The sequence below is a fragment of the Pagrus major genome, chromosome 24 (assembly GCF_040436345.1).
Source record: "Pagrus major chromosome 24, Pma_NU_1.0".
NCBI classification, from domain to species: domain Eukaryota; kingdom Metazoa; phylum Chordata; class Actinopteri; order Spariformes; family Sparidae; genus Pagrus; species Pagrus major.
The window spans coordinates 2,361,181-2,505,359 of NC_133238.1; the positions used below are offsets into that span (position 1 = coordinate 2,361,181).

At 40.4% G+C, this 144,179-nt stretch overlaps 1 protein-coding gene and 1 non-coding gene across 6 annotated transcripts; both read right to left on the reverse strand.

Annotated features, from left to right (window-relative positions):
• Positions 1–12,361: 12,361 nt before the first annotated feature.
• nlgn4xa (neuroligin 4 X-linked a) lies at positions 12,362–110,547 on the reverse strand. 5 transcript variants are annotated; one of them, XM_073462371.1, is made up of 8 exons: positions 110,097–110,469; positions 108,989–108,994; positions 100,392–100,427; positions 96,430–96,464; positions 74,870–74,996; positions 29,614–29,799; positions 23,595–24,384; positions 12,362–13,256 (listed from the first exon to the last, which is right to left on the reverse strand). In XM_073462371.1, exons 5-8 carry the CDS (start codon positions 74,988–74,990, stop codon positions 12,362–12,364), a joined length of 1,992 nt encoding a protein of 663 aa, XP_073318472.1. In that variant the 5' UTR covers positions 74,991–74,996; positions 96,430–96,464; positions 100,392–100,427; positions 108,989–108,994; positions 110,097–110,469. The 5 variants fall into 5 exon arrangements, with proteins under 5 accessions (XP_073318472.1, XP_073318471.1, XP_073318468.1 ...); XM_073462370.1 differs by lacking the exons at positions 96,430–96,464; positions 100,392–100,427; positions 108,989–108,994 and adding exons at positions 87,651–87,696; positions 92,522–92,529 and having other exon boundaries at positions 74,870–75,022; XM_073462367.1 differs by lacking the exons at positions 96,430–96,464; positions 100,392–100,427; positions 108,989–108,994 and adding an exon at positions 87,660–87,713 and having other exon boundaries at positions 74,870–75,022; positions 110,097–110,547.
• Positions 110,548–112,200: 1,653 nt separating this feature from the next.
• On the reverse strand, positions 112,201–112,272 carry trnaq-cug (transfer RNA glutamine (anticodon CUG)). Its single transcript has one exon. It is a non-coding gene; the product is annotated as a tRNA-Gln (tRNA).
• Between the last annotated feature and the right edge of the window lie 31,907 nt (positions 112,273–144,179).

A 144,179-nucleotide genomic window follows, 5' to 3' on the forward strand; every position in this document is an offset into this window, starting at 1 on the left:
ATATATGTTATATTTTCACATCAACCTAAACAAGAACATAGTGTTCACAACATGATGTTATAGTGCTGTCATTTCCAATCAAAGCATAGAGATGCAAAACTATCCTCTTCATATGTACCACTATATTTACTGTTAAACATTTGATGGATTTTTTGCTCAGTAATATGAGTTCTAAATCTAACAAACACATGTAATTTGGTTATGTCAATGATGTGCACTAAATTTACCAGGAATTTGTAGGTTTATTATAGACTCCACATGTCATACATGAATGGCAGCAAAGTTTTCTCCCCCCATGAGGAGGAGATGGCCCTAGTACAGTATTCAGCATTCATTTAATCAGGTAAATCCCATTGGACAGACCCGAGTAAGTGTATCAAGAAAATTGTGCTGTATTGTAGGCAACTGGACTTGTTTCAGTTCCTTGAAGACGTTTCAGCTCTCATCCAAGAGGCTTCTTCAGTTCTAACTAACTGGAGGGGAGTTGCAGGCTTTTAAACTCTGTGTGGGAGTGTCCTTACAGAGTCGTTAAGGACACGTGTGAGCTCTGAGTTTCAGAGTCGTTAGGGCCACCTGTGGGTCGTTGACCCAACCGGCCTTCAGGTGGGTTGCTAGGGCTAAGTGAGCCCAGGTGTGAATGGTTGTTAGGCTGTCTGGGGAGGGAACTCAGTACTGTATTGTAGGTGGGTGATAAGTAATATCGTAGGCCACCTCCTCTGATCAAAGACGGTCGTTCCAGATTGACATAGATGGATTATTTTACTGAGATCAAGGCTGAGATCAACAAAAGTATTTAAGGTCACTGAAAAAAAAATCTTCGTGTGCATGCTTTGGTAATATTATATACATCCATCCATTAATCCATCTATCCCCTAAACCGCTTATCCTGTTCAGGGTCATGTGGGGCAAAACTCGATGTGCTTTTTCTCCCACACAGACTGGATAGTGGTCATGGTTCAACAAAAATGGTAATTCCTAGTTTAAAATAGAGATTATTATGATAACCCCCATACATCACAGCAGGTGCACCCAAACCTTTGCTTTGTAGTCTATGTGCCGTGTATATACTAGATAAGTGTGTATGTACACACAGTGTTGGTTATGGTGTCTAAACCTGGCACTCCTACATTGTGATAAGATGTTATTTAGTATATGTAAGCAGCTGGCAGTCTGCTTTCTCAGCATTAAATTTAGTGCTGTACCATTTTTATGTTTCGGTGCAGTCTGCTTTATTAAAGTTGAATAAAAGTTTCCCCCAAATCAAAAAATACATATTTCTCCCCTTACCTGTAGTGCTCTTTATATATCCACAATGTTTTGGTTTGATAAGAGAGATGTCTGCCTTCTCTCCAATATAATAGAACTAAACAGCACTCAAAAAAGTACATTTAAAATACTCAACAGTGTGTCTTTTCAGAAATCATGACCTGGTTACTCAGGATAATCCACAGACCTTGTTGTGAGCAGTTTCATGTAGTATCTCTTATCTTTCCTACACCGTATCTCCGCGCAATTGGAAGCATACATCTACTCGTGGACGAGATGCTCGTGCTCGTGACAGCATTGGATGTAAACATCAATGCCATCCTCCCCGACTGTGCTATAACGTTAGCGAGTCTAATTAGCGAGCCTCTCATCCATGAATAGATGCTTGCTTCCTTCTGTGCGGTTATATGGTTAGTGGGTGAAGTCAGGCAGGGCTTTTTAGATCAGTGGAATTCCTCATTACTTCATTGAGAAACTAAAGAATTTCTGTATTCAAACCTGTACTTTAAACAGTGTCAGACTACATGTACATAAGAATCATTTTGAATGTAATCCCTTTACTACTTTGTTCTCTGTCTCCCATAATTAGGCTGTCAGTGCCTCATTCCAGACATTTTGGATTTGGATCTTCATCCTCTAGGTGACTCAGCCACACCACCTGTCTCTTCTCTCTCTGAGAAGTCACATGCTCAAGTACTTCTACCCATTTTACGCCTGTTGAGGTTTTCCTTTTCACCTGAATTGAGGCTCTGAGGATGTGCTGTAAAGCCGTCTGAGTCAATGCATTTGGTAATTTTGGCCTTTATAAATAAAATTAACTTGAATTTGTGTTTACCTTAACAATATTGATTTTACCATAATCGTTTCCCCAGCCATACCCCCATCTGGGTTTGTAGTCAGGTAACTATAACCATAAATATGCTAGTCATGCTTTATTAGCAGTGATGTTATAGAGAAATCAAATGAGGAATTTTGAACATTTTGCAGATATGTCCAATTAACATTTCCTCATTATGTTTAAAGAAACTCAATCTGTTTAACATAACATTTCATCCAAGCATATTAGCCAATGCACATTAGCTGCATTTGCATGTAATTCATAATAATAATATGGCTTCCCTTCAGGACTGTTGAATTATTGATGTGTTAATGTGTTCAGTAGTATTGTTGAACAATTCATCTAAATGCATGACCATACCTCATGTTCTGATTGTGTAACATTAATCTGGACAGTAACTAGTTACTGTAAATGTCACATAATTGTCGTGGAGTAGTAATAGTAATGGAGACTTGAGAGAGACTGGAGATCTAATTTCTTTTACAGCATTGTTAAATTATAAAACTCCATTAACTATTCAACTTTAAGTTTCCATGACGTCAGAATCAATGTTCAAGTGTTTGTATCACTAATGTTTTGCTCTATATCTCACTTGTACACCATTATCAGGCTCAATCATCGCAAAAGTCAATTTGTTGGTATGGTATTTTAGACCTTGTAATTTCCTGGAAAATGATTAAAAATATATCGATGACTCATCTTGCAATGCCGGGTAGTATACTAATTTTTTGTCCAATAATTCTCTGAACTTTTCTGTGGAAAACAGCTTTATCACATTATTCACTGATTTCGGTGAAACTGGATCATATTTTATGGAGAAAATATTTTCTGCCCAGAGTTGAGGCTGCTCTGCCTCAACTCTGGTAACTGCTGACTGCTGTTAACCAGCTGCTTCTTGATAAACACCTCTGGACTGGGACCGTAGGCAGCCTCGGAGAATGATGGAGGCCAGTTGCAGTACCAAAGTGATTGTGGAGTTTCCAGATTACAGATGCAGGTAGCTTTGTTGCTCAGTTAGCCGCTAACTGCTGCTAACCAACAGCCTCTCAATAAATAACTCCGGGTTGAGCTTGCACGCAGCCTCCGAGAAAGATGGCGACCAGTTACAGTACCTACATGACACCGTTTATAGAGTTTCCTGACAGACAGACGCATGTAGCTGTTTAACGTAGATTATGTTACCTAGTTAATGTTAGCATGGTTACCAGTCCTATTAGCTGACACCTTGGTACTGTATTGTCTGTCATCAAGTGGCCTCTGTCTTGTTGGAATCAGTCCTGGTTCGGTAAAGTTCAATCAATATCTGATTCCTGTTTTATCAGGAAAGAGGTCATAATGCTGAAGCAAATAGTACTGTTCTAGTCATTTCATGAAAAGTTTAAGAAAATAGACCCTCTGAGGGCTTTAATAAATCTCACTCAGATGGTTGAGAAGCAGGTAGAGACTTTTCTAATAATGAGCCCAAGGATTGGCTCAAAATCCAAATATTGTTCTGATATTCTGCTCCTGATTCTTCCTGGCTTTATACTAGAGCTTTTTTTTGTATGCACACCTTTGATTCTTATCCTAGCTCTTCTGCTTCTATCAACTTTAATGCATTTCACCTGGTTCCCACAAAATATGTGAATCCTTCTGCGACCACATTTGAACCAACAAATTCATACAGACATGGACACTGCTTAACAATGGCAACAGCAATTCTAGATTTCTGTCATCAGAAAAAGGGGTGGTGAAGTTGTGCAACAGCTTAGCACACAATATGGCAGTACATCTGCTCAGCAGTCACACAGCTACATTCAGCAACGTAATTACACTGCATCTGTCCTCCAAGCAAAAGCAAATTTCTCATTCATTCCTTCCTTCTTTGCTGTCTATCCAGTTCACATTGTCGACTGTAAACATTTTAATTGAATGGCATCAGTTTGATGTTGTGATGAGACAATGGGAAAGTGAAGAGAAACGAGGACATTACAGCAGGCCAGCTGCTACCCCCAGATGCACCCAGGTTACAGCATTAGTCTGTCCGGGATCACTGGCGTCCTGCTGGCCAGTCCATTACACACAAATAAAGCCATACAGTGGACTGGATCAAAGTCCAATTTTGGTGCAGCGAATTGCCTACAACATATTTTTCCAATTGAAGTCAGCACAAATGGATGGATGGATGGAACAGGCCATTAGCCAGCATGTATGTTAAGCAAATTCATCCCATGAATTTAATTGTTACAGCTGTCTCTAAAGCAAATGTATTTATCACAAATCTCCTAAACTAACTACAATAATGCTTCCTACATAAAATTTGTGTGCATACTAATTTGTTTATGAAAATAACCCAGTGAGCAAAAAGTGGTCTAGATCACGTCTTTTAGACGTCATTTATGGACATCCAAGACGTCTAAAAGACGTCCTCTGGGGAGCCAGTATGCCAGTATGAATGTCTATTCTCAACTAATTCTGGATGTCAGTGGATGTCTAGATTATGGCCTGACTGGACGTCTTTTCTCAACGTCATTTATCGACTAATTCTGGCTGTTTTGGACGTCCACAGACGTTGCCTGCTCAGTGGTAAGGTTCAGGGGTAATCATATTCTGTATGGATTATACTCACTAGCAACTTTTTTCTTTTTTCCACTCCAGAAATTGTGTCATCCTTCATGAATGGTCATACCTAATAGTGGCACAAACAGCTTGCTGTTAGAGAGGTGTGAGATACTATGAATTATACAAATGGGAACAATGGTGCATACTTTAACTCTCCTTGAAGGCATTCATAGTGTTACACTCACACAATGCACAATAATGGCATGTTTAAATTCAAGTGACAGAGCTTCCCTGTGGCTTTAGGAATTATGACCCTTGTCCATCATGAGCAAAGGAGGAATCATTGTGATGATATTATAGAGCAACAAAATCTGCAGAGGAGGAGGTCACAGAGGAGGATGAGTCAACAAACACCTGACTTTGATTCAGGAGGCTTTTGTTTCCTGTTTCCTCCCACTCAAACACTTTGGGTTTGTGTTTGATCATGAACACATACAGTTCCTAAACATAACCAAGCAGTTCTTTTAACCACAATGGTGAAGGTTGCTTAACCTCAACAAAGTAGTTATTTCAACCCAAAAAAACAATGTTTCCCTTGCCAAGTAATCATTTTAACCCAAGCCATCATGTTGACCCTGACCAAGTCGTTTAATCCATAGAGGTGAAAGATCAGAAAACACTTTTTTCTTGTAACAGTCAGCAGTTTCTCAGAGCACTCACAATTTAAGGTGTGATGACAAGCAAGAGAAATGACTGTTGAGCCTGTCCTCATCAGAAAAAACAACCATAGGTCGAAAATGAAAGGCTGTTGACCCATATTTACGTTTGTTGGTAGGCAGCAGCCTCTAGTGGCTGTAGTAGTTATTACAGTTGAAAAGTAGGAAGTGAGGAGAAGTGGTATAAAGAGCGAAAAGTCGGCATAAGGGAGGAGGAGGTTGGGTCAAACAAGCACAGGACTTTCATCCAAGACACTGCTGAACCAAAAATCAACAGTGAGTTATTTTTAACTTACTGACGTAGTAAAGTTACTTCACGAACATAAAGTAGCGTTTGTAAGAGAATATACAGAAATTAGTGATTTTTACCATGTAGTTTTAATGCTTAAACCTAACCAAACTGCAACCATACGACAAAGGCCCAGAACACGTTGCCCTGGTACACAACAACAGTTGTGTTGTTTTGGGAATGGTGATATATATTGTTTTGGGACGCTGACCATTGACCTGTTCAGTCATTTAGGTATGAGAATGTGTTGGACTGTTCATCTGAAACAAGAGAGGCGGTAAGCAAAGCTGCTATAGCATCAGTTAGAACTGAAGAGTATATATCATTAAAGGAAGAGCAAAGAACAGCTCGGAAGAATTTTGTCGATGGAAAACATGTTTTTACTCGTCTCTTGATTGGCTACAAGTGTGATTGTGGCTGTCTGATGCATCAGGTTAACTGATAGGTTACATTCAAAATCACTGGTGTGGCCCTCTAAATTGGCTCCTGGATTATTAGTTTGGATAGTTTGGGCACTTAAAACCTATAGGATATATACACCATGCATGAAAAGGGGAGAATTGCCCAGATGGTATATGTCTTGCAGACATTGGCTCAACAAATAGAAGTTACATTGGAAAGACTTAGAATGGGGAGTGGAGTGTTTGCTAACTGGGAAGACATTGGTGATATTGGCGTCTCACCAACGACCTCCCTATTAGCAAATGCTCCCCATACAATGTTTCTTCACCGAAACCCAGGCTCAAGTGTACTACATGGTAATCCAGCCCTGGATAAAAGAAAGGGTATTTCGAAATCTCTGGATATGACAAACAACCTGCTGCCATGAAAATAATGGCAGGATAAATTGTAATGGCTCAATCCAGAGACCTACAAGAAGATAAACACACACGCTAACACACTTATGATTCATTAATGGAAGGCAGACATTTTTTTAGAAATTATGTGGAGGTGCATGTTGAGGCAATGGATTTAGAAATTCAGCTGGCATGGGTCCCATGGTCCTTTGCTGCCATCTCCTCTGAGTCACTCATTTACATGGGCAACAAGTGATGTAGAAAATTCCTCAGGTCAGGTACTTCATGCTGCAACTGATGAGAGAACTATTGAGGAGACTGAATGTGAGCTGAGGACATTTTTCCAAAGTAAAACATGTTGAGGGGGATTTCTGGAGGCCAGTGCTGCCACCTCAGTTCCTCACCACTTAACTGAATATATATTGACTCTGAAGATTTCATATTCATCTATTAAGGCTCCAGCTACCCAGGGAGGGAAATGCAATCAACTGGCTTTGCTGCTGAGGTATTTACCTGCATTTTAATTCATGTTTGGGGAACACAGCAGAGGTTCTCACTGCAGCTGCTCACAGCAGGGTTTGCGCAGCGCCTAAACACCTCACCCCTCTTTCACATACCCCAACCCATTCGCACATGTACACATGAAACCTTCATCTCTGCCCACTCCCATTTGGTGCACTACCTTGTCACCGTGACGATCGATATGCCTCAGTAATGGCTGCCTGGAGAGGGGAGCTCTTGAATGACAGTTCTGGGGCCGTGGTTGAGTGATGGAGCACTGTTGCCAGCTTAATTAACTTCCAGTCGAGTCTCCAGTATTCACATTCAGCACCCCCCATCACCACCCCCTACCGTCATTCTCCCTGCTTACATCCCCCCCTCCCCACACCAACCCAGCACCCTCCTCCACTCCATTACCCTAAGCATAAACAACATGCCAATTAAAAGGGTGCCTGCACATTCACACTGCTTTGTTTGCACACAAGTCTCAAAATAAATATTCATCTCAGTATGTATAAGGCTTGTTTGCCGGATCATATATTATGGATCAAACAATTTTGCTAATGAAAGAAACTTTTCCCCATCTCATAAAAAGAATTTTACACATCAGCCTGTACTTACGGGGAGCTTTGCAAATGTCACAGGAGATTGCATGGAGACATCCATTGTGCCTCAGTAACTGCAGATTACTATTAAAGATTTCAATTTTCCCCCTGTCACTTCAGTTTTAAGTCAAAAGCTAATTTGCTTGGCTTGTTGCAAAGGGGATCAATAAATTGAATAGTGAGAAGGGAGGTGAGGTGGTGCTGATGGGAAGGCTGATTTCAAGGCAGTTTTACTGAATGCAAGATGCTCAGAGTCTGGATGCGAGTGTCAGGGGAGGCCTTGTAACCACGGCAGCAGCTCTCTTTGCTATTCAGCTCAGAGGCGCGTCTTGTTTTCCCTTACGGAGCACAACAGCAATTCACAAAGGCCGAAACAGTCAGAGAATTTAGCTTAGCTGGCAGAGCCCAAACTGTTTGCAAATGCAATTCAATGTTTCAAAAGTTTCAAGTGCTAGATTGCCGGTATTGATTGAGTCGAACTCAATAAGAACGATACAGCTGCATCACTACAACAGTCAATTTACTTTCTCCAAAATGGGGGACTTCATTGTATCAGAGGAATGGTGTAATGAAGGTAAACAAACAGTGAGGTGGGCCGACATTACCAGTACTATAATGGTGTACATGCTAATTCAAATTCCATACAGATTTTCGCAGTATAGTTCTCTCTCTTAATGCGTCAAACACAGCAGCCTGGTCAGTGGTCCTACGTCCTACATTCTAAGTTTGATGCTGTTGTTGGAGTGGTTGGGAGGGTTCGATGGTTCATACACAGGACTGTTCCTCCAGAGACCGGGTTTAATGTCCCATTTATAACTGAGAGTCAAGAGTGATTTATTTAAGTTATGTGATGTAAGTTAGTTAACGTACCTGACGTCACTTACTCACAGCTGACAGTATGTATAATGGTGCCCTAACAGGTCAGGCTAAAGGCAAAGGCCATGTAGGTGGTAGCCTAAGACTCCACGTTCAGCTGTATACATAAGTAAATAAATCAATCAATCAAAATTTGCCCGTGGGTGCCCTTCCTCATTTTTCGCCTTGAGGTGAAAAAAATAAGAAATAAATGAAGAGAGAAAGAAAGTAAAAGACACTTTGCACTCATGTTCTTCTCAATTTTTCATCTGCCTGCACTTGTTGTGCACAACACAGACATCCTGTCATGAGGCAGCTATGTACTTTCACATTTTATTTCATTATTAAAAGGTCCAAGCCTTCAAGGCAAACATGAAAGAAAACTGAGAAAAAATGAGGAAAAGAAGGCCCAACATAGAGTTTTGTCGTCCTTGGTTAACCTACAAATTTCATTTTGTGTGTTGAGGTTTTTTTTTATAGCCGCAGCTAGCTCAGTAACAATACAGCTCTCTTGCAATGATTGTATCATAAGCAGCTATCAGACTCAGGTAAAGATTGAAGGGTATATATCTGAATAAAAAGCTAGCTAGGTATCTGCGCCCTTCTAGAATTTAAAGCATTGCGCTGAAACCAACATGGACATGCCTAACTGTTTCTTATACATTAAAAAATTAATAGATAAATGCTAAATAAAACTGTAAATAAATAAAACAAAAAAGGGTCTATTCTCTGCAGCTACATATGTTTCCTTCCAAGAGGCTAATATCTACTTTATTGCTGTCCTGATGCACTAGGGAAATATTTCCTGAAGCCCAGATGGGACAGCTGAACTCCCACCTACAACACACTCATAAACATATAAGTTCAGCCAATTATTTGTGGTCTCTGTGTAATAGATAAAACACGGCTCTGTTGTCATTATTATCAAAGAAAACTGCACTTTCTCTGCAACAGTGAGTTGACCAACACACAACTACAACAACCACATACATGTAGGACCCGCCATCTCCCACTCTTTTGACTGTGGTTAGAAGTGAATTAACTGAGATGCTGTTGTGCTTAACATAAAGTACACAAGCCTTGTTATGTTAACAGTTGAATTAAAATCTCAAATTGTATGCCTTCTGATGTTCAATGTTAGAAATTCCACTATTCCACTACCATTTTCTACTTTAATGAAAAAATATGTCGTATCTTGTTACAACATGAAAAGGATCTTGTAAAAACAAGAAAATGAGCACAATTTAAAATTTACATCATTCTGTATTTGTACCTGGTTGGACCTGCTGCTTCACTGACAACTTATCATGAAATAATTATTCAGTAGGCTCCCTCCATATATATATTTGGTTTAAATAATTGTATCCTGTGGTGTCAGATGATTTTGTGTTTTGAACCTCATTACATAAGAGATCAGGTGTTAAATACTCCAGTCCATTAACGGAGGCATCCCAATATGTTTTGTATTTACAGCTTTGTGGTTACAAAAGTAATTATAACATCGCTTCCACACATACACTTGATGCTGCCGAGGAGCAGCAAGAGGCTCGTATTGCAAAGACTGTGGTTGTGTGTCATCCTTTTAAATCTGTGAAAAAAATAGAAACACTAATGTGTAGTAAAGATTTGTGGTTTTGAAGAAATTACTTTTAATTGTAAAAGCGGGGCCAAAATTTGTGCTGCTAACTTAAATATGAGTGAATGTTGCACAAACCGCGCTCCTACCCTGCCCTAACACTTCATCCTATTCCAGTCGGGACACCCTACATCTTGAATGCGACACCCTACATCTTGAATGCGAAAAATGGAGCGGTAGGGCTAAGTGATAGGGGCAAGGGGTGTATTGACTGGGCATACAGACTAATGTTAGATTACATGGATAATATTGTTACACTATAATTTAGATTTTTTTTTTAATCAGCCTTTGTGTAATGTCACTGTTAATACATTTTATGCGCCGATTTACAAAATGTGATCCAAAGGCACAGGCTCTTTGACCATTAAACCTTAATTTAGCTGAAATGTTATCTATTCATTGTTGTGTTATAAGTGCCTGTAAGCCTAACTGTACACTGTAATCATATTAAGTCTCACATTTCTGCATTCAATGGTTCCCTTTCAGTTTGGGAAGCATTTTCTTCGCTGTTTTTTGTTTATTTTTTAAAATTGTATCAGGAAAGGGATATTATGGGGATTATTGGACACTGGCTTTTAATGTGAAACTGTGCAGGAAGTGTGGAGTTTCACTGGCGGTACCTGAATAGCAATCCAAATAGTGTCAAAGTAGAAGGAACTGAAAGTAACTCAGAATATGTTAACAGTATTTCTGTAGTTCAGCTAAATACATTTGAGAATGTTCAGTATAATTAAACTAACATGCACAGACATTTGCACACACAGCACACACAGCCATCAAATTAAACCTCCCAAGCTTCTTTTTTTCTCTTTTTTTAGAAAATACTGTGATATTTTATTAAAAATGTTGCAGAAAAAGTTTATACAGGTGTCCAGCCAGAAATATCTCTATTATCACTTAAGGCAAAACCGCAAACAAATATAAGACAAACTAAGGATTTTAAAACTCTACATTAAAACCCTTGTTATCATGACTGGTTTAGGGACCAAATGGCAAGAATATATCTTTTATAGAATTTACAAATGTAGCTTAAAATCTTCTGGATGTATTCCATTTTTTTTTTTATAATAGGATGCAAAACGGAACGAGAGTTAATGGTTACTTCTGTTGTAATTTTATAATAATTAATATCATCAATATTTACACTCATTCACTTGCTTTTGTAACCCAAAATATCACAAGCCTGGCACAATACTTTACATATTGCTAGCATATGACAATTTGAAATATCTAACATATATTTCTTTACAAACATATCCAACTAATATTGATACAAAAAAATCACTGCCTTTTTTATTTCTAAATAATACATTGCTGGTCACATTGTAAGCTCAGGCAGTGCTGAGATTGCAAGACAGAAAAAGCCCACAAAGAAAACTATTGGAAGCATAACAGGATGACAGCAGGTGATGGGATCAAGTCAGTCCTCATTCTCAGAGATGAGATGTGTCTGAAAATGGAGAGTAAAGCTCTTCCGGGACATGCAATGTCTAAAGAGTGGAAACAAAGCAAATGTACGAGACAGTATGTGATGACCTGCAGACACACAGTGTGCAACTCTCCAAGGATGGGATTGTGTTCGCATTTTGGTCGTTCTGTGAGAAAATGAATGCAACACGGGCTGTAATCAGAAAAAGAATGAAGGGTGTTCGGATATATTTACACGCATCTAAACAGAAAGCACAAGCTGGATAACCCAAAAGATCTCAGCCAAAATAAAAACAATAATAGGAGGAGCTCCTTTAATATAATTTTTTCTTTTTTAAAGTTTTAAATTTCCACGCACAACTATATACCTTTTTTTCTTTTTCTTTCTTTTCTGTTTTTTACAAAGTTTTCATAAATACATTTCAGGCTGGGGTGTAGAATTCTGTGCCCAAGTCAGGTGTCCGATGCATGAAGGATCATGAAAAGATGATGTTCCAGATGTTTAATTGTTGCTTTTCAACAACTGATGCCACTGACCTCCTACTGTTGCCTATATTTATGGCACAAAAGTGTCTGCAAAGGCTTCTTTGTCACACAGAAACAGTTCATTTTGTGTTGTAAGAATATTAACAGTCATCCCCTGGTTGCCTTGTCTTTTGGTAAAACTCCTCGAAACCTTCCATGAAGCTTAGCTCCAAATAGAGTTATTACTATAGTAACATTCACTTTGAATATTTTCAATTTAAATTGTATATACTTTTCAAGAAGGCATGGTAGCAAAATAACATCTGCTGAGTCTGTGCTTCACACAGTTTTATCTTGTCATATTTGCCTTGCGAGGTTAGTGGCTGATCCAGAGGGAATCAAGCGGCATCCTTTCCCAGCGGAGCTATACCCGTGTGGTGGAGTGGCCGTGGGGTAAGTTGGTACTGTTCTGGCTGCCACCGAATGTATTGAAGTTGTGCAGAGGCTGCATGCCAGCCAGCGAGTTGGGGATCATGGTGATGGTGCTGGGCGTCATCAAGGGTATGTCGTCAGGCGACCGGCGCAGAGTGAGGGTGTAGTCGGGTGGGCACGTGAGACGCAGTGTGTCATGGGTCTGCATCGACTCACACTCGTGGTGGTGCTCGTGCTCCAGCTGCTGCTGCTTCATTTGCAGGGACATCAGCTCCTCGCTCTGCAGGTGGGCCACATCGTTGGCTGTGGAGGGCGTGTTGGTTGGAGCAGAGTTGCGTTGCGGGGTGGGGACACGCCGATTTGAGTCGTGCCTTCTCTTGTCTTTCTTGTAGTAGAGTGCAGCGAAGGCGAGGATGTTCAGAAAGAGCAGGGACGCTCCAACTGCGATGGTGACGCTGAGCTCAGTAGAGTAGTCCCTCTTGGTCTCAATTACCACGGTTGACTCATCAGTCAGGTCGCCACTCTTGTGCTGGTCGGTCGTCTGTTTGGTGTTGGCAGGTGGGACCCCTGGGTGACGGGTGGTGGATGGCCAGTTGTTTTTGCCAGGGAACCGTTTGGTGTAAGGGTAGGGGGTGGTGTCCTGTGGCGGTATCTTGGTGGTGGTGGATACATATTGAAAAAATTCATTGATGTTGTGGAGATGCGGAACTAGTTCTAACCAGAAAGCAACCTTGGTCGCACGGTAGTGGTCTCGGACTCGAGGTTTGAGGCCAATGTGAAGGTAGAGTTGGTCTTTGGGGTTGTACTTAGTCCAGGCTACCTCCTCAAACCGGTTGGGTTTTGTGTGGATGAACTTTGTATCCTGTGGAACTGGCTGGTTTGGATCCCTGAAAGAGGAAAGCAGAAGAGACCAAAATCAAAGACATGTAATCAAATGACTAAACTGTTGTTATTTACCTGTGGCCTATAGGGCTGGACAATTTATATATGTAGAGATTAACATCAAGTTCTCACTCCCAACTCGTCAAATACAACAGCTTGGTCAGTGGCCTCATGCTTTAAACTATGATGGTCTACCCTTCTAGTGTCAGTTTTGCACGTTAAAGGCATTGCAGTCAAGGTAGCAATCGTACATATGCAACGTTGATTTAGACTTGCTTTGGTGGGGTTTAGACAACAAAATAACTTGGTTAGGTTTAGGAAAAGATGATCCTTTGGGTTAAAATAACTAAGTTATGTTGTTTATGCTAGTTAGCTTACTTACATAACATAAAAAACAAATCACTCATCCCAGTTGGTCACACAAAGGACTCAGACCCACAGTGTATGACCCTGACCACCCCCTAACTCTTACTTGTCCCACTCTTTATACTACTGCACTACAGGGGCACTTCAAGATATGATGCTAGAGTGGTAACTACAGCGTCAAACTAAGAAGGATAGGGCCACTGACCACGATTCTATATTTGACATGCTAGGAGTAAAAACAGGCTATTAAATCTCTCCAAATCCATTATGACACAGTTAACATGCATTAATGAGACAATAAATAAATAAATAGATAACATAACATAACCTAATGATCATATTTAAAACACTGTAAATTGGCTTTTTTAATCATTTCCACGCAGCATGATCACACAGATGAGGGAGTCTAGAGTCAAAGCCTTTCTTATATTTTTCCACTCCCTCTGTTCAGGCTCAAGCAACACGTTTCTAGGTGACTCACAATTTGAATGCACAAGCTGACAGAATGTTCTGTGTCCTTTATAAACGAATGAAACGTTTCCAGGTCTGTTGTCACATTTTCTTAATATTTAGTCTCACCTGGGGTGTTGTTTTTTTGTAGTTTGGAAAAGAGCTGCCTCTCTAGTGACTTTGTGGGAGCAATTTCATTAATTTTGGAGAGGTGAGGGGGAGTGAAGGCTAGACAACAACCTTGGATAAGACACACTGGAGTGTTTGTGTATCTGTGTGTGTGTGTGTGTGTGTGTGGTTGTGTGTGTGTGTTGTTGGCATTGTGTGTGTGTGTGTGTGTGTGGGCAGGGTGTAAATCTGGATACTTAATAGGAAGGAGCCATTTAGAGTCATGCATTGCATGCATTGTGATTATAAATAGATGTATATACATGAAGATGTGTATGTATACATGTGTATGGATGTACAGTATGTGTACAGGAGTGTAGGTACTGTCAGCCTGTTCTCACTCCAATGTGTAAAATACAGCAGCCTGGACAGCGGCCCTACACGTCCAAATTTGACGTAATAAAGAGCAAGAAAAGACCATGTTAGGGGTGGTTGGTGTGGTTAGACAGGTTATACACAGGACTTTACCTAAGGAGACCAAGATTCAAGTGTAAAGATTGATTTGTTTTAAAGTTAATAGTAACTTCTGTAAATTACATAATGTAATGTATTGTGAATAAACCTATGAAATAATGTTCTTATTTTACCCAAAGCATGATCTTTTCCTAAACCTAACCAAGTAGTTTTGGTGCCTCAACCTAACCAACTGCAACGTTTTACGTATATAATGTTTCAAATGTCAGTATATGTCATAATGTGAAAAATTGTCAGCAATCGTTGTTTTGAAAGTCTAACCTGACTTTGCATAGATTATTTCTAACTTGACGGCAGAGCCCTGCATGTGCAAAAGTGATGCTACAGTGGTAGGTAGAGCATCATAGTTTGAAGCTTAAGGTCACCGACCAAGTTGCCATATTTGACGAGTTGGAAGTGGGAATGCGTTGGCACAGTTTAGTCTATGCATGGCAATATTGATATGTAATAGATGTTCACAGCCTTGAATCTGAATTATTGTAAGTCACCTTGACAAGAGTGTCTTCGAAATAAATATGTTTTAGTATAGTTTAGTAAGTCTTATTTTGTCTTTATGCCAAAATGCCTTTGTATTTACGAGAGCTCTCATAATTATGACATAGTCCTAATTAGGCAATATCTCAGTTTTTCTTTCCTTCAATGAATACAGTGCACTTCCACACTTTCTAGCAATTTGGTATAACTGACATTATCATCCCAACTGAGAACATCACAAACTAGCATGGTTTGTGCACGGCCCAGGACAGGAATGCTCTGCAGTGTGATTAAAACCACACAGAACATCACTGGTGCCCCTCTCCAGAGCATCGGTGATATCGCTGAAGAGAGGTGTCTGCACAGAGCCCAAAGGATACTAATAGACAACACCCGTACCAGCCACAGTCTGTTCAACTTGCTGCCATCTTGCAAAAGAATCCACTGCCGTACCACCAGACTACAGAGCAGCTTTTTTCCTCAGACTGTGAGACTCCACAACCCTCCATTATGAATATATTTTTTTAAATGATTGTTATATATTTAAAAGTGTATAGTTAAAAAAAATACATAATTGTTTATTAATTATTCTGTATAGTGTTTGTTTTTTGTTTATGTAGCTTAGGGAATTACAAAACAAACATTTCATTATACAATCTTGTATTGCATAATGACATTTAAAGTGACAAGGTTACCAGTACAGCAAGTAATATGAAATGCATATTGTTACTTTCAATCTTTTATACTATTTACATTAGTGATGCACAAAATGGACTTTTCAGGTGACACCAATAAGTGATAATTACCTGCTACTTATGGCTAACGCCAAAAAGGTAACTGATAATTTCCCAATATCGGGCCACTGACTTATTGGTCGGACTGTTAGTGGCATCCCAAATGAACTGTAATTGTAAAAAAAAAAATAAAAAATAAAAAAAATGATCAGTGTCATAAGAAATTAACAGATCCATATATCAGGGAACATCGTGAGCCAAACCTTTGGGTGGTGTTGTTGGTTTAAAATGATCATAACTGCGCACAAACTGAAAGTTCGGTCAGCTATGTTTCCCAAAAGACGTCTATCACTTGGACAAAGAGTTGTAAAACAACACAATCAGTTTTTTTTTACAGGTTGTTCCACTGATTGTGCAGAACAAAGGAGGGCAGAGAGGGAAGTAAATCAGCAAATGCGTCAACAGACCTCCACACACACACCATCTGCTTGTGCCTCTTTGTAACTGCCTATTTTTGAATTACAGCATTTCAATTTTTGTTCATTTTTTTTCAATTGAGCCACAGGCCCGCTGCTTATTTGCTAAAATAAATAAATGGCTGCATTTTATAGTGCTTTTATCCAACACTTCAACAATTTGCCTCTCATTCGCCCATTCACACACACACACACACACACACACACACACACACACACACACACACACACACACACACATACTCATGCACACACAGACACACACCAATGGCCCATTGCTCAAGGATGACATGTGCACACATGGAGCCACAGCCTTCATCTGAAAAAATAAAACAATTACAGACTCCAGTGCTCTAGAAAATGTTCTCTGCTTTTATATTCTATTATAGAATCTGTTTGTTTCATTGCATTTAAAAAGTAATGCCAGTAATACCAGAAACCTGTTATTAAATACTTCAATGGTAACCTGGGGTGAATCATGCTCAGGCTTGCTATATACTCCAGCACTTATACAAATGTTTCAGTGTGTCAGCTGGCTGTAATGACCATCTTATACAGATCCATCACTGATGGCATCTGATGGACCATCAGATGCCCACGACACATATTAGCTAATATTCCTTTACTGTGGGAGGATTTACATGGGACCACTCAGAAGATCAACTTTGACTACATGCATTTTGCCCATTTTTAGTCATTTTCAAATAGCCCCAGGAAATATTCCAAGAACTAAAGTCAGGAAGTAAAAAAGGAACTAAAAGTCCCATTTGAGCATTCCTGTTCTTTCAAACCACATCTGGAAGTTTTTGATGATTATGCAAATTAGTCAGAAAATGAATAAAAAATATTTAATGCCTTTATTTTGCCACATTATTATATTTATTTTGTGAATGTATTCTTCCATAATTATTTACATAAACTGGCCCTAAAGTAAATCAGTTAAATAATTAACATAAATAGAGGCAGCATGAGATTAAAGGTGGGATATTTAGGAATAGCCACCGGTTGAATTCACACTCGAAACAAGTAGTGGGCAGCATATGAACAGAGTTATTGTTAACTGCTGTTAACCGTAGTCGCCATTAGCTAGTTAGCTCAGTTAGTAGTGCAGCTAGCGGTCTGAACTGGGGCAGTGTTGGTGTTGATGCTTCTAGCAAGGGAGCTTTGGACCTGGACGTGCTGGGGTGAGCTGGTTAGTATGCTAGCTTAGATATCACTGCAACACAATACATTAACGTCATAATATCCAAATTGTTATTTCTTTACATTTTTGGTTTTCAAATAAAATCCTTACATTAAGAATGCACTTATGCTGTTATATGGGAAGTTGTAAACTGTCTCTGTAAAGGTGCAATGTGTAAGATAACACAACCTGTTGAATTCGTACTTCAAACAAATAGGGGGCAGCATATCACTGAAGAAACCGCTAGCTGCTGCTAACTGTAGCTGCCGTTAGCTAGTAAACTCAGTTACCTGTGCAGCTGGTGGGCATTTTAGCAGTCTTCCCAGACCTGGAGCTCAGGGGTAGTGTTGGTGTTGTTTACTATCAGACTCACCTCTGAAGGTACAAAGTGGCTAGGGGCAAGCTGGTTAGCATGCTAACTTCAACAGATATCTCTGCAACATCTGTGTTTTATTAAAGTATGGTATAATTGAAAAGTGTCATGAGATAACTTTTGTTGTTTTGTTGGTACTGTATAAGTAACATTGACTTGACTTGAGTCTTTCAGATCACAACCTTCACACACTTACTAAAATAGTTGTTGAGCCAAGTAATCATGCTGGCTTGGCCTATATTTCATTTTGACTATAATGCATCCAATATCATGCTGTTTTTAAATAAACAGCTCATCTCATTCCCACATTTATCCAAAACACTCATGATGCTGACTTAGGCTCTTCTCAACCTTTTGCTGCCATGCTGAGTTCACCGTCTCTAGGAGAGGGGTTCATCATCTTCACTTACTACTTCCCTGAGTTTGGTGTTTCCTTTTAGAAAGCGACAAAGTCAGTGCCACTGAACTGACACTGTGATGTCAATTACACAACATTTATCTAAAGTTTGCCAATGTTAGCTGCCTTAAACTGCCAGTCATACTAGACCAAATAAGGCTTTAACCCCTGAGTGTATTGAACAAAAGGATTGTATTATTTGCTATTTCAAAACTTACCTTGTCCCATTTCAAAGGGTTACTCCTCCAATTTTACACAAGTGTGTTTACAGGTCTTGGGGAGTACTACTGCATATACGAAAAAAAAAGTAGTATAAAGCCCTGTGGCTCCAGAAAAAGCAGCATATAATCTGTAAAGCAGAGGGTGCTAGGTTTTGATGTGCTTCTACCATGTGTGAGTAGGCTAAGAAGTTAAAGACCCCCTCCAGTGTATTTTGGTATTTCTATGATAGTTCATTTTTCCTTTTCCTTTTTCTTTTCCTGGTTCACCTAGTATTTGTTGTCAAATAACTTATTTTTGTGCTGCTGATGTTCATGCTGCTTTTTCATGCTATTGCTAATCCATGCTAGTGATGTTGATCTTGAGAAAGAACGCTGACCATTAGACCAAAACTGACTGGACTCAGCTTTAAATGGTCTCTTTTTTGTCAGTTTAAATTGTGTTTATTTGTTAATATTTCTGACTTTGTTCTGCTATAGAGACTAAATCTGCATATGGAGTTTTACTTTGAAAATGTTTGGATGGCAGCAATTTATCAGATTACACGCAGCTTTCTTTGGAGCCAAACTGCTTTTTTCCCATAGTTCCCAGTAGTACTCCTAAAAAAATGAGTGAGCTCATTTACGTCCTGTTGCGATCAGTTGAATCTGTAATAAACTATTTGAGCATTAAAGCAGAAACAAAACAGAAAGGTCAAAAATGTGTCACCATCAACGCTGATATTATTCATAATTAAGTGTATTTTGTTAATATGGACCCCAGGAAGATTAGTCGTCCCCATGGGAACAGCTACAGGGGATCATTTAAAGGTCGGGCTAACACATTGGTCCACAATGTACACAGTTCCACCTGTGCCTTTCCCTTAATGTGGTTCCCTCATTAAAAAGGCTGTACTCAGCTATAATGCAAGGTCTGCCCTCCAACTGGTGGCTACATATGGAACCATACATAAGGCACTGCCAGCATGTGGTGGGCCTGTCATCTTAATACTAACATATGCTGAAACAATATGTCACTTCTCTCCCACTGAATTTGCTCAAAAAATAAATAAATAAAAAAAGACAACACTCTAAGCCCTCCAAGCTCACTGAACTGCAAAATACATGTTTTGTTTGTATATGCTTCAATGAAGCATCCAATCTGGTGCTAAGTACAGTGACTCTTGCCATAAGTTTACATGTTAAAGCTGTACTTCTCTCAGTCTGACAGGTGTATGAAAACGGAAAATTCAGTCGCCAGAGTGGTGGAACAGATGCTCCCCTGTACTTGGATGAGCTGTAATGTATTTAGTGTTACCTTGTACTAACTGACACCAGAGCAGCCTTAAAGGTCCCAAATTACATGCAGCCCAAATGTAAGATTTAGATTTTAGATTTAGATTTCCAGAAATGGAATATAATCACTTATCATAACCTGGAACTCAGAATGGTGTTTTCGTTACCTTTTAATGAGACCTTTACATCTACAAAGGGAGCAGGTCCTCTTCTACAGGGTCTGCCATGTTTCAACACTAGCCCAGAACGGACAAACCAAACACTGGCTCTAGAGAGGGCCTTTCACATTTTCCATGGCCACCACAGATTCTCATACAATCTTAGAGGGGCCAGTTTGTTCTCACTCCCATTGGGTCAAACACAGCCTGGTCAGTGGCCTGACAGCAGTTCTTAACCCCTCCCTCTAGTGCAAAGTCAGAGTTGGGGTGATTGGGGTGGTTGGATGGGTCATAAACTGGACTGTAAATATATAATACGGTTAATACGGATGGTTCTCATCTTGTTTGTGACCAAAAGTCAAGAGTCATTTGCTTTAAAGATATGTTACATAACTTGTGTTATGTAATGTGAGTAACATCAGTTCTGAGAGTGAACATGAAACCCAAAACATGATCTTTTCCTAAAACCTAACAAAGTAGTTTTTGTGCTTAAACCTAACCAAAACACCCCAAAAGTCATAATATGTCATGCTATGTGAACTGTTTGTCAGCAAGCTTTATTTTGAAAGTCTAACTAGCTGTTGCATATTGTGTATTACTGTAAACTTGGCCGTGGAACCCGCACATATAGAACTGATGCTAGAGGGTAAGGTAGAGCGTCAATGACCAAGGTGCCGTATACAGTATCAAAAGTTAGGTCTGAGAAGATGTTGGTTTACAACAGTAGCCCAGGATGGACAAACCAAACACTGTGGGGCTTTCATGCTTTTAAAGGCTACCATGTTTCTCATGCATGCTTTGAAACAGAGCATTTGGAAAACTCCAAACTTGATCAGGCAGAAAAGTGGCATAAAACATGCAGGAGAGGGGGCCCCGGGAGTCTTTCTGAGACCTTTTAATTTTCATTTGACCTAATGGCTCAAATTCTTTAGATGAAGTCATGCTGCAGTGTTTGTGAAGCCCAGAGGAATGTTACCCTGCCATTGAAGGAAGATTGGACTGACAAAAATACAGTCACTACTCCCTTTTTCCTCAGTGAATAAAAACTAAACAATAATGTGAAAGACATCTGAGCTAATTGATGTTGATCATTGAGCCCTCCCTGACAGAGTCGGAGGTAGAGCGGGTTAATAAGGGCCCAGCAGCTCATTTTTGCAGCCAGAATAAAATGTGACAGTTTACATTTCTGCAAACCACAGATACATTTAATTTGTACGTGTCATAAGTACCATATTCACATTTTTACAATATGTATCACATTTACATATTGACTGAGCTGACTTTCAAGACAGGAAGTGGAGGGGATGGTGGTGGCGTGACAGCTCGGCAAGAAAGAATATTGGCAGCAACACACGTACCCAGCCTGTACATAAAAACAGTCGCATTCGGTCGTATTGTGTGTACATCTAAACTGCCATATTCTTGTGCTCTGACATCAAGAAGTTTCAAAACATCAATCTGCTCTACTTCACAACGGGAGACTTTGCAAAGAGTGGGGCAAAGCTGTTGAAAAATGGCCACACTCCCAGTGACAAATTTTGCTTTCAGTCACTGCTTTATTAGAAGCACAGTGAAAAGAGAAGCGAGAGAAAAGAGCCTTCCCAAAATACCTATAAGGCAGCCAATCTCCCGCTGAGCATCAGCTGGATGGAGGCCAAACAGAGGGGAGTGAACTATGAAGCTGATCAAGACTTTATTTATTCACCTTAAAGTGAATTTTCAGTATGACTAGGCTGCAAACACCCTGATACCTAATCTCAAGGTGCGTGAAACAAAAACGTGATCCAAATATAAACAGCAGGCAAATCCTCTCATCAAATCGAGCACTGCCACAGCACCGGAGGGGATTTGACTTGTTGTATTAACCTCCACTTGATCTCTCTGACTCCTTAGTTAATCATTAATACTCAATCAGAACAAAAGTTTTTTTGTTTATACCATATCCCAAATCTATCTTTGCAGTATCAAACATGTATTTTCTGAAGGCTGAAGGTCATTTTATTTGTAAGCATAGTTGAACAGGCAAAAGGAACCCAAGGACGTTTTCATTCACTTTATTCACCGGCATATGACATTGTCACTACATGCTGGGCATGCTACTTTCAGAATAAGTGACACTTTTCAGATGCTCTCAATTGGCAGGTCAATGGTACTATATCTAATAAGATGCTTATAATGAAAAAAAACTGTTACGCAATTTGAAAGTACTTGTATTTGTTCATAGGTCATCAACAGTGTCTGCAGACTATCAAAAGTACTGTTAATCAACCAGACATGTGGTTCAAGTCATGTGGTCCAAGTCTCAAGCAACTCCCAAGTCATTTTTTCTTGAACAAGTCACGTCAGGTTAGAGGTAAAGTCAAGTCGTGTCCTTGGTTAGGGCAAATTTAATTCTAAATCAAGTTAAACTGAAAACATAAAATTAACACTGACAAGTCATTCAAGTCATCTTGTCTCAAGTCAAGTCATGAGTCGTAAACCTCCAAGTCCAATTCGTGTCTCAAGTAATGTATTGTCAAGTCATGTTGCAAGTCATCAAAACAGTGACTTGAGTACAAAAGTTCAAAATATGTATTAATTTGGTCACTCCTGTTGTTTTTCCATCTTTCATTATTATGAATATGTTTTATTTTTTGGATTTACAGTTACAGTTCCCATCATGCTTTGTGGTGTAAACTCAAAGTAAATTGCTGCCATGGAGTCTGTCCAAATCCACACTTACCAAGACTTTCCTGACTTCGTTCATAAGATTATCGGTCAAGATCTCAGTATCGGTCATATCCATGTAACCTATTGAGACCTAAAGTCCATTTTGGGAGTTTCTTCCTCCAGGTCCTGCACCCTTTCAAGACTTGACACATTGATGGTGCACACTAAAGGACACGTCACAGTGCATATGGTCAAAGTCAGTGAGGGCTCAGTCCAGACAACCTGTGGGTGGATGTCTAGAGTCAGCAAATCAGCCGTTGTCTTTACCCATCCCTGTTTTTTCAGACTGTGGAAAATCTACAGCGTGTAAAGTTATAGTGCATTAGCTACCCGCGGTTTGTGTTTGGCCTGTGCAACATGGACCGCCTGTCTGTTACACATGACCACACAATAACCAGTGTTCCTCCTCCTTAATCAGGGGAAACGACAGAACAGCCAGAAATATGCAAACAGGGCGTAAAGCCTATTTGAATTATATTACCCCATTTTTTCATGATCTGTAGTCAGCTTGGTAGACGAGGATGAGAGCACTGTGTTTTCCATGACTTTATGGATTAATAAATTCAACCTTGAATCTTGCATGTTTAGACAACAATCACTGGATTACTTTTGATTCTACAGAAACATCAAAACATGATTATCATGAAGCAAGCTCTGAGATTATGAAGAGCAATTTTTTAATAGAATTTCTAAGCAGATAACGGCCGTTTACTCTCAATGGACAGTGCAAAGAGCAGTATGTGTTTGACTGAGTGAGTACTGTAGGTAGACGGGGTGCAATTTTAGATACCTGTATGTATCTCATATACTGTAAGAACGATGGTATAACATGAATCAAAATTCAGGAAAACCCAAAGAAAGGGAAGGACAACAAAAGGGAGTACTCACCCTGTTTTAGCAAAGTTAGTCCAGTAGGTCATGACCACAGCACTCAGCATTACGTCATTCTTGGAGAAGTTGCAGTTGAAGAGATCTGTGGGGCCGATCATGGGGATTCCGAACACGTATGGTACTTCATCACCGTGGGCCGAGTCGGCCCAGCTAGGCTTCATGTCGCTCTGACAGTGGTGGTAGAAAGCGTAGAAATAGGTAGGTGAGCCATACTGGGCGTGGAGGTCAGCTGTGGCCACTGCTGGCGCCACCCACTGGTGGTCAGTGAACAGAGCCACTAGGGTCTTGCGCCGTGTCTCCGGATTTTCCTTGTCCGCCCAGTCCGTGTACATGAATTTGATGGTCTCGCGCAGAGTGTCCTTGCCCTCCGGGTAGCCATAGAGATGGTCCACAAAATCCGACACGGCAAAGTCAAAATCATTGGCAGACACACCGTCCTCACTGTCCACAATGCCATCCACAAACTTAAACCCCTCACCCTGGTTGACCCCCAGCATGATGTCATAGTTGAGGAACTCCCCCTGCTCCATGAGGATTTGAGGGTCATCCGGGATGACATCGCCATCAATAACAGGCCCAAAGGCGATGTGGTACTTCGCGGGTGTGATGTACTGTTCAATCAGCTCTTTGTAATTCTTGTTCTGCAGGCACTCCACCAGGTCAATGGTATCCAGCATGTTGCAGCCCACCTTCTCAGCCAGGGCACGCGTGTACTTGGCAGGCTGGTAGTTGACTGCCCAGCTGGACAGAGCTGTGCCACTCTGAATGATGGCTTTCTGGAACAGATCTGAGATTAGAGCTGGTATTAGTGAAACAAAATTACACACACACACACGCACACAAATGCTGGCAGCAAAGAGTTCATACTTGATAATTAGGTGAAATGCAGCAAACGTTTGCTCTAGTTAAAAACATGGAAGAGGGAACCATTTTTCTCTCCCCGATACAGATGTCAAACTCAAACTAATGTCATCTGCCTAACTGAGCACCACTACTGATGTGATACCAGTGAAGTTATTTCCCTCAAATTTGAAGTTCATCCAAAAAACTATTAAAAATCATTTCCAAGGGATTTTTAAATTTAGAGTTTTAGAATTTTTTTAATCATTAAAATGATGAAACAAAAGGTCTTTGGGGAAATATCAGAAATGTTCCTTTGTTCTCTCAGCCTCTGAAGAGGCATTTCTGTGTCTCGGTTTGATTGAAAGTTAAGCCCTGACAGGCTCAGTTCTAACAGTAAATCAGAGAAACAATGTAAACAGAGTTGTGCTGTAGCTACCGCCACAGCACATACTGTACCGGGAGTGGCATTATACTGTTATGATAGAATTGTCTTTTATTTTCTTTAGTGTACATTTGTGGTTTGTTTTGGCCTGTCACATGTGACTTATGTGACAGGAAGTTGATCACGGGGAAACAGGAAGTTCATAGGGTGACTCTTGGAGAGGAGTTCCTGCGCTTCAGCACCTGCCTGCAATCTGCATCACTCGTATCGTAACATTGTTTTTCATATTTGCCTGCAATTGTTTAACGTTATTTATGGGTATTGATTTATTTTGTACAATTCAGGAATCTTTAAGTACTGTGTGGCTCTGTTTACAAAGCAAATGTTAAGATGTTAAGAATTGATTAGCTGAATTTATGTCAGCTCATCTCATTTCACCTTTGTCAGATATTAATATTCAGTATTCACCTCATATTTCTCTTAGTTAATCAAATGTAAAATTTACTTAGTACATAATTTATTTATTATTTAGCTCTTTTCAGTTTAACCCTGCAACAGTAGCTTTATACAATATTAGCTCATTGCAGAAAATGAATGGCATATAGAGATCCACTTAATGGAGTCTAACAAATCACTCATTTACTGTTCATTTAACAAATTACATTGAGAGAAACCCAGTCAAACTCAGAATTCTGAAGCTCTGTCTTTTGTCTGTTTTCATGCTCGCACAAATAAACATTACAAAGCATTAAAAGGACGATTCAGAATATTGACGTTACATCTTTGTGTCCCTGATGAGCAAAGCGAAACATAAAAGATATTTGTTGTTCATATAGAAACAACACCTTAGGCAATTCCCACATCTTGGAACACGGCTTCACGGACTGCCAATCAGCAAGTAGGCCACAATACACTAGAACACTAGAGTTATGTGCTTTTTTTTGTTTCAGAGTGTGCTATTTATACTTATGCAAACACGTCGGTGGTGACTCAACCAGGCCGACTTGAAAAGTATGTTTTGAGCACACAGCAGACATCCTCCACTAGGCCTGGTTAGCAATACAAGCTTTTACTGCTGCCGCTGTGAGTCAGATGTGGAGCTTCAGTTAAACCTCAAGCCAGATGTAACTTCAAAACTATACTGACAGAGTGACTGAAGGTTTTTATGACCTTGGTATGTTTGCTGATGCACAAACTGATGGTACTCCTGTCTTCATGGCAGATTTACAACAACCGACCTCCGATAGCAAATGCAAAAAGGAACATTACCTTTCTTGGTGATGTATTATACATCACCAAGAATGCTTGGCAGGGCAGAGAGTGTTTGTTGACTCTCTCTCAGCCATGATTTCTATCCATCGGAACATGAGGACTTTTATCTAAATGTAAAGTAAGCTATTCCTATTCCCTCAAGTACAAGATGGACAAAATGAAACAGACCTAATAACAGCAACAGAAGACCAAAAGAAAACAGCCTCAAGTCTTCCTCACTTTGATTGTCTGTAAGGTCAACCCAATGGACTTCTACCAGTAAGATAAAAAGGTTGATTTTGTAAGAAGGTGCATCTTTCAAAAAATCTGTATTTGTCTCACACAGAGAGGAAAATGGCCTGAGAACTGCAGCAGCACTTTCTGAGAGCCAATCCTCCAAATCCTCCTTTTTTTTTCTGACAGATGGCTGGTTGTATACATTTGAGTTACACGAAGCTATTCATTTGTGCAAACCAGGGGATGGAAAAAAAAGTCATTCTGGCTTGCTTAGTTATAATCTCCATTAATAATACATATAAATAAAAATGTAAATACAGTATGATAATCCAGAATCCTCTCCCATTCAGCTCTTCTCCTCTAATGCTTTTAGACTAAAGCCGAATACACACTTGAATGAACACATATTTTGGTTGGTGTTTCTGCATGTGGTGATAAAATATGATGAGTAATCTGATGGCAGAAAAGGCAATTTGAATAACTGATGCTACTGAACTGATTCAGTGAATTCTTCTCGCACAGGTGGTGTTTTGTTTTAGTGCTTCTGGTCTGTCTGCTTGTGATTTTCTTTTACATTTTTGCCACAAATTAAATTTTTTGTATGCCCTGTATCCAAACACTGCATGACAAATCAGGAAACTCACTGAGGCTACACTTGACAAAAAATTGTGATAGTAATACCCTAAAAACCTAAAACAAGAGCAAATCTGCAGCGTAGTTATTGGCCCCTAGACGCTGTAATATTAGCTGTCATAGCTGTTTTTTGTAGAATCAAAACAGGTTCAAACATCGGTCAAGACTAAGAAAAAAAAAGGTGCTAACTAAGAAGGAAACATCTTTCTGCTCACAGCTTACAGGCATATGCAACGTGTGATAGCAGGTTGCATAATGGTGATTCAGCTAGTGTCACAGCTGTACCAGCTATTAGGCTCAAAACATGAAGTTTCTGAGGACGGAAAAGGAAAATTATCGGCTCATTTATTTTGAAAGGAAATATTCCCGTGGGTGCGTGATTGTGCTAGGAATATTGAATGGCAGTCCATCCATTAGATTGTATCTTGTGTTGCAGTGTTGTGTTTTTCGTTTCGTTTTTTTTGTTGTGGTTCCTTCGTGGTTGGCATGATTTTACAAATTATATATCATTGCAGTTTTCCGAATACATACTTCTTGTGCACAAGTAGAAATATCGTCCTGATAGTGGAACCAAAAGGAAGCTCATCAGGGGTCACCATAAACATGGAGCTTTATCCACTGGTAGACTCACGGGGGGTGATCGCTACTGGGGTTTGGCTGATGTAAACATTTTCAAACCTGTTTGATAAGCTGAATTTTACAGCTAGATGGCGAAAGTGACTCAGCCGCTCCTGAGTATAACATAAGGAGAGCAATGAATGAGAATATAGTGGCACCATCATACATCAGGACAACTGTAACACATTGTATTTTTGTTTCTCTCAACAACCATTCAGCTTCAAATACAGCAGCTTGTCAATTATGCGAATTAGGAGTAGTTGAGACATTTTCTTCTGTATTGTCCTTATTATGATGAGTTAAGAATTCCATTGAATTGATATGTCTGTTCAACATCCAGAAATGTTTTGGGGCACGGGTGATTACAGAATAATTGAATGGTTGTTTAATTTCAATGGTTCTAAGTTGGCTACTTTTGTTTCTTACACTTGGAAAAACTTCAGGATGGTTTATTTGTTTAGTGCTATTTGTTGTCGATATGTTGCTACTCTGGTTTCTGGTCTGTTGGTTTTGTTTTCTGGTAATGATAATGGTGTCTTGTTCGGGCTGGGCACATTATTTTTGCATGACAGCCTTAAAGGTGCGATTTGTAAGTAAAGTTGATCCCATAGCGTCATTATTTGACAAGTTGGGACTGAGACTCATAAATCAACTTTTCCTACTAATAGCACCTTTAAGCTTCAAACTATGATGTTCAACCTATCCCTCTAGAGTCAGATTTGCATGTGAAGTGCTCCGCTGTCAAGAAATTAAGCTGCAACCCCAGCTGAAGGTAAGTAAGAAAGAAACTAGTTGGAAATTAAAATAGTATGATCAGCCGAAGTCAAGCAGAAACCAGCTGGAAGTTTTCTAGAAATGTATGAAAGATGTGGCCAGCTTGTAAAGAGCTGAATATTATTTTTAAATCATGTTGGGATACTTTTCAATAAATTTGGAGGTACTTATTGTTATAATCGAAGGGTAATTTCAAAGAAATTTCAAATATGTTCCTTCGTAATTACCACTTGCCATGAAAATTTGCAGACCTGTAAAGTTTCTCACCGGGCGGCCATGTTGAAAACAGATGGCGAGAGGACAGAAAGGGACTTACATGCAGTAACATGCAGGCTCACACGCACTAATTGACGGATCTGGATCGTCATACCCCTGGGTACCCTAACCGTACTGTGGATCACTGCTCCCTCTGTTGTACCTCCTTATATCTCTACTTTTGTAAAATCTAAATCCTTATACCCTGATATTTTTTGCTTATTATCTTGTGTGGCCTGCCCTCTTCCAGGTCATGTGGCTCGTGTGACGGCCTGCTCAGCCGTCCTCCTGGATCCACATTCTTCACTTGTATTTTAATATAATTTAATTTATTTCAGATATTCTGTCATTGAAATCTGTAACCTCTGTGATTTTGTTGTTTTGTTCTGTCCACATGGCATCTATTGCATGTCTGGTCGTCATCTGTGGCTCTTCCTGAGGTTTATTCCATCCTTTTTCCCCTGTTACAAGGTTTTTTTTTTTATTATGGTGCATTTTCCTCCTTCAAATGAAGGTTCTGAGGATGGATGACGTTGTTTCTTGTACAGATTGTAAAGCCCACTGAGGCAACATGATTGTGGGTTATGCAACATAAATACAATTGATTTGATTTGATTTAACGTGCACACATGGTCAAGAAGCTCAGATTACAACACACACAGAGGGAGTGTGACGTCATTTTCTGCTCAGGACACCATTACTCACCTTTATCTCTACAAGGCGAACAGTTGTTTGCAGCAAAACTAATATTCTAGATATCATATATTTAACCTGTAAACACACCATCAAATGCCTGAATATGTGAATCAGTCCACAGAGAACACTCTAAATGTTGTTTTAATGTTGCCCTTGACACCTGTGTGTGAAACAAAAACAAGGCTCTTCACTGTGAACATTCTTAATGTATGAAAGCGTAAGGAGTATGCACATATATAGCAATAATGACAATGTGATGAAAGGCCCTTTGTCTGTGCGTATATATCTCTGTTGTGGTCATGCATGCCTGCGAGCGAGTAGACATACCTTCTGAGTAATGCGAGAGGGTGAGTAGGCTGACGCACGATGCTCCAGCGCCAGAGCCAAAAATGGTCACTCTCTTCGGGTCTCCTTTGAAGGCTTGGATGTTTTCTTTGATCCACCTGAGAGCCTGAATTTGATCCAGCAGGCCGTAGTTGCCCTTGGCTGCCTGGTCTCCTGTGCTTAGAAACCCTGGATTGATGAAAACAAACAGGAGAAAAACAGATCTCAACTTTCAGGAAGGTTTCTGGCATTGATGTAATCCAGACTGAGAGTTCAAAACATGTGCACTCTTTGTATCTTAGAAGTGAAGTGCAGCATCCATTATTACTATTAATCTCATCTCAAAGCTTTAATATCCCTAACTTGTTTGAGTGAGTTAAATTGGTAATATTAAGAAAGGAATCAGAATTTATCCGGCTGGTCTTCAGTAGATAATGAAAATAGCAGGCTGTACTTTGTGAATAATAGCTTTATTATCGCATCAGAGTTGTGCTTAGTTAGTTTTTACTGAGCTTTTTGGGTGAGGCCTGACCAGTGAAGAGCTCCGATAGAAGTGTATCCGACTCTTTTTAATAATAAATAGCTGAAGCCTGTTTGAAAATCCAAATGCCATGTGCTGTGTTAACAAGTATTGTGTGTGTATCCAAAGCCTGACATCCTCTGTACCATAGAGCTCCACTGTTGCCTGTTTGAACTAAAAAGAACACAACAATGAGCCACATTGTTTCACTGGATGACATGTTCCTTCATTACCATGAACACGCACACTCTAGTTTATTTTGATTCAATCCTGTATACACCGTCCTGTTGTCAGAAATACTCACTCGAGGACCAAAATGTGGATTAGTCAGCCTCCGAAAATAGTCCTCAACAGATGCATTTCCTCCTGTTTAAAACTACGCTGTCCAGTGTTTTAGGTAAGATAAGATAAGATAGAATTTCATTAATCCTGAAGGAAATTATTGTGCCAACGCTCAAAATTACAGTGACATAATAGTAAAATACTAAAACACAACCGACTAATATAGAATACGTGTAAAAGGAGAAAATGCTGGGTGAAATTATATCCTGCTTGTACAAGAAAAGGAGGAGCTCTGCTTGGGCAGCCAAAGTCTGCTTGAAAGGAACACTTTAAAAAATAAGATGTAAAAAAGAAAACTGTAATATCCAGGCAGCAAGGGTGCCAAGAAATCCTGTAAAATACCACTTATAAAAACAATGAAATAACCTTCAACTATGATCGATCACTGTTAAAAATCTCATTTTCTTAATACTTAATCAAAACCTCTTCATCAAAATACCATAAAACCAGAACATACCAGCCATTAAACATTTGGTTTACATTTTAAACTAGGAGCCCTCTGCACTCACTCATAGTTACCAGTCACATAAATATTCATAACCCTAACCCTCATATTTCATCAAGGTCTATGCATTATTCCCTGAAAATTCCCCAGAAACGACAAAAAAATGCTCAAGCTCTCAATGTTAAAGAAAGTGAGAAAAAAATTCCAGGATCTACACCAAAAGGTAATGGGGTCTGATCTGGGCATCTGACAAATTGCTAACAAACCAACCGACCAACTAATCAAACTACCAACAGATGTGGGTGTTTCTATTACCTCCTTGAAGGAAGTAAATACATCAAAATATTGTTCTACAACTCGTAATGAGACTTAGAAATTGCAACAATGCACTATTGCTTGACTTTGACCTTGACATTATCAGCCAGTGTCGGCCTATCACAGACACATCAGTATTAGTGACTGTGTTATCAAGCAACACACCAATATTAGCCGGGAACATAAAACTGCAAACTGCTCAGCACATTGTATGACTCCATTACTCAAGCACTGTCTGCTGCGTATCATAGCTAATTGTAATGGTGGAGCAATGTCACATTTGTTTAATGCATTGCTGAAAAGTTGATAAAAACACATTTATTTGACATAATTACATCTGTCAATGAACAAATAAATCAATGTAAAACAACAGAACCAGTCCTTCTTTTACTGAAAAGTGTATTAAACTTAAACAAATTAATTAATAAGTAAATAAATAAATAAATAAACAAACAGACATTTGAGGAATTGTTATAAATTTGCAATTTTTAATGTGGAAAAAGTGAATGTTCTGCTATTTCTTATTTACAGTAACATATGTATCACATTAATTCATATTGGACATGTAAGTTACCAGTCTTTTTTGTAATTTTATGGATACGTTTGTGTATTTCAAAAATACAAATAAAAGTCTATAAAAATATCAAGAATTTTGTAAAATTACATTTTTACAGTGTATTTGAATGGACAATAATACCACCCTTGTATGAGAATGTTAAGTGTAATGAATGCAGAGTCTGTTAATTGTTTAAGGGATACAGAACATCCTGATATATTCGGTCCACCCCCCATATTGACAAAATGAAAATTTGATCATACAGAATATTTAGCCATGTGCCAGCATGAAGGCAGCGTGAGAAAATAACTGCCTGCACAGAGGTGATTATGTAAACTGTGCTCAACACAAACCAACCTGCAAGCATTACACTGTGTCTATATAAGATTCATTTTAGCCGCATTTTTAAGTCATCCGTCTCGCACACATCTGACAGAACAGATGTGCCTCTATTTTAATCAGTCCAGCTGCCTACATAGACTGTGTAATAGCTGAGGTTTTGCGTTCCGAGGCGTATTTTTACGCTTTGTGTCTGTTTTCTACACGCGTTACAGCAGTGATTGTGTGTTGGGCTCAAAGCGCTGCCAAATCGTGGGAGACCTACACTTCAATACTGTGCCTCAATGCATCCTGTGTAGCCACAGACAGAGCACTGGAGCTGATGCTACACCTCCTGTGTGGACACAGTGTTGGCTCTCTTTAGAGGCAGGAAATGTGTGAATGAGGTGTGTGTGCTGCTCATCTGCACAGCGAAATAAGCCAAAAAAGCGACTATTTACTGTATCTCCCATAAGTGTCTTCTTTTCTGCATTGAAAATCCTCTGAATCCGCCTCCAATGATCCCAGCATAATTAATCATTACTTAGACTGTCAGTAAGCCATTCAGCATTGAATTCTACTGCCTCAAGAGCCAAAACACAAATAGTCAAGTATGAAAAAGCCTTTGAATTTGATCTCACTCCACCAGAAATGGTCTGCAAGTCAAGTGCCAGACCAACCAGCCTGGCAGGGAGCTCCACATCCGAAACTTGTTTACAAATTAGCAAATGCGCCTAAACCCATTAAGTGGCTTTCTAAATGCTGCCACTGGGGGAACTGGTGGCTCCTCCTTGCCAGGCCTATGAGCTCGGCGGCCAAGCCTGGCAGTGACAGCCTGTCCCTGCGAGCTGACCAAGACCGAGGCAGTGTAAATGACAAATGGGATGAGGACCGCTGGGTAAGAAAGGAGGAAAAATAGGAGAGGTAGCCTGTGGCTCTTTGATAGAGAGCAGATCCGGTTTGTCATGGTGAGGTGGTGGGGATGATAGAGAGGGAAGGAGGGCAGGGGTGGGGGAGGATTACAAGGCCTTTGGCAGCCTCATACACCCTGTAGGATGACCGCAGGTCTGTCGCTGCTCTCCCCTCTCAACTTCTCCCCCCCAGACACACACGCACACGCACACAAACACACACACACACACACACACACACACACACACACACACACGTCCTCCAGTCTTTCTCATTTCTCTTCTGTTACCCCTTTTCTCTGTCTCCTGTCATCCCTCACTGCGAAGGAGCCGAGGAGCGAGGCATGCCTACAGGAGCTCCCGAGGATGTGTGAAGATTAGTCAAAGCTTCATTTCAAAGGACTATGTCCTGAAAATAGACTGCATACATAACGAAGCCTACCACCTATGGACAACATCTAAAAGACATAAGATCTTTTTTTAGGTGTCTTTGATTTCTGAATCAAAGGAGTTTAATTGTACAAAAATGAGACCACACACAGATTTGTGTTGGTAGGACTGAAGATAATAACTTTTCTATAAAAATGTAACGTTAAGTCTGTGACCATTTGTTTCACGCATGAAGCTAATTACCATTAATTCTGTAAATTGGCCAAACATCAACTCAGTGGGCTGTTTGCCCTTTTTTCTTTTCATTTAAGAACCACAGAGTGGGACGTCTTGGCAGTTGTCAGTTTAATTGACAGCAGCTGAATACTGTTAATATTTTTATGTATATCATATTGTTGTTATCATCTCCACACAGGCTACTTTAGAATCTGGTTTTCTAGGAGTTAGGGCTGTAAAGTAGCTTGTCCTGCTGGTCTGTGTTGGTCCTCACCCTTCTTCTGCATGAGCGTGGAGAGTAGAGAAAAAGGTTACTGAACAAACAGTCTTTAACAGTGATTACTGTTGGAATACAGAGCTATTCAACACTTAATATGAAATTAAAACATAGAGCAGCTTTAATAAGGAAAAAGTAAAATATATGCCTTAGTCCACAGGTGTGGTGTGGCATAAAAAATCTAATTGAGGCACCCAAGTGCAAAGGTTAAAATAAATATTGTGCACACTTGCTTTCCTCAGGGTATCTGGAAGTAGTCTAATTCTACACACTTGAGTTGAGTTGAACCCAATACAAGCGTATATTAGACCAGATGCTTTCTGGGCAAAAAACAACAGCATGATGACATACATACGCATAATATTCAACATCAACTCAAGATACTTGCAAGCAGCAAAAAAAAAACTCAAAATGATATAACTAGATGACATAACAGAATCTGCTAAAACATGTTTAATGAGTATCATCTGATTGTGACTGATTTACCACACCTTCAAAATCTGTTATAGGAAAGTGGAGAGTCAAGTTCCTCATTTATAAGATGAGCAGAAATAGAGCCAATGTGTCTGTTGTGTTAAAGGGGCACTATGTAGATTTATAGAAGAAATTCAAACTCAGAATCTTTTTTCTTTTTTTCCATAAGTGAATAAACAAGCTGTTCTCAGGGGAAAATAGAGTCAATCAACACTGATTGAAGCTAGAAAGGTGGCAGGATAGGATGCCCTATATCTGGTACAATTATATCTTTGTATCCCCCACATATAGCCAAATAGGCCATAATAAAGTATATAGCCCTAGAGCCATACAAACTGCTGGAATTCCTTCCTGATTAAAACCAAGAGAGTGAGAGAAATGGTTGGTGAATGCAGAATGGCTCATGCTGGCACTGACGAGTTAATAGAATATCCTTAGCTGACCACTGGTGACTAGATGTGACAACATGATGGACATCTTAGCGTCGCCCGACTGTCTCTACTACAAGGTTTTCAGATTTTCTCCAGGCTTGTTTACTTGATAAAACAAATCAGTCAGGACTGTATGCAAATCTGTGCTGTGCTATCAAAGATTCACCCAGCAGTAACCAGTAATCCAACCAGTGTCTGATTCATATATGCTTCTGTGTGATATGCTCATGCTACAAGAATCAAACAAATCCAGGTACACGTCCTGTAGCATCCTAAACTGGACCGCCTATTGTGTTATATACACTGGTGACAAAACTGCGTTTACAGCCTGAGGTCAATGTGCAGCAGCTTATTTTACATTTCTTGTTGGAAGGAGGAAGTTAGGTGACCGCATGCAAAGCACTTTGTGTTACTTTTACCGTGTAAAGTCTGTTCGATTGATATGGAGAAGTGTTTTTAATAGGAAGGTCACAAATGATTATTTTAGCTAATAAAATGTTTGGATCAAAAAGATTTGAGAAGCTGAGGACAGAAGACATAAAAGCTGTTATATTTTTGGCCAATAACTGATGGAGAGTTTGTTTGCTTGCTTGTTTGATTTTCTTTTTTCTACGTAAGGTTTTTTGCTATGCTGCCAGTGACACTGTGATCTCTCACTGAGCACAGAGGAAACCCTTCATCATCAGCAGCGCTCCCACCGCTCAGAGGGGAAAGCATTAATCCCTCACATTTGTATTAAGGCTACTTTGACAGGGCCTCGGAGCTTAATTTAGGTCAGTTATGACAAAGCACAGAGTGGTCACAGCCACAGGATTTGAACAGCACTGAGGCGGGAGGTATAATGAGTGACAGCACTGATCGATTTCTAGCTATTTCAAGTGAAGCACTGTCCAAAAAAATAATACGTTTTTGTTTCTTTCAAGAAGTTTTCTAAGTTTGGGCATGTCAAAACATGCTGTTAGGTGCATTATGGCAGTGGTTCGCAAACTTTTCAAGGTCATGCCCCCCTTTGGAAGTCACGAAAGTAAAAGTAAACACAACATTTTTCTTTTATTTACAAGAAAAAAACAAGACCACAACCTCTTCTTAGCCTTAAGTGCTTCAGTAGCCTAAACTTAACCACACAGGACTCCGCAGGAGGACTGTTGTCAGAGGCTTGCACTTTTTACCGCCACCCTCCATTCTGACCACCTTCCTACAAGTTAAGTGGGGTGCAATTAGAACTTCCTTCATTTGGAAAAAAAACACAAAAAACCAATTGTCTGTGAACATAATTCTGGCAACAGTTATGCTTTGTAGCAGGAAAGAAATAGTTCTATATAGAAGTAATTTCTAAAAGACAGGAATGGAACAGAAACAGATATGCAAAATGGATCAATTAATTCTTTTAAACTAAAACTAATCAACAGTGACAACATCAGTATCGTCACAGGGACAGAGCTCCAAACCTCCAAACCCTCAGGACAAAATCCATGTGGTTGAACTGAACAAGCTGATGAAATGTTGGCATTTTGGAGCCATGATAGATCGTCACCTGACAACGGAAATGTGTTTCCAGAGCCAAATACGAGCACAGTCACTCAGGTGCATTTGGAGCAGCCAACGTGACTTAATCTGCACAAAACATCTGAGTTGAAATTTAAAAATGAATTTTTGCCAAGTCCTGGAAATACCATCAGGGTGTTATCTAAATGCCACAGCATGCTATTCTACAGAGTTTAATGCTAAAAAGTAGCAGCATCAGATGACAACAGAGCAGCGTGAGTGACAAAAATGACACAGAGTGAAATGGCACTGCAGCTCTGTGGACAGACGGTGACCTGGCTGAATGCCAAGTGTTCGAGCTTTGGGCACAAAATGTTCACAGACCAGAGAGCAATATGAGTTAATGCATGTGTTCAATTTCATTACATCACTCAGCCTGGAAATGAAGAAATGTCTGGTTCTATTTCCTCGTCTGAACTCTGAAGAAGCTTGTTGGGCTTTGTTGTTGGATTGATATATCATAGTTACATTTGGTATGGTAAGTGTAATACTTCAGCAGTGAACACTACAATATTACAGTGTATGCACTTAAAGTGACAGTTCACCCCAAAATCAAAAATGCATATGAGAGTTGCTGAGTTTTCTAGAGCAGCCCAGTCACCAGGGTAAAATGTTGGCAGTTAACGTTTCTGCAAACCACAGATAAATACAAATCTGTCATATCACGTTTACAGTGCAAGTTTATTACCTGACTTTCCTGTCGGTACATGGAGGGGGCGCTGCGTTTGTGGCGACCAAAACGGTGTTTTTAACGGGACCCCCGATACATCTCCAGCTGTGTTTGTGGCAGCTAAAACAGATATTTTAAGCCAAAACATGTTTTCCTAACCCTAACCAAGCGTTTTTTGTGCCTAAGCCTAACAAGAGCATCAGCACAGCATTATAACATGAGGAAAATGTAACCTTAATAAATGTAAAGTTGCAACATAATGAAATGTAAAGTATGAACTTATCTGTGTTTTTTATACTGTATCATATTGTTGTTATCATCTCAATATAGGCTGCTTTAGAATCTGGTTTTCTATGATTTAGGGCTGTAAAGTAGCTTGTCCTGTTGGACCTGAGGTTAATAACCTTACCTGAGGTAAATAAAATAGAATACTGAGGTATCAAGGAGTAAAGGTAAGTGGAACATAAGGTGCAAGAGCATTAGGTGCAGTTTTATTGACAGTAATAATAATTTAAAGCGCAAAAAATATTTGTGTGTTTTGGAGTGGGCGTTATAAAGTCTGATGGCACCAGGTAGGAATGATTCCCTGTGCTGTTCCTTTAGGCAGCAGGTTGAGTGAGTCTGTAGCTGAAGCTGCTCTTAAGCTTGTCCGGAGTTTTGTGGAGGGGGTGAGAGACATTGTCCATGATAGCCAGCAGTTTTGCCAGCATCCTGTCCTCCGCCTCCTCCTCCAGGGTGACAAGCTTAGAGCCAACAACAGACTCTGCCTTCTTTATGAGTTTGTTCAGTCTGTCGGCGTCCTTCGCTTTGATGCCCGCACCCCAGGACATCACAGCGAAGAAGATGGTGCTCGCAACAACAGACTGATAGAACATCTGGAGCATCTGGTTGCAGACATTAAAGGACCTGAGCCTCCTCAGGAAGGGAAACCGGCTCAGGCCCTTCTTGTAGACTGCCTCCGTGTTTGTAGACCACTCCAGTTTATTGTCCAGCACCACACCCAGGTATTTGTATGATTGCACTATGTCAACATCTGTCCCTCCAATGCAGACTGGACTAGAGATGTCTGCCTTCAATTAAATGAAAGAGAACTAATTAAATTATCTTCATCAGTATTGAGAGAGAAAAACTTGAATCGATGCACCTCCCAATATGTAAGCCTCTTCCAAATCATATAATTTCCTCTGAAAGGATCAGCAATCAAGAAATGAAAATTCAATAAAAATGATCTACTCATACCCAACTCAGCCAAAGATGGCTTCATACAGCTCGTCCGGCGTAATCCAAGTCTCCAGAAGCCCTGAGATCCCAAATTGACGTTATTCACATTTGCAAAGTGCTGCTAAGCTTGTGCAACCACTTCAGACAAGGTGCACGCCCACCCTTTTAGCTGTTCCTTTAACCATGCTGTGTGTTGTGATCAGATCACATCGCTATCAGATGTATTTAAAAAAAACAACTATGAAAGCAGCAAATTATATGCAAATACGGTGCTGGTGACAGTAAGAACAATGAATAATATCTGTATTATTTCAGCTACCATTATCACAGCAGGCACATTTACAGAGAGTACTTCAACTAGACTGCTTACTGATGTAGTTTCACTTGAGAGAAGACTCCATATGAATCTTTGAGATGAGCATCCCTTCACATCTTTGAAACATCTGGCAATCATCTCAAACGACCTTTCAAGCTGGATTTCAATCCACCTCTGCCACTTTGTTGCATTTATACTTCAATAGGATCTGTGACAGACACATTACTGTGAGTGGTTAAGTGTAAGCGGGCTGTCTAAGATTTCTTTTCAGTGACATTCTGAAATTAGCTGCAAGATTCGGATCATTGAGATACTGTATGTGTAAAGGACAAAAAAAACATCTAACATTCTGTGAATCCACACTAACAGTGAGTGGCAAATTAATTGCACAAAAAAGAAAAGTCGAATTTGAATGTAATCTATTATTTTACGAGAGCAGAATAGAAAACAGTAGAGGTCCTTTATCATTCTATCCTATGGAGAGGCATTGGCAAACTGACATCGTGACAGTAATGGTTCTTAATTGTGCTCTCTGTCCAGAAGATAATCTCTGCGGCGGCTCCCAGATTAAATGTTAATTATCAAAGGGAATGATGGGATGGGAATAGTTTGGGATAAGCTCAGCAAGGTCAGCTCCGCTCAGCCTTAGCCACGTTCAAGCCTCCTGTCTGTCAGATATGAAGTCGTCCACCAGACCGGGTCAGACGGGGACGGGGGAAGGTGAAAAGAAGACAATTAAAGTCAGGCTTTTTCTTGCGGCTGATGTCTGTAATTAGGCTAAAGCATTAAGCCCACAAGGGGCATGCCTGGTGTTAAACATAACCTCCTCTGACTGACAGTACAGCAGCGAAACAAACTCACCACAGCTGTCAGAGCACGTCAGCCCACGCCGATGCATCTGAGGGTCACATCATGTGGCAGAGTTTGGATGACAGCAGAGCAATGAGTCACACCAAGAATGACATTATGATAATGACTGGAAAAGACAAATGTGGACATTCGTCTACAACCTCTTTTTTTCACTTAAGCTGCAGATTAGCTGTGGTTGGCTAGGCTACGTCCTGTCTCCACAGACTACATGTATTTGAGGGTATTTTAGAGGATGACACCAGTGTCATTTTTTTTCTATCATCATTAACGCCTGTGAAAAAAACCTGGGATGTATTTGCCTCTGAGACACTGCTACAACAGGCTCTCTCTTACCTCCCAAAAAAATCCATTATAAAGTGCTGAGAGACACAGTGCTGCCTTGACTAATGCCATCAATCATGTTCAACAACACATGCTCTGCAGTTTTGTCTCGCTGTGACTTTATTATGCAGCTAATTACCAGTTTAATGGGACTATTTTAACTTTTTCCATATTGTGTACTGTTACTTACTTCTGGTGTTAGTGATGGAGCACACACAGCTAAATGCTGGGAGGTGAAAACACACAGAAATCACTGCACATTCACTGGAGGCAAGTTCTTTGTATTCTACTGTATAACAATGCAGTGGCTCCAGCCTCAGAAAGGCATGTTAAGAAAATGATAGACTACATGTCTATGATGTACTACAGAAAGATACTGATATCCCTTCTTGTCTAGCTGTTCATTCTCTCATTGAGCATTTCTGTTATCGGTCTATCTGAAAAAGTGAAAGGTATTCTTGGGATGTGCTAACCATGTTCTAAGTTAAATGAGCTTCCACTCCAGCACTTGGTATTAGAGGTTGAATCCATTGTGATCTGATCAGAGATTCTGTCTCCTCCATAGAGGACGATTTTGTGGGTTTCATAAGCCTTCAAAGTACTCTTTCCACTGTTTGACATTGCTGTCTTAGGATGGACATTTTTGGGTTGATTTTTATTATCTGTGTTAATAAAAATGCAAATGTGATTTTGACTTCTGGAAAAGAACTGAGAAATTCCTGTTTCAATGTGGCTTTTCTGCAATGATCAGTGCTGTTTCAAAGCAGAAACAGCCTTTAGAACACACAGCCAGTTCTCACCCCCAATGCATCAAATACAGCAGCTTGGTTAGTGGCCCTACTCTTCTAAGTTTGACATTGTTGTTACCCCTCACGCGTCACTTCTTGAAGCACCCCTATAGTGCAGTAGTATGAAGAGCAAAAAGAAGTCAGTCATGGGGGGGATGGTGGAGGTGGTTGCATTGGTCAAACACTGGAACTGAACTGCAGGGAGCGGACTTCGCCTACTGTTTGTGACCATTTGTCTGATAACTTAATTGAAGTTATGTGACTGAATGTAGTTATGTTCACTCAAAGTATGCTCTTTTTCTAAAACTAACAAGTAGTTTTGGTGCCTAAAGCTAACCAAACCATTTGACAACATCAATAACAGGTCAAAAGTCATAATATGTCATAACATGTGGACTGTTTGTGAAATGACTGTTTTGTTTTGAAATACTAACCAGACGTTGCATGTTACATACGATTGCTAACTTGACTGTGGACCATGTGCAAAACTGACACTCCAGGGGTATGTAGAACTATAGTTTGAAGCTTAAGGTCACTGACCAAGCTGCTGTATTTGATGTGTTGAGAGTGATAACATGCTCGAATACACCATTCATAATTGTAACTTTAGAGTTAAGGTGATAAAGCCAACTAGCTAAACTTACATGGTCTCATAGACATGTTCTCTGTGTTTAAATAAAGTAGCAATAGCCATGCGTTGGCTCTCTAAATCAGTGGAAAAGGATGTCTCTGTGAACTTCATTAATGGCGTTTTGACAACAATGAAAGTTGGTGACATTTGCAAAATCTGCAGTATTAAAATCATGCCTTGTGATTGTCACAAATACACTGATGGGTTCAAAATTTCCGTAGGTTTTGATGTGAGGAACCTCAAGTCATGTTTTAAGATCTTAATAAATAGGCTGTTAACTATAGAACACAAGCAAAGGTGAAAAAGGAGTGAGGAAAAAAGCTTTAATAGCAGCATGAATTGACTCATCAGCCCAGATTCTCCATCCTGTAAATCTTCTTGCTCAATAGTTCATGCAATGCCAGCCGCACACAGATGTTGCCCAGCTTAATAATTTTGAGATGTTTTTTGAAGAAGGTAAACAATGTAAGTCTGTTGTCTGGGTTTTTCTAATTTTTAGTGAGAAACTCTTTGATGCGATGTGACTTCTCTCCCAATAACGAGGCACAAGTCTTCTCCTCTTTGTTTACTTTGACAATGAGAGATGACTGTTTCACAGCATCAAAGGAAACAACAGTGAGTTCATTAGCTGATCTAGGGCGAGCCAGCTTTGGGCACAGATACACAAATCTATGCATGTATTCTGTGTCTGTACATTGGGTGTGTGACTGAATCACAGTCTTGTGGTGTGAGGGCTGCCTGTGTATCAGGAACAGTAATCTCAGATCCAGAATTGGTGTCGCTGGTAGGGGTGTCACGATTTTGATTCTGAATCTTTTTTGTTGAACACAGGAATCTTTATTTGAAAATGCTTAACCCACAAAGAGCCACCAAAAAAAGAAAATATGCCTATCTTTTTAAACAAAAAATAAAAATGCAGAGAGACGTGACCAATAAAATCAAATCAAATTTAAGATTTGGATAATCACCCCTAGTAGCTGGTCACTGCTCACATCCAATAGTAGATGCAGCAATAACATCTCGAGGCCTTATCATAGAGAGGATCTGTTAAAGTAATATTTCCTTAATGTGTGATTTTAATCTTCACAGTTAAATTTCAGTAAGATAAATGTACAAGAAATATGTTATTTAAATCTGGAAAAAGTCATTCTTACACCGTATTTAGTTGAAAAATATTAGTTTTACCTTTGTAGTTTTCAGATTATAAAAGAAATTCAGAATCCCTTTTTATACCATTGATTCATGTTGTCTACTGCATTGGAAAAAACATCTCCTCATAATCACACTATCATGAAGTGATGTCAAACCATGAAGTAGTTACTCCTTCTAACAAAGCTGATCTTTATATGTTTAATATATTAATCAAGATGAAAACACTTCAGTGCAAATACCTCAAAATTGTACTTAGATTCAGTACTTTTTCATATCAGGTGCACTGTAAATATGATGTACACTACGACTCAAACGTTTAGGGTCACTAAGAAATGTCCTTATTTTTAAAGCAACAGCACTTTCCAATTAAAATAACATTAAATTTATCAGAAAAATGGCTGATTTTTAATGGAATATCTCCACAGGTGTACAGAGGTCCATTTTCAGCAGCCATCACTCCTGTGGTCCAATGGCACTTTGTGTTAGCCAATCCTAGTTTGTCGTGTTAAAAGGTTAATTGAACTTGTGCAATTATGTCAACACAGCTGAAAACTGTTGCTGATTAAAGAAGCAATATAATCAGCCTTCCTCAGGCTAATTAAGTATATGGAGTTTCGGCATTTTTTAGGGGGTTTTATTGCAGTCTCAAAACGGACACAAAAAATAACCTTTTTTTCTGTAACTTATCAGTCTATTTCCGTTTGGAGAAATGAACGCTATTCCATGTGAGAAATTGCCAAGAAATTGAAGATCTCATACAAACAACTCCCTTCAAAGACCAGCACAAACTTCTTCTAACCAGAATAGAAAAAGAAGTAGGAGGCCCTGGTGCACAACTGAACATGAGCACAAGATCAGATCAGAGTCTCTCATTTGAGAAACAGACACCTCACAGATCAACTGGCAGCTTCATTAACTGGTACCCTCAAAATACAGTCTCAATGTCAAAGGTGGAGAGACGACTCCAGGATCCTGGCCTTCTAGGCAGAATAACAAAGAAAAAGCCATATCTGAGACTGTCCAATAAAAAGAAAATATTAAAATTGGCAGAACACAGACATTGGACAGAGGAAGACTGGAAAGAAGTGTTATGGACTGATAATTCTAAGTGTGAGGTGTTTGCATCACATACCGTGGAAGAGAGTTTATGAGACACAGAACAAATGAAAAGATGCTGGAAGAGTACTTGACTCTATCTGTATATAGCTCCAAACTATTTAGGGAATAAGTAGTCAGCTGGTATTCTGCTTATAATTGAGGGACCGGCACAGCCTCCACATCTCAATCCTATTGAGCTGTTGTGGGAGCAGCTTGACTGTATGGTACTTAAGAAGTGCCTATCAAGCCAATCCAACTTGTGGGAGGTGCTTCAGAAAGCATGGAGAGAAATTACTTTAGACTACCTCAACAAATTCACAGCTAGAATGCCAAGGCTGTAATTGCTGCAAATTGACAATTCTTTGAAGAAAGCAAAAGCTTGAAGGACAAAAAAATCATTATTTCTAACCTTGACAATGTCTTTAGTTTTCATAGAAACCATGACATTTTTCGGGTGACGTCAACCTTTAAAGTAGTGCAGTGTCATGGAACAGAACATTGAGACCTTTTTGTTTTTGATGTGATAAATATCTAGGAACCTCCAGAAGTGTTTTGGATGAGATTTTAACTTTCATCTGTGAGCAGGTAGATAAGAATTCAAAGCATTTCTATGTGATGACAGTGTGTTCACCAAGGACACCAGGTGGTGGAATGTTATCCACTGCACTGTGATGTTTGATTAACTTCTAAAGCTAAAAAGGGTTTGATTGAGGTAAATCCAACTAAAAAATCAAGGACAACAAAGATAAATAAAACAGAAACCAAATATGTAAAATATGTAACTAAAATATGTAAAACAAGCTTTCTCCTTACTCCTCTTCGCCCTCAGCAAAATGCTTCCCCGGATACACATGCAGAGTGAAAGCCATCGACATAGGAGGGGAAAAAAGGGAGTGGGGATGTGCCAGAGTCATTCTGCTGCAGCAAACCCCTCTCGACTGTGGAAAAGTGCGATTGGTTACACATCCATTCAGCCGGGGCTCTACCCCAGTGATCCACCGGCGTATGTTCATTAAATTCTGCAGAGCTAATTAGAATCTATTTGACATCCGTGGGGAGACATTTGCACAGCTTGCAGAACTGCACAAACAATTCACGGGCACAAGCAGCCGTGCACACTGCAGGCATTTTAAATGGGAAAAGATGCCGTTACAGCAAGCAAGGAATTGTAAAGTAAGTAAATAAAGCAAGGGACTTTACTCGACTTGAAATGCCTTATTAGTCTTAACTGTGCAGGTAATGATGCCGCTTTTTGCTATTAATCCCCCTTAACCAATACAAGCAGCCAATGACAGCCAATATTTGTCATTATACATTTGTGTTATCTGACTGCTGTCTCAGCACGGCACTGACTGACCATCACAGTATAAAATCCATGAGTTTATATTTCTCAAGGCTTCTTCACTTTGATTTTCACTCCTGCCATCCATGATTTAGAAAGAAGAAAAGGCCTATCAGGTCTTATAAGTGGAGAAACAAAAGAAAATGGTCTAATGGCCAATTAGTGAAAACAAATTTTGATTTTATTCCAAATGTAAATATTCCATTATATTAACCGACTAATGGTGCTCAGGGGAAATATTGACTGTGAGCCCCCTTAGATGCTGTGTTAGTTTTAATTTTGACACAGGTAGACAAGACAGCATTTAATGCAGGCCTCGCTTTGAGGCCCTTAACTTGACTGGCGCATATTCAAAAACAAATTTGCCATTAATCCAATTAACGCAAGCCGGTTGACAGGCAGAATTAGGGGCCCCAGGGGAAGCCGAATTTTACTTGCTACTTGGCGATTTAGCAATGTTAATAGCAACCCCAAAGCCTAAAATTAAATCCCAACTTACTCATATTTTAAAAACAGACTCAGTCTAGATTCAAAACATCACCAGTGCAAGAGCACAGAAGCCATTTTATTATGGGAGACTACTGACAGCAAGAACAAAACCGATACTGTTAATGATCTGTAAAATGACAATTAATGTGATTCGTATGGAAATGCATTGCTTTTGAGACAGGGCTAGGACTTGCAATTATGTCTTGGCATCTCATAATTATCAGTCAGTGGACACTACCCTAACTCAGCTCTTTACTTGGGCAGGGACGATACACCCAACTTGATAGTATCACGATACTTGGGTGCCGATTTAATATGTAGCGCAATTCTATATGTTTTGCAATTTAAAATTACGATTTATTGTGATTTTGTATTTACATTTTAACCATGGCAAAAAAGTTTTTAAGAGACTGCAGTATCATGAGCTTTATTTCCCAAAACAATGTACATCACATGTCAGTCAGTCTTTCTGAGTTTTGTTTCAGCAGCACCATTGCTATACTGCAGATAAAAGTGGTAAATTAAATACATTTTGAGGGAAACTGCTACATTTAGCTGTTCCTAAGAAAATAATATGTGAAATATAAAATAAAATGTTAGGCCTAACTGAATAGAGTCCCTGAAAACTGCATAAAGCACAAATGTGAGCTTATGAATAAACATCCTTCATATGAAAAATGAAATAGAAAGTGGAAAATAAAATGTACAATAGAATGATTAAAATGAAAACTTAATGAAGTGCTACGTTTAGCTGTTCCTGCTCTCAAGTTAGTGCTATGAGGATACAAAAAATAGAAAAGATAAAGGTATTTACTGAATATGTGCTGCCCTCTCCTGGCACGCAATGTCTCCATTGGGAATTTTGAGTTTGAGGTTTGACCCTTTGAAGTTACCGTCACTGGTCAGTGTGGTGGACTGTTTGGTCACGAAGTTAACATCGGTTAGCATGTTACTGGGAATTCCTATTATGTGACAGCATCGAGCTAACGGACAAAGTGCTAGTTATATAAAATCGATTCAGCAATCATTAAAAAAAAGACTCATGACACTCTTTTCCACCCCTACTCTGTTATAAATTCAAAATTGTCACAATTGTCGTTATGCAACACAACATTGTGTAACGAAATGTCTGTTTTAATTCCCTAAGCTACACACCCAAAAAGCAAAACCTGAGACCTACAGATTAATGAATACATAATAATCATGTCAGAAAAATAACTTTTCATGGTGAAGTGTTGAAGATGAGTTCAGGAGTCTCACAGCCTGAGGAATGAAGCTGCTCTGTACTCTGGTGGTATGGCAGCAGATACTTCTGTATCTTTTGCCAGATAGCAGCAGGGTGAACAGACTGTGGCTGGGGTGGGTGTTGTCTTTTAGTATCCTTTGGGCTCTGTGCAGACATCTCACTTCACCAGTATCACCAATGCTCGGTAGATTGAGTACCATCATGGTACTGATCTTGTTGTAACACTGATTGAACTCCAACAAACACTATTCCGGTCTCTCATTCTAGTACATGATGTAATGTAGAACATTTTGGATTGTCAGTGTCTCATTTTACAATAACAAGGCTTTAAATGAATGTGATTATACAGGTAGTCATGTTGTCAGCTGAGTGAGAACATGGCAGCAGAGAGCAGGAGTGTCACAGTGGGAATAGTTGGTGGCACCTTGGTAAAGGCTGAGCGTTGTTACTGCAGATGGAACATGAGCCAATCAAATCTAAACCCAGGTTGTTGGGCTTTTTTACACTGTGTCACATTGTGTTCGGTAAACTCACCTCGATGAGCAAACACAGAAGGGATGAGGTATTAAAATCCACAGGTCAGTGTCGGTGTAAACAAGCACAAACCCGGACAAATCACCTTGAAAAACAAACTGCAAACTCGGTCTGTCACATTCCAGTGTGGAGTGTGATGGTGAGACCCCGAGGCCTGCGACCGCCCGAGTGTTTGTCACTTCATAAATGTCAGCGGACTCGTCAAACTCCGACCATATGTCAGTCCGAGTCAGGGCTACCTCCTTTTCCTCCTCCTCTCCTTAACTTCTGTCCGTGACGGCGGGCCCGAGGCAGGTCTGCTGCAGCTTCGACACCCACATCATTAAAGCCTCATCATTGCGGGCCATCCACGTGACGGTACACACTCACACACAGGCTGTTAGAAGACTGACAAGCCTGATGTCGAATCTCTGACAAAGCTCCTGCTAAACAGCCAGCGAGGATGAATCAAATGGGCAACCACATGTCTATCTGGTCCAGGAAAAAGAAAGGCCTGCACGATGTCTTCCCCTCCAAATTATTTCGTCTTTTCTCTGACTTTGCCCCCCATAACACTCACCCACTCTCACCACCCTCCCGTCATGCGGCTGAGTTGAGTGGGGATGTCAGCCCCCTCTTAGTTTTCCAAATTGCTCCCGAAACCTAGCCAGCCATGGCAGATCTGCATTCGGCAGAGGACGGAATGAGGGCACACGGAGAGGAATAAGTTTCCGAAATGAAACATGTAGATGTTGCTGAGCATGATGGCCCCCGGGAAACAGGCTTTTTAAACAGGGTGAAGGAGTCACTTAGTCATACCGGCGGATAAAAGCCAACCTTGAGGATACTCGTGCAAGGACGAGGAGGCGATTTTAATGATTTGATTATTACTGCACCGATGTGTGTGGGCATTTGGATGTGTAAAGCAGTCTCTTTGATGAGGATGCAAATGAATTGATAGCAAAAATGAGAATTCAAATCAGAGTCAGAACTGCACACACATCAAAGATACATAGTTACCAAGTACATTGGTACAGTTTGGACTGAGCATCCTCTCAACATGAGATATGTTTTTTTCTCCCTTGATTTTTTCTTTCTGTAAATCTCTCTTCTGATTTCTTCCTACTTCTCTTCCTTTCCTACCCCTCTGAATTTCATCCTTGCTCACCGCTCTCTCCTCATTTCCTCATATTTTTTCTTTCCTCTTTCTGTTGTTCCCTTACACTTTCAATCTATTTCCCTGATTTCCTGCTTCTATTCTTGTCCTTCCCTGTGTTTTTTTCCTTTGCTTTCTATTTTCTCTTTCCATTTCTTTATCCTTGGTTTCTTGCTTCCATCTATTCATCATCATTTTCTTCCTTGGTATCCTTCATTCACCCCGTCTCTCCTTTCTTGCTTTCATTCTTTCCTTTCGTAATTCGTTCGTGCTTTTGATCTCTTCTCTCTTCTTTCCATCTGTCCTTCCTGAAGATAATATGTATAAAATATCATCATTTCCTTCTGTCTGTCCTTATTGATTTCTTGCCTATTCTGCCGCTCCTTCTTCTCTTTCCCTCTTGCTTGTCCTACTTTTCTTTCTCTCTTACTCTCAAATTTGTCTTCTGTCCTTCAGTTAATGTCCTTCTCACCTGCTTTTCTTGCCTCTCTGCTCCCCTTTCTTCATTTCTATCCACCTTTCCTCGTGCTCATTTCTTCATTTTTTCTTCTTTGCTACTGTTCCTGGTTTTATTTCCTTCGTTTCAATTGTTCTCCCTTTCCCCCTTGTTCATTCCTTCGTATTTTATGCTTTTATTTCACTGATTTTATCCCTTTTTCTGTCCTGATTCTCCTCTTCCATTCTTTAATATAGAAAACTGGAAGAAAAAAAGTCGCTCTGTCCTTCATCTTATTTATTGCTCCCCTTCCTTCTTTCCTTCTCTTTCTTTGATTCCATCCTTCCTTGTTTATTATTCATATTAATTCCCTTTTCTCTTTCTTTCACAAGCTTATCTGAATGCATAAAAAATTGCTTTCATTCCCTGAAAGTGATTTCAGCCCGAGCCGAAACCCACACTCCTCTTCATATTGACCACTTTAACTTTTAGTCCTCAAGAGAAGGTTTAACTGAAGGCTTTTTACATATAATACAGTATTTTACAATAGTTGTCTTGAAACTTCTGCAGATCAGAATGTTTTTTGCACAGCAGAGCTCTTCATATGTGGACAGAATGAGGTGCGGATTCACTGTCATCTCAGCACACGACAGACAGCGAAAAAGGAAATAAGTGGAAATTGGAGGCAGCGACAGCGGACCTGGCAGCGAGGCTTAACAAGCTTTCTGCTCTGACCCCAGCTGTGCTCGGCCCCTCCTCCGACTTCTCTGCCAGCGATGGCGTACATATTGCAAGGGTGTATGATGTGTGACAGAGCTGTCACAGGTATCAAGCCTGTGTGCGGCAAATTCACCGACTGTGGCAAGGAGCGCAGGGAGGACAGGCGGGATGGAGGGAAGTAATGGGGGGGCTGGAGGGGGAAGAGGAAGGGAGAGTAGGGATCTCCGTTGGAGTGACAGCTCGTCCAGGTGTGGGACAGCTGGGTGACAGTGATGGAGGGGGAGAAGCTCCAACACACATTGTCGTTATGTCCCTGTAGTCACTGCTATTATTTGCTGTCTTGCAGACTTAGTGCTGTGTTTTAGCAGATTTGTGCAGTAAAAGCAAATAATACAGCGTGCAAACATACTGTACTGCAGCATGTGGAGCTGTACACATGCACACTCACAGTGAAACCCTACTACAGCACTGAACACTGGACACACATCACTGCCCAGGCTAGATCTGGGTCACAAGGCATTAAATCCCCTTGTTCATCAGCTGCCCTTACACAAACACACACAGCCGCACACACCCACACACACACCCGGGTGCAAACACACACTGCAACCCACTACTGTCACCTCACCACATACCATCTGTCCTCCAAAAGCTGGGCTATGAAATCCATCAGGGTCTAACAGGTCAACCTCCACAGAGCTGCCAGACGCACGTGAACCAGCCAGCTGACAATGGCCACGTCTCTGCTAACAACACAACACACAGCCAGGGAAGAGCTGTGAAGACACTACACTGATGCTGTACTGTACATGACTGTGTATAAATAATTCATATGAAATAAAATGTTGCCTAAATGGTTCCATAATTAGCTTTAATTTAAAAATAGTCTTATTTTTATCTTTTTATTGTATCTGTATGTAATATTTGTTCAGGTAATATAACACAACAGGACATCTTCACAGTTAATCTACTGTGAGAAATGAAGTAGCTTTTGTTCTGTATCCACAAAAAACCCCTCAAACACAGATACTAATCCCTCTGATATGAAGCCGCTGCTTTGTTAACCTCATTAAAAAAAACAAAACTACATTACAGCAGAAACAGAAAACACACACAAAAAAGATTGGTAATATTAATTTTACAGGTCTGGAAATTCCATGATAAGTAGGTAACAACAACATACTTGACATTTCTTGAAATAAGCCCTACTACAATAAATACACCAATATCATTTAATAATAATATTCTGCTATTCACCAATAAGCATTTAATAAATAGCTGGTATTTTTTAATACATCTCCAGGAAACTTCCAGCAGGTCTCTGCTTTAACTTCGGCTGATCATGCCATTTTAATTTCTAGCTAGTTTCTGCCTAACTTCCCCTCAGCAGGCCAACAAATTGAATCGTTGCAACTTAATGGAGCAACTCTGTAGTTTTGGGGAAGAAATGTTAATGAGAAGAGAAAGATCTTCATTGGCTGATTTTTTTTTTCTGCCAAAACAAACTAAATAAACAAACTCTCTTTGTTTTCATGACTGAATAAACAAAGACAACACAATTTATACTGTTTTACTTTGTTTATATGTGGCGGACCCTGCCACCTTTCTAGCTTCAAACAGTGTCCCAGAACCTTATTTTCAACAAGAACGGCTTGTTTATACAGTTAGTTTGTATTATTACCTAAGTAATATCGTAAATATAAAAATTCTGAGTTTGAATTTATTTTCCAAACCTAGAGCCTTTTTAATTCCCAATAGTGTCTGCCCAGCTCCTGCAGTTCAGTATATCGAAATATATTATAAAGGCCTTATTTATATTGCAGTATTTATGAGTTGACGGGGGACCAGCTGACTGACAGATTGAGGGCTAACCCCTGGATCTCCTCTACCCCCTATCTTAGTGTCCTAAAATGATGCTGAAAAGTTTTGGTAAAAAAGGGTTATATAAAGAACACACGGTTTGTCACATGCTTCAACTCAGTACTGACTTCTAATATCTATCCACAACCGCCATGCTTCCCATCCTTTCTCAACCGCACGACATGACATTTCTGCCAATGGGGGGCTCTCTATCAAAACAAGACAAAAGACGTGAGCAGCATGGGATCATGGGAGTTGTTGTCTTTATTGTTCAGCGACCACCATTTCCAATGAAAGTCTATCTGACTCAGGCAGAGATGTTCACGGAGGAGGTAATGTTTGAACATTTAAATCACGCCACATTTAGTATCAGTCACCAACTTCCTTCCCCACTCTCTGACTCTCTCCCAGAAGTTCAAAAAAGGAGAAGAAAATTCAAGATGTCTCTTGGTTTGACCAAGATTGTTGGAAACATTTAGGATAATGTAAGTACACAACTCAACAAAATATATAACAAAGGTTTAATCATTAGAAATGTTAATGCATAAATCTAGCATATTGTATCTCTGACCAAGTGCTTTCAGACAGGCATTACTCATGCTCTAGCTGCCTCCAGTGGAAATCAGAGGAACAATGAATGAAAATAATTAAAAATGAATATCTTGCAAATTAATTGAACATTTTGAACACTGTATAATATGATCATTGAAAACATTTGCTCAGTATGTTGATCAAAACAAAAATAATTCTCCACTTTGGAAGCAGTGAACAGGTACAGTAACATTAGGTGTCTCCTAAAACATATTTTATCTCTAACATATGGAACAAAAGGTTCCATAAGAGATAATACTGAGCACTTTTCACCGTTCCTGTCTTGCACTTTTTCAGACCAAACTGCTTATATACTATCAGTATGCATTTTTTCTGGCAGCAGTGATCTTCCATAGGTGAATGCCTCCACACTGTGACCTTACCATGCTTGGTCAGACGGCTGTAGAACACAGTCAGGCAGACAAATTGACCAGCTGATGCAAGTGACCATAAAAAGGCGAACAGACAAGTCTCAGAGACACATAGACGGGGTGAGACATGAGATGAATGAAGGCTTTCTGTAGAATAAGGAAAGAAAGAGTCTGGTGGGCAGAGGAGGATCAACAGAGATCAGGCTGAGACAGAAAATAGCCACGTCAGCTGAGTTTTCTGATAAAAGCTCAGCAGAGCTGGTGTTTTTCCAGCTGGTATCTACTGACAAACTCTACCATAGAATGCTCCAGTTGTTCTGATGTTCATTCTAAGTTAAGAAAATCAATCAAGGGAGATGAGAAAACTGACCTCCACCACAAAACAAGGGGCAACAGAGCACCAGCACACACATTCTGTTCAACCAAGCATCAGGCTTCATTTATTGGTTATGTCGGGCCACAGAGCTGTTTTAACACCGCCTGAACAGTTCTGGAGCACCCGCATCAAATTGGAGCCATGTAGTTTTCAAGCTGCGGCAGGGTTATGTGGAGGGTGAGGGGAGTTATTCTATATAATAAACAATCAATATCTGTGATTACTTATCAGAGTGACTCCTGAGGCCACTGATGACAGAGTGTCGGTGTCTGTGCCCTGACTTGCCGTCGTTTAAGGCTGCAGTCATTACCCTGAGCATCATGCCAAGTCAACAGAAGTGGGTCGCAAAGCAGAGAAAAATTACATAAGGAATCGATACCAAGCAAACATACAAGCATGTCAAAGCAGCTGCTAATCCTCTTTGTCGAGAGTGCCGCGGCTCTTCCAGGCAGCAGCTACTGCAGGGAAGCTGACAGAGATGTAAACAGCTTGATGCAACCTCAACCCCCCCCCCCCCCCCCCCCCGAAAAACAATGTGTGAAATCAATGTACTATTATTGGAATATACAAACATAATTGAAATAATTGCTACAGAAGCTTTTCCAGTACATCTTGCCCTTTATAGCTGAGATGGCTCCTCAACATTTTCAGCGAGTCCTGGCTGCTTTGGTAATTATCACACATGAATGCAATGAAGAGCAGAAGTGTGACAGGTGATCTCCTCTGGGTGCTAAGAGAGAACAGGACATCACTCATCTCAGTCATACGGGATGGATTCAGGCTAGGGGCTATTTTTAACAAAATTCCCTCCTAACTCACTTTGAATGTTCTGAAACTCAAATGAAGGAACACGCTGCACACTCCTCTTGTTTAGAGGGTGCAATACGTAAGAAGTCACACTGCAAACAAACAGGGCAGTCAGCCCAGTCACCAGGATAATATGCTGGCACTTAATGTTTCTGCAAACCACTGAAACATTGAAGTTTGTATGTGTCATATAGGCTATGTCTACAAAAATGTCATATCAGACCACCTTCACAGTACAGACTTTCTTGTCAGGAGGTGGAGGAGATAGTGATGATGAACTAGAATTCTTACATATTGCGGCTTTAAATATTGCGCCCTCTGATTGAACTCACTTACACTGTGCTACTTTTAAATCACTTCTTCAAACATATAAAGATGTAAATTAATTTATTTTATGAATTTCCAGATTATTATTCATTCTTAAATGAAAAAAAAAATTAGTTTCTTTCAAAATCATTTAATTAATTAATTATTTGTTTTATTTATCTATGTTGTGGTGAAATAATAGTTAGGTACAAAAAGACATACCATGAAGGAATAACTTTAAATCAATCTGTCACAGTTTACCCAGTAAGCTTGACAACTTTAAACTATTAATTCTAAATTCCAGTTACGGCTCTTGGCCTTTGAATGGCACAGTAGTTAAACTGAATGATCTGTGTCTTCCTGCCAGATGATTGTCTATATTAAGAACAAATTACAATGTGCGCTGATGCATAAAGGTCATGGTGCATAGAGAAAAAATGTTGCAAGTACAGACTTAAGAACCTGGGTTGTATGAGTGCAGTAGCTCATATTCATACACATTCATTAGGATTCAGATGGGTTAATTAGGGAGAGGAGCAGCCGCCGCCGCCGCCGCCTCCATGCTTGTGTCTTCAGAACATCAAAGCAGCGTTGGCCCGCTTGGTGGTCGGCCATCTCACTCTTCTCCGTCTCTGCCCTCAAGTTGTTGAGCGACATCACTCTTTAATCAGCTTTGCATCTGGGGAACGCTCTGCCCCACAGATATCATGCAAATGAGCCCACCCCTCTTTGGTGGAGCAGTGCCTGATGAGGCCTGATGTGTTCTGGTGGTCCGCTGCTCTGTGGTCTGTACTCCATCATTATGTAAGATTGGATTTGTGCAGGCCTGAGCCAAGGCAGTGCTGCTTTTCCAGTGGTCTCACAGGAACAAAAAGTTTACCTCTTCACCCTCAATTCAGTTCTGGCATGAATCTAGTTGTTTGTGTGGGATTCCAGATGGATGGAGCTGGAAAGTGATCTTTTCTTTTGGCTCATGAGGTGTCTGTGGGTGGGTGCCTGGGTCACTGAATGCGTTACTTCTGGATACATTCACCACAGCTTTTTCAATGAAGTCATGGTGGCTGGTGTGTCTGGCCTCTGAGAGTGACTGTGCTGGTTCTCTAATGTAAAGTAGAACATTATGGATAAGAAAAATAAATAATTCAATAATAAAATAATGTCAAATAATTCACAAATAGAGGTGGAGATATGAAGAACCAATGACACACTGAAACCTTTTCCTGCTTACAATCATATAGAAATCTTTGAAATTTGAGATCTAACTGGCAGTATTATTTTTTTGGTCACTTTTTGGCACCAGCAACAAACTGTCTTCACTCTACCCCTGAGCCACAGCCGCCCTTTTAAGTTGGGAACTTTTTAGCACACAGTTGCTTAGTTACACATCCAGCAGTAACAGTACACACTTACTCTTGAGACCTTAACAATATGGAGGATTTGAAAACCAAAGTAAGGTCTAGGAGTCCTTTCCCCAAAAAATGTGAGTTTCAGAGACTTTTCTGTATTCTGGTAACTTTAAAGTTAAAATGAAAATAGCAAAATAATAACACCGCAACAGCATTTTTTTTTTTTGGTTAAATACTTTACTTTTAAATCCCAGGAAAAGACACTGTTTGATCAACAGAAAAACTGACATGGCAGACTTTACAAAATGTCACTCCCTTTCCTTTAAAACTTTTCATAAGAAACACAACATCTGAAATTTGCTTGTCTTTCTCTGTCCTTCTCTCACTCATTGAGGAGGACAAGGCACAACAGTACAGCAGACTACATGCTGTACAATACCAGAAATAGTGGGAAGAGGTGCAAAAATTTCTAATAAATTGTGCGAAATACGGGAAATTGTGAAGTCAGAAAAAAAAGAAAAGAAGGAAATGAAAAAGAGGAGTCTCAAGGGAAATCCAGAGGGTTTGCAAGTATAAGATGGTGCTTTATGGAGCAACATCATCATTTGTTTGGAGCCGTATTTTAATTTTCAATCCCTTTTAGCTCATTTTAGCGCTTTTGGTCCCTACCAACTCCTGAGTACCTGGCTCTTCAGCTGTGAAATACTCCATGATGATCACCAGCTCGTCTTTAACTGTGTTTGTTTTGTGCTACTGTGTACTGTGGGTTTTTAGAGCTTTTTCTCTGACATCAGCTGCCTGTTGCTTTCATGTTGTCCTTACATCATTGCTACATTGCTATTTTAAAATTCCCTGAACCTTACAAAGGTCAAAAGAAACACAATACTGCATGCTGATTTTACTTGCAGATCATTTTGTGGGTGCTGTGTTTAAAATTTCTAAATTGAAAAATAAAAGGTTTCTTACATTAATCATTAAATAAATAGAAATCATGAAGTGAAAACCATTTAATATAGACGTCATCACTATGATATTGGGACTGACTGGACATCAAAACTTACTTCTGTGGCTTCTGTGACCTTTTTATCACCAGACAGTTCTTGCTTCAAGATGTAACCAATCATTTGGAGCAGTAAGAGTTTCAGGTGGGATCCTCGGACAGATTAACTGTACATGTCCACATGAGGGCTCGCAGCACAGCCCAGCATTGGACGCTCCTAGAATAGCGCAAACACTCCTGCTGCATCTGATTGGATGAACGCCACTCGTGTCCGGGATTTCAGAGTGGACCAACAAGTATCCTGGACCTCAGCTTTCTGCAAATGAGGGGCGACAATGCGACACACCGTCTCTTGAAACACAACACTACAAAAAGGGACTGCTTGGCTGCTTACATTGGCAATGAATGACAATGCAGACAATCTGTGGACAAGTTCCATAACTGTGTATCTGCCTCCTGTAATCTTCTACAAAAATGATTTCAGTGTTTTGACTTGTGCATCATATAAGAGATAATGGTAGTCTGAGGAAACCCAAACCATAGTATATGTTCCACATATGCTTTTCTTTCATGTCAATTAATATGATTTCAATGAGAAAAAGATGGATTTGCTTATTGTCCTGAACAGATTATGTCTCATTTTCTGTAATACAAGGTACAGCCTCATTGATATTTCAACTTAAAGTTACCACGGCTCTCAATGGCCAATGGTCACTTGGAAAATATTGTTTCTATCCTATGACTTATTTATCCTATAACTAAAAAATAAAAAGCTCCTTCAGCTGATGCTTATTAACCTTGCAACATTTCCTATTCCTGACCCACACATACAGGTCACTCCACTCCTGTTAATTTTGACATGATTTATTGATCACTACTTACTCACATTACTCGAGCATGTGAGCACCCTGCAGGACAGCACAATCTGCAATTTATAGCAACAAACATTTGTGAAAAGCATCGCTGCCTTCATTTGTGAGCTGCATGTAAATTGTTCTTGTAATTGGCTTCAGGCTGTGTACATTTTGTTTCTCAGTTCATTCAATCCTCCACACCTGGGGCAAGAGTGAGACACTGACCCTTTGCCCTAGTTGAGGAACTGTGGATCACATCTTGAGCAGCTGTCCAAAGGTCTTGGAAGAAGGCTAACGCTACCATGATGAGCTGCTGCAGGCAGTGGCATAGCACACAGCACTGGGCAGCAGCAGCAAGCGTTCTCACATATCTAGGAAGACTTGAAAGCATGTGAGCAGCACCATCCTCAGCCTGAAGTGGCAACATGGCCGCTCACTACTTAGAATGCGTCTCAACATGGATCTCAAGTGACCGCTGTGATTGGATGTTACTTCACTGCTCTATATGCAAATACGCATGTAGACTAGGACAAAAGGACACAATGTTTTTTAGACAAAGTCAGAAATATCTTCACGTAGAACATGTGCAGAATTTACAAGAAGGCCAAACTAATTAAGAATTTGTCAGAGACAGTATTTCATAGAGTTTATTAAGTTCCTCCTGACTCAACAACTCATGAAATTGAGTGATTTTTTAAAGGAGTCTGGGGATTTTCCCCATGGGTGACAAAGAAGTCGCCTATATTGGTGACTCTGTACTGTATTTGTAAACTTTGACATGTTTACTATCAATAAAATATTGTTTTCTTTCATATTTTTCATATAATTTAGTGTAAATGGTGAAATCAATTGCTAAATGTTGGCAGGTAAGATGCACTTCAGATGAACAGGAAGTTATGTTTTTTTTTTATATGGTATATTATGGTGTATTATGTGACTGTTTTATTAAGGGTTGTGGCTGGTGGAGAATTCCTGCCTGTGTGATGGCTGAATGTCAGTGCAGAACAACGCCTTGAGAAAAAGCCATGCCTGTTTGATTCTGACATGGAAACCTGACATTTACTGTTTATGATTTAGATCTCTGGACCATTTTCAGCTATCAAACTCTATAGCAGTGTAGAGCAGAGCTGTCTCGCTTTGACACCACATCATGAACAATTGACCAGTTATCCACAGGAAGAAAACCACCAATAAAAGATACAATTGATGTCACTGCGACTGTTTTTTGGGTCTCTTGTGTCTACTATCCCATCGTGTGAGAACATGACCAGTTCACTGGCTGATCATATAATCCCTAAGCTATAAGAAGGGATGTCCATCCTCATCTCTTTCCATTTCTCTTATTCCACCTCAATGTAGGAAATGACAGCCTGCAGATAAGAGAACTTCAGTAAAATCCTCTGATGGCAGCTTTTTCCTTTCTGCAAGTGTAAGGAAGTGCTGTCTTTGATGTGCTAACTGTCTTCAAGAGCTGAATGAAGGTTTACTGAGCCTCTGCTCTTCAGCCATAACAGAGAGCAAGTGTGATTTGAAACCTCACAATGACAGCTGTATATTCACAGACACCTTTGAGTCATGTGGAACAAAGCTGTTGAGCTAGTCAGCTCTCTTCAACGCAGTTTAGTGTTTCCTATTACGGCTTTTACCTCAGCTGTCATTCAGATTCTGGGGCCTGGGCTCAGTAACATCTTTAACTGTGCAGATGAATGTCCTTTGAAAATAAAATGCTAATGTGACATATCAGCTGAAGATAAAGGTTGAGCATAGGACAAACGGAGAAGAACACTCCCTGCTATTTTGATGGAATCAAAGCACGGCTAAGCATCACAGAATCAAATCTACATGACTGATATACAACTTATTGATGTGGGTGTTGGCCACATTGAATGAATTTCAAACCAGACCAACATAAGGGCTCATTTGGAAACTTTCTAAAGAAATAAGACATGCAGTTGCTGAATCTGTCTTCATTTTATCTTAACAACAATTAGTTTTTGAGTTTCCAGAGGCAGCAGGTCACACAAGATGCCTCGGATTTGCATAAAGTAGCCTAGTCCTCAAGTTTTTGCTAATGAGGAGCGGGCAACATGACAGATCCTATGGACATGTACCACTATGGGCTACCAAGCAAGAGCCCACATTAGAGGTCAAACAGTAGAGTCACGATACAGCCAGAAAATATGAAAAGGCTGTACATGTTATTAGCCTGTATTTGCTGACACTGTACCCTTCTATACTGATGGATTGAGATTTTGCTATTTGATGGGTTTAATATTTAATGTAGTCACTTAAACTTCATACAAAAAGCAGTCGCTGTAGAGCACTGGGGGGCAGCTGGTTTAACGGGAGAACCCAGAGACTTGTTGTTTACTTTCAGACTATCATCTCTTGAGGTACAAGAACCACCGGCCACCTGGCCAATTTATACTCCAAACAAATTGGGGCATGGTGTATCACCAGAGAAACTGCTATAATTGTAGCTGCTTGCTCAGTTAGCTGTGCAGCTAGCGATCTGTACTGGGAGCTCGGAGCACCTGGGGAGTGTTGGTCTTGTTTACACTGCTAGCACAGGAGCTTTGGAAGGGGCTTGCTGGTTAGCATGCTAACTTCAGTAGATATCTGTGAAACACACCAAACTAAACTAAGATTCTTACATATTGCATCTTTAAATGCATTAGTGGTTTCGTTTTGGCTGACCTATCATGGGTCAGCATTGATGTTAATACTTTTAGATATCTGAGATAATGTGCTCATCAGTAGTCAACAGCAGCAGATGCAGTAATGCCACAGTAGCAATCATGCTATAAATTGATATACTTACAGCAATGGTTGGCACTTACCCACTGTGTGCTTGCTACAGCACAATCACAATAGGTGGCCCGTTATATTAACAAACACATTGCATGCTATTTTGAGGAAATTACTGTATATATGGGCATCTGTATGGAACATGACAAGTTCCATCAGAAGGCACTGATTGAACGGAAATATGGTGAGGGTCGCAGGAAGTGACTCATATACTCCCAGGAGGCAGTGGGGGAAATGGACCGTGCTGATGTTCTTTGAGTGACTGTAACTGCTAGGCCAATGAAGACACCAGCTCTGTGAGCTCCAGAATAACAAATCAACTGTCTGACACGCTGCTATCAGAGATTAAAAGCTAATGCGACTATCTTTGCTGTCATTCTGCTCCACTTTGCCATCTCTGATTTAGATGTTTTGAGGACATTTTTTGTGTTTTGTTTTGTCAAAATGTCCATTTGGATGAGCTATTTGCTGTTCCCTTTCATTATCCTCCAGACCTGCTGCGCTGCTTTTCAATTCAGGCAAAATGAGCCTGCCATCTCGCCAACTGTAATTGCTTAAAATTCATTTGCGGCACGCAATTATCTTGACTATCCTTTGCTTATAACAGCATTTAGTCAAAGGAAAGTGTATCACACTCATCTAACACATTCTCTGAGAAAACAGGATGGGACACGGGGGGTGGGAAGGTTGTTGTTGCTGCTACAGTCGTCATCTGTCATTGGAGGGCCGGCCAGGGAGATTGAAAACAACACAGCCTCGGATCATGGAGATTTACACAGCCGCTGACCAAAAAACCCCATTCTAAACAACATCCTACTTTCGGCCATTTTATCAGACACTTTATCAGCCGGCCGTGGCACAGCCGTGTGCATGTGCAGGTTGAGGCCAGCAGGAACATCCATCTCCTCCCAGGGAAAAACCATCTGGGCACTTTTCAAGCCTCTCAAATCCCTCCAGTGCATCTGTTGCATTCTGTACATGACAGTCTGTGTGGAGAGCAGCTCCCAAAGCTAATAAATGCTTGATATTGTAACATTTTCAGAGCCAAGAATGACTCCTCCAAGTAGCATTTTGTTGTGATCCAACAGTTTTTCTATCCCTCCCAGTTATTTCTCACAGCCGAGTTGCGAGAGAATACACGACTTCAACATGAATATCAATATACTTTGGTTTTTGTTTGGATTCAAAGTGAAGGCTGAGCAAAGGGCAATGACAACACTGACCTTTAAAAGGCAGGATTGGTTAGAAAACACAGAGGCCAGGGTTATATAAGGAACAACTTTCCAATAAGCTCTAAAAGCAAATGGAGTGAAGTAAGAGATCCACTGAGAGAAAGAGCCACAGTCTCTTGCAACGGTTGAGGGTCACTGGCTTCACAGAGGTGCCTTTTTGAATGAATGAATGACTTTTTTTTTTTAAGCAAAAACTAAAGCAACATAATAAAAATCAAACAAAACAGAAGTAACAGTGTCTGAAAAGGAGTAGGTAGAAGTCACACTTATATATCCTCACTTTTCTTCTTTTACCTCATATATTATTTCAACAAAAAGGAATAGGGTGGATGTCAGTCTCGTGCATGGAGCTTTAGTCTGGACCTGGTTTCCAATGGTACATGTTCCTGGTGGGCGCTCCTCTCCTGCGCTGCACGCTGCATTTTTTTGTTGAAATGTGTTCAACTTTACAGCGCCAGCCAGAGTCACACCGCATTTCCCATTAGTAACATATGAAGGCTGTGTGTGCATGTAGCTCACCTTCGCAGGCGCTACAGGATGTTTTTCTCCATAACATGCTGTTCCTGGGTGTTTTTAAAGCGACCACACCTCTAGCAATGAGTCTCTGTGTGATCAGCCCCTTACAGAATAGAAACTGTGAGCCTGGCTCAGTCCAAAGTCCAAAAATACACCGTCTAACACCTTACAAGCTCGCTGATTAATACACTGTATTGTGTTTTTGGTTAATCTGTACAAAACCAGATCCAGCATTTAGTGGGTCAGAAAAGAAGGTTTATAGTTGTACCTTTAGGGGTATCGTCTTGTCACTGGGGCAGTATTCTCAAAGGTACAGCTGTTGTACCCTAAACATTGGTTACCTATTTGTACCCTTGTGGTTTGTACCTTAAATTTTACCCATAATTTAAGGGAACAAAAAGTGACCTTTTAAAAAGGGAACATTTAGAAAAACTGCCACATATATGTACCTTTTTGGACCTTAAAAGGTACACATAGTGACCTTGAGGTTTAATATTTAGTCCTAGGGAGTACATTAGTGTAGATTGTACCTTTGGGGACAGAAATGGACTGCTACTGTAATCCTATTTTTGACAGTGTAGGAAGTAACATACTAAAAACAACTACTACTGGTCGATTTTTTTTGTACATTACGGCACTTTTGGCACTATTTGTTGTACATTGAAGGCAAAATGATCCTATAAACGTGATAATTATCATATATCTGGCAATACTGACTCTTTGTGAGAAATGCACACGGTTACTTTTGGTGATAATATACTTATGTTGTAAGATCCATTCTAATTTTGCCCACCTTTTTTTGCAGCTACAGCCCTGCTAAGAAGTAAGGGACATCTGTGTGTTTGTTGCACTGTGGTGATGCAGTTTTCAGCACTGTTGCCTCACAGCAGGAAGGTTCACAGGGCAAACCCGCCAGCTGGCTGGTGCCTTTCTGTGGGGAGTTTGCATCTTTTTCCCATGTCTGCGTGGGTTTTCTCTGGGTGCTCCGGCTTCCTACCACCATGCAAAGACATGAAGGTTAATTGGTGACTCTAAAATTGCCTCTGCGTGTGAATGTAAGCGTAAATGGCAGCCTGTGTCTATACAGTATGTCAGTGCTGTGTTGAACTGGCGACCTGTGACCAAAATGTGGAACTATTTCTCTAACAGGATAATCTGAATCAAATCAAAAAATGCTGTCACATGAAGGCAGAGGAGAAGGCCTGATGTAGTGGACACCGCTGATTAGTCAGGACCATGGCAGTGGCACACAAAAACACAAACAGAGCACCATTTGTCATGTTAATGACGGTTTTGCCAAAGCGACAGATGACTCTGCTCACCCTCCTCCCCTCACCCTCGTCATGTATGCCGGCCAACACGAAAAGCGTGTTTTGCAGGGTGTTTTTTCCCCCTGTTTTTCTTTCAGCAGGATCTGAGCTGCAGCTGCAGCTCTCTGCCTTTCTGTGTAATGTCAGAAGACATCACCTCATCCTCTGACTCATGACTGGAGTGTATATCCGCCACTGACGACGGTCGTGAGACAGCGACGACACATTTCCCTCTCACTCCTCACGTGCTATCGTCAGTCAACTGCCGGCGGGGGAATTTGGAGTGGTAATGACCTCCTCCCAGCTACAGCTGTCCTTGCAGAGACTGAGGATTCATAAAGAAAGAGGAGGCTGAGTACCTGCCCTCTGGCTACTAGAGGCCACTAACAGACTAGAATAGAACAGAATGATGCAGAATGAATTAAAGAAAACTGGAAAGGGAAAGAATAAGATAGATAAAGAAGGGCAGGTGAGGTTAAATACTCTGACTAGTGTCAGTTTGAGGACTGTAAAACCAAGACAATACAATTGTTAAAGATATAATATTCAAAATATTTTCAAGCTCAGTGGGTAGAGCAGGTGACCAGCAACCAGAAGGTCGCTGGTTCGAACCCCGGCTCCCCTGGGCGGAACTGAGCTACATGCTGAAGTATCCTTGAGCAAGATACTGAACCCCGGAATTGCTCCTGACGCGCAGTTGGCACCTTGTGTGGCAGCCTCTGCTGTCAGAAAGGGCCCTGCGACGAGCTGGCGACTCGTCTAGGGATATACCCTGGCCTCCGCCCATATGAAAACTGGGATTGGCTCCAGTAACCCCCGCAACCGCCTGAAAGGGGGGATAAAGCGGTAACATCCCCGCGACCCTCACGGATAAAGCGGTCAAGAAAATGAGATGAGATGAGAGATGAGATTTTCAATAAGATGTCTAAAAACAAGGAGACCGTTGGTACATATTTATATTGTACACTTTTATCATCCCTAATGTTTCCAACAATGTTCAGATCCAGACGTTTATTCGCCCAAAACAGCCAGATGATTTTATTGTGCATTATCTGTAAGCTAGCAAACAACGGAACGCACCAAGTATGTGTGTCTCTTTGAATTCAGGACAACCGATCCCTGAACTCAGCACTCGCCAGAGACACTGGTTCTCCTTCTTCATTTCCCCTCTCCTCTCTGTAACGACAGTGGAGATCACCTCCACGGATCACTGCTGCAGTCAGGTTGATAAACAGGACTGAAGATAAATTGGCTTTTTAATCCCAAATGTTAAAAAGCAATCTCTGAGCTCTCCTCCCGCCAGTAAACAGCTCTGGATCGGAGATAAATCTGGCAGAAATTACAAATGGTGTGTTTAATGTAAACATACCAATTATAGTTGATTTGTATGTATGAAACACAAATGAAAAGCTGAATGTATAAGGAATACAACACACCCTCTGTCACTTCAACAGAGTACTACAGTCTTAATGTTGGTGCAGGCCTGACCATTAGCTTATGGAGGGTAATGTTAGCATTGATTAGTGAGTCTTTTAACTCTTGACTCTGTAAAACTATTATACTAGGTTTCACCATTTACTTTTTACGATAATTGCCATTTGCTGGCCACTAGCTGTTGTCAAGCAACTGTTACACAAACTAGCTAATATCCATCAAGGAGAGGTTCAGTTTTTCAAGGTTTGCTGATTTTAGTTTTCTAGACAGTTATGGTTTAACTGTCAGTTGCTTTCTCTCCTATCATTTTCCTCCTAAAGCCCTTTTCTGGGTGCCTTTTATAAAGAAAAACTGTCAGCCATTAACCGCTTTGAAGCACCAAGTTGTCGAACAGACAGACTTGTTTTCTTGAAGATGTCTTCTTTCTTTAATAATCGAGGTTAGGCAGAGTGCAGGTTATTCCAGCTGATTGGTGAGCTGCAGTTTGACAGCCTCTATCTCTGAGATTCATCACATCTGTCTTGCTTGTGAGAGATTTCCCTCTCATGGTCACTGACTCATACTAAGCAAGCAGTTTACTGTGCCATAAAGTTATACCACAGGAAAGTAACTTGTTGTTCAACTCGTCAGTGTCAGGATATCAGCAGGATATCTTATTTTCCATCACACTCTGACAGGCTGTTGAAGGCTGATTGTGATGAAAGAAATTGCAGTGCTTAGAATCATTAGAACAAATCATTTTCATCAATGTGATGCAATTTCTTTTTCTTTTCTTTTTTTTTCTTAAATAACACATACTGTATATGTCGCATGCTCATCAAAAGTGTTATCTCATTCCATACTGGCTTTGAAGCAATCCCTTTCTAATGCAAATCCACTCTGAGAAATGAAGTACAAACCCTAGAGACTAGCAGGTGAACAGAGCAGAGCACTCAACAGCTAAAGAGACAAATGTTTAAGTTGGTGGAGACAAAAAACAGAGAGTGAAACTTTCATTTCTAACATTGTTTGCATTAGTTTCAGAAATCTATAGAGGGTTCAAGTTTTTTCAGGCCAAATATCTTATTCATTAATGGGATTCAGTGCTGAATCCAAAAACACTTTCTCTATTGTGAAGGACCTCTCATATAATTGTAACGAATCAATACAGTCAGTCAAATAGTGGGTAAGCTGAATTTAGTTGTTACAGGCTTTTTTCTCTCCTCCACTGGTTTGAATAGAAAGCAGAGCAGCAACACATCTCCATCAGGCAGCCATCACTAGTCGTCTCACGTCTGGTCACAATGGACAGTGGGGTTGGGGGGGCTTGGAGGAGAGAAAATGGAGAGTGCCATGTGCCTCTGACAGATCCCATTGCAGCGTAATGAAGCTCACCGTCACTCTGGCTCATGTGACACCTTCCTGAGGCCAGATGGCACTCAGTGTTATCCAAGAGACCTCATCCTGGTACCTCCAGCTCCCCACTGCTGGAACCGAAATCTTTACTCACTGATGACCCGGTGCAGTGATGGTGCAGGCTACATCCTGTGAGCCATTTTGCTTTAAAGAGAGGAACCTAGACCATGGCCGTGTTGATATATGATGCTGATACATCACTGTCTGTCCCTAATGACATGCGTTGGCCTTGAAAACGTCATGCTACTGCCTAACTAAGATGCCTAGGATTAGTGCACTGCCCTCCACTCTGTCGGGTATAGCCATCTTTGATGTTGCACCGTGGATGGATGCACTTTCGCTGCCAATATTGCTTTCTCAGCTTTCCACTTGTAGAGAGAAAACCATAACCACTTAGAGAAAGCACCTTGGCCTGTAATGGACTCCTCTTTGTCACTCTCTCATTTAAGAGGTGCAAGTGGTCACAGCAGAGCCAGCCTAAAAGAGACAAAGTTACAATGTGACCTGGCCCCCAGCCTGAATTGTTGAGGCAGAGTGTCTCCTCAGCAGCTCCAGATATTCCAGGAGCTGTGTTTCCACAGCATCAATGGATCAGGCTGAGTCAACTCGACTCGACACCCTTTAGGTTCCTGGTACTCATCTTGGTTTTGTTTTCTAATAAGTGCTTTCACTCCACAGTTTAGTATCAGCTCAGCTCGCTTGGAACCTTGATGGAGGTGATGCCAAAAAAGGACCAGGTGCTATCCACAACATTTTCCAATGGAAAACCAAAAACGACCTTGTAGGGTCGAGCCGAGCTGAACTGCACATTGCAGTGGAAACACAGCAATAGATGGTCCTCTCGAAAAAAACAGCTGTCTAAGAACACCAGAGCTGCAGACGACAGACTAGACCGAATACGTGGGTCAAACTTGAGACCTGAGTTGGTTTGAATCGAGAGTTGGAATCCAAAAACCATCTAGCAAATCCTGAGAACAGTTAAAAAATAATAATCATGACAGCAACATGCTGATAGCAGCCCTTACACACTTTGTATATTAAGTTATTCATTCTCGTTAGATATTTGGTTAAAACAATGTAAAAATCACCATTAGTGTAGTTTTGAGAAATGCAAAATGTTTTTGTGACTTTAATGTTCTGTTCAAAGACCTGAAAAATTTGCAATTTGTGACATTTTACCAACCACTGCGTTATTTGCTACCAATTATAAAGAATCAATTGGTTCACTCCCAGTTAATTCCAATAATTGCTAGCATAGCACAGGAAGCCTTGACAGATGCATTACAGAGACTGAACATGAAAATGGTTTAATTTGTCTACAGGCAAGCATTCAATGGAACATTCAGTTTACTTTGAAAGAAGTTTCTATTTTTTATATAATTTCAATGTTCTTTGCAGCAATCCTGAAAAATTATATGGTAGTAACATTCCTGTAAAATTAAGCATTATCCACTTTGCTTATGAAGACTTGACTTGGATTGCCCTGAAGCAATTCACTAATACATCACTGCCTTATAGAGATTTACAGCTGCTCTGACCAGGAGTCTGATCTGGATCATATCTGTGTTTCTGGTGTTCCATTTGATGTCATCCTGCTGCTCTGCTTCAATCTGATGATTTAGGGAGTGTTAATGTTTAAATAGGTTAACTTGTTGCTAAAGTAACCTCTAACAGCTGCTAATTGTAGCTGACTAGCTACTAGTTAGCTCAGTTAGCCATGGAGCTACCAGTCCTGTTAACTCACTCTCCCCAATACCCTACCAGCATTTCCCACTTGGTCCCCCATGGCCGGAACAGAAAACCTCCTCCTCCCTGTGGTCCACAGCTCCTATGCCAGTGGTGTAAACACCAACACTCTCCAGGTGCTCCAGGTGTTAACACCTTTTCCTTCGTTTCCTCCAACTCCTGAGGGGAAATAGTCGCCATTTAGCTGCTAAATGTCCCACTTTGTTCACCTGCTCGTCTCCAACTGTATCTTGTCTGCTGCCTGGTGCTGAGCAGGTAGTTTGCAGTGGGTCTATCAGAGCTTTATTAACTGAAAACTGTGCCAGTCATAAGGCTATGGTGAACCAAAACAGGAAGTTGTGGGACAGGAAGCTAAACAATAAGCTGGAACTCTCTGTGACACCTGTGTGATGCCGAGGGGAGCCACATATGATAATTCCCATAAGAGACCACTTTTACAGTGTAATGTTTTTAAACTGTCATTTGATAATTACTGCCTATGTATAGTGCTGATTATAGCTGCTTTGAATGTTAATAAACACATCATTTCTCATGTCTCAAGTCACTGCAGACTCTTTCTGTATTAAATTGAACCTTGATCATTCTCTGATCTTAACCAAGAGGTGCCAGTAACTTCACAGAGCCATTAAAAAGGTTGTTGTATTGCAAACTGGATACAAGAAGAAGAAGAATGATAATTTATTAACACTGGTCAATAATCATTACCATCCAGAGTATGGTGGACTGAAACTGCAAATATCAAAAAAAAATGAAGAAATAAATAATTGGAGAAATAAATATAAATGCCATTAAATACATATTGATATTTCTGTTTTAATTTGCTAAAGTATTTATTTGTATTTCTATTTATTACCCCATTCATTTACTTTCCCATTTGATTTGCCTTTTTTATTTATTAATTCATTGATTTAAAATATATATATATGTCTATATATATATATATATATATATATATATATATATATATATATATATATATATATATATATTAATTCATGTATTATCTTACAAAAAGGAAATGTAGAAGAATGCTGAACTAAATACTGATTAATTAAATAAATAAATCAATATATTTTCAAATGATTAAACTAATGAGTACAATGGAAAATTAAATAAGAAAGTAAATAACTAACATAAATGTTAATAAATACAGAATCAAAAAACAGAAATAATATATATGCAAACTTTTATAAATGTTGGTGCATTTAATGGCATATTTACTGAGCTATTAATCATTTCTTTCTTTATTTTTGATTTGGGCTGTTTCCTCCATACCAGAGAACAGCATTATAATTTCCATTTTACTGTAACCAGCCCATCCTGACGCCACACTGACTCTTTCAGTCTGCTGAGTCACGCAGCACTTGTCGAGCTAATTGTCTTTTGTGAGCATGTTTATTTTGTTGCCTATTCTTCTGAGTTTCAGCTTTGAACTAAACAGTTTGTCAAGCACCATAATTAAATATGACCTGACCTTCAATGGTTCAAACCATCATTTTTCATTAGTCATCATCATTGTAGTGATGTCACTATGAATAACAAGTGATTAAACCCCTGGCTATCAAGAGGAACCTTCATGTTAGGTATTTCTCCCTTTAATGGTGCTGTGATGATATTCGGTTCTATCTATTCCATGTTGTTGCAGATAAAGAAAGATGTTACAGACTATCATGCAAATAAACAGGAAGAGAAAGTAACTCCAGCTGGCATCCCCCCTCACTGTATCTTTTTATGCAGGCGCTGGATACAGTAGCACACTTGTACCTTTGAATCAACCCTTGGAAAGCGAGCTGAGGGTAAGGGTGTAAGCGATCCAGCCACTGACTGTCCAAAGGGATGTGTGAGGTTAAAGTGGCGAAGGGTGATGAGTGTCTGATGACTTCTTCCCTCCACTCACACTCTTCTTCATCAGCCTGCAGGCGCAGACACTATTGAAAGCCCGCAGAGCCTCGTCATCTCCTTACACAAGATGTCTGCTTCAGCCCAGCCTCACACTGTTCACACGCTCGCTGCACCGGGCAGCGTCGCACATTAGCACCTTCCACAACAGCAGCTGGAGGTATCTGTTTGAATCATTTGAACCACAACACCTAGAAATCTTGTGAGGGTGCTGCTATATTCAGCAGGCCTTTCTTATACTTTTAAATGTGAATCTAAGTGTGCGCTTTCTGACCTCGATGTCACTTCATAAGGAACGTTCTGTACAAAAAAAAATCTTGTTCAATGACAGAGGTTTAAAAGAATGCACACTTCTAATTTGACGATAGGAGAGCTTATTTTTTCACTTGGAAACTTTCATTCTGTTCCAGCTTTTGCAAATATTCCCTTTGCATTTAAAGGTCCCTTATTATGCTCAGGTAAATTCAAATATACATTATTTTTTTCATTCTTTCCATTACTGCAGCACCTCTATTCACCCTCTGTCTGAACATTCAGTGTCTCTTTAAGGCTCCGCTCCAACCCAGTTTGCTCTGATTGGTCGCCTCTTACAAGCCTGAACAGGCACCACCCACATGTTTCCGCGTGAGCACTGCCTGTGTTTTTGCAACCACTTAGCTGTGGGTGGTGACATCACAACTTTAAAGAAGTCCTGGCAGCTTGTTTGAAGGCAGGGTTTCTAAACATGGGGTGCGTACATTTCTTCTTTAAAATTTAAATAAATATACAAGAAAAAAAAAATTCTGTCTGGGATCTTCTGTTTGTTATTACTTCTAAGTCCGTCACAAGACGTCAAGACATAACGTTAACAGAGCAGAGCAGCGATCAGCAGCAACAACCAGACTAGCTGACAACCGCTAACAAGCTAACAAACACACACTGCAGCATTCAACACGTTAAAGGGATAGTTCGGATTTTTTGACATGAAGTTGTATGACATCCTCACCATCAGTGTCGTGCATCAGCAGTGACTTTTCCCCCACTGCGTCCTGTGAGCCGAGGTCTGTCCCGCTGTTGTTGCTGAAGAAAGTAGTTACGGCTAGTTTGCGGGGTCACTAAGATAAAGCATTTTGCTTCAAAAAACAATATCCGTTCAAAGGAGTAAAACATTTGCATCACAAAATCGTTTTACGACAAAAAAGTCAGACCTCACGATCACCTGGCACTATTTCCCCTCCCTTCGTATCACTGCGCGCTTCCGCCTGTTGACACACGGCACTGCTCCGTCAGCTGTTTCACGGTGTTTACATGCTCGGATGGTAAACGTAAATATGTCTGACTACAAAACGAGTGATGAAGACATTCCTTTTACCACAGAGCCAAAGGGATATCTTTATGAACCCGAATACACAGACACCGAGCTTCGTCAAATGGAGTTAGAACGGGCAGAGAGAGAAGAGAGAGACAGAGAAGCGGTCCAAGTTGCTGACAATAATAATAACAGCCATCATATAAAAAGGCACCGTCTTTAGCTTGTAGATAGTTGTAGCGCTCTTCAAAACATGTTTCTTCCTCTTTCCTGGGCGTGTAGGAACATAATCGTCCTTGCTGAAGTGTGCACTACACACACGGAGCTTTTTCACCCTTGGCAGTCTCGCTTCAATGTTCAAGCCTATGGCAAGAAGCCAAAGTTGCCTAATAGCAATGTCCGTGACAGGAAAGTGGTGAAATATATACGGCGACTTGGTGTGATCTTTGTTGTTGCAACCCGGATAATCGCAAATCCGCACCATTTTTATATATCCTCTTGTCTAATAATCTCGCTAGTACTCACGTTAGCTCTCACGTTAGCTCTCTCGCACATCCGAGCATGTAAACACCGTGAAACAGCTGACGGAGCGGTGCGGTGTGTCAACAGGCGGAAGCGCGCAGTGATACAAAGGGAGGGGAAATAGTGCCAGGTGATCGTGAGGTCTGACTTTTTTGTCGTAAACGATTTTGTGATGCAAATGTTTTACTCTTTTGAACAGATATTGTTTTTTGAAGCAAAACGCTTTATCTTCGTAACCCCGCAAACTAGCCGTAACTACTTTCTTCAGCAACAACAGCGGGACAGACCTCGGCTCACAGGACGCAGTGGGGGAAAAGTCACTGCTGATGCACGACACTGATGGTGAGGATGTCATACAACTTCATGTCAAAAAATCCGAACTATCCCTTTAAACAAACTCTGTGGTGAACAAAAATAAAGAAGGAGAAGAAAAAACTCAGCATCTTGTACAATGATGGACCCCTGGAGCTAACAGTGCAGCAGAGAGACTGCTCTCACAGCAGAGCACAGCCCTTATTATGTTATCAACATACAGACATGCATGTTTTCAAATTAATTAATTCATTAATTGATGCACTTTACTTTAAAATGAAAAGGCTGCAGATCGTTTATCTTAATTTCCAGCTGTGTCTCATATTGTATTTCAGTAGATTAAGGACCCCAGTTAATGGTCTAGCACACAGTTAACTGCAGAAAAAGATGGAGTGCCCTCTTTTCTATTCATTCAATCCATAATAAATTTTGAATTGAGACACCCAAAAATTTGATTCACACCCCTAGTGGCAGCGGTGAAATATTAGTAAGTTTTTATTCGCCCAAATTAACACCATCATGGGCCAGATACTTCATGGCAAAACCACTTTTGGCACAACACTGGTCTGCTATGCTTAATGATACCAAAGGGACCAACATGACAGCAAACACCAACCAGTCCACCTCTGTTTGGACAGACACAGTTAGAATCTTAAGTTTTGTCACTTTTCTGTGCACAGATGATTTCCCTCCAGTGACTGCAACGAATTTAATATGAGCACCCAATGTGAACTAGTGTGTGTCAATTAGTGGAGAGGGAACACTCATCCCCGTCAGAGCCACATACGCTTTGTAAAATGGAGACAGGCGTGTTTTTACATCAAAATCTGCAGCCTAACAAGATCACCATTTCTACATTGTCACTTTCTCGCTGTTCTACTCGTCTTTCTCTGTTGTCTCCATCTGTATTCTCATCTGCATTCTCTCTCACCCTGTCGCTCTGCCTTCATCTCTTTTTTCCTCTCTGCAGTGCACACTTTTCCAGAACACCTTTTCCCCCCGGCTCTCAGGCAACTAAATTTAGTGACTGGTGCAGACAGCTCGGCCTTATAACAAATGGTAAGCAGAGCAGAGCAGCAGCGGTGGTAGCAGGAGCAGAAGGATGTACTCTGGCTTCACAGACAATAAGCAAACCACACAGCAGATGCATTAAATTTAAATCTGCAAACAATGAAGGTAAACAGAAATTTACACCTGATGCCAGGAGAGTGTTATATAGGGATGTTGCTATTTACCAAGGCTATACCTACACAAGCACATTCACCTTTAAATAGGATCATATATATACTTCAAGTGATAACAAGACAAATATCATTTGCCTATAACTGGACAGCATAAGATTGATTTTCCATACAACGAACTTGAAAACAGCAGCAGATATGTGAACTTTGAAACTGTTTATTGCATATAATATTCTGTATTGCCGCTAGTTATTCTATAATCATATAGACAGCCCATCATCATCAGAAAAGGCGCCGAACTCTAGTGGCCATAGTAGTTATTACGACAGCAAAGGTGGAAGTAGTATAAAGAGCGACAAAGTCAGCATGGATGGTCGGTTTAAAACAAACACAGGACTATCACTCAGGAGACCACTGTTTGTGTCCAGTTCCAAAACAAAAGTCAATTGAGAGTTCCATAAATAAGTAACCTTGGTACGTTTATAACTAAAGTTACACAAGTAACTAAAAAATAGCTGTAAAATCTGTGATGCTATACTGTGTAGACGGGGTCTGCTTTCATTCGTAGGAGGAACTGTTGGCTTGTTAGAGGATATTTGAGAAAAGAGAGGCCTGCCTGTCTCTTAATCACACAGCACTATTCATGTTTCCAGAGGAGAATGTGAGAACATTCTACAAGCTCCCAACTCATGCCAAACTGCAGTGATGAGAATATTTTAATTCAATGGCTGAGGTTTCTGTCGAGTTGAGAGCATTTTCAAACCGCTGTTTCCTCTCATACAGCCTCCATCTTGCAAAAGGCAGAGTGAGTGCAGTTCTGAAGCATGTTTGATGGTTGCTTTAACTGACATTTCGAGCTTGGTGGCTGAGGACTCTCAATCATTACTTTTCAAACATGTACAAGCTTAAACAGCGCAGCATCAGACCTCAGTACAGCACTGTATTCAAATGAACTCAACTTCTTGTTTCCATCATTGACGTTCATAAATATCCCGCTACAGTGAAACAACCTTCACCGAGGCTCAATCCCATTTCTAATCATCAAATAAAAAGAACACTGCTTCATTACCTGGCCACAGCCAAAACAGCAACCTGTGCAGTACAGCAACTTCACTGCGGGACTTGGGTTACATTTTGGGTGTCATATGCCTTTAGAGGGGGGGTTGGGGGGGGCAACATTGAAATGTTTCAGAATGTGAGGCTTGATTGCACAAATCAGCAATAACAATGTAATGTTAGCTAGCTAGCTAGTTAGCCTCAGAGACATCAGCAAACTGGTATCGTTTGATGCTTTTCATATAGAAAAGGACGATATGACAAGATAAGTTCTCATAACCCTCGGTTTGAAAACCCCAACTACTCGGTGTCAATGCAAAAAACGGAGGTGTAGGGCTGACCAATATAGAGGTCACACTTAATTGGGTAAAATATACTTTCTGAGAAACCATTTCTACAGCCAACTTGACCAGGAGTGATTTTCTGTCACAAAATGGCCACAGCTTTCCCCACTCCTGAAGGACTCCAATATAGAGCGACTTGAAACTCTTTGCCTAAAAATGTTTGATATTATCAGACTAAAACATTTTCTTGGGCAACAGACATTCAGAAGCCAAACCTTTATGTCAAAGGCAAGATAAAGAATCCCTGTGCGAGCCAGAAACTTCTTTCATCTTGCAGACAGAAACAAAATCAGATGCACAGCACTGTGGTGTAGATACACACTCAGATCACAACGGATCAATTTTCCCAGCATGGAATTTTTGGGAGGCTGCTGGATGTTTGATGCTGCGGAATGATTAAAGTAATTGAAAATGCTACGAATGTAAGAGTCTTCGTTTAATTTGCATGCGCTTATCTTGTGCTGCGGGGGTCATTCAAGGCTGCATCTGAATACAACCATTTGAAGTATAGAGAAGAATGCTGAAAAATGAAAACTACCACCTACGCTACCATTAGCAGCTGATTGGCACTGTGAAAACAAAACTCTTGATAGCTGGAGGCAGCGCAGCCCACAAACCATGCACACAATCATGAAATAGTGTATCAGATATCTCTGCAGTGTGTATGTGAGTCTGAGTGGATTAACCTGCTTCAGTATATATTTGCTCTATTATAACACACACATCATGAGTGATTCGAGTTGAATTAGAAGCATTAAAGATTGAACAGTGTAATCAAAAAGAGCTTAAGAAGGTTTCCACTGTCCACCTTCCTGTCTGTACACCCGAATAGCAACATAAATGTCATCCACCGTAGCTTTACTTCACAGCAAGACCAGCCAGTTGGTAAAACAACGGGACCCAATTAGTCATTCAATCAATCACGAAATCAATAAACCACTTCAGACTCAATAAGCCTTCTCAAAACTGATTAAAGGCGCAGATTGGTAGACTCACCCAGAACTCCGAGCCGGTAGTTGATTGTGATGACGATGACATTCCCGTAGCTGGCAAGGATGCTGCCGTCAATCATGTTGCCGGTTCCCTCCATGTAGGAGCCACCGTGGATGTAAACCATGACTGGCTTTAACCCGTTCTCATCGTGGATATCTGCAAAGAATGAAAAGAAAAGGGTATTAAATCTAATTCTATCCAGCATCTAGTAAGCATTTTATGGCCCAAGAGTGTCAACAGCGCCGCCTAACTACAAATGTAACTATGGGTCATTTTGATCTGCTTTCTTTTTCGATATGTTTCTCAGAGGAATGTGCCTTGACACCTATGCATTTAGGGATAAAATTCAATATAGAGATCACACTCCCCTGGCAGAGATGTAGTGGTCTTCATTTACAGAACCAATACTTCTGCCACTACAGTCTGAGTCTTCAATATAAAGATCTGTAACAGCTTGGAGCGAAATCCTGATAATGTTGGAAACACTGACAGCATTCATTCTCGATGTAGTAAACAACAAGCAAACTCTAAACAGTATCAGTGTCTACGCCACAGGCCAATAAGTTTGACCATGAACACTGATCATTTTAACAGTACAGTGAAATAGAAGGATAGATGGTGTTAGAGATATGGTTTGACATTTTCTGGAACACTTCATGGCTCCATTTCCATGGCTTTAACCCTGCAATCTCTACATCTGTCTCCTCCCCTGCCTGCTTCATTTGTTCTTTGTGTAATATGCAGGGAACGCTGCAATTAGGCCAGATGAATACGTTGTTTATGAGGCTCTCCAGTTGTGATTAAGCTGGGTGATTAGTACATGTGTAGGTGGTGATTATAAATTAAGAGTGGGCCCTTTGCATGAAAGAAGATGTAAGGAGAAGATATAAATCCTCATAACAAAAAGGGCTCACAATAAATCAGCCGGCAGAATATACATCATCAGAGGCCCGCAGCTGAGTTTAACATGGAGTCCTCTGGATGCACTCTGACTTCACTGACACTTAAAAAAAAGACAGTCTGTCGCAGAAATAGTGTTTGTGGAAATGTTTGTTTCATTTCACTCCTTTTAACCCAAGAGATGAATCCGTATCATTGTTGTCCTCGCATGGCCCAGCATCTCAGATCTCCTGCACTACAGTAAGCTGCGGTTGCCTGGAACCAACAGCTGAACGAACCCATTATCCCCGGCCATGCCGACCAGGCTGCTTGGAAGTCTCTCAAATGTCAGTCGGATGACAGCATCTGCTGAGGAAAATATTGAGGGGAAAGGGGAGCTGGCCTGCTTTCGTGCTGCTATGTGAGAAATTTAAAGCCATGATATTATGCTTATGGTAAATTCAGCCCGTTCTCAGTCCAAGGGCATCAAATACAGCAGCATTTTAAGTAGTCCTACGCTTCTAAGTATGATGGTGTAGTTACCCACCTAGCATTGTTTGCCCATCTAATGCAGTAGTATAAAGAGCAGGAGATGGTTGGGGTGGTTGGATGGGTCATACAAAGGACTTCCTCCTTCAGGAGACTGAACTTCAGGTGTCAACATTGATTTGTTTAAAGTTATGTTACACAAGTACTGTATCTGACATCAATTACAAAAATAACATGAGTGACATGAATCATCTTACATAAGTACAGTAACGTAGTTATTTTAACTCTATTCCTAAACCTAACCAAGAAGTTTTGCTGCCTAAACCTAACGGCGACCATTTAACAATATTAACTATAATCATTAGAGCGCACACCTCAGTCCCCCTTTAATTCAATCAGCCCTTTTCCAATATGAAATAAAACATATTTAAATCCACTGGATCTGGATTTTTATATGGATCTGCATCAAATTGTGTTCACTCATTCTGTAGATTCCAGTCACCTAAATACGCGAGATTTTATTTTCCTCAAGATCCATGCATTATTCCCTGTGTCTATTCTGTGCTGAGACCCATCTCCATCGAAGTTTCATCAAACTCTACTTTGTAGTTTTTGTGTAATCTTGCTGACAAACCAAAACATGAAGTCCTAGGCCAAGGAAGTAACAGTCGAAAGATTGTAATATGTCAAAGTATGTGAAAGCAAGCTTTATTTTGAAAGTATAACGACATTGCATATTTATGTTTACTAACTTAACGGGGAGCTCTTTACATGCAAACCTGACACTAGAGGGGTAGGTGGAGTGTCCCAGGCTGAAGCTAAGGCCACTGACCAAGCTGCTGTATTCGACGAGGTGGGAGTGAGATCCAGTTGGGTAAATTCTAAGATAGTAGCTTCCATTTAAAGCCCCCCTCCAGTCAGTTTTTCTTCCAGTCTCACGGTCAATGTTCCTCGTCAAACAGAGAATGGGGCCGTGGTTAATTGTCATACGTAGTTATTAACATCAAAACCAGACTGCCATTCCAACTTCTTCTTTTGCTCGACCACTAACACACTCCGCACTGCTCTGTTTCTTAAAGGAGCCACGATGCTGTTGAATAATGCCTCCCTATTAGAGGATGATGGTAGACAGGCAGCGGTGATGTTCTGGGTGGTTTTAATCATCTGCTGCAGAGCCCTCCATGAGTTTATTGCTAATTTCCTGTTTCATAATAATTTAGTGAAAAGCCTGTTTTCTGATACTGTTTCATTTAGCTGTTCATGCAAACAAAACAATAACTGCATCAGTACAACAACAGAGTCAGGTCAAACTCATCATTCTGCTGCTGTTTGTTTCTGACATAATTAGTGTTTCCATTCACCATTTGTTTTCAATTTTTGCTATCTCTATGAAGCTGCCATCATTGAAATTCAACACTTTCCATTTAGTATACGCTCAGGAATATGAACGTTATTTGAAAGCATCTCTCCAGTTTTAAAGAGTCTGCCTGGATTTCTGGTGCCATAAAAAAATCTAAAGAGCTCCAGTTTAATCTAATCTAATCTAAAGAGCTCCAGTCTGTGCTGTGTAATTGGTTTTAAAAGGATGCCTGCTGCCCACACCAATTATTGGTTTCTCTTCCTGTTGCCACAGGCTGTGACGAGATTCTGTGACAGTATGTGACTGGAACGCTGGCTATACTTCATATGTTTCACCTCAGTGGGCTTAGCAGAAAACACCACAGCCAGCCAGCCAGACAGGGCGGCAGGCAGGCACAGGGCGGGAGGAGTGTATCATTCTCCTCCTTCGCAAAAGAAAACAGCGAGGCAGAGGAGTGGAAAGCAACCCACAAAGACAGGTTATTAATCTCCGCTGTGCTCTGAGTGGGTGCCTCAGCTTTACTAATGTGCCTGCATCTCTTTCACAACTCCTCACCTGCAACCACGCAGGGGGTGGAAGGACGGGTTCTAAACAGAGAACCTGAAGAGGAGCTGGGGTCAACATCCTGGATGGAACCAGACGGAGTCTCTCGGTTAAATACAGGCCCGCTAATTACAGAGGCAGGACAGCAGGATGGTGTCAATAAGTTCCTGTTTGTGATTCAGTTCTACATTATGAAAGGCCCGGTGGAACAGTGTGGGCGGCGGAAACAACCTTGAAGAGGCAGATGCACATAAAACAAGAGCGGTGCCATTAAGTTGTCACAGTGTCTAACTGATACGCATCTGATGGTCACTGCAGGCCTCTGTGGGCTCAGACAAAACTATTCCGCTGGCTCTCCATCAAACAAACAGGCAAATTGACTGTTACTACCCAACTCTTTTTGTGTAGTGCTGCCGTGGAGTCAGAAGTCAGCAGGGAGAGAGAGAGAGGGGAGGGGGGACACTCAGGGCACTTTGATCCAACAGAAAGACGCCCTGCAGATTTAGAGTCGTGTTTTATGGCTGGGGAAGGAGAGGGTGGTCTCGGGGCACCGTGTCCCAATCCTGTCAGCGTGGAGTGCACTTAAAACTAAAGAAATCAAACTGCTTCAAGTGCTCTTCTCTCTCTCTCTGTCTTAATATCTGTGTGTCTCTCGCTCTCTGCGCTCTCTCGGGCCTGTGGAGCTTCCTGGGTGACTGTGCAGCGAGTTTGTCCCGGACATTCATCACTGCCACCCGGGCCGGGGGGATAATATATTCCTCCACTGGCTGCGCGGCGTGGCACACATTACTCATCTTTATACGGGTGAGGGGGGTGGGGGGAGGCAGGGGGTGGTGTTCAGGGGAGGGGGGAGCTTGTTCTAGGGGGTCTGTCTGAATTTTCCATTGCTTTCAGCATTTTCTACTGTTAGTGGGACGAATACAAATGGCAGTTAATGGATGCAATGTAAAGTGCGTCCCCCACTGCTGCCTCCGCCTCCACCACTATCACTGCCATCAACAGTGCCTGTCCCTGTATGCTCTCTACTGACAGCAACCTACTTCCTGTTCAATACAGTTCTAGTGACATGCCAAAAACAGCCTGCTTCCTCTTTCCAGAGTCGCACACAAGTTGTTTGGCCAAAGCCACACAAATCTGTCAGGAAGAGCAATACAACTAGTGAGAAATGGTTGCTGAGTTTAGTGTCAAGGACCAAAAATGTAGAATGTGGTCACAAACGTAGAGACTATATACAATAGTGTATGTTAACATACAGTAAATTAACATATATTTTGATCCAATATCAGCTTTTTAAAAACTGTGTGTATTAATATTAAGGTGGAATGTTTTATGTTTGTATAATGTATGATATAATGGGTCATATAAGCCTGTGTATGGCACAAATTTTGTGAACATACAGTATGATTATGTAAAGGATAAGTCAAATTCATGCTATTTTCAAGTGAAAAAAAGTTACCATTTATTCTTCCAATGATCTCAACTGCTCACGGGGATGAAATGGTCATAATGTATAATGTTGATTATAGCACCATGTGCTATGGCAACAGCAGCGCATAAGGATGCAGGAGCCAATAGCTCCTCCAAATTATGCTACATTTTTGTTTTTTTGACCGTCATTTAACCAGCTTCATAGCAGAAATACATGCTGCCTATGGCAGAAAATACTGTCATCATCATTGGAGAAGAAATCATGTTTTGGATGAATACAGTGGGCTTTATGGTTGCTCCTGGCTAATGTCTGATTGCAGGAAAGGGAAAAAAATGGGACAAAACAACCTGAAATCAGACACCATTGTGCCCACATAGACTTCTCCATCACAACATCTCCAATCAAGCTGTTGCATGATGGGCGCACCGTGTTCTGTGCCGACAGTGCAGAACTACAGCTGAATGAGGCGAGGTGGACTCTGTGTTTATAACAACGATGCTTGGTGCTCACACACAGTCAAAGTTGATGGACAATATCACCACCATCTTGTTTCATACACCCTGACGCAGATTCAAAAGATGCACCACATGTTTATGTATATTTGTATATAATAAAAGTATTTATGTTCTATAATTTGTGCCGCATGAAGGAACTTACAAACTTTCATTCTGTTATGCAACCCTGTGTTGTGTAATGACGAATAAATTAGCTTTTACCATGTACCTTTATATAATTATTTGGGTATTAGTATTAATCAGAACTTGTTATTCCAATCACACATTGAGAACCTTGTTTCCAAGCTGAACTAGGTTCCTTTATTGGAAAAAAAAATCATTTTTCTTCCTCCAGGCAAGGAAACGCTTGATTTCAACAACGCTTTTACCATTATTGGTTTATTTGCTCTTTATGAATGCACCAGTGCTTAGAGAAGTTGGACACTGTCTATCAATGTGCCCTTTTCTTTTATTACTAGCTGTGGAAATCTCGCACGCCACTGCAGCCTGTATGCTGCTGCCCCATCCCTGTGTACACATTGGTTGATTTTCATATAAATCCCTCCTTGGGCTGTAAAAACCAAAATCAATATAGCCTGTGCTCTCACAGTATTCTACAGATGTTGGTGCCCAGAGTTAGAACAGAATTAGGCAAACAGGAGTTTATATACCCTACCCCTAATCCCTGGAATAATCTAACATAAGGACCTGAAATTGTCAGAGTTGATTATCATGGCAGAATTTAAGTTGATTTTAAAAGATCGTGTAAAAGGTTCTCTTGGTTAATGTGATTGTTCTCAAATCTCCACTAAAATTGTTTTGCTTTTTCCTTCTGATCTTGTATTGCACTTTAGCTGAATATTGTGTTTACTCATTTGTAGTGTACAACAGTTGAATGGTATGTATTGTGTTTACTGTTATAAAGGTGTTTATGCTGCCCTCTGGGCTAGAACACTCTTTAAAAGGAGAATTTAATCTCAATGAGGCTTTGACCTGTTTAAATAAAGGATATACAGTATAAGTCGGCAAAATAATCCAATCATGGTGGAGTGTTGAGGATGAGTTCAGAAGCCTGAGTAAAAAAGCTTCTCTGTAGCAGCGGATACTTCTGTATCACTTGCCAAAAGGCAGCAGGGAGAACAACTAATAATTATTATAGATATTTGATCTTGCATTTTGTATTCCTGCTGCTTGCATCACGAGGCAAAATCTCCCTAAAAAGGAAGAAGTATGTTTCAAGAGGCTAGCTTAAGTTTTAATCCTGACAAAATGTTGTTTACTTGACTATACACATAGCACACTCAACCTCCACACATCACAGTGCTGCTTCTGCGACATGATATCACACAGAAACATAATGCTCTTGCTCACACACATACAGGCTGCTTATCTCTCTCCCTTGCTCACACATAGACATGTTAAACACAGCTCTATCGCTGTCCATCTGTCCCTCTCTAACTCTTACATGCCACATCTCTATATATCAGACATGCATGTTTCAAGCTTCATTGACATTTAGAGCAGCAAACCATTAGAGTGTCAGAGATGTCCAGTAATACTGTCTGGTTACTAGATACTAATCCACAACTGCCAGCCAGTCAGAATAGCCATGTGCCTAATATAGCCTTATTTTATACCAATATGCAATGAAATACATTTTCCCTTTATGTAGACCTAATATATTTTTTTGCCTATTGTGTCAATTAAACAGTGTGTCAATTAGTGTGAATCTCATATGCATTGACATATAGATTTAATGATGTACTTGCAATACATATATCAAATATGTTCTCAATATTGCTAACAGATCATTGACATTTTGCATATATTGTAAAAATATTACCATATATTTTCCAGTCCATATATTTTTCTATATTAATATATAGCAGTATATGAAAAAATAAATTTAAAGTAATTGATTTTTAGATACATATCTGTATATCTTACCTATGTTTATGAAAATGTACATTCATTATATTTAATATAATATATATTATAGAAGCCAAATGACAGTATTGTCATACATGTAGACCCCTTTTCACTACATACTGTATCAATGTATGCTGTTTCATTTACTTTCATTTACTTACTAACGTAAGTAAATGATGTAACTAATGTGAAGTAAGTGATGCATTTATGTGACATGATTTGTACCACTTACCCAACTTACATTACGTAACTTACGTGACTGAACCTAGTTATTTTAACCTGAAGTATGAAATTTTCTAAAACCTAACCACATAGTTTAGGTGCCTAATTCTAACCAAACTGTGACCATTTGACAACGTTGAGAACAGTCCAAAAGTTATAATATGTCTAAATATGTGAACTGCTTGTCAGCAAGCTTTATTTTGAAAGTCTAATGTGAAGATGCACATTACATATTGCTAACTTGACCAAAGAGCCATTCACATGCAAAACTGATGCTAGAGGGAAGCTTAAGGTCACTGACCAAGTGACTGTATTTGTTCTCAGAGTGAGAACAAATACACTATTTGTGGTGGTACTTTACCCGATTTTTGTATGGGAATATACATGTATACTGAATACTGTACATGCAGCCTTTGTGCTTTGAATGCACCGTAATCTTCTTTCCACAGTGTCTCTTTTCAAAGGAGCAAAGTAATTACAGTAAAATCTCAAAAAGCAATTCTAGTAATGCCCTTAACACTTCTTGTTCTGGGGACATAATTGAATAATTAGAATTGAGGGTACATTTGATTCAAATAGAACTCTCAAGGCGAGCACTTCTGACAAAAGCTCATTTAACGGTAAAGAGCAAACTTCCAGAAGGAACAACTGAACACAAGGTCTGAAAGGGTTGTCTGCAGTGCTGCGAGGTTTCTCTGCAGCAGCCGCTGAGGTATAGGTGGAACCACAGGGGATCCACAGGAGTAATTCATTGCCACTGCAGATGTTCAAACAGTCAGAGTGCATCGATTCTGCGTTCTCTCCTCAAAACACAGGCAAGCCAAGGTAGCGCTTGAACACACTCTTTATCCAGACCTTTCACCATATAGGAGGCTTTGTTTAAAGTGTCAATGTGTTTGTCTTTTTCCTGTAAATTCACTGTAGCACATAATATCATCAAAAGCTGAAATGCATTTGTTTGCTTTTCTCATCTCTATTCACTAAAACTGTGCTAATGATGTCTGAGTAGGAATATGTTTGCTTACATAATCAAATGCATTGGGTTTACTCCTCAAATTCTAAGGTGGATGTTGTCTATTTCCACAACAGCTGTGGACAGATGGTGCGTTTTAATCAGTTTTAACAACACAGCACCATCTCCCAAAGATCTGGCCCCTCTAATCTGAGGTAAACTATACTACATCTGTTAGGTGCAAATCCAATATATGATGGTATTTCCTAACCGGCGTTATGAAACCCCAGAGGAAATTCAAGCTTTTAGAGGATAAGGGCCAAGCAAGACTAAATAAATTACAGTTTCCAAAAGGAAATAAGAGGTATCACTTCAGAAAACCAATTTGGAGATCATTCTCCTGTGAAGAGGAAAAAAATCAGCTTACATAAAAGAAGTCTGCAAGGTGAAGTTTTAAACATTAGTGTACCCCTTCATTGCATTTATTCGCAGACAATTTAAAGGTCCAGTGTGTATGATTAAAGGGGATTTATTGGCCGAAATGGAACGTAACATTCATAATTATGTTTTCATTAGTGTATAATGACCAGAAACTAAGAAACATTATAATGTTGTTACCTTAGAGTGAGCCTTTTCTCACTGGAGTCCGCCATGTTGCACCGTCATGTATCTACAGTAACTCAGAACGGACAAACCAAACAATGGCTCATCACAGGTAGGTAAGGGTTAGATGAGGGGTGTTCAGTTGGTTGTAATCGGCAAATCCCCTAAAGTGCATTTTCATTTTGGAGTTATATTTCTTGCTTTTAGGACACTTTGTTATGTAAACGTGAGGAGCCAGGCAACAAACCACCAAGCCTGGGGATTAAAGGGGCTTTACATGTAAACATCAGTTTACTTGTCATGAGAGGTACTATAACAGCCCAGGTGCCAGGATAAATGTTAGCAGTTAACATTTCAGTGTTTTTGGCAGCCAAAACAGGTATTTCAAGCCAAAACAAGTGGTTTCTGGCCAAAACCTGGCCAGACCATTTGTACTGCATTGTCCCAACATATACTAGAAAATCAAACCTAAAGAAACGTAAAGATGCAACATAAAGAAAGAAAAGAAAAGTCGCCGCCTAAAACCAAACGTCGATATGGGTCATAATAGGCTGCATTCACAGTCGACCTATGTGGTCATTTTTTGTGATGATTCTATAAAACGACTTTAACCACATTTTGCTATACTGTACTGTCATTTCAGATCCTGCCATTCCCTTAACCATTCACATAACCCCTTTGTTTCCCATCACCTGTCCTCCCCCGTCATCAGCACATTTGCTCCCTGTTCCCTGTTGGCCTTGCAGCCTACAATGAACACCAGCCCATTGTTATTCATTCTTGGTCAGATTTTCTAATGAGTCTGCCAATTACGTTATGGCTTTCATCTCTGCTTGCCTGATCCTTGCTTATCTGTAACCTTGCTTCTTGGACCCTCTGCCCTACACATTTTCTCATCTTCCAAGTCTGCCTGCTATTGATCAGCCTGTTTCTGACAGCATGTAAAGCTGAACCTTTACCTGCCAATCTGTTGTGCATAGGTTTGCACTGACGGCCCATAAAGCTTCATTGTTGTCTGAAAACTATTAAAAATACATCAGCGAGACACACTGTTCCACTACGTGCCTCTTCCTTCATTACCATGAACCCACACACACACACACACTGCACTTTATTTTGATTCAATCCCACACACACACCGTCCTGCTGCCAGAAAAACTCAGTAGAGCACCAAATGTGGATTAATTTGCTGCTGAAAATAGTCCCCAACAAATGTAATATGTAAAGTAAATGTAAATGTAATAGCACAGGGCAAAGCCTTTTCACTCAATTTGGGCCCAGACTTTGCATGTAATTAGCATCTGATCTACCAGCACAGCAGCTCATTACCCCGGCATCGTTGTGCAGGTGGAGCAGTCGGAGCAGGTCGGTGGAGGATTTATCTGAGATCACCTCACTCAGAACAGGAGGTATAATGTGATGCTGCATAACAATAAAGCAGAGACATTTACTTCACTTGAGAATAAAAATGTCTTTTACTCACTAAATTATAACATAGATAGACAACTCTGTAAACCTACGCTGAATACATCTGATGCAAGTCAGTAAACTGAGCTAAATTCAGCCAAATGCACATTTACATCATTAGCTTATCCCCTTTAAATGTTTAAGGTTAATTAATAACAAGACTCCCTGAACGCCCTCTCTTCTCTTCCATAGATGTTATATCGTCTTCCCTTTAATTCATATTTAAACTTTTTGCAAATGATATGAACCTTGATTAATTTACCAAATCAACATTTAACAACACCTGTTGTATTGTCTGTACTTATGTCTCACTTTATCATGTCTTACATCATTACTTAGCTTGTAATTGATGAGGTTGATGAGTGCTGCGCACAGATCACCGATCTACACCAGCTGATCACTCGCAGGCCTACTACCAGGTAAAACACAGCATCACTGATGTTGTTACTTTTCTTCTTGATTAACACATCTGTACTTTGAAAACTGGGCCTGTAGTTGATTTGTCACTAAACTGTGTTGCTGTGAACTGACCAGGTTATCAGTGTGTTGATAATCACCAAACTTAACTAACTTTTAGTCATTTATGTATTTATTTATATATCACATTTGTTTGTTTGTGTGCTTGTTTGTTAGTTGCCACACTCAGTCACAACCTGCCTGCAGTGTTGTTGGAAAAAATAACTAATCAAGTGTGTGAATTTCTAATTTTCAATAATTTCTCTAGCATTTGTTATTATAAAACTCAATACAATATGGAAGATTGAAAATGTCTATATTAAAATAAACCGATCTGAAACTTGATAGCCTGTATAACTGTCAATGTTAAAGCTCCCATAACTACTTAACATGACTTAAGCTCATCAGATTGAGGATCCTCATCAACTTGTACTCACTCATCCATGTATCCATGTATTATTCCCTGAGAAATGAACAACAATGTCAAAAAAAAAATCCTATCTTGCGATATTAAATAAAGTAAGAAAAGAAAATCCTGGATCTGTCTCTTTATCCAAAACCATCCTCCATCTAAGTTTTGTGGAAATCCATCCAGTAGTCCAATAATAATAATAATAGACATAGTAATAATAATAATAATAATAATAATAATAATAATAATAGTAATTTGTAGTTAATATAATGAATTCACTCAGGATCTCCATACCCCCATGTATAATGGGAAGCGGTCACTGAGAGTGCAGAGCATATTTATTCCCATAGATGACTTATTTATATGTAATCTTTTTACATTTCCTTAGTTGGATGATTTGAAAGAACCCGAAAGAAAAAAGAAAATGATGGAGTCGAGGTAGATAGTTGCAGCGCTCCTTGTATAAAGAGCATTAATGGCAGCAGAGCTCATACACAGAATATGTCTATCTTTAGGAGAAATTAGTTTGGAGACCCGGTGAATTTGTATGTTTAGGTCTGATTTGTTCAAAGCTTGTCATTATTTACGATTAAATTTAACCTTAAGTAAAATCCATTCTGTCGGGAGAGTGATGTTATCACCTTCATATATTTATGTTCTGTGAACAATCCAATAAAAACATCTGTTTTAAAGACTGGTTTCAGTCTATCCACAGCACGCAGAGCTGCCCGGCTGATGCTTACTCGTGTAGAAGAATGCACGTTGAGGATTATGTCAAATATCACTCTCTCGAGCAACATCCGTAAAAACTGAACAACTGGCCATAATAATGGGATTCAGAAATGTCACTGCTTTTCCTGGCACTTGCATGTCTCTCCGCCAGAAGACAAATGGTGCCCTTTAACTGAAATGTCTCCTATGGCTTTTTCACCTCCAGTCATCTGCCGGTCCCCACAGATTACCCAACACAGTCAAGAAAAAGTGCGGCACCATTTGGTTATTTTCATGCAGAGAAACGAGGTGTTAATAGAAGAAAGAAAAAAAAGAAAAACGTGGCAGAGGTTTTCTCTTTCTCCAAGCCACTGATGAGCAAATTTCTACTGTCAAAACAACATGGGTTAGTGCTCATGCTTCACCGAGCAATGGGAGAAGGAAAAAAAAGGAAATGTAGAGAGGGAGGAGAGGGGCATGATCGCTTTTTAAAATTTAATTCATCAGAGGAGGCAAAATGACATGCAGAGCTGAATTCAGATCACGTCTGAGTCGGCAGCGACAGGTGAGATAAGGATTACTGGGACCTCCTTCCTGTTTAGAGGTGCCCTCTCACCTCAGGTAAGATCCTCTGATTTACATGACTCCAAAGAGGAAAGAGGTTGGTACAAAAATGAGGAGCTGAGACGAGTGCACTCAGATGCACCTCGAGGGGGATAAAAAAGAGAGGGAGGTCAAAAGAAACTGATTCAAAAAGAAGTCTGCGGGTTTGCTGTCATGCACAAGTGTCAGGCTTTTATTTTGTTGGTCAAAAAGGGGAAAAAAGAGAGAAAAATACCTTCATCACCGCCACCATCATTACTGTTGAAATCTGCGCCTTGCGGCTTGTTTGAGTTGGCCCCTAGTGTTGAGGAGAAAAGTAGAGTAAGGGGAGACATTTAAAAAGAAAAAATAGAGAAAAAAGAAAAAAAAATCTTTTTTTCAGCAAAAACAAAAAAAGAAAAAGAAAAAATCTGATTTAAAAATGCATGAAAAAGGTTAGGGGGGTGCTGTGTGAGGAAAAACAGATTCATTGTGAGCTGAAAAAGCTGTGGTGTGATGAAGTCTTTCACTAACAAGGAGCAAAACAGCAGCCCAGCAGGGCCAAAACAGCAATTTGTGACCAAACAGTTCCATCAGCTGAAACAAATCTGTCACACTGGTGTGATACACACTCTCATTAACTGTACAATCAGTGTGCAGCATCAAAGCAAGCCCATCACTCAGACATGAAGAGCTCGTGTTTCTCAGGGATGTGATGATCGGTCAAAGGATGGTCTGTGAGTTGAAAGACATTAAAAACAAAGCAACAAAGACTGCATGTTCTCAGGTCAGAACCATCTCTGTCAGATGTGACAGTCATAGTCCTGACAGCTGCGCAATTAACACACAAACATGAGACTGACATAAATCTTCTCATCGTCAACACTGCCTCTTGGTCTCTTGGCTAACATGCTGCCAAAATCTAATCCATAACTCGTTTTTCTAAATGTGAAGTTCATATTGTATTTCACAGAAAAAAAATGTTATTATTATGTTTTTGTTCAAATACAATTTCCCCTTCTTATATACTTACTGTGGACTAGTATGTATGACTAGTAGTTACTAACTGTTGAGGTATTTTAGCTATCTAAAGGGTTGCTTCATCCAAATTCCCCAATTTTTTCTTAGTATAATTATTCACTTTCTTACCATGAGGTATATCGATAACACCAGTGTCACGTCTGTACAGTAAATATGAAGAGATAACCTGGAGATGGTTAGCTTAGCTTAGCCTCATTAGGGCCCAATCAGACAGAGAGAGGCGCACCACATTGCTGTAAGTCACAAGATTAACAGTTTAAAAAAGAGCAGTGCTGTGCATGTTAAAAGTGTTTTGAGGCCGTTCCTCAAAAAGGCAACAGTGATCTGTGTGGGCATGATGATAGGCACTCTTCTGCTCTGAGTTAAGGTTTTTTTTTTATTTTCAAACTCTGTTCAGAGCGTGTCTAAAAATGCAAGCTGAGCAGGGTGCATAAGTAGCATGCAAAATGCTCACTGCTTATAGAAAACGTGGAACAGACGCCTCTCACTGCATAAGCTGTGCTCCATCTGATTGGTTACAATATATATCTGGTTGGTTTCACCAACACAACACTTAAAACACTGAAGTCATAGTTTTATATAATTCACATTTTAAAGCAGTACAAAAAATACTTCCAAAAAGACAACAAACAAATAAAGCAATGAGGAAAAAATAAATTAAACAAATCAAATAAAATCAACACATCACAACACTTTAAGCCATTGGTTCCCAAATGGGTGCTGCAGCACCCTTGGGTGCCTTAAGAACCATTCTATTTGTGCATTTTTAATAATGTGTCATCAGCTTAAGACTAATATTTGCTGGTTCTCATGGCAACACAGTATAATTTTATATTTTCTGGCTCAGGAGTTTTTCAGGAGCTCAGTTGTAAGAAAAAAAAATGTGACCAGAGTAAAAAGTACAAACTGAGCTCAAAGACATCTGCCAACAAACACCTCAAAGCTCAAAACAATCTAACAGGACTGAATCTGAGCCCACCAACCAATCTAAAATCAAAGTCAACACTACTGGCACTGCTGTACTGTCTATTCCCAACATCATATGTGATGTGGCTCTCTTATCTCTGGCATACATGAAAAAGGAGAGTGGACTCGCACTATTGTCTTTCCCAACATTAACACCAGGCTCCATTAAAGTCCCTGAAACCTTTTGTTTGGTTTTGTTGTGATTGCTTATGTCTGTATGCCCTGAATATAACTTTATCAACGGAAAGAAATCTAAAGAAATTGAAAGAAATACTTTTGATATATTGTCTTATTTGAATGGTATGTATTATTCATTTTAAGTTAAACATTTATCTGCAGCGCTCATATTGACTTTTAGTCTGAGTGATAGAGTGCTGCTGAACTTGTCCTAATATGATATAATATAATATAATATAATGTAATGTAATAATGTTAATAAAGATTCAGGTATCTTTTGTGTTGTACTGCACACAAATTGTTGTCTGTACAAATACACTTCTGATCAGCCTGGAAACATGAACTGTTGTGTCTGATTTTGGTGGACAAGGGCAGATCAATAATGTCAGATCAGAGAAAAAAACACCCCCAACAGTCACTGTCACTGTGGAATCATACAATTCTTTAAGTATACCTGTGTTTGGTTCCAATTACAGATGTTGATCAAAACAATGAGTGGCAGGGTTAGTGTAAGTATTTTCTAAGAACTCTTTCAAGCTCTCCAACCCAGAGCGGTATTTGGATGTTAAACATGAGGTGATGGACATTAGTTGTAGAGACAGGGCCTGTAATTGGAGCGCTCTTAGCCAGCTGGTGGCTTGCCAAATAAACATGAACAGCAGCAAACAAGCCGAACTAACAGCAACATCTGAGACACGACAGCTCTCAAAAATAACATCTGTGAGGTGCTTCTCATTCTGAGTGGCAGGTCACCTCTCCTTCAGTCTTGATCTTGTCAGATAGCACTGACCTGTTGGACAGGAATGGGCAGCAGGCAGCAGTGTTAGCTTATAAGATGGAAGCATATTTACTTAAAAAAGCAGTGTGGTATTAGCTCAGGCTCCACTTCCCTCCACTGTCTTTTTCAGAGAAATAGCTTTATCTGTTCTAAATGCTGAAAAATTCTTTTCATGTTGAACTCTCAGCTCTTTTACTGCTCACCAGCAGCTGCTGGGAGATCTCCAACCCAATTGCCAGAATAAATGTTAGCTCAGAACCACAGACAAGTTAAAACTGGATGTTTCTCTTTCTCTCTTGTCAAAACACTGTGCTCATGCTCTGCTTAGGTTTAGGCATAAAAACCACTTGGTTAGGGAAACATCATGATTTGGCTTAATATACCTGTTTTGGTCGCCACGATCATGGATGGAGATGGTCCGACTTCCTGTGAAAAATAGCCGGTTTTGGTCACCACAAAAACACCTGGAAATGTCCCCAGGTGTCCTTAGAAATATCCACTGATGTGATTTGAACTGCAGTCAGCTGTTTGGCAGCCCCACTGGCTGTAATAACACTTCCTCTGTCTCCTCCACCTCCAGATGTGAAAGTCCGCTAACGAGCATTTAATGCGAACGTGACATGCCACGTTTGGTACAGATGTCAACCCTGGACGTATCTGTGGTTTGCAGAAATTTAACTGCTAACATTATATCCTGGTGAATTGGGCTGGAGATCTGCAATTTACAGGACTCAAAGCCTTCTGCAGAATATCTATTTAATTAGTGTCCTTATAGGATCCTTAATTACAACTGATTCTAATTAATTTTTGATTTATTTGTCGGTTTGTTTTCAGCACTATGCTATTGTTAGACTACTGCATCAGGATTTGTAAAGATCAACAGATCATTGGTTTTATGCCCTGACAACTGTCATTTACATTTTAGAAATCCCCTTTCAAAAGATGGAAACAGGTTTTTCAGACACAGCCAGACTAGCTGTTTCCCCTTGCTTCCAGTGGTTGTGCTAAGCTAGGCTAACCGCATCCTGACTTGACTCTGTATTTCACATGCAGACATGACATTGATATCAATCTTCTAAAACAAAAGGGTACTTTCCAAAATTCTGTTTCCTCAACTTGTTCTTGCAACTCGCTGTGATCTGTAAGCCGTGGTGAGTTTTCAAACCTCACCAGTGAGCTCAGAGGAAGTGTAATCATTTTGATGATACTATTGGCCGCTAAAGCAAAACTATGGAGTGTATCTTTAAAATGGGAGGTACAATATTGGCTTATTGCTGCAAGAGCTGATGCACTGTCATAAAACAAAGCAGGCATGATATAAATGAGTGATTTTGCTAAAAAAAAAAAAAAAAGCCTTAGTATCCATGCTGCCCAATAGTCCTTGAACTCTAACACTGTTCAGAATGTATCATCTGCTCATCTCATTGTGCTCCCACCTCCATGATGTGTGCTGTAGCATTCACTGATCAGCAAATGGTGGAGAATAGGTCTCAACAGGCACATAATGTGGCAGCATAGCTGGGATGGTGGAGTGTTTGCACAATATATAGCTGCTCACTGAGAGAGAAAGCTGCACAAATACGGGCTAGTGCCATGTCAGTGTAACCTGGCCAAGCGTGAACAACCACATCTGTTCAGGCTGTTCATGCTCACACACCTACACACACGCGCACACACACACACAAAACACGCCAGCCCCAGTAAATAAGAATACATACATAAAGATGTATATGTACAACCTTCGTTTCGTGAAATGAATATTTCAGAGCTGCTTTATGCACTCAGAAAAGTCAAATGTACTGTGGCTGTGTGGCTGTCTTGAGCGTGGACGCTGATTTTTCAATCACCTTTGCTGTATTTATTGTGGAAGCTTATTGATTGTAATGTATTGGCTGAGATGCTTTAGATGCCATGGGAGTGAATTAAACATGTGGCTGACTTTATAGCCAGCATGAAAACAGTTGATCAGTGTGCAAAGCTCAGCATTCGGAAATTCAAATAAAGTTTGTTGTGTGTACTGGTGCAAAGTTATAAATACAATGGCCCTGAAGGGACCAATAGAGTTATTATGATTTATTTATGTATTAATATGATATTTTTATATACAGTCTAACTTGTAAAAAACTTAGATGTAACTTATCCACTTTATTCCTAGCTCCCATGACTGAACCAACTTAATAACCAACGTTTTCCAAATAACGTTGGTTATTAAGTTAACGTATGTAAATGACAGAACTTGTGACACACTTACAGTGAGTCACTTATGTTACATGACGTTGAGTTACGTCATTTAAGTAAACATAACCCTAACCCTATCTAACAAGACTGATTGTAGTTATTTTAACCCAAAGTATGATCTTTTCCTAAACCTAACCAAGAAGTGTTGGTGCCTGGGTAAAGGTGATTATACACAAATGAAAACATATATTTGAAATAAAGCCTCTGCGGTCAAGCTACTAATAGAACATCCTGAGAAATTTCCAGTTAGACTTTCAGAATAAAGCTTGCTGACAAACCAAAACTACTTGGTTATGTTTAGGAAAATATCATACTTTGGGTTAAAATAACTACCTTCAGTCTTGTTAAATAGGGTTAGGGTTACATAAGTGATATAACTCAATGTCACATAACATACAGTGACTTAAGTGTGTTGCATTAGTTTTGTCATTTATGTATGTTAACAAATGGCTCTTGACTCTTGGTCAAAAACAGGACAGAGTCTAGTCTTCAGAAGGAAGGTCCAGTCTATGACCCATCCAGCCACACCAACCACCTCCTGACTCGGACTTCTCTGCTCTTTATACTACTCCACTAGTTGGACCCTTCAAGAACTACTGCAATGCTAGAGGAGTGAGAATGTGCTGGAATGATATACATGGATTTTTAGGTTGCAGTGTGCAAAATAAAGCCAAAGAAGAAAAATATATAGTTAGTAAGAAGAATGCTTGTGTGGTGAGTATGACTGCTGCTGACAGCAATCAACTGACAGTTAGAAACACAGTCTTTGAGAAACACGGGCAAGAAAATAAATTACATTACGCACATGTTGATAGACTAATGGTATGTTTTTGAGTCAAAGTAAAGAAAAAATGCCACAGAGGAACAATAATTGTATTGTGTGTGCTGACAGCAGTCACACTGACAACAAGCTCCTGAAGAGAAACAGAAGTGAAGAAGTGTCCAAACTGTTTTCCATCTTGATTTGTATCATCACGTGACATCCTGTATTGTTTCCAGGGCTACCTTGAAGACAGCCTGATGGCAACCAAGCGCTGCATGTCACAAGATTACAGATTCAGATGTCACATCCTGGCTGTTGTTATATCTGTTGCTTTTGATGCAACATTGAGCGGACTGAGAGAAGGGGAATTCATGGAAAAGACGCTCTGCTGCGTCGTGACTCAGTCTGAAGTCCTACAGCCTCTCCCTGCATTATACTCCTGTCATAAGCCCCCATGCAATAAAAGAGAAAATGGCAGCTGCATTCCGAGGCACTTCGAACACTTGACGGCCACTTAGTGCTGAAAAAAGAGGGCCACAAGATCACAGCTCTGGTAATAGCAAAAATCTTAGATCTAACAATAAACACTGGGATAAGGGGAGTCATGAAGGAGTCTGTTTTTCCAAGTTTGACAGTATTCATAAGGCCCTCAGAATGGCTCTTATTAATTGTTAATATATACCAGTAAAACTAGAATCTGAACAGACTGAAAGTGCTTAAAGGACATTTGAGCTTTTGACCTCATGTTGTGCAGCCAGAAAAGGAAAAAGAGCCGAGGCAAAACTTTCACATTTAAAATTCATGAATGTAAAAATATAGCTACTGTACGACCAAATCAAATCAAGTATAGTATGTATCCTTACCTGTAGAAAATCAGACAATATTCTTTATATAATGATTATAATACACATAGTATATATACTTCATATTGACAGTGTCACTAACCTGTGCAATCCAAGACTCTTGAAATCCAAAAATGAAATTGTATCCACTGCAATGACCTGATCACACTAAAGCCCAACGTTTACATACAGTCAATCCTGCATATTGAGTGTATGGACACAGTGAAGTCAGAGGTGATTTGAATAAACAAAAATAAATAAATAAATAAATAAATAAATAAATAAACAAGCTATGTAATATACATATGATAAAGGTTATTGTTCTTTTAATGACAGCGGTATTTTGTAAATTGGTAAATTTCTGTATTAATGCACTAACCTTCACCTAAATCCCATTTAGTCCCAACAAGTTCCATTTAGTAGACATGACACAGACAGATGATGTGTTTGCTTTACATGTACTGTGACACATTACAGTAATATAAAATATAACACTTTACTAAAAATATTTCAGTAATATATTACTACAGTTATGTAACGCATTACAATTAGCATCACATAACTGTAGTCTAGGCCACTTATAGGCTCCGACCGAGCCTAGAAGTTCTTTGTTCAGTCTCTGTGTGTCTATATAGGTTATTTGGGCATTTCGTTGAAAGTAACTAAAAAGTAATATAATAAGTAATAAATTACTCTACACAGACAGTTACTTTGTAACGTCATACATTACTTTAAAATGAAGGTAACTAAAAGTGTGTAATATATTGCATTTGGAAAGTAACTTGCCCAACAGTGTTTACCACAAAGAGCACTGGGCCTACTTTATTTTTCACCACTGTCAAGCTGTCAATGGCTTTTAGGGAGACATGACAATTACACATATTTCTGTAAAGCTGTGCTCTTTAAAGGCAAAACTCATGATAAAAAACCCTACTTATGAAATTGTTAGAAGAACATATCTGAAATACATTATATAACAAAACCAATTAAAGCCTCTTGAAAGGCAGCTGGACTGAGATGACACTATTATGAGATAAACTGTAAAAGTGGTTCCTCTCAGAAACATGAAACATGAAACACGCCATCGGCAGCACAAAACTAGTGTCCAGGTAATCGGCTTATTCCAGACAATCGCCGACACATCTGGGATTATCAAAAACATCAGCGAGGCCTCACACATCTAAGTGAACATAAAAGTGACTACTGGAGGATCGCCCATGAGCAGGTTAGCATAGTATTTTAGCTCGACCCAGCATGCACCTGTTGGTTATGCAACACTGTGGGTGAGTTTGATTTGGGCCATTTAGTATGCTCCCTGGGTGGTGTATCAGTGCATCAGTGATAATTAACCGTTTTTAAGTCATGCTGAGGCACAATTATGCTAATCTTAACCATAGCCGATAATGACACGGACGTTACAGACGCTACTTGAAATGCTGCGAACACAGAGATAAAAAGTTCAAGTAAAATTACTGATTGTTAAAATGATTCAAAGACAAAAATATACACAACAAATGAGAATAAATGTAATAAATTAATTCCACTCCTATTTATTTGACAAATGTTTGTCATGGTGGGCTGAGCTGAAGCTTAGCTCATGTGCCCTAAGCTGGGCTTTCTATAATGGTCCATAGGTGCTGGCTCCATCAAACCTCCAATTCTGTACTGATTAAATAAAAAAACGCAGCTCCTGTCTTCAACCAACTGGCTTTCTGCATCATTTTGCATACTATAGATTTATTATTTGTAAAAAATGACTGTCCCCAACCACTCCCACTGACTGCTCCCCTGCCCTCTGTGCCCTGTCGCCTCCAATTTTGCATTATTAAGCCAACCGGTACTCTAGTGCTAAAATACAACCTGGCCCCAGGACAGTCACTGTGAGGCACCTGATTAAACAACTCTATTTAAAACCAGATTTTCACCCAGGGTCCTTCTTTTCACCTTACTGTTGTACAGCGTATCTATTTATGTGAAACTAATTGACACATTAGTGCACAAAAAGCAGAAAAATGTCGGTGTGGGAGCTTGGAATAAATCTCTGCTGCTGCTGAAACATTTTTTGCTGCAGTTAAATCTCCAGTCTGGAAGATTTAAAATGCCTGAATCAAACCAAATCAAAAAAAGAAAAGACATGAACTGTATTTCATTTCTCCCTCCATCCCTCCCCCCCCTTCTTCTTTTCTTCCTTCTTCATTCCTTCCTTCCTTTCTTCCTTCTTTCCTTATGCCTTCTTTCCTTTATCCCTTACTTCCTTTCTCCTTCCTTCCTTCTTTCCTTCCTTCTGTCCGTCCTTCCTTCTTCATTCCTTTCTTCCTTCTTTACTTTGTCCCTTCCTGTGTTCTTCCTTCCTTCCTTCCTTCCTTCTTTCCTTCCTTCTGTCCGTCCTTCCTTCTTTCATTCCCTCCTTCCTTCCTTCCTTCCTTCCTTCCTTCCTTCTCTCCATCTTTCATTCTTTCATTACTTCTTTATTCCTTCCTTCCTTTCTTCCTTCTTTCCTTATGCCTTCCTTCTTTCCTTCCTTCGTTCCTTTATCCCTTACTTCCTTTCTCCTTCCTTCCTTCTTTCCTTATGCCTTCCTTTTTTCTTCCTTCCTTCCTTCCTTCCTTCTTTCCTTTATCCCTTCCTTCCTTTGTTCTTCTTTCCTTCCTTCCTTCCTTCTTTCCCTCCTTCTGTCCATCCTTCCTTCTTTCATTCCCTCCTTCCTTCCTTCCTTCCTTCTTTCATTCCCTCCTTCTGTCTGTCCTTCCTTCTTTCATTCACTCCTTCCTTCCTTCCTTCTCTCCATCTTTCCTTCTCTCCATCTTTCCTTCCTTCTGTCCGTCCTTCCTTCTTTCATTCCCTCCTTCTGTCTGTCCTTCCTTCTTTCATTCCCTCCTTCCTTCCCTCCTTCCTTCCTTCCTTCTTTGATTCCTGCCTTCATTCCTTTGTATGTATGCAATGAGTGTCATAATTACATGTAAAGACAATCACTGAGCGTTTTGTCTCAGTCTAACTGAAGGAACACTGTTCTGACATGACATTTCATGCCACAGTGAAGTCACATCCAGCTTCATTTTAAAGACAGAGAGATGCTGTCCGTGCAAAATGAGAAAACAATCAACTGTCCAATCACAGCTTGGGGGTGGGGCTTAGTGTTACTTGGTGTCACAAACAGCCACTCAAATGAAAACACTTTCCTGTGGGGTAGCCAGCTGGATGGACAGGAGGGAAGCTTTACAAACAGACGCTTAGCAGGATCATCTTGGCACAATAAGTGGAAAATGTTGACAGCTAGAAAGTGTTAGCGAGCATTAGCTAATAGACAGACTGTATGTTGTTACTGCCATCGGCTCATGTCAGCAAGAGAAGTGTTTTGTGGACAGGGAAACTTTACCTGCCTTTATAGTCACACGGGGAGAGATAATAACTACATTTCTATTTTTAGGTGAACTTATCCTTTAAAGAGAAAAAAGCTAAATATGTCATTTAATCATATACCTTAATATGATTTGGTTATAAAACAGTAAATGTGTACAAACAAAGAAATACAAAGAACAATGTGAATTGTATTTGTTTTTATATGAGCATTATAAATATTCAGTACTCCAGTGTTATGCAAGTGTTTATAGCAGCTGATGTCACTGTGTGGAAGTAGCAGCAAGAAGGTGAAAATATTGTTTTTTTTCCTACAGTATTGGCACTTTTATAGCAACGAAATCTAGAAAAATAATAGAAACTAGAAACTCACAAAGCTGATCTTTGTCCATTTTATTTCCACAACAGTGCAGGCAGTTTGTGTGGCACAGATTTGGACTGTAGGCTACAGCAAATAAAGCGGAAGTGCTGACTTTACGCCCTACAAAATTACATAATCACTTGATGTGTTTGGCATCAAGACGCAAGTAAATAAAACTGAGCTGCAGTGGCTCGGAAAATGCAGTCTTACAGCCATTCTCTCTCTGTGTTTACCTCAGTTTACCTTACTAGAGTATTTTAATTTAAGGAGAACAGCTTGCTCCACCGCTGCACAGAAAGCTGAAAAATGTCTTTTGGTTTGGGAGCTTGGAATAAATCAGGGCTGCTGCTGAAACATTAAGCCGTTGGTCGTGCCTGTGGAAGGGCATATGAAGGGAACAGGCGGCTTTAACACTGCGCTGGGTTTTACATCTGAGTTGAGTGTTGAGCAGTAAAACAGACGTAATGCGGTAGATGTCGACAATTAAAAAATGGAGACGAGGCAGTCGAGGCATTGTCTCCCCCTCTGAGAAAGCCCCCCCCACCCACCCGAGGAAACATCTTCACTCTGATTAATTCACTATATAGCTGCGTGCCTCGTCCCCAGCCAGTCTACTGCAGAGGCTGATAAAGCCAGCTTTACTGCCTTAACACTCACACAGACTATCCCAACTAGCCTCTCTTTCTCTTTCTTCCACACTTCATCCATATCCTCATAGCCTCTTTATGCACACAAGCTTTCGGGCATTTCAGCTGCAGACATCCAGCACCTTGTCTCCTCGGCCAATGGATTCAGAAGGAAATCTAAAGGGCTCTGACAATACAGTCATTTGGGCATGCTCAGTGCCGGCCATAGTGGATTTCCTCTTTCAACTCCAAATCAGATGACAAAAGAATAGGCGTCGCTTAATCTGTCAACCCACTTGAGGTGCAGTAAAACTATAAATCCCTCCCTGATCCTCGGCTGGCAGGGTATTTTGACATTACACCGGATTTATGAAAAGGCCAACTCAGGGGATATAAAGATGATGGGCAGCGAGGGGAGCTCTAACTGGGATAGACATGTCACTCCCTGCTGAGCTCGTACTGTACAGACACATTAGTGTAATTCTTTTCTCTCTCGCTCCTCACACTTTCGTTCCTCTAATTGCAATAATGAGCAATAATGCGATACAAAAATTTGGCTATTTGAATACATTATCTACATCTAGAAAATGTATTCAAATGGTGCATTTACCAAACTACAGATGTTAAACAAGCCTCACATTTTCTTTTGTGTTCGGATGAAAACTTCATAACTCCTTTCGGTGGTTTACACAAACAGTCTGAAGTCACAGTGGTGTGTTTTTCTACAGGTTCACCTCATCTCGAAGCACACACTGGCTCCCATTGCTTTCAAAAATCCATTAAAAATAGCTTAGAGACATAGTGCTGCCTGGACTAATGTAGTGCATCATGTTTCACAATGCCTGGTCTGATGAAAACCTTTCAAAGCCCTGTTGGATAAATGGATAAAGTCTGAGTTGCTGTGCTGAACAGCAGCGTATTTTTTAACATTTTTCAAACCTTGAAACTGGCATTCAGGACACACTGCCAGGTGTTTTGCAGGTAATAAAAATTCTATACTGCAAATAGCCAATGATTATCAACTAGTTGACTGACAGAGAGTTCAATTTATTTACATTTTGATGATTATCTAATTGTGTAAAGGTGTAATTTGTGGAATATGGCCAGAATTCGAAGGTAGCTCCAAAAACATAGCAGGCAGCGTATCACCTGATTCACCAACAACTGCTGCTCTTTGCTAGTTATCCTTGGCTGTAGCTAGTAACCTTTAGCTAACAAGCTCATAGTTCAGCTAGCTGTGGAGCCAGTGGCCCTAGAGTTTGCCTGGACCGGGTATTGGATCACAGCTGTAGTTACCACGGCCGATGGGGATTGGACACAGCCTTCAAGTCAGTTTGCTATGGAGGTAATTCAGTGGATCTGACCAGGACTGTGACTTTTGGATGACAAGATACAGCAGGAGAGAAGCAACAGCGGGTGAAAACGACGTATAGAGCTGGGATATTTTCAGATCTTACTGAATTGAGAATTTATTTCAACCAAACCGGAGGTGAGTGAGTTTTCTATAGTTTATGTAGAGTTTTGAGTTATAGTGAAGTGTGTTTTATGATGAGTCAATGAGGCAGTTGAGCTCGTCTTAGTTCTGTAATCGAATACAGACAGAGTGCGGTTGTATTGTATTGAAAATTGAAAAGAGAGTATTTAAATTTCTTGACATTTTTGGAGTTTTTTTGTTCATTTACTACGCTTACAGGTGGCATAAATCAGCTAGCTGAAACTATAGGAGCTGTCGGACTATGCCTTCTTGCCGGTGTAAAGTGGTATTCTGAGACAGGACAGGCTCGTGTTAGCTGGTTAGCATGCTAGCTTCAGTAGACATCTCTGAAAAACAGTGCATAGACGTGTTACCTCAACTTTTTGTTGTTAGTTCATTTTTTTTAACTACTTCAAGTTCAACTCAAATTCTGGCCTTATTTTACAAATTGCCCCCCAGCAAACTGAATATGTTTGGGCTTTTTGTTGACCCTTGTGGCTTTGGGAAGAAGCTCTAACCATAATGTGTTCACAGCTCAATATAAAATATAAGGTGGACATGGTCTAAGACACATAGCACTTAACTGCAATGAACTAAAAAAAATATAAAATACATTTCAAACTGCTTTGAACTTAAGCTGCTATTAGTTAGTTAGCTCAGTTAACCATGCAGCTAGCTGACTCTTCCCAAACGAGACACAGTGTTGCTGTTTACAGCCATAGCACAGAAGCGTTGGACCACCAGGAGGAGGTTTTCAAGCCCAGAGTGAGTTGTTGGAATGGGCAAAAGAACCAGAGCTGGGTGAGCAGGAAACAGAACTGAGCTCAAGAGCCTCTATGGACATCATGACAGAAGGTAAGTGACTGACTAAGAGGCTAAGAGGACGTCTTTGAAAAAAGTCTCTCACTCCCCCTGAACCCGCTCTATTGACAGATTTTATAAATGCAATAACTTTGTTGAATCAAATTTTTCCCTACTTAAAATAGATAAATTACACAAAAGGCAAAGAAAATCAGACAACTGTTAATGATTCCGGTCATATGCAGTCATATTGACGACAGTGAATTTCTGTTATTTATCTTTGAGACATCAGTAGCCTCGTTGTGCTGTGTGTTGATGGTGCTGTCCGTGGTGCTAAAGTAACCAGAGTTTCTCTTAGGCCCGACCTCCTGTCAATTTAGTCTTGGATCTATAATATTCTCCAAGCTATATACTATATACTCAATTCTCTACCATATTTATAGCCTATATACTATAAAGAGTAGTGTCACCCTCATGATTGAAGTGATGAGAAACAACGGGTAGTCATGGAGGAGAGAGAGGATCAATCATCACAAGACTAGAAACGGTGCTGCCTGTAGTATTCCTATAATATCAGTCAGGATGAAGTGTATGAGGGGGCTGGTAAAAATTGTGAGGGGGAGAATCATAGAAAAATCATGTATTTACCGTGTACTAACAACAGTAATCAGGTTTCAAAATCTCTGCACGCAACAAACAGAGCTGTCCATGGTTCTGAAAGCACCAGCTAAGTATTGAATCCCCAATGAGTTTGTTGTTTTTGGTATTTTTCTATAGATCCATAAAGCCAAGACAGAGGGAGAAAGAAATGCAACAGTCGGGGCTGTAAGTACAGGACACAGCAGAAGCAGACATAGAAAGTTTGAGTTTTTTGTGTTATTTGGGGAAGCTCAGACATTACTATTATTAAATGATATAATTAAATGGCAATTGTTTCAACAGGTCAGACGATGGTCTCATGTCAGTTCTAGTGCTTTTGCTTTGTAAGATAACCCTAGGGGACTGAACCTTGCTATCTATTTGTATGTTGGGCACATTGGATACATTCACTCTATTCATTTTTCATTCTTTCAAACCTTATTAAAAGAGCATATTGACTGGTTGGTTGGTTTGGTTCTCAAACTGAAAACATAAAAGTGCCTGAATTAACAGCATCCGAGACACCCCATTGTAGTCGAACCTTTTCATCCTGCCTGTTTGACGACCACTACAATAGAATTTTTAAAAACAAATCAGTTCCTACTATTTTGACACTAAAAGTAGTTGTACCATAGTTTGTACCATATTTCAGTTGTCCAAAGCAGCAGGCTAGACTAAGATTAAAAGGATGTTGTCGTGGAAAAGTTCACCATTACGTCATGCAAAGCTGGATGTTCCCCTCTTCAAAACTCATTGCAGTGCTGCTGAGGTTATATAATTATAACAAATGGACATGTACGGCTGTCCATATGTACTTCAGCGGCGTAAAAAGTAAATTGCAATCGGAAACAGTGAATCACCCATAGAACTAGATTAGCTTGATACGATACATCTCATGATTTATATGTTTTCCATAGTGGGGTTGGTCCAGTAGATGTGCCGAGCCGTGCAGTGAACGGCTGGAAGCGATGGAGCCATACTCCCGTGACGATGGTGTTTGTCCACCTCACCACACACCAAGGTGAAGTAGTTTGCCTTGATGACATGTTGGAGATGTCCTGGCCACAAACCACATGAAGAGCCTGTCCCCTGCAGCAGCTCACTGTGACTGTCTCTATGTGTTCCACTCTTCCTGCTTATACTTCAAATGTATCTACTAACCAAATGGCAAAGAATATGTCCATATGTCCATTACTGGTTGGACCTGCTCCTAAAACAACACTATTTTGCATTTCCTATAGCTTCGTCACAATAAAAGCATCAGCAGTAACCTAACAGAGCTCTTAAATGGCTGAAAACAATCAGCAAACAGCAAATAAGGCTGATTTGTGACCGTACAGAAACACAGGAGTGAAACTACATTTTCAAACACATTGATTCAGTGAGGAGCTGCAACAGAGCTGAGCACACAGAGACTTTTAGAAGCACAGCTCTTTTTTTCTAGTCACCAGTGCAGCCACACATCTGTGCCAGACAGGGAAAAGACCATCAGGCTGCTACCAAGCAGGCACAGAACAAACTGTATCAGACCGTACACACAGGACGGCTGTCCACTGATTTGTTGAGCTCAGTCTCTGCTCGAGTACAATAACTTTTTTTTGGGAGGCATTTGAGAAAAGCCCACAATTGCGCACGACGCAGGATTGTGAGATTATCTCTCTCCTGCACTTTTTAATCTACCATGTACTGAAGAGCTCAGACTAAATTTAGCGCAGAGCTGTCAAAGATCTCCGGCAGACACACACGTTAATGTGCTTCGCTATCCTTCCAGAGGCCATTCACACTGCCCCGCTGCTTCCTAAAACAGCTCAGCCAGCCGGTTCCTTCCCCCGACCTCCGACCACTCCAGGTTATGTTCAACACACGTTGTGCAAAACGCACACTGAGTCCTGTACATGGCAGCTCCTGCACGACCTGAATGGGTAAAGTGCACTGCTGATATGAGTGTCACACCCACTCCAAATCACAAGTGCTCACTGAAACAGCGGAGTGCAAAACACATAATGGATGAACCTGAGAACAATCCAGAACCTTACACCCTGTGCTTCTCTTTATTTTTTTTATTACATCACTCTTGGGTAAAAGCACTCTTATCAGTCTTAGTCAGCATTAGGGGTAACGTGTTACAAAAGCAACGCGTTACAGTAATATATTTCTTTAAGCGGTAATGGGGTAATATAACACGTTACTAATAATATTTCAGTAATATATTACTACAGTCATGTCAGGTAACACGTTATAATCGTTGCTGACCGAAGTGAAGTTTTTTTAAGAACCCATCCACACCAACATGACCATATTAATATAGGCTCTGTGTGTTTAATACAGCCGAGCCTATAAGTTCTTTACTTTAATTTACATTCTTGAATCACACCATGCATTCCTTGTTCTGTGGACTAAAGTAAAAAGGCATAGAAAAAGATATTTTTGTCTCATCATGTCATTATAGGCTACATTATAGAAGGTATAGGTCTGCTGTGTTTCATGTGTTAATTGTAATATAGAGGTTATTTGGGCATTTTGTTGAAAGTAACTAAAAAGTATTGTAAAAGTAATATTGTAATGTAATGAGGGAACTAGTAATATGTAATATGTTGCATTTTGAAAGCAACTTGGCCAACACTGGTCGTCGTACAAAAAGACATGAGACTGAGAGAGCGCTGTGGCAAGAGGCTCTGCATTTCCTGTCGTTGGACAAACCATTGTTCACTCATTAGACTGCTGGCAACTTCAAGAAAAAGGAAAAAGGAGGTTATGACACATTAGTCAGTGAAAAAGAAAATACAAATGCATTGTGAAAAGCCATGCATGAGCTGTTGTAAGCCTTTGCATTTGAGAATAAAGCTTCTTTGTCCAATGAAGTCGAACTAAAATCACAAATGAAAAGAGCTCAATCATGTCAAAGTGATTTTTAAATGTACTGTTAATACTTTTTCTTTCATTATTCAAAGGAAGAACAAAACCTCTTCGGGGTGTCAGAAATGTTCATTTTTCTCAAGGCCTCTAAAGAGGTGTGTGAAGTGTTTGATTGACAGCCGTGCTGGCAGGCTGAAACCTGCAAAGTTTCCATATATGCAGATGGAAAACTAACTCAAAGTGCACTATGTAGAAGATGTTTTAATCAAACGAGAAAGATCCTCGTTGATTGATTTTTCTGCCTTAACAAACAAACTTTCTTTGTTTCCATGACTGAATAAACAAAACCGACCCTGAAGGACACTATTTCATACTGTTTTGTTTATATGTGGTGGATCCCGCCACCTTTCTAGCTAACTCATATATATAATATTGTAAACATTAAAATTATGAGTTTAAATTTCCTCTCCAAAACTACATAGTGCCCCTTTATTGCACAGTCACTTAACCAAAAAATCATATTAACTATACAACTATAAAGTTCTCTCTGTTGATGAAAGAACCCCTCTGGTTCCTGTGACTCTCTGCATTGTGTATGTATCATGTGGCCTTTAAGTTTTCATCAGCTACAGAGCACACAGCAGACTACACACGGCTGCTTTATTATATTTTGCCCAGAGCCCCAGAAACCAGTCAGTGCTCCAGATAGACCGAACCACAATAACGGTCACTTCCAGGTAGAAAACTAGCACTTGATTTGCATTGTGGAGATCAGCAAGAAATGTATTTATTTTTATGTCCAAAGTTTATAGATACGTATTTAAACACGGAGGTCCAACCTATCTGATGTTGCTGCTGTGCCTTTTTTATGTAATGTGAAGCTTTGTAAGCTTCTTTCATAAACAAAATCTACCAAATAGCGACGTCTCAGACTAACTGCTAGTTTTGGGTAAACTCAAGATGTCATTTTCTTTCTCCTGTGGCCCCTCAGCTTCCAATCTAACATTAGTTTAAGTGTTGTTATCAATGATATGATATGAAGGCTTGTGTGTGATGCAGGGTTTGGGCCAGTAGTTATTGTAAACAAACTTTGTGATTGGTTCTATTCTGGAAAATGATCAGCCCAGTTACCGGGATATAATATGAGCACTTAACGTTACTGCGAACCACAGATAGCTCCAAATATGTACGTGTCATAGGCTATGTTTCCACAAAATGTGTCACGTTGACATTACATGTTTATGACTTGTCTTTCACATCCGGAGGTGGGTGGGATGGTGGAGGAGTTAAAGGCGATGAGGAGGCCAAATGGGCAACCGCATTGTAAGTGTGGAACTACTGGATATTTTTAAGGAGACCTCAGGACATTTCCAGCTGTATCTGTGGTGACCAAAACAAGTATTTTAAACCAAACCATGATGTTTTCCCAAGTTTACCCAAGTGGGTTTTGTGCCTGAACCTAACAAGAGCATTAGCACAGCACTGTGACAAGAGAGACAAAATAAACAAATGTAAAGTTGCAACATAAGGAAACATAAAGCTTCAGCTTGAACTATCTGTGGTTTTGCAGAAACGTACTTGGCTAACATAATTCTGGAGATTGGGTTGAAAATGATCCTGCTGCATGATTTCAAGAAATACCATAAATTGATGTCGACTTCTATGAGGCCTAGGCCTTTATGTAAAATGGACTATTCTAATGACAGGCCTTTATTTCCAACATTCCCAGTTTTAATTATGTTCATTTTAACATGTGTCTTTTAGCTTTCTGATCAGTGTAATGTCCACTTAAGATTCCTGCAGGCTTTACCAAGTTGCAATTAAGACTTTAAGATCTTTATGATACCACATAGAATGCAATTTAATATCATCTTACCAAGTATAAAAGTATGCGGCGATGATATGGCCTAGAATTATCTATTATTATATCACATTTTTCTGATATTTCACAGCTTTATATGGCAATAATTTCAATTGATATAATTAATCCAATTCATCCAACCTCAGATAAGTGGCAGAAAAATGACAGAAATGACAGATGGATTAACCAATTACAAATGGTTAAATGATTTTAGTTCATCCAGGTCTTTGTTAAAATAGCGGACCCTTTTCACGGCACACAGTTTGACATGTCAAAGCAGGAAAAGCAAGTGTGACCAATGACGTTAACAATGGCTCCATTCTATTAAGTGTCCCGGCATGCACAATACCAGAGTCTTGGAACAAGCTCACCTAAATGGGATGCAGCCATAATTAATGTCAGAAATTCCACCTGTGCTTTTCTGTTTTGACAAGTCAAAATGTCTGCCGTGAAAAGCTGCTTCCAGGCTGCGGGAGCCAGCAGTAGAGACAGCGTGTGCTGCAGCTCTGATGGTGCTGACTGAACAGCCTCCTGCAGCACAATCACAGCACTGACACACTTACAATTTACAGGTGTGTAACGTCTCCTGACAACCCGCAATCACATACAGAAACATTAAAGCGCTCGCAACACTGCCTACAACAGGCAAGAGACAAGATTTAATGCTTTTGTAAATAAAATGTAAAACCTTTTAATACCTTCAAAGGATGTTCTTTAGGAAACTAAATTCAATGCCTTTTAAGCCAAACCCTGCAGCTACCCTGCTATTTCCACAGCACTAATTCAATCAGTGCAACAAGAGAGTCGTGTCATACTGACCACTCTGCTCCTCGATGTTTCTCTTCTCTAATGGTGCACTCAAACTGAAATCTGTCTGAGGAAACTTCCCTGCACGGTGTGGCAAAAAGCAGGGTGTCGGGAAATATTGTGGCTTGTTTAGCATGCTAGTCGGTAAATGTGTAATTTATACATTGTTTTAATAACGATTTTTCCATCATTATCCTCGTTTACTGCCCTGCGATCACTACAGACAAGCAGTATCCCATCTCTTATCTGCTGGTATTGCAGTTATAATAAAAAAAATACACAATTTTGTGAATGATCTAACCCCCGCTCTTAAACTGCACACAACCTTGGCCCCAGAAGTTCACAAGTCTGCAAGTTGCACTGCAGAGCCACAGGACATGGTCATCTGTCCTAATCGCCTAATCCACGGAGGGTGAAGTGAGGGTGACGGGGTGGTTGAGCCCATGTCCCTGAAGCTCAGAAAAGAAAGGAAATAAGCTTGTTGTATTTAGCACGGGGAGGACAGGCTGAGACTCTAGCTTAGCAGAGCTCAAGTGCTAACCACAAACACTGGAACACAGCCTGCATTAACTTTCTATGATCTCAATAGAACCCAAATAAGACTATGCTCCAGGCGAATGTGCAGACACAGACAGAAATCAAAGCTTACTAAGACAACTCAGGGTTATAGGGGTCACATAGTTGCTGGGCAGGAGTGCCTAGATTTAGTTATGCATAGGTCAGTGTGCAGGGTCACTTACAAAGACCCAAAAGAATGTAAAAAAGTCAAGCATTTCAATAGTCAGCTTCTTCAGCGATCATGGTGAGAACTCTGACCGTCCAAAACTGGTTTGAGACTGTTACTTTAGTTTGTCTGACTTGCCAGCATTATCCATTACAAGCTAATGATAATGATTTAGCATATTTCCTGAATGCTTTTAATTTGCTTGCTTATTTTGCAGATGGATTGGAAAATGTAATCTTGGAGACAGACATAACGTTATATTCTGACTTTTCTTTTAATTGATTTAAAAGATATTAATGTCTTTGCTACATTTTAAGCAATTGTATGAATTTTACAATTGATTTTGGCTTTCTTCCTTCCATCTGATTATTATCTCGGTCATCTTGAGATATGGCATCATAAATTCAAAATGGTGAAGAGAAGAGAAATACACAAAGTGTCTCTAGAATAACAGTTAAATCCTCTTATACTCGGGTAAAAAGGAAAATAAAGTCAACTGCATAAGGTGTTAGAAATACTTTTGTACAGAATTTACTACAACATTTTCTTTCTGTGACTGAAAATACATCTGTCCACTTCAGTGGATGTTAAGCGCAAAAGGGTATATTCTGCCAATTTAGGCTTTGCATTATTTATCATGTTTTATTTTATTTTATTAATTATGATATACTTTACACTTGAATAGTTTTAGTAAAAAAAGAGCATGAAATAGGGTAAATATAGCCCCAATAGTCAGTTATACCCACTGGTGCATGATGTGTACAGATGGACAGATGTTTTCTCATTCAAAGAAGAATGAGGTACAAGAAAAATATTATTTTCATCTGGATAAAATAAGATGTTTTTACCTGTCTGGTTTTCTGAGAATAAAAGGATTTAACAGGTATTCCTAAAACACTTTTTATACTGTTGATGACATGATTTTTCACTTGTTTGAGAACAAAAACAAACATTGAACAATAACTATGACTTTGTCACCCAACAATTCATGCATGAAAGGGGCTAGTAAAAAAGAATTGCTCACTCAAACATTGTGTTTTGCATGGTTAAGTTGCCATTATTGAAAACAATTACAGATTAATTAACTTTCTGGACTGATGTTTGGAAATACAAGCTCTCCCAAAGAGCATGAGCCATCCTCTTCATGTTAGGTTTTTAATTTGTTTCATAGACAGGAATAGCTACTGCTGGCTTTTAATGTCAAACTTAATATATCTTAACATAATATCAACTGAAATGATAAGCTCTAAAACTAAATTTGACACAAGGTCCCTTCACAAGACAGGGTCCTAAAAAAAGACAAAAATGCAAAGTGCTGGGGCTTCCTGGTGGCCCAGCAGTTCAGACACACACCATATAACCACAATGTCCCCTGATCAGGTCAGGCCAGCTGTCTGTCTGCTTAAGGAAAATAGAAATACCATCTTGCAATTGTATGCCTCCGCTCCACACACGCCTCAAGTTGCTCTTCCTGAACTGTGGTGTTGAATAAATTATGTCACAGTGAAGTTGACCTTTGACCTTTTGGATATAAGACATCATAACTTCATCTTTTTGTCCTATTTGACATTTGTGCAAATTGTTGATTAATGGCGAAAAATGTGTTTTGTGAGGTCACAGTGATCTTTGACCATCACATTCTATTCAGTTCATCCTGGAGTCCAAGTGGACGATTTAGACAAATTTCAAGATATTCCCTCACAGCGTTTCTGAGAAATGGCATTCGCGATAATGGGACTCCATGTCCAGGTCAGTGACTTTGACCTTTGACCTTTGACCACCAAAATCTCATCAGATCATCCTTGAGTCCAAATGGACCATTGTGAAGAAATTCTTTCTGAGCGTACTTGAGATATCTCATTCCGAGGAATGGGACAACCCAAAAAACATAATGCCTCAAGCCACGGCTATTGCTGGCACGGAGACATAAAAAAAGAAAGGCCCTCATCATTTCTGCTTGGATTGAACTTCAGTAGTGGTTATTCCCAGCCAATTTAACAATCATCAACAATCAGCAGTTCAGACTTGTGTGGAAGGCCTGATATGACAAGTTTAGAAGGATTAGGATTAATCCTTTTAAATCCTTGAGTTAGGATTAGAATAACTTTCCCTTCAAATGATGATGACATTAAACGTACACGCCATGAATTTCTTATAGTGTTAGTGGGCGCTATCGATACAGACAATAATTGTATCCTCAAGAAATGATATCCATTTAAAGATGAATCTCAACTACCAAGTCATATACCATTTCTTGTGATTAGAAAATGATTGTGAGACTGAACCCTAACCCTGGAAGTTCAAGGTTCACAAGCGTGAAATACAATAGCCAACAACACAAAGACATCCAGGAAGAGGTAGAAAAAAACACAAGAGACACAGTTGACCTACCGTCCTCTGTGGGAACATAGATGTTCAGGTAAAGGCAGTCCTCGCTCTGCTCCTGCACATAGGTTACCACTGTATCCAAGTTGGCGGTGAACCAGACAGGGAGCATATCATTGAGTAAAAAGCGGTCCTCTAAGAACTGAGGACAAACCGGAGCAAACTGAGTAGCATTCCTGATGCCCGGCCAGGACATGGGTGGCTCCGGTGGCTGGAACCTTCGCTCCCCCGTTGGAGCCAGTGCATACGGGATCCCTAAATACTGCTCCACTGGTCCCAGGATCTCATTAGGCAATGTAACCTTCACTCCACGCAATTTTCCATAATTGGTGGTGACCACGGGGTGTTGTTGGGCCTGAACAGCGGCCACACGGATGGATGCCAGCCCCATCCACAGCAGAAGGTAGGCCTTGGCCGTGGAGCGACACATGCATGAAGGGCCTCCGGGTGCTGACATGCTCCTGCTGTGCTAAGCCTTAGCCTGGCAGGTCGTGGTTATGGTCCACCCTTGGGTCCTCTGCGCCCCCCCTGCCCCTCCACCGAGATGCTTCCTGCTCCTCCTCAGGCTGTGAGCTGAGCGAAGCAGCCCCAGTCAAAAAAAGTAGATTTCTCAGAGCTCCCCATTCTGAGAGCCTGCATGGAGATGGGTGGCTGCTGTTCGACTCTCCAATCCAAAGCAAGAAAGAGCCTAGGACGCTCTTTCGTTACCCAGTCTCCAGCTTGATGGGATATCCTGAAAGACAATAAAAAAGAGTTGATCCACTATAGCATCACTTATTGTTACAATCCATGTGTTCATATAGCATTTGTACCATAATAGTTGAACACCAGATTTAGCCACAGACAATGTTGCTTCTTCTCACAGTAAGTGAGTGGACCAATGGTTCCAGAGATGGAAATTTCAGTAATTTGCTCAGTCTAACACTTCCATTTAAACTGAATTATTTTGACAAATATTCGGTGGATTGCAAAGAGATTCCATTTGCAGATTTATAATCCCAAGAGGATGAATCCTTTTAACTTTGGTGACCCCCTGACTTTCTATGTAGTGCTTAAACAAGTTCACACTTTATGTTTTATGTGAAATGCCTCATCAACTCTTGGATGAATTGCCAAAAAATTTAGAATTGTCCCAAAGTTCCCAGATGATGGTAGCATACAGACTGTGGTAATTCCCTGGCTCGTCTACCATTTAAATATTCAGTCTTTAAAATCAACAGTGTGACAAAAAAATCTCAACTCAAAAGTTTACTTACTAACTCAACTAACTTTTTGAACTTTAACCACATCACTCTTTCAAGATTATCCTCAGAATTTGCACAATAGGTCTTGCCTTATAATGTTGGTTTAAAAAAAGCTTATAGCGACTGTGCTGTCACATATCAATGCTCAACTTTTACGGTATCGCAGGGTCATCCAGTAAGGCGCTGCGTTGACAATACATGCAGGCACACATTCCTGGTTGGTTCATTCGTAGTCTATTCAACTTCTTTGTACATGTCTGTGACGGTTTTCAGACATCCAGCTCCTGGTGTATCTAAGTTTTGAACCAAGGCAACCAGGGCCTCCCCACCAGGCCGTAAAAACTGAAAAGTCCTTTCAGATGAGACGTGAAACGTCTTCAACACCCTCAATAACCCGACCGTTGGCGCATCTCCCACTTGAAGATCAGCTTTTCAGCCAACGTTAGCCAAGTGAACCGTCCCAACGGCATTTCAGCCAATAGAAAGTCACAGAAACGCTCGGACACAGCCCATCATCCGACGTTGCAAAGCTGGCCGGATGGTGTTTCATGGCTATTCAACCGCCCCACCGCTCGCAGTATGCTGGCCTTTCAACGATGAGCACAGACAGCCAGACGCAGCAAGTTCGGTGAAGCCTCACTTTTGTGGTGAGAATGAGACAGAATGCAAAGTGTGCACAAATAATGTAACTGGAATCCATTTCACTCCTTCCTCTTCTATCACATTTGGAATCCCAAGTCTCTAGGGTTGATTGGACGACAGTGAACACCTGCTCGTATCGGGACTTAGGGGTACCTGGAACAACTGTGTTGCCACCTTATCCTTTACAGTGGGAACACCCACGAGGCCCTGTAACATTTAAAACCAGGTCCCACCGAGATTTGAACTCAGATCGCTGGATTCAGAGTCCAGAGTGCTAACCATTACACCATGGAACCTCAGAAGAGCTACCTCTGATCGCTGTAGAACGCTTTTGGAACGTGTTATTGAGTCTTTCTCACGTACTACAAAGAAGGCATGCATCAATACCAGTGACACAGAAGATAACACGTTAAAAATGCTAACTTTACGCGCTAACTTACTTGAATTAGTTAGCTGACTGGTCACAGTCAAGAGCAGCTGTGGGAAATGACAACTTTAGACGTTGTTCTCAAGGAAATCCCACAAACAATTAATCCAGCACCAAATAGGGCTACTGGAGACAACATCAGACTGGCAAGTTTACACCTCACAGCTTAAGACTGTTGACCCACTGGCCCTTCACATACAAACTCAAAAGTTGGGACCGTGATTGACTGCTATTAATTGCGGCGGAAGCAAAGCTCCAATAAAAAGGCAAGTTGAGAAAGACAAACAAGACTATTCTTTGCTCAGGGAACAAAGTGCACAAACAGAAATGAATAACGTTGCGCCTTGTACAGGGGTTATGTCAGAACTGCCAACATGCATATACTGGCGACTTTTCTTTCCAAATATCACATTAGAAGAAACAGTTCCAGTGAAAAACACTGCATGTCAGAAGTGGGATTTGAAACCACACCTCCAGGGGAGATTGCTAGCTGAATACAGTGCCTTAGACCACTCGGCCATCCTGACCTTAAAGAATATTTTGTAATGTTATCAATTTAATTGGGAAAAAATGTTGGTTTGGAGTCATCATAAAAGCTGGGCACACTACAAAAAACTACAAGATTGTATGTATGTAATGGATTCCATTTATCAGCAACAAAAGACATTGACTTTATATAAAACAGCCCACCCAAAGTGAAGCCGAAAAATCTCGATTACCCCCTGGTTGCAGGCTGAAGTCCTCGCCCTCTATGTTAGCAGATGGGCCAAACTAAAAACTCAGTACACGTCAAATTATTTTTCCCAAAGACTGTTTCTGTCATTTTTAGGTCATTTGATATTTGAGGAGATGTGACATTATCATTGACAGCTGAGCCCTCCAGCTGACTTGATTGAGTTGGGTGGTTGAACCTTGATAAACGGCTCCACTGCCCGATCACTATTGCGCAGACTGGCTTTGAATGACGTCACAGGCGCAAATGGTGGAGCTCGCAGCCAGGATATTTTGGCTTCATTTTTTTACAGTGGGAGCAGACAGCAGACATCACGTCTTTGTAATGTCTTTGTGTTATTCACATTCTGGATAGCAGTAAAGGGCCAAAATATAGCAGTGTGCCAAGTGTGCAGGTTCCATAATCAAAATCTTGGGTTTTAAGCCACAACGACACACACAATTTCAATGAGAACTGAATGTAAATGTAATGTGCTCCCCACAGGGTACCTTTAAGCTGTCAAAGAATTCAGTGGGTGGTTGCACAAAGACATGTTGGACTGGTCTATACCACAATAGCTTAGCCTTACTCCTGAACTAGTCTAATGTGAATGAAAAAGCATTGTGTGTATATTTAAATACTGATATAGGCTATTTTATACCTTAATCTCACGTACACCGTCCTGCTGCCCCAAATACTAACTAGAGTTTTAATCCACTGATGAAAAGAGTCCCCAAAAAGTGCACTATGTCTTCCTGTTGCAACAACATTTTTTACAAACTACAGCAGCCAGCTGTTTGCGAAAATGATTGAGCCTTCTTTTAAAACTGCAATGATCATGTTTTTAGTAGGAACCAATGGGCTTGGAGCTGAGACGATGAATGATTCATCCTCGCACCTTGGAGATGAGCAAGGTAGGGAAGCCCGAAAGTATTGAGAAACCGATCTGTTTTGTTTAATTTCTGGTTTTTGTTGATGATAAAAAATATATATAGAATAATACAACCCTGAACTTTTAATTCAATCACCCTCGAGGTAAAATTGTATTTATTTTTTTCAATTGGGTGAACCGACCCTTTAAAACTAGAAGTTTGCCATCCTACCCTCAGGCTCATCTCAGAGCTAGCAGTGGTGTTTCCATGGTAACAATCAATGACACCTGCTGACAACTGGCAAAAACCAAGGGGAAAAATGTCTTGTAATTTCTGCTTTGCTGACAATGTTGTGGAGCGGGCAGTAGGAAGAGAATGCATCTTCAATACTTCAGTACACAAGCCCTTCAAATGATATTTGAGAAGAAAAATACTCCTTGTAGCTGTCTTTCAGAGGAGGCTGAGTGGCCTGCTCAAAGCTTTCAAATAGGTCAGAATTAGACAAATAGACCTTTCTCAGGTAAATGTCATCCCAACAAACACAGCAATCATGATCTCTTTACACCCATGATACGCTATTTTTGATATTTGGCTGTAAGCACCTGTGGTCAACTACAGATGGCTCAACTTACAGAATACAGGATTTCAGTATTGGTGCTGGAAATCTATACTTTGGCAGATGTTTGCTGGGCTCCGTTTACATTTCAAAATATACACACATCCTCTTAACTCTAACTAAAAGAGAAGTTAGACAGTGGAAGAGAAGATTTTATGTACTCTTCTGAGATGTCCCAAAGTCCACAAAGGGTTTATTTATTATGATCTGCTATTACATGTTTAGCCTAATGATGACGATGATGATGATGATGATGCGGATGAAGAACAAAAACATTTCCTCTTTCATTGAGAAATGATGGAACTATGCTGACTGGCTGCATCACTTGCTGCAGCCAGTGAAAAACTGCCCCATCAGGACAAAGCTGCCATCAATAGAGTACTGCAGGGATGACTTATTTTTAGAGGTTTATCCGGACGTTGGCATCGCCCTGGTTCCCTCGGCAAAAAGCCTATGGGATTGTTCAATAGGATTTTGGATATTGCAGAAAATAAACGCTGTGGCACTCTGACACGCATCTTGTTCAGGGAGGTAATCTTCACAGATGAACAGGACTTTAATGATGTTTGAACTGTAAATGCAATCACCCAAAATAAAAAGCTGTCTTCAATGTCCAATCTGAAAGTGTTGATTAATTACTATGATTCCAACAACACAATACTGTACATACTTTACTATAAATTGAGCAATCTAGAAGTTGTAAAGTTAGAGTTAGAAAGTTTGCAACTAAAGTCAGCCTGTAGAACAAACTTGAAATTCTCTTAAACTTGTGATAACCACAGAAAGATTTACTGGCTTCAAGACAAGGGAACCAGAAGTGCAAAAATAACTTATTTTCAGGTTTTAGGATGGTCATTCCTGTGGTACTCTGTGGAGAACCTCAGCACCCAGCTACATCCAGCAGTGCTGGAAGAAGACCAACAGGATCATCACAGACCTCAATCAGCCCAACCACAAACTGTTCTGTCTGCTGCTGCAACATCTGTTCCCACACCACCAGGTTCAGGGACAACTTCAGGCCATAAGAATGTTGAGCTCATGAGCTCTCAAGCTCATTACGATCCTTTTACTGGAACTGCCCTGGTGCACTTTACCTTACATGTCTGTGCTAACAAAGCTGTTAACAAGAGCCATAATGAAGACTATATTGTGTACCATGATCACGTGTTGTCAGTGAGAGTCTCTTTGGACACTAACAGATCCCAGAGGACCTTTCTCATGTTATACATCCTGTTTAACACGTATTATTGTGAATGAAGGCTGCTAGGTTGTAGAAACTCAAGATAACCTGGTATGAATCCACCACAACATGGTTTAATACACTGTTAATAGAGTGGCTCCACAAAGTGTCTCCGACAGGGACAGAGTTGTACATGTATTGATTGAACTGACTGTAGAGTAACATCACAGTGTTGAATTTCCATGGACACACACGCACTGCTGACATTTTAAAGGGTATCTCATTCATTTGGCTCAGTCTTCAGGTGACAAAACAAACTTGCATACTGTATGAGGAGTCTACAGCTGGGCCCCTGCTCTGAATTTATAAATATTTTGAGGCGTACTTGTAACATGTAAGAATTTGGCACCTGTCCGAATTCATACTTAGAGCAGTTGTCATGGTAGCTTGGACACCAGCTACCACTACTACTGATGGTAGAGCTGGTTTACCGAGAGGTTTTGGCGAACTGTGTGCAGTGTCGCCAATGCTTTATTTTGCGCTCCAGGCCTCCTCAGGATCAGGATAAGACCCAGTATTGATTCAGACAGGTTTGACTGATTTAAAGCTTTTTCTCAGAAAAGTTTGAGACCAGAAGACTGTTTCCAATCATGGTCCAATATTCAACTTAGACAACTGGGATGTGGAAACGACTATCTGCGGTCAAACCTCTGAAATAAATATATTTAATGTGTGTTTTTTTATTTTTTTTGCATACTGATATGATGCTTTTGAAATAAAGGTAGGCATACAGATAAATATTAGTAGGAGACCAAGGACTGATACCTGATTACCTGAGTACCAATTACTAAGCGTTTAGTTTGTTGTAGCTTGATAAAGCACAGATTTATGTAGTGACTGTTATCACAGTAATGTACTAAACTATCAAAGGCCTTACTTTAAGGCCCCTATAATTTCCATTTGCGTATCTGCCAACATTGGCTGAGGGAGATTTTTAGTGGTATCGGCCTGCCTTTCATGCAGCAAACATTGTGAGAGCGTGTGTGTGTGTGTGCGTTGAGGAGCCATCATTGCCAGGAAGACCTTCAAAAAGGAGTGCAGGGTGAAAGCAAGAGGACAGCAGTGACACAGAAGGCAACTGTCACGAGAATTTGAGAATTTGAAAGCATATCAATTCTTCTCCAGACCTGTTTCATCCATTTTAAGCGGCAAACTGAGCGGAGGGCTTTAGGGAACGCAGTGTCAAGTGATGCACATCAGGCAGGGTCATTAGCGTGGGCTCACCTCTGTCTCTTGGTTGGTTTGCCAGGTACCACAACACATCCCACAGGAAACAGAAACACCCCCATTTGGTTTGTATCAATATGAAATCGTGAGATTAATGGGAGAAATGACCAATTGGGGGCGCAGCAGGAGGTTAAAGGGTTAAAAAATGGGGAGGTGTGTTGGCAGGTGTGCAGCTCATAATGTGCTTTAGTGGTGTATCACAAACTAATTGCTCGGTGGACTCGAAGCCTTTAGGCTCCCTAAGGGTCTGGGGCAGACGCACACTATGGCCAGTTGGTCGTCCAGGCTCCCTGCCAGGAGTATAATTATGAGGAAGAAGAACTGATTCCTTTCTACATTTATTTTGTGTAAAAGTAAATATTCAAATTCAAATATACTGGTTCTACAAATACTATACTATACAATAGGTGCAATAGTATAAAGCATAATAATATGCAAATGTGCATACATGACATACACATTTACTTATTAATAAGGGAAACTCACTTTACAATGCTTGGAGTGTACTAATAATAAATAATGAATAAATACATCGATAAATATTAATACCTACAGTGGAAAGACATAAACATGTAATCACGTAATGCAGTGTGTTTACTATTCATTAAACAGCTCCAGTTATGTTTTACTATAACAGGGTAATTATGGTGGGACATTTTGTAGCCCCCTTACCTTTGACTGTATTTAAATTAAATTATATTCATATATATCCTAGCAACAGGAGATAGGTTGGATTGAGCACATCATTTTGTGTGGTGTTTAAGTGCAACCACAGGCTGCTCATCACCCAGCGGTTATATAGAGATGGAATTTACTACTACATGAAGAATATGAGTGACCGTGCTTGCATGGCAGCACAGAAAAGTAAAAGGGGTGAAAGCAGTGAGGCTTTGCTCAGGCGAAATTGTTGGTCATTGTTCACTGAGGTTATATGCTTGTAAATGTTTCTGTGATAAATTGCCGTGTTGTACAGTATTTGTAATAATGTGGCATTTTATGATGAAGCGTCCTTCAAATGGCTCGGGCTGAATTCAGAGCGTGCTCCGTGGCTCTCCTTGGCAGGAGCACACGGGAGGTTGGGAACATTGTTCTCACTCTTAATGATGATAGGAGATAAGTCTTATGAATATCAATGAAGGTGCTCTCTGTCATTTGCATTTCAATCATTATAGAATGATCCTGTCAGAGGCACCCGTCCTCCTAACTGTAAAATATCACAGACACTTTGAACCACTGCAGCTGGTGATTAGCTACATACTCATATCATGACGTGTATATGTTTTAGCGTTTTTATGCACTGCATGTGTGTTTTCCTGTCATGAAAAAAAATCATCTGAAGCATAATAAGGACCATGATGTGGATCAGATTTACTAAACCTTCTGCAAGGGTTACAAAAGTCTGTATCCATTTCTCCTTTCAAATGTGCACATTGTATTCTAACACTTACAGCCTACGCTATAATAGTTTGAACTGAAATACGCATTTAAGTAAGACCTGCTGCCAGGCTGTTTAAGGTGCATATTGTGTATCTCTGGAAAATAATAGAATACAAAAGAAAGAGAGTTGTGAACTCTTCTTGCAAAAATGAGTACTATAGTTATTTCATAAAGACATTCTAATAAGATTACAGTGTGAGTCATAGGTGGAAATCATAGCTATCTCAAATCTCTTTTTCTAGTAAAAAGAGAGATTTGTCCCCCTCAATAACTTATATCAGTAAGTAGATATTTTGCAAAAGTTAACTTTAAAGAAAGGTGCCAAGTGTTAGCATGAGTGTAATAGCTCCCTGTTTCAGTCGCCACGAACACCGCTGTAGATGTCCTGAGGTCTCGATAAAAAACACCTGGTTTTGTCGCGACAAACAGGGCTAAAAAATTTCCCGGGTTGTCAGTAAAAACATTCAGGGGTGTCTCCTTCAGGAATGAGTCCTGAGAATGTTTTTTGTTTACTGTCCCCCCCAATGGTGAAGTGAAATATCTGTCCAGCCTGAAGATTGTAGAATATTCTCACATCTTCCTCGAACAAAACCAAAATGATGACCAATTGAAGGTATGGAGGAATCAGTATGCGTCAAACAAGGTGCTTGTTAGAATGTTAGAATACTTCCACACCTTTCAAACATTCAAAACAAACACACGATATGTAAGTGTTTTGTGGAGAAGTGTGCCTGCTGCTCAGCTACTCAAAGCAATCCAGCTCTGGAGGAGAGAGTTGGGTACAGAGCCAGACTTTCTGGAGGAATAAACGCCCGGAGTCACATCAGATTCTGCTCTGATCCGGAGTTGTTTGCCAACAGGAAAACCCTAACTTTTGTGATTAAACAGTGGATTTATCTTCACTCCTGTTTATCAACCTGACTGCAGCAGCATTCTGTAATGTTGCCTGTTGACTGGAACTGGAGGAGAAATGTACTTTAGAGAGAGGAGAGGGGAAAAGAAGATAGAGAGAGAGAACCAGAGTGTTTGGTGAGTGCTGAGTTGAGTGAGAGGTTAACCGGAATTTAAACACACAGACACACACACACACCCTCAGTGTGTGCTGTTGCTTGCTAGCTTACATCTAAGGTACAGTAAAGTAATCTGGTTGTAAACACAAACGACCCTGCCGTCAAACTCGCACATGTAACGCCTCGGTGTTGGTGAACACGCCATTATACAAAAAAATAATCAATCATCTATGTGACCCACGCATAAATGTTCAGGGACGAGGTAATGTTTTAGTTTTATTCACGTTGCATTTAGTCTCATTTGCTGACTTTCCTCCTCACTCTCTGACTCTCTACCAGAAGTTATAGTGGCAGGCAAACAAGTAAAAAACACTGTCACCTTGAGTAAACTTACATGACAAAGGTCTAGTCATTTGTTGCACATTATATCTTTTAACACAGACAATTTAACAATTGTGACCCACTTTATGTGTGTTATGCGTGGGTGTGAAAATAGGCTGGGTTTAGATTTCTCTCTCAAGCTCTCTTTTATTCATACTTTACACAACTACTTTCTTGCTTTCCATGAACACCATAAATATCTAGGGATTGACTTTCTAAATAGGTGCACCGTTGTCCTCTTTAAAAGATTCTCTGCATTGTGCCTCTCTTTATGAAAGCAGGCCTCTTCTTTGATGCTGCTACACAATGAGCCACCTTGCAAATTAACATTTCCTCCAGCAGATTGATGATGTCTTCCACAAATTAAAATTTAAAAAGGCCTGCGTGCCTTCAACTTTACACCTTTTCCTCCCAGTTCTCACTGATGAGAACTCACTTTCAGCAGCCTTTTGAATATATTTCTAACCTCATAATGAGACCGGGATGTCATTTCATTTTGCTCATGTAAGTCCATTTCTTTTTTGTTTTTTTAAGTATTTGTTTGGCCTTTATATGGCTTTATTGATAGAACAGCTCAGGATAGACAGGAAACAGGATGAAAGAGAGAGGGGGAGTGACACGCAGCAAAGAGCCTCAGGCCGGGACTCGAACCCCGGGCCGCTGCAGCAAGGACAAAGCCTCTGTATATGGGATGCCTGCTCTACCAACTGAGCTAATGTAAGTCCATTTCTGTTTTATTTCATCATTTGTGACTTCTGTATCTGCCCCATCACTGTCATAGTGGTCGCTTGAGCAGTTGATGTTCTCATGTTAATCGAATATGTTGATTTAAGAGTTGTTTTTTTCCTGTAAATTGACTTATAACACAATACAACACACACAACAGAGAAATGAGTACACATTTATTCCTCGCCATTATTCTGACGCTTTTTTTTCGGGCTCTGTCACAGAAGATGACTTCCACAATTTTTAATCCCACTGACACAGTCTGATTGGCTTAGTTTTATCTCCAACCTGAAAAAAATGAGTGCAACACCAGAACTGTAGTTATTATAATGGTTGTAAAGGAGGAAGTCATGAGAAGGAGTATAAGGAGCAACAAAGTCTGTATAGGTATTAGGGCAGGGTGGTGTAATTCGTGTCCAGTGTGAAACCAGAAGTCAATAATGAGTTTTGTTTTAACTTACTAACATATTTAAAGGTGCAATGTGTAAGAATTGGCCACCTTGAATTCATACTCCCAACAAATAAGGGCAGCATATCAACAGAATAACTGCTCACTGCTGCTAACTGTATTCTTTTTATACATCCACGACTGTAGCTACTGTTAACTTGTCAACTCAGTTAGCCATGCGGCTAGCCCCTACCAGGGGAGTGTTGGTTTTTACACTACTAGCACAGGAACATTAGACCACTGGGAGAAAGAGGTTTTCAGGCCCAAGGCTAGCTGGTTAGCATGCGTCAGTAGATATCCCTTCAACACATCTTTGGCATCAAAACTGTTATTTCTTCACAGACTGTTAAAATGTTCGTTAGTTTCTGAAGTTTTGTACTAAAATTTGTACATATTTGCACTTTTAAGTGACGTCATGTAAATAAGCCTTTGTTGCTTAAGTGACATACATAATGCTGGTTCTGGTGATGCTAGTAACTCAGTGGCACGATGTGGGGAAGTGGAGGAAGGTTTAAGATAATTATGTATCTATAATTATGTAAGATCATTTTAGAAATGATGGAGAAAAACCTCATCAGGGCTTTTTAATTCTCAACAATGCTCTCAACAAGTTATAATGACTTGAAAGAGAAAATATGTCGCAGGGAAACGCACCTCTTGAGAGACAAACTACCTTTTCATTCGCATGTATAGAAGCCGTGTGATAAAATGAGAGCCCACTTATAGCTAAGAATGTAAATGATGTGCTTAACAGCTTGAGGCGAGAGACAGCCTCTTCATCTGTATGCGTGAACTATTAACAAGACACTTCCATGCTTCAGGTTTGGTGTGACACAGAGAGGTCAGCCTTCATTTTCTCTAGTGTGACCACAGAGCAAAACAGGAAACTGACCACCGGAGCCACCGTCTCATAAAAATTCAATCTTTTTCTTTCTTTCTTTCTTTTCTTTTTTCAAGTCAAGACAAAATTACAATAAATTAGACCCTGGGCAGGCCAGACCCAAACTGTTTTAAGTCCAAGCCTGAGTTAATGTAAGCAGAAGCACTGAGTTTGCGTTACTCTGTCATACAGTCCAATTTGATGATTAAATCAAAATGCCTCCATGCAGTTGATTTCCCTGCACGGTCGTCAGTAGTTTTAAAGTTATGCTTTACGGCCTTCATCCTTAGCTAGATTAAAGGTGCAATATGTAAGACTTGGCCACCTGTCAAATTATTTCTTCAAACAAATAGGGGCATGTCACCAGAGTAATCGCTAACTGCTGCTACCTTTAGCGAGTAAGCTCAGTTAACCTCAGTTACCTCTGCCTGGAGTGTTGCTGTTGTTTACTATTGGACTGACACCTGTTGGGAACAAAGTGGATAGAGGCTAACTGGTTAGCATGCTAACTTCTCTAGATAATAGATATCTCTGCAACACAATACATAGACGTCACATACAGCATAACGTCAACACTGTTATGGCCTCACATTGATTGATGATAATTGTAGTTCATTTTATAATGTTTTTAAACAAGTATTGCCATGTAAATTAGCCCAAACACAGAGTAGGCCCATCACTTATAAGTTCACTTAATATCACTTATCAATTATTTTTACACTATATGTATTTATTTCTACACTATATTTTCACTAAAAGAACTTGAAAGCAACATGCCAACTTAAGTGACCAAACCTGACCCAAGCTCAGACATGAGACATGACATAAATTTTTGTTGGGTTCCGACGGGTTCACCTTGTTTAAGGCAGCCAAACATAAGTGTTGGTTGAAAGCTTGTGCTACCAGCTCCATTCATACGCAACTCATTTAGTAAAAAATTATGCTGACACATTTTCTTATCTGAGATGCAAAACACCCCTAACTCTTCCAAATATATCTCACATGGTCAAAGATTAAACATAAAGTTCACACACCTGGCAAACACACAATACGCACAGAGGATCGTGGAGTGATAAGTGTGTGTGGGATTGACAGACAACAGGGCGTCTTACTGTGCAATAATCCCTCTTTCAGACCTCCAGTAGCTCTCCTTACGCAAATTAAAATGTATCAAAGCATGGCAAACACAACACGCTACACGACTCGGCTCCTGTTTCTACCTATTAGTTATGTGTTTGTGTGCATACGGTTTGGACGGATCAGCAAACAGCTGCTTGCTCAGCATCCACATGTCATCCCTGACCTGACGGATGAATGATGAATATGTTGATGTACCATATGATGGAGGGCCTGCAGTGGAAGTGAAGACATGACGAAAGCAAAGGAGGTTATGTTGTCACAGTGTCCATTTGTTGGCTGGCTGGTTTGTCTGCAGGATTACACAAAAACTACTGAACAGATTTCCATTAAACGTGGATGGTATGATGGGTCTCGGCCCAGATTAGACTCCATTAACCTTTGGTGCTGATCTGGATAATGGGATAGATCCAGGATTTTTTTCTCACTTTCTTTAATATTGTGAGATTTTTTGGACATTTTTTGGATCTTTATGAAAAAAGTGTATCTCAGTGGCTGCTATCTATGAGTGAGCAAGCAAAAAAGGGGAATGCTGGGCCCTGGCAGAGGTATGCACTCGACTGAGTGCCTTTCTACAAATTGTGAGACATTAACAATGAAATATTTTGGCCAGATTTTTGTTGGCCTCAGTTTGTCATACCAGGTCATTTCCATTTGTGCATTCTCAAAAGCAAACATGGAAAACTGAGGTCAGACATCCATGGAATTAAAAATGAAAGGAAAAAAAGGAGATTCGAAGCAAAACCGTGGGTGGATACTTCAAAGACACCTGCACGCACCGAAGATTATTCTTAGAAAAAACACAAAAAACAATTTCCTGCACGTGTCCCCTGACATGCTTCCAGGAATCCTTGATATTATTTGGAACATGCAAGAGGAGCGGATTATGGAGCCATGTCGTGTGCATGTCGTAAATATTTGACTTTCATTTTGACTGACATGATTGTGTCTGTGCAGTTTGTTGAAAATGGACCAAAATCTTGTAGGACAATCACAATCTGGGAGAGGAAAATGATTGAAAGAGGATGACTGTTTGATTGGACACAGAACTGAGCGGAACTCTTTTTTTACAATAACATCCAAAAAGTAGGACATGTCCATCTCTCTCAATCACTGTCAAACAACAACTCATTGAGCATTACTTTAATCTTCAAATGTTGTCTCAGCCATCCTAGAGTGAATTTAACACCTGCTCGGCCATTTTTTTCCCCTCTCTTCAAAAGATGGCAACGACAGGAAGCCTCGGCAGGATGAGACGGAGCTTAGCAGCACCGGCAGCCCAGTCACCAGGATAGTGTTGGCAGTCTCTGAAGATGCTTTCAAATTTGTGCATTTCATAAGCTGTATTGAGATTAAAAAAATGTGTCATATCATGTTCACATCACATGTTTATGGCCTTTCATGTTGCGAGGTGGAGGGGATGATGGTAGAGTTAGAGGCAAGATGGCTGCCCAAACCAGTGACCGCAGTTCAAGTCTGCGTGTCAACATTTGCATGTGAGAAACTACTTGATATTTATAATGGGACCTTGGGGCAATCTCCAGCCGTGTTCGTGGTGACAATACCAGGTGTGTTTGACGGAACCTCAGGCCACCTCTAGCCGTGTTTGTGGCGACAGAATCGATTGCTTTTGACGAAACTTCGGGACACTTCCAGCCGTGGTTGTGGCAACAAAACCAGTGGTGTTTAACGAAACCTCTGGACACCTCTAGCCATGTTTGTGGTGCCAAGAAACAGGTATTTAAAGCCAAAACACGTTTTCCTTACCCTAATCAAGTGGTTTTTGTGCCTAAACCCTAACCAGACCAAAGGCACAGCTGTGTGACAAGAGACAAATTGAAAACCTTAACAAAGTTGCACAATATAGAAACTTTTTTTTTTTTTTAACTGGTTTTGCAGAACGTACTTTGCCAACATGTATTCTGGAGATGGGGTTGGCACTGGAGGAAGATATTAAACTTTTAATCCTTTTGGGGATTGAGTTATTATCAGTTATTATCCCCTGAACGCGAGCAGTGGAGACCTGAGAAGGATTAAAATGCATAAGAGGTTGCACCTACACCTTTTCTCTGCACGCCCACACACATAACAGCATTATTGTAAAGATATTAACAGATCTTGTGTTTCCTAAAAAGATTTTGTTTTTCTGTGTCCTGCTGTGCCCTTCTCTTTGTGGGACCTGAACGCCACTCTGAACATTGTAATTTCATTTTGGAGCAGGTATGTGCACGGCAGCACACACAAGGTCATCCCATGTTAAACCAGCAGCCTGTGTGAAGCGTCAGTCCGTGCAGAGCCAGTGTGAATGCCACCCAGCGTGAATACAAGCTGAAAATCACAGCATTAGCAGCGGTGTAGCTGTAAAAATTCATGCAAGGCACAAAACCATTCTCACCCCTCCGCCTCCCCCCCTTTTTTCTTTTCCCCTAAAAATCCACATCCAGATATCCACACCACCATCTTGTGGCTGCTTGGATAGAGATGCGCGCAGAGAGCTCGCTGGAAGATGCTCGTCTTTCTGCTGCACCTCGTTCAGACACAAAAGAGTTGCGGTAGAAACGCAGGTGTGAAATGGGTTTAAACGCTTTGTCGTCTTGAGGGAAAGCGCTTTGTGCTGGTTGGATCACAAACCGCCTCTCTCGTCGTCCCTGACGCATTAAAGTTAACCGAGCTGTTGCTTTGGCACCGAGTTTGGTGAAAGCGGCACCACGGTGTCTGCAGGAATAACGCTCCAAACACTCTTTTACGCAAATAACACAGAGCCTGATGTGTGATCTGTGATCAGCATTTTCACCGCTGGCTGAGGTGGTTGCAGCCGTTTCTATCACTCATTCTCCCATCAACATTTACACATGAACAAAACATCAACTGGAGTCGGATGAAAGTGCGCAAGAATGAGCCTCTGCTGCTGCGGGCTTTTTTTTTTTTTTTTTTTTTTTTAGAAAAACCTCCATATTGCGTCTGTTTCCTAATTTTTTTCTGGGAAGTTCTGACTGTAAAAAACGATCCAGCTGAGGTTAACAGAGGGCTAAATGTCTCTGGATGGATTTCCCTGTGGATTATGCTCCTTTGTAAGACTGAAGCGCGTCCGGACAAGCCATCAGAGGAGGAGGATGAGGAGGAGGAGGAGGGGAGGGGGTCAACGCTTGAAAACGCGCAGAAATTAAGCCGCTTGTCTATAAATTGAGTCCGTTTTCCCGCTGGGAGGAAAAAGCTGTAAGGCTGAGCATCACATGAAGCCGGCAGCGCACTTACCTCAGCTTGTATCTCCACCGTCTGACTCTTAGCCGTAAGTCCCGACTTCAGGCGAAATACACACCACATAGGAAAAATACAATAAAGTCCACGTCCAGCCTGCCGCGCTGCAAATCCAAAGTAAGAAGCGCAGTCCCGATGTACTGAAGGCAGCCCAACTATACGTCCTGTGTGTGTGCGTGCGTCTGTCAGTCTGTGTGTGTGTGTGAGTGTGTGTGTGTGGTGGAGGGAGAATAGAGATGCGGCTTTATCAGCACAGAGGATGTTTCAATGAGTCATTGCAGAGGCACTGGAAACGGTGCTGAATCTAATTGCTCTCATAGAGCGAGTGTATAGCGAGGACAAGATTAGTGATAGAGAAACCAGGTCTCTCTCTCTCTCTCCCTCTCTCTCTCCCTCTCTCTCTCTCTAGCTTGCCATTGGACTACACCGACTGAAATTTACTAAGCCTGCAGCCAATGGATTGCCGCATTCTCTCCATCACCCTTAACCAGCCGCTGTGTTGTGGCAGCTCTGACACGGAGCATGGAGCATGGCACCGGCTGCTCTTCAAACCTGGATCTGAACCTCAGACACGCGAGGAATGCTAACTCCACTGTGATGCACACAAAAGTTCATTTTTTCCAACTCTTGTCATAGTTTGGGTTGATAGGACTGAAGGCTATAGAGCTGTCCTGTCAGGGCAAGGTTAAAGGAAAAGTTCACCCAAAAGATAAAAATACAGTCATCATCTCCTCCTCCCCCCCACATGCTGATGGAAAGTCAGGTGAAGTTCCCACTAAACACTTCTGGAGCTTCACAGCAAAATAGAGTTGCAGCATTCTGTACAGCTCGTAACTCCCCAGCAACTTCAGTTGTCTAAGAGTCCGGAGTAATCCAAATCTCCGGAAGCCCCGAGATCCCAGATAGATTTTAAAAGACTCTATTTACACCGTCGACACTTTCAGCTTCAAATCAATTTGGTTATCTGAGAGTTGTATGGAACCTTGTTTTTTTTTTTCTCTTTTTACCTCTGCCAAGGAGGTTGACTGTGTTTCTTTGTTGGTTGGAGGATGGGTCTCGGCCCAGAATAGATCCCATTAACTTTTGGTGCAGATCAGGATAAAGGGACAGAATCAGGACTTTTTCTCGAGATAGGTAGTTTTTTTTACATTTTCGTTCTTTTCTCGTGGCGTATTTAGGTGGCTGGTATTAGTGAGTGAGTACAATTTGATGCTGATAAAGGAGGCTGTTTGGCCGCGGCAGAGGTATGCGCTCTACTGAGTGCCATCCTTGTTTGTTTTGTCCCCGTCAGAATGCTGCCACACTGTTTTTGCTGTGAAGCTCCAGAAATGTTTTGTGGACCCGACTTATCATCAGCGAGGGGTGAGGTGATAATGACTGAGTTTTCATTTTAAGATGAACTGTTCCTTTAACACAATAGGGGGCCTTGTTGTAGTTTGATCTTAACCCCTGTGTTTCCCTGACAGTTGCTTTACTTCCTCAATGATAATAATGACAATTATAATAATTGCAAAATCAATGTTTTATTTTTGTCCAAATATTAAGAATATACTGTATATGTTTTAATATATTTTCATCTGACCTTTTTAAGCTTTAACCCACAGACTGGCACATTTGATGATCATTTGATGAAGGTGACGAAATGCAAGCTCTTTTTTGGTATATGTTCCAAACAAGTGAGAGCTAGCAGGGCTGGCAGACACAGCTCTGTGATCTGTGTCTTTGAAAAGAGAGAAAGAGAGAGTTTCCCTTTGCTTCTCACATATAAAGCAGTAAAAAGACCTTTCAACACCAATGACAGATATCGAGCAGATAAAAATTGTCTTTAAGGTTTTACAGCACGGGTCCCTGGAACACCAAACAGAGGCAATGTGTCATTTCCTGTGGAAGTGGGTTATTTTTTATTTTTTTCAAAAATGATTTGCCTCAAACATTGACTGTAAGTAATAATTAAATGTAATTTTCTATTTACATTTTTTTTTCTACTTCTATTGCATGGGTTCAATGTAAAGGATCACATGTTGAGTCAGTGTGTATAAATGATGAGATGTGTGATTTATTATAAGAGACAGAATAACCAATTTGAAATGCATTACTTTTATGTTTAATAATTGAATAATATACATGTGAAACATATGTTCATGTAAAATCCACTTAATCCACTTCATACATGCAATAATTGAATAAATGTGTATTTATGCGTAGATGTGCATTAATTCATTCATAAAATATGTAATTTATTCACACTGACACAACATGAAAGAAACACTTTGTGTGACATTAGATGGGATATTTACATGTAATTAAAATACTTAAAGTCAACGTTTTAGCAGCCTGTCCTCATGAGAAAAACAACCATCGAGGTCAGCTGTGAAAGCAGCCTGTCACGACCCATCTGTTGTTGGCCATAGTAATTAGTACAGTAGCAAAGGAGGAAGTCAAATAAAAAGAGAAACACACTAGATTGTACATTTACATGTAATTATAATACTTAAAGTCAACGTTTTAGCAGCCTGTCCTCATGAGAAAACAAACCAAGGGTTTGATTATTTAGAAAAAAAGGGCAACGACACACACCCCTGTCTACATCGTGGAGCTGAGTCACAGGTTCCTTCGGAATTACCATCATTGAGAACCTATCTTGGTCATCACTCATCACCACACTGGTAACAAAAGCAGAGAAGAGGCTCTACTTCCTACGGAAATATTAGGAAAGCTAAATTTCGGTGCCAGACTCTGGTCAACTTTTACAGAGGAGCAATAGACTGGAATCACAAACTGGCATGGTTCATCACGGCCCAGGACAGGAAGGCTCTACAGTGGGTGATTAAAACCACCCAGAACATCACTGGTACCATCTACAGAGCATCAGAGACATCGGTGAAGTGAGATGTCAGCACAGAACCCAAAGATACTAAAAGACAACACCCACCCAGCCACAGTCTGTTCACCCTGCTGCAATCTGACAACAGATACAGAAGTATCTGCTGCCATACCACCAGACTACAGAGCAGCTTCATTCCCCTGGCCGTGAGACTCCTGAACTCATCCTCAACACTCCATTTTCCAAAATAGATGTAGCATGACTCAATGGACTATTTTTGAAACCCTTGTAATTCAAAAAATTCATCCAGGAGACCACTGTTTGTGTCCAGTGTGAAACCAAAAGTCAACAGTGAGCAATGTCAACTTTGTAACGTAGTATAGTGGCGACACATACCTAACATAAGTGAAGTTGTACGTAACTAAACCTAAGACCTAACCAAGTTTTCTGACCTGAACCAAACCAAACTGTAGTACGACAAAGGTTGTTTCGGTAAGAGGATGTGTAAATATTTCTTTTTGAGTGAACCTTAATCATAGTGAGGGCAGATCAGAAAACTCGTCAATTTTGAAGGTAACAACAAACAACATACAGTAGTTTACTGTTCAGTCTGGAGGATTGATCAGTTAAAGTCAGATGCTTTGTGTGCTCAGACATCTACCCTGACCTCCTCCCTCAGAGTTTTTGTGGCGCTATAACAATTTCATGCTACTTCCTCCTTTGATTCTGGGAGGAAACAGCCATTATTTGCACGACCACAAGAGGCTTTACAGGGGAGAGTAAATACAGGTCATTTCAAACATTTGAACAAACGGCCGTGTTGTTTTTTGGCAAGGACAGCCTGTCTAACACACAGGTTATACAACTAGTCAAGTTCAACTTCAAAGCACCCCACATTGATATGTATTTGGGGCTCCAGGACATTAGGATGCTCAACATTTTTTCTATAATTTTTCATCTTTTCAAACCCCTATAATGACTTCTGCTTTCTAAGATGTACATCTATAGATATAGGCCTTTGTATGCAATTCACATACACGTTTTATTTGATCTCAAGAAAGCAATGACAAGTACATTCATAATCCACAGATGATATCCTTTCACTTCAGCAGTCTACATTTAAATTTAGATAATGATTAAAGGCTGGAAACGGATGCTAAACCTTTTAAAGTTTCATAGGATTCCTTGTGATATCAAGGTCAAGTTAATTTCAGACCCACATGCTTCTCATCATCATGTCAGTGAAAACAGGCCTACAGCTCGACTGAACAGTGGTGTCGGAGCCTGAGATGAGGCGGGCTGAGAGCGGCACAGAAGGCAGGCCTCCCTTTGATATCGTCATCATTTATTCCCTCTCCCAACATCATAACCCTCAGCAGTCGGGGGTATCCTCCACGCCTCTGAAGTGTATATCAGCTTCTGTCAGCAGCTCGGCCCAGAATGACTGGGTGACTTTCATGAGATTGACGAGGGGATGACACTGCTGCCTGGGCCAAGCCAAATCAAATGTTCAGCAGGACAACAAATCCACCTGCAACAAGTGGCAGTGGAACTTTGAATATGACACATATGACCTTTCCCCTGTCACTGACAACTTCATCATCTGATGTAGAGCCACAGTGAAGGTCTCAGTAGAAGTGTTGCAAATCTGCTAAAGTTGTATTCTAGATTATTTATGTCAAAATGTAATAAAATATGGCAATAATTCAATTGTATGATGTTAAATCTCAATTTCATTAAAACAACTTTTTTTTCAGTTCAGTGTAATGTGATACATTTGTCAGTTTGAAGTCAGGTTAAAATTAAGAGTTTTCAGAACCATGTCAGTACTCATGAGTTCAAGTTCAAAATGATATGCTAACTTAATGTTTAATAATTAAACTGAAAAGCTCAAATTGTGTGGTTAAGAAATACTCAGCCCCATCTTCTGACAAAGCATGTGACCGGCCGATCCACTAGAGGTCAGGTCAGGTCATGTAAGGGGGGCAGTTTTCCTCCTTGGGCACGAAAAGTACTTGTGTGTATGAAGGTGCAGTGCCAGCAGGGGGCAATCATGATGGGGACAAAAGACAAAGAGCCAGAAAGTCCACCTTGGCAGGAAGTAGAGGATGGCGGGGAAGTTTACTCATAAGACTTTCACCCAGTCCACCAGGGTCTGAGTCCACTGTGAGGCAAACAGCCAGCGGTGACAAATCCATGATCTTTTACTTAACCTCACCAAGTAGTTTTAATGCCATTATTATGAATTGCTATTGGTGATTAAGTCATGAAATGAGACTGTGAGTATATGTATGCAAAACAGGGCATGGCTTAGATGTGTCTATCACACTGAATTTGTTTGTTAGATACTCCATATGTGTCACTATGAGGCTAATGAGCTGATTTGAAATTGCCCATGTTGGTATTAGAGCTAAGGGTGGAGGAGTGGTGATGGTGCTGGGGTGGGTACGGATGAGTGACAGACTACTTCTATATAATGCACATTAGCCAAAGATTTTATATTACTACATTAGAACTGGTCCTGGTTTGAATTTGTCTGCTGAGGGTAAAGCCAAAGCTTTATGGAAAAAATACATTTTTCTGAGTTTGTATTACTACCTCATTAATATTGTTTAAACTTCTTCTCCAAAATGACGTAGTGCTCCTTTAATCTCTTAAACGTGTATTTTCTAAAGTTCAGTTAAGTTGACTCAGCCTGCCACTTTGCAAATTTTAACTATAAACAACTATAAACTTTAAGTTGTACGAGCCAGAAAGTTTTGACTGAAACTGCTACTTTACTTCATAATTTTGAGGTTATTGGTTTCCTGGTTTTCTTTGAAGTAAAGTCACTCTGTCAGTTTTTACAGTGTACATTTGAGTGGTCAGAATCAAAGCAGCAGAGGCTGGTAAATACTGACTTTCACTTCCTAGTCCCATAAACACCGGATCCTACATTTCCCATAATGCAACCAATAATCTTATATTGCACCCTAATCATTAAACCTGGTAAACTGCCACACCCTTCAAATTTCACTCTTCCACTACTGTTTTTAATTTGTATTTTTCAAACCCATTCTGAGATAACACCGATGACACTACTGTGACATCATCAGGATTACTTAGACTAAAGCACAAAAGACCCCTACTTTCAGCATAAAGCATCAGATCTGTGCAGAATGGAAACGAGTCAAAGCCCACTGTAAATCCAGCAGTGGATGGAGTGTGTGTGGATGGGTGGAGTGTGTGGCCGTGTGCTCTCTTGCAGAATGAAGAGACTGTCAGACCTGTAGACTTACAGAAGATGAGGGCAAGAAGTGTGGCGCTTAATACTTCACAGAGGACATGCTCGCCTCTGATGATTTAGACAAACAGTGGCAGTAACCACATGCAGTGAGACAGAGATGGGGGGGAGAGGGGGGAGATCTGAGACAGCGAGGACTCCTCTCTTCCTCTGTGTTTAAGCACAGACAATTCCTGTCGCCTCGGGGTAGCAAACAGATACATAAAGGCAGTAAAGGGACCGCTGAGGCATGACAATGGGATTCTTCAGGAGCAGCCAGCTCTCTGGTCTTGACACGTGAAGACGAGGACGAGGCCTCTTCAGCGAATACTCGACATTGGAATTGACATGTCTGTGTTGATGCAATAGAGATGAAGCAGATGGCTTCTTCTTCCTGTCTGTTTTATCCATAAATCTTTAAAGGGCCAATCAGGAACATTTTATAGTCTCGTCTTACAAAATAACGATACTCTGCCAGTGATCAATGCCAGTCACTCCTCCGCTGCTCAGTGGTGCTGAGAGTTAAGGCTTTCTGAACACACAGAGACTTTGTGTATTTGCTCCACACTCCCTGGACAATCTGGAAAGGTAAGACTTCACTCTCCAGGTCTGACGACATCAGTCTGTAAACTCTGTGATGAAACTCGCTCCAACCATGCCCTAAAAGGAAAGTTCCACCTTCAGATCCTCTGTGACACTGGGTCAGTTAAACCAAATTACAAGACACAGATGACTCCACTCTGCTTGAATCTTGCCCATAGTTTTGGTTTTACAAGCTGAAGTTGTGGAGACTGCCTTCACCTTGGTCAGTGGCTGTGGCTGTGAGGATGATTAAGGTTAAACTCTCTGAAGGAAAGAAAGTATTGTGTTGCAAAACCTTTTGGTTGGGCAAATTAGCATAGGGTTAGAATTACATTAAGCAAGAATTATATTCTTATTGGATGACTCTGCACCTCATGGTAAATCTGGTCCACAGCCAATGTGCAGTCATGGTTTTGGGTTTTTAGTTCAGTCATTTCCTGTTTTATTTTGTAGGTTTTATCATCATGTCTCATGTTTTGTTTTACACTTCCTGTCTTTGTGTTTTCTCTCCTTTTTTGATTACCCTTTAAGTCTTACCTGGCCCTTATTAGTCTTGCCTTCCTGGTGTATTTGAGGCCCTGTACACAAAATGCCTTCTACAGTGCAATTTTTTTAAAACTCTGGTTTCTGTGTCTGTGTGCACATGTAAAATAGAGCATTTTGGGAAACCAGGACATGCCACCTCAATTCATGCATGCCCATTGTTACTTTCTGTAAGGAGCACCTCCACCACCTCTCGAATGAATCACCTTTTGCTTTTGGTTTCTCCACAGCACCTCAGCAGTGTGCAAGAAAGGTGTTGATCAAAGGTAAGGGAATAGGTGTCAAATAACTAAGTAAGTAGCTACTACTTTTTATGTTTTTAAGTCACTACTGCCAAAGCGGTAAAAGTTCACACAGCATGCTCAGAATGTTCACTGTTTTTTTACATTTCTGCGATGTAGACTTTATCTCCACCTATTGGCCCAGCATGCCTGTTTCAACGTTTGTAAGGGTTTTCTCGTGTGTGTACCAAGATATTTTGTAAAATGAAGGTTGTGTGGACAGGATTTTTATTTTTTTTTCAAACGAAGGGAATTTACGAAGGATGCTTCTGTAAATACACAAGTGTTTCCAAAAGTAGGCCACTGAAACCATTGAGAAGCAAAGAGAACCAGCCTGAATAGCATGTACAATCTAGAAGTTTGTGGGTGAATTTATCTCGCCTGGCAAAGTGACAAATGTATGTACAAATATTGGGTAAAAAGTTCACACACCCATTTGAAGGATACAGAAACTGAAATCACAGTCGTCTGTCTGTACATACCTAATGACAGAATAAAAACACTGCTCTCAGTTCTGAAATAACTGTCACATAATCCCTGCATGAATAAATAATCATTTCAACAAAGATCAAAAAAGAAGGTATCTTCATCTTCTTTCTCTTTCTCTCTTTATACAATGTTACACAAATTGTACAAACACTCACACAGTGTACAGTATAATGCAATAGGGAAATCACAGGTTTGCCAAAATTCACAAAAATTAATTTCACACACAAACCAAAACAAAGCAGGTATTAAAATAATGACCAAGTTTCAAATAATACCCAGGGGTGTTGCTACAGGGAAGGCTGGTCTCTTATCAAGGGAGTCAAAAAAGGGAAGGGAAGAAAAAAAAACATAAAGGGGGTGGACCTATAGCATAGGATGCATGGTAAATTCAGCGTGAAGTATATTTCAAACCATTATGTAAATCCATCAACTGAGCCATAGCATAAGCAAATAAAGAGCTAATAAAGGCCTTTACCTTCTCCTTTTCCATTTTTATAATAGCTGTTAAGCCACTGTCAGTTAAACACAATAGCTCTCTTGGTTGCCTCACCTTAAAAGCCTATCAAGCTCAGGAAAGGGAGTGAATACATCCTTTGGAAGGCTTAATATGAAACATCTGGGATGGAAGTGTTGAGTCACTGGAAATGGTTTAATACTGAGCAAAAAAACAGCAAACAAAAACAACAACTGGACTGAGTCAATAAGTGAGGACAAAATGAATGTTAAAAAGAAAGTGAAAGCAGCAGCATAATAAGTATGACATTACTCTGTTGTACTAATGGAGTGAGTGCTGTGGAAATGTACTTCATGCTGACTACATCAAGACAAGAAGAAACAGAGGCAGAAAACAGGGAGGTGTAAAGTATGTTTGAATATCACTCGAATTAAAAACAGAAGAAATATTCTAGTTTTTAATATAAGCCAGTTTCCAATGAAGCCTTCTCTCTTCAGTTGAGATAAATACAGACAGTAATATAATATTTCAGGCATATATTACACACAAATATAGTTTCCCATCATTGGTATGTAACTGTAAATTTACAAGAATATTCCATGAAATGGCTGTGTTTGGTGCAGTGATTGCATTCATGGAATAAAATAAGAGTGTAGGTGTGTTGTGAACCCACCTGTGTCGGCACATCTTATTGTCTGAATAAATTGCCCTTTAAATAACAGGAACCACTGCGCCTCTGACTTGAGACCAGCTTTGTGTTGGTCTACGGCACTGTTGCTTTCTGCTGCGGCGCCATCAGTGCGCCTGACCACACCCCACTTTAAGACCAACACGCCCAGGGGCGCACAGGTGGGCGCGAGTACATTTGCTATCAACACAACGTGGGCGCTGGGCCTTGAAAATGGCAACTGCGTCGGCGTCACTCTAACAGTGACACTTGCACTGCGCACCCATTGTTCGAGGTGTAAGATACAGCCCATAGCAATGAAAAGAACAACCACAGAGTGTTCTCAGTGAATTTTGTAGTCGGGCAGACGGCACAAACAGCTGCCAGCTACCATGGTCCAGTGGTAAAGCAGTAGAACTCAGTCAGATGCTGGTCACACAGTTAAGCCCCCCAAAAATTCTTGACCAACTTAAAACATCTTGGTATTCATTAGCAGCTGCTATTGTTTCCACCTTGTGGTTGTGTGTGTGTGTGTGTGTGTGTGTGTGTGTGTGTGTTCTATTCTAGCAGGAAATACAACAGAAGCCGTTTTGAGTGCTTTCCCAGGTGTTTATATGCCTGTCTGTCCATCTGTCTGTCTGTGGACAGATTTTGTAAACCTGATGGCATCACAACATGTAAGATGCAGTAATAAAACATTAGGGCTGTGTAGTTTTATTATTGTTTATTATTATTATTTATTATTCAGGCTAATGAGTAAGAGTTGACTTTTATTTAAGAAATTTGAATTTTGAATCTTGAATATAGATATACATATTAGTAGCTCTTTATTTCTGTTTCTGGATATACATGTATCATGTATTTTTGTGTAGCTTTTATGGTGTCAGGTGATTTGTACAATAATAATAATACTAATAATACAGTAATAAAAGTGAAATTCTGTTTCAATAATAACATATGTTGATCTCACATGATATGGCCGCTTATCACAACTGTGATCTGTCCTACTAATTTACAAGCAGGGCCACTATAGCAGAAATATGAAATGAATGCTCTTCCATGTGTAGAAATATTAATAAGAAAAGAAGTTTTAGGTTTGCCAAATGTTTGGTATGAAGTAAGCCCTTTCTGAGTTCTGACCCTTGTTCGTATTCTTCATCTTCCTCTTTCCTCCTTTATCCACTTCTTTATTTTGAATTGCCAGAGGTATTTCCACCGTCTCTGGTTTGTATTGATATGTCCACCCTTCCTTCTCCTTGACCTCTAAGTGATCCTTGCTTCGCAAACAGAGAAGTGCACCTCGCAGACGTCCCATGTCACCTGTGAGTCTCATGAATTTGGATTGATGTTGCCCACAGTTTCTTCCCGACCTTAGAACATGGAAATTTCCAGGCAATCCGCTGACCAACGGGGCTTTGATCCAAATCCTATATGGCAGCTGCCATAGCGAACAGGCAGGCAGACAGATGGGGTGTCATGGATCACAATATGTACAGATACCATAAGGTCTAAGGTGAAGTGCATATTTCAGTGCTGCAGCTGGAGTTTGTTGTGCATTTTAATCAAATGATATTCTTTATTGAACTGAATTTGGTTTAGCTGCAATAGTTTTACTCAACCTGTCACAAAACTGTCCTGTAGCAGTCCCTTTTCTTATGAGCTTTGATGTCATTGCCATTTCTTCAGTTTGCTTTCCTGACCATGGTGATGGTTTCATATACAGATGTCGCTCCTGTTGTTACCTTAAACTCTGGTACATTGTTGTTTTAATTGTTTGTTTGTTTTTTACTTTAATTTCTGAAGCACACACTGATTATGAATGAAATACACTCATTAATGTCAGAAAAGAAATTGTGGGGATCAGATTAAATACAACAGACCTTGAGGCAGTCTCAGCCAACAAGCCAGACTAGCAGGACCAAAAAATAATACTGTATGTGGCATGATCACCCCAGGAAGAGAGGGGAAAAGTTGGGATCAGAACTAAGCTAACCCACATTGGACCAAAGGCCATTCCTCTACCCAGCCTGCTCTTGGCTAACCTCGGTCATAGAACAATAAAATGGATCAAACAAGAATCATGCTGACTCAAAACAGAGTGGCCACATCTTTACAGTGGCCTGGCTCCCAGACCAATCTATTGCACTTGTTGGGTGGACCATGATCCAATGCGACAGAAAACAAGACTCCAGTAAGACAAGGGGAGATTGACTCTTTGGTTTCCCAGATGCCAACTTCTTAATGTTAACACATCGACCATATTATCTGCAGAGAATTCATTTAAATGCAAACTCCACCAGCATCTCAACATCCCCACTAGGGGGGGAAATACCCAGGACCATGTTTAGAGCCCTTCCCCGTTCTAGTTTTGGACTATTTTCCATATTTTCCCTTTTCTCCTGCAAACTTACTCTGAACTCATAAAAAAGCTAAAAAAAAAAAAAAAAACAGTGCCAGTGCAAGACTGAAAGCTGGTATCCAAGAGGCGAAGCAGAGACATTAGCAGAGACCTCAATACCAGTCCAAAAGTAGTTAAAAAGTTTGTAGTGTCTTAACGACTATAACCCTGTGGCACTCACCCCATTCTGATGAAGTGAATATTCCTGCCAGCCTGCATTATCAACAACATGCATTCAAAACCAGGAGATCCACAGAGGATGCCATATCCACTGCCCCTCCACACAGTCTTCACACACCTCAAACGTGACCTACATCAGCATGCTATTTGTTGATATCAGCTCAACATTCAACAAAATCTGATCTGAATCTTGAAAGTCTGAATATTGGACCTCCTCACAAACAGACCCCAGACAGCACGGATTGGCAGTCACAACTCCTCAACTCTAGTGCACAATACCGGGCCCCCCAGGTCTGTGTGCTCAGCCCCCTCTTGTTCACACTGTACACCCACAACTGCACTCCTAGAAATGGAGAGACCTCTCTTGTGAATTTTGTGGATGACACCACCATCATAGGCAGAATTTCAAACAAATATGAGAGTACATATCGGGAGCAAATCAACAATCCTGCAGAGTTGTGCATAGAACGTCAACTTCAACGTCAGCAAAACCAAGGAGCTGATTGTTGGTCAAACCTGATCAAACCCCATACAAACCTGTCTACATCAGTGGAGCTGAGGTGGAGCTGAGCTAGACCGGGTGAACAGTTCTCCTCAACTCACCTTCTGCAGTTCAATATAAAATTACAGTATTTTTGCTCTCAGTGAATCAGATGCACGTCCAGAAACACTCAATTGGTTTTAATCTGAGCATCTGATTGGCAGATGCACAGGTGTATGGAATAGAAAAAAAACCCTAAAACCATGACTACCATTTTCATAACCTTATAAATCATGCCATGTTATGAATCCATCCAATTCACTAACAATCCCAATCTGTACATTCAGCCTTGGAGAACAAATCCAGTACCTAATACCAGAGGTGTATTATAGTTCCCTATAAGCTGCTGTCTAATTCTTCCTTTTCCTCCCAGAATTCCTTTGGACAGCTTTCAGATAACAGGTCTAACCCTCTTGCTTTCACAAGGCAAAGATCCATTGGCATATGAAAAGTGTACTGATGTAGTGATTCTGTTATGAGGTATATGTGTCTATGACTGTATCTTGTCTTGTTCCTAACTTGAAGCGTAACCTGTCTTATGGCTGCATTGCATCATGGTCCACTGAGGGAGCTGTCAGTAAAGAAATGCATCTTTGCCTTTACTATCAGAATTCTCACTCTTCAAATCTGACATGTTTAGCTGAAGTTTTAGATGAATAAACCTCCAAAGGCCAGTATCGACATGACGTCACACCATCTGTTTGGACAGTGAGTGTTATTGCCAATGCTTACTGACACTACCAAATTAAACCCGCGAGTAAAGCTGTTTATCTTAGCAGCATCTTCTTTCAACCTGCAGTGACATGAAAACATGTTAGAGAAGATCGGTATAATACAATATAATCAGAAGGGCAGGTGGCAGTGAATAAAGGAAACATGAAAAAATAATTTCCATGTTCATATGGCTAATTAGTCTAATATTAAACCATTTTGAAGCGTATCGCTCACACTCTCTTTACATTTTATATGGGGTATTTTGCATTACATTATCTACATTTGCATTGGATATACTAACACAGGGTCCGATACCAATGTTTGGTTTATGTAGCAACACCATCATAACTATGATCTTTACCTTCCCTTAACCATACTGTAGTTGCCATGCATGGATACATAAAATATGAATAATATTTAAAATGTTGTCATATGTAATCTAGCATTTTGCTGTATTGCCAAATATCTGTGCAATCATAATCGTAGAAAAACTGGTTGTGTTGTGTGTACTGTATTAACTCTTGTCAGTATGGTCCTTCAATGTAATACAAAGGACACTGCCACTCCACCTCTATGGTTGATCTGGCCCCCAGAACAGATTATTGTACGGCTGTGCTTTTATGTAAGTAGTCCGCCTCCGTGGGCCTCTTACTTCAACTTCATTTTTTCAGGGACAACACACATGGAGTAACACAATATAATGTACATAACGTGTCAGATTTAGCCAGAAGTCTTTAGAATATGCAGTCCCTGGGCAGGTTTATGTTAGAGATTAAACTAAAAAGACATACAATGAGACCACTGCGTTTAACAAGAGTCTACATCCATGCTAGTGGTTCTCTAAGGGTGTAGGCACAGTGTAACTTAATGCTAACTGCTAACATCAGCATGCTAACATAATCAGAATGAAAACACTAAAATGCTGATGTTAAGCAGGTTTAGTGTGCACTGTGTTCACCATATTAGTTTAGTATGCTAGCATGCTAACATGTGCTAATTAGCACTAAACACAAAGACAGCTGAGGTTGATGGAAATTCAATGGAAGTGAGGTTTTGCAGGGATTTGTTCATAAACCAAAGTACTGAAGCAATTAAAGTATCAACTAGAACTATCCCAAGAACCATTTATCAGGCTTTGAAGCTTCAGTGAGTTAAATTGGTTAAATCCCTTTTAAAGAATAGGTAGGTGCTGCTAACTTGTTTAGTTTCGTACTGTTAGCAACCAGGTTAGAGTTAGGGTGTTTTGCCACGTTCTTTTTTTTTTTTTTTTTTCCCCTTCTAATCCCACAATGGGGAAATTCTCTTTTTCACTCACATTACACACACATGCACACACACACACAGTGTATATAGGAGATTGTTAACTCAGAGGCTGCTGTTGCTGTTTCCCATTGAGACAGAGATTTTGGAGATTTTGAGAATGTTAACATGGGAAGGGAAGAGAAAGATGACTGAAATACGACATCGACTATCATAGCAACAGTGGAAGCTTTGAAGCTTCAGAGCATTCAGGTCAGCCGTGGTATCAACCTCATGGTGGCACTACAGGAAATGCTGAATGATCCTGACAGCAAATACGCTTCATCTTCTGAGAACCAATAAAGTCTGTGCAAAAATCATGTATGCGATAATTCAGCTGAGAGAGTAAGGCGTCCCTCAGTATCAATGGTGACAGGCTTTACTTCATGGTGGCGAGTGGCGAGTGTGCACGTCTATTTATACCCTCCACCTTGATGCAGAGAGCCCTCTACAGCTCAGGGTGACTCAATGTGTAGTGACACTAGTGAAGGCCTAGTGGGCAGGAATTACTTTGGAAAAGGTCATTGTCACTGCTTTTTACAGTGTATTGTGGAAATTTCCTCAGATTAGCATTGCCATGTTTATGTCAAATGGAAGTTGTGGTAACGCTTCACTTCAGTCCCCCATTTTAGCTTTTTCAATTGGTATACAAACAACTAATAAAAGGTTTATAACACACTATAATCATTTTTGAGCCAATACAAAGACATATTGAAGTTTTTAATTTTAATTTCAAGTGTATACTGTATAATCACACACTTCTAAGAGCCTTACAGCGTCTTATGAAGCATTTATGTACTGTTAATACACATTCTCAGCTTTTATATTCGTGATCAAATCAAATTAAAAAATCCAGTCCATGCCCTTGACCTGTTAAAAGGAGGCCCTACCTCGCAGCACTCACTGGCTGCGGTTACTGAGAGCCCATTAGTTGCTGGCAGGCGGTGTGGATGCTGCAGCTCTCACTGCCTGGTTTTAGGAATTTTGTTTAATCACATAAAATCATAAGCAGTGGGCATTAGTTTGTGTAATCACGCATGTCTCCGGCTGTGTGAGTCAGCAGAGTGAGGAAACAAACTATGTCAAATGTTCATTATAGCTGCATTAGAGCTCTATCTGTTGGACAGAAAGTGGCATTGTGGGAGGCCACAGTTACACAGCTGCCATGTTGGATTAAGATGGATTATTTGTTTGGCAGAAGAGTAGTCCTGGATGATTGCTGATTGGCTACAACCTCCCTGTTTTGTGATTGGTGGCTGTAGTGAGAAAGGTATTATTCCTTCAAAAATCATCTTATCACAACACTCATTTGTTTCTATTTATTCTGCTTCAGTTGTCAGTTAACTTTAGATGCTTCCAGTTCATTTAAACCTGAAAGTCAAACAGTGTGTGGGGAAATCATGAGCAGTGCAGCGCAGTAACAGCCACAAGGACATGTGTTCAACACCTGGCTGTTATTCCTCCTTCAGTGAATAACGCACAGTCTGAGACTGATTATGTATTCAGGCAGTCACCTGTAGCCGACACTATATTTCTCCACATTTGTTGTGTTGAGTGTAAAAAGAAAATTGCTCTTCTGTTTTTGTTCTCTTCTCAAAAGTCCATCAGTGATTCACAGCTTTTAACAATGGGAGTGAATTTAGGGTTTTGAAGGACTTAATGAGAGCGCCTGTTTGGCTAAGGGACTGCATGGAAATTATTAGGTGAGAGGGGTGGACAGAAAAGGGAGCGCAGGAGAGGGTCTTTCATTTCATAGTTGTTCACGCCAGATATAAATAATTCTTCCATTGTGAGATTTATATGGGTAGTTAAAAAAGGTAACTCGGTCATACAATCCGTATGACTAAATACTTTGAGGATATCTTAGTTGTTCCCAAACTGTTTCTTTAATATTATGCTCCATTGTGATTCTTCTTACCTGACCTTCCACAAATGGTGCAGAATGTTTGTCTATTCCGTCCACCTTTCCAGGCCCCAACGGCCTGTGTGCTGCGCCTGTGGAGTGAGCCTGCGTGTTCAGGTTGCCTGGGCCATTGACCAGCTGTGTGACTCTGATACTTGTGCTGAAAAGATGAGAATATTCAGATTTTTATGTAAGTCCAAAATCTGCTGGAGGAGTGAACAGCAGGAACACCAAACCATACCAACATGTTTCTAGTGATGTGTCTCTGTTTGGTCGGCTGCCTGAACTTCTCCTGCCACTCTGGCTTGAAACATCTTTAGTCTTTTGGCTGTTGTTGCACCTTCCATTTTTTCAGGAGCTTGACGTTACGCTGTTGTCTTGCTGGCCTCAGCTGTAGTACTTGTTGCAGCATCACTTTTTTTTATTAGACTGGCCCAGAGATGTCTGCTTCACCTTTGACATTTCAGTCTTGTATTAAGTGCTGTCAAGCCAAAGCACAGGGCTGTTGCTGGAGTGTGTGGCTTTTGAATCTTACAGCGTCCATATATACGCTACACAGGACTAAACACTGTGAATCTCTACATCTCTATATGTCTTACACATAATATGTCGAAAATCTACATTTAAATGGAGTTGTCTGTTCAAAGCAGAGAAATCTCAAACTCTCAAAGCAACGGTGCTTAGGTCAGAATTGCTACTTTCAGGTTAGGCAAGTCAGCAAACAAGACTAAATTTTAGATGAATAAAACTTCAAAACTTAATTGTGTATGAACATGTGTGAGGCGAAGGCGGATGGGTCCTGTGAGAAGATAATGGTCACACAGCTTGTAATGGCTAGGTTAGTTGCATACTAGATGATGTCATCTTGTTCTTCGCAACTGGACAAAATATTAATCTTAGCTCCATAGCGCAATATTTATTGAATTTATGATTAAAACACCTGGACATTGACACCTGCAGGCCAGAGCTGGCAGGAGGTGAAAGTGCAGTCTGTGTAAATAGGTAGTGGGGGACAGTGGAGGACGGACAAATAGGACTCAGACTGGCCCAAACAACATGAAATCAGAGACTGTTGTGCCCACAGAGACCTGTCTCCACCACAACATCTCGGATCAAGCTGTTGCACTAGACGGGCGGACCGTGTTCTGAGCCGACAGAGCGCAGGACTACAGCTGGATGAGGAGAGGCTGACTGTGTGTTTATAACATCAATGCTTGGTGCTCACACAGTCAGAGCTGATGGAAAGCGTTTCCCAGATGTCAAGCTTTTGAGATAAAGATGCCGACCACATTATCATCACCATCTTGTTGCCGCTGCTTACATTCACCCTGACGCAGATTCAAAAGATGCACTACGTGTTTATGTATATTTCTATATTAATAACTGTATACATGTTCTGTAATGTACGTAGCATGAAGGACTTTATAAACTTTCATTTCGTTATACAACCCTGTGTTGTGTTGTGTAATGACAAATAAATTACCTTGTACCTGTTTATTGCCCCTCTCAACAGTGAAATCAAATATCCTCTCCTGCCTGTGGCATTGTGTTGTGTGATAAAACTGCACATTTTAGTGTGGTCTGTTATTGTGATCAGTCTGAGGCACACCTGTGCACTAATGATGCTGTTTAATCAGCATTTTGATATACCACTCCTGTCAGGTGGGTGGATTATCTCGGCAAAGGAGAAGTGCT

What these genes read in the sequence shown, in the direction of transcription:
- nlgn4xa (XM_073462367.1), bottom strand. Translation starts at nt 110,547, where the DNA reads ATGTCAGCACCCGGAGGCCCTTCATGCATGTGTCGCTCCACGGCCAAG. An exon ending in CTATGTTCCCACAGAGGACG is followed by an intron (nt 87,714 to 110,096) that starts GTAGGTCAACTG and finishes CCTCAACACTAG; the next exon opens with GGGCCAACTCAAACAAGCCG. An exon ending in CCTCTCGCATTACTCAGAAG is followed by an intron (nt 24,385 to 29,613) that starts GTATGTCTACTC and finishes CTCTAATCTCAG; the next exon opens with ATCTGTTCCAGAAAGCCATC.